We start from the raw sequence: 135,365 nt of genomic DNA on the forward strand, positions 1-135,365 counted from the left end.
TGAAATGAACTGTAATACTGTTGTTGTAATCATATTTTGTGTTTATTATTTCAATGTTTCTTGAATTATTCATGCAAAAACATTTTCTGCAGTCTTCTTCTTGACATATTTTGAATAATATAAGAATGTATAATTTAAACACGTTATAATAATTATTTAACCTAATCAGGCAACACTACATCAATGAAAACTTTAGAAAATGTACAAAAAATGCACTTTAAAGAGAAGGTTAACTTTATATTGGTAATAACTTGTTTATTCTGAGTAAATATATAAAAAAAAACGTGTAATTGAGTTTGTGTAGAATTAAAACAGTAATCACACTGGATCATATATAAAACATTCTATTAAAATAATAATCATATAATAATAATAATGATAATAATAACAACAATAATATATAAGACTTTTATTCTAGTAAATTAAAGCTGCTGTTTGTGTTGAAAGTAAACAGTGGGAGAACTCTATGGTCACCATGGCAGCGCTATTAAAGCAGCTGTGCTTCTGTATCTGATCAGACCAGTGCTTTACTGAACTGGAGAACCCACTGTGATTTACTGCTCTCTAAACCCAGCTCTTCAACTCACCTCTACACCTTCACCAGCGGCTCTACTGTGAGTCGCTGGTGATCCACACAACACCGTGAGTATTAATACACTATTTTATATCATTTATATTCATTTATTTATTAATAAGAGGAGCAAACCAAAATGTAAACAAACGTTAGCTAAAGGCTAATCCCAGGAAAACACTTGCTAACTACTCCAGGTATTAAAGTGGGCATCCCCACTAATAATAATAATAATAATAATAATAATAATAATTATTATTATTATTATTATTATTATTATTATTATTATTATTATTAATGGAGAACGATTACAATGATAAAACAAGAAAAATAGCCCAATTCAGTATAAAAGAGTAAGTTATCTCTGTTTAAATATAATTTGTGTAAACAGAAGTGAGATTATAGTGATGTTTTATTAGAATCTGGTGAAAATTCATAATGTATTAATTAGATTAGATTAGTAAATTAATCACGAGCTGCACCAAACCAAGAACCAAGAATTGCCACCATCTGAGGGACCTTATTCAACTTTAAATAAAGGGAAGCTTTTCTGTTAAAAGTTCCATATCCCTCATTTAGCTTATATTTATTTTCAAATGTTGTGTATGTTTGTTACAGTTTATTTTGCATAATATTTCAGCCTCTCTGTATTGCTTTAGATTAAACAACCAGTTATCTAAAGTTGCTTTGATATTGTTACTGTATATGTAAATGATCTCTGTTCTGATTGGCTTATCTGTATTGTGCTCATACTTTTATAACTGCATTACTATTGGGTGGGGCTAAATAGACAGACTGTGTGTAAACAGTGCCATGAAAAAACTAAACTTTTATCTTGATTTTATGCAGTCCACTTTTTTATATGATCTGAATCTGCCACTTGTCTTTATTATGTCAAAAATGTATAATAAATTAACCAGTTGAAATGCAACAAATTGGCTTGGAATACAATCTTGTTACACAGTCTTCCAGACCACACAGAACAATTTCTATCTCTTACTGCAAAGTTAAAATAAATAGCAATAGAATAAACATGTGGTCCAGAAGAACATTCAAATGTGTGTAAATACTGAATTACTAATCTGAAAGGAAAATCCTTTTTTCTTTACAGGTTCCATTTTAACTGACCTTCATCCAGATACAGTTCCATTTCATCCAGATCTACACCAACAGGTTTATCCACTTTCTACACCACACACTTTCTACACCACACACTTTCTACACCACACACTTTCTACACTACACACATTCTACACCACACACTTTCTACACCACACACTTTATACATCACACACTTTCTACACTACACACTTTCTACACCACACACTTTCTACACCACACACTTTCTACACCACACACTTTCTACACCACACACTCCATTCACATTCACTTTTACCACTTTCATCATCAACATGGCCAGCTCATCGGTTCAGCATCTCATCCATGGAGAAGAGGAGAAGAAGACCCAGGGAAGGAAGAGGCCCAGGTCTCAGCAGACACATGTTCCTGCATCTCCTGAAGAACCGGCAGCGAAGAGGAGGAAGATTTTCACTGTTGCTCTTACGCACAGGATGTCCATCAGGAATGTCTTTTGTCCCAGGCTGCTGTCTTTGGTGGGAGAGTTTTTGTGTCGCCGCTGTCGACTCATCAAGGGTCTTTCTCCAAATGTTCCACCGCTCTGGGTACACAAAGTGGACATGGCGCTGACCGTGGCCAGGGCTCAGCAGGAGTCCTTCATCTGCTCAGGCGCCGTGGTCTTTCTGTACATGTTGTGCCGCGACACTGTCTCAGCGGAGGTGGCCAGCGTTGAGGAACTGCGTGCGGTTTTGCTCACCTGCCTGTATGTATCATGTTCATACATTGGCCCTGAGGTAGGCTACCCAGCAAGGCATTTCATCAGGGAGGTCAACAGGCAGGCATTTTGGAAGCGCACCTTGAACATCACCACGCGCATGAGCCAGAAGATGCTGCAGATTAACATCTCGCCATCGGTCTTCACCCAGGTCATTTCTGACCTGAAGAACAGGACGGACCATTGAAGGATCGGACTAAAAAAAAAACTAATTCTAACTTTAATATTTATATTTTACTATCAAGTCGCTTATTAGAAAACACATTTTACTATTAAATAATTTCTGTTACTACTAGGAATAAAGGCAACAAGCGTAACATAGTATTAGGCAAGAAAACTAAACAAATAAAAACTAAAATAAGAGCAAAACGAGTAGGTTACACCATCAAATACAAACAAAATAGTGAGACCAACAAAAAATTATTATAAGTAGATCCAAAATAAAACACTTTTTCATGACGCTTGGACAGAACCGGACTAGACTTGGGAAACTACAAAGAAATGGACAAACTGGACAGATGGCAGGGCAGGAAACGTCCAAACACATTCAGCGGTCCAGTGAAGTGTCCTTATAGGGACAGTTCATAAAGCTGCAGTGTCTGGCTTCACGTGTTTTGGAGGCAGCACATGATAGCCTTCACTGCTCCAGCTTGGGGGCAGCGTATGTGGTGGAAGAGGAACTGCTGATGCAGGAAAGCGGGCTTATGGACTAGGAGGAAGACTGATTGACACAGGGAGGCTCCAAGATCAAAACAGGGACGGTAACATAGATAGAAACATGGACAGTGACGAGATAGACTGGATACTAGAAGTGGACGTCACCTGAGGACAAGACACACAGACAGGATAAACAATGGCTATATATATATATATATATATATATATATATATATATATATATATATATATTATTTTATTATATTTAGTTGTGCTATCCCGTGTCGACCAGAGGAGGACTGGTTCCCCTTTTGAGTCTTGGTTCCTCTCGAGGTTTCTTCCTCCTGATCTGAGGGAGTTTTCCTTGCTACTGTCGCCATTGGCTTGCTCAAAAGGGGCTTGGACACGGAATAAGCTATTTAGGTTTATTTAAATTAAAATTAATATTAGTCCTGATCAGTATGAAAATGTCAGGGACAATAAGAACTTTCAGTAATCAAAAACATTTGCTAGTATAATTTTATGATTTATGTTAAATTTTAATTTTATACTTCAATACTGAAGTGCAGAGCACCTTTATGACCAATATGGTTGCCAGTTTTAATTGTCACTTTAATGAACTCGAATAAATAATCCTAAATAATATTATTTAGTTTTATTTAGTTGAACAAATGTTCATGAATATTTATATACATTAATAATAATTGTTATATTAAAATAACATTTTCATTAAATACTCAATATTAAACAATATTACATTTTAAAAGGTCTAGGCAAAACAACTAAGCTTAAAAGTAACTTATTTTCTTATATCTAATAAAAAAGCACTATATATTTACTTAGTAGAAAATTAATGAACTGAAAGATTACTAAAAGCAAAGATTATCAAATAAAAACATCTGTAAAATAGATGTAGATATGTGCTTATTGTACAATACAGAACTAGTTCTGTATTGTACAATACAGTAAATACAATACAGTAAATACAAGTAAATTTATTAGGTTTATTAGAGCACAGGTTAAACACAGGTTAATGCAGAGAAAGGGGAGGAGCCTGAGCAGGTAAATCTCACCACCCTTCTTCTTCATGAGATACTGAGGGTCACAGCTGTCTTAGAGTTTGATCTATCATCATCAGATCCACAGTTCAGAAACAGCAATACTACAGTCACCCACACCCAGAAGAAGTGCAGCAGAGTTCTTCTCATGGCAGCTGAAGTGAAGAGCTGTATCTCCTAAACCTTCCTGTGTTATAGAGTAACATTTATCTATCAAATGTTTGACCTCTGTCAAAAAAACTTAATAAATTTTAACATCAGTTAAACCTAAAACTGCTTGTGTGGCCTCTGTTTATTTATTATATAACTACATTCACTAATGCTGTTAACGGTGGAATTGTCTGTAGTGATCAAATAGTTAACAATTTATATATGTTTATTACTGTATATTACTCTAATATGTTTTGATTTGGTCTGTAATTTGTAATGAAGTGTAACTGTTGTATTTCTAAAATTTAACTGGTGATCTGAAAATTTGATTTCCTATAAAGTAGATAACCAGTTTAATTTTAGACATTTAGACAGTTATTGTTAAAACATCATATCATATCATATTTTTTGAAGAGTATAATGGTATTAAATAACATTTAAATCTGCATTAATACAGCATTAATTAGTTTAGAATAATTTGTTAAACATACTAAAATGATCTCAAGAGGAATGTTAAAATATTAGAAGAATGTTTAAAAAAAAAAATTCAAAGAGTATATATATTTGGGCAGGGGGCACAGATCGGGTAGTAACATGCACTGCTAAACTTACCCATAAAATGCAGCATTGGTGTTGCTATGAGATGCTGGTGGTCTAGATTGACATCTAGTGGCGGAAAGAGCCTAGTGCCCAGTGTAATTAAACATCAAAAAACAACATTAAGGCAAAGATAACCATCTGACAATCAAGTACTGGCACCAAGCACAGATAAAACAAGAGAAGATAACTGAATAGAATTGAATAAAACAGGACTTACAGTGCTAACAATGTTACCATACACAAAAGAAAAGAAAATTTGAACTGTTGACTAAATGAAGGTGATCTTTATTGATGAACTAGCAGCCTAGTTGGGGCAGGTTAGCCACAATGCTAACGAGCAAGACAGGGTTGGGGTTGTCAATGCTAACAGAAAATGCTGCTAGGCTTGGCCGGTTTGGTATAAGGTTAGCCGAAATGCCTACAGGCAAGGCAGGTCTGGGGATAGGTCAGCCACAATGCTAACAGGCGAGGCAGGGATGGGATTAGGTTATCCGCGATGCTAAAATGAAAAACTTCTGAGGGTCTTGAGATAATTTTTTTCACCCATTTAAAATTCCATGCAATTTTTTCCCCTTCGTGTCCTTTCAGGGGCTTTGTATCCGACTTCATCTAAAATAATACAGAGCTCCTGAAGGGCCAAAAAAATTTAGAAGAAAAAAATTTAGAAAAGTAAATTGCGTTCCATTGCAAATGATTTCCATCTTCAAAAAAAAGATTATTATTAGGTTAAATTTTAGCCAGCATGCTAGATTAGCTAGCAAGTAACAATGAACATTTATGATATGAAATGAACTGTAATACTGTTGTTGTAATCATGTTTTGTGTTTATTATTTCAATGTTTCTTGAATTATTCATGCAAAAACATTTTCTGCAGTCGTCTTCTTCTTGACATATTTTGAATAATATAAGAATGTATAATTTAAACACGTTATAATAATTATTTAACCTAATCAGGCAACACTACATCAATGAAAACTTTAGAAAATGTACAAAAAATGCACTTTAAAGAGAAGGTTAACTTTATATTGGTAATAACTTGTTTATTCTGAGTAAATATATAAAAAAAAACGTGTAATTGAGTTTGTGTAGAATTAAAACAGTAATCACACTGGATCATATATAAAACATTCTATTAAAATAATAATCATATAATAATAATAATAATAACAACAATAATATATAAGACTTTTATTCTAGTAAATTAAAGCTGCTGTTTGTGTTGAAAGTAAACAGTGGGAGAACTCTATGGTCACCATGGCAGCGCTATTAAAGCAGCTGTGCTTCTGTATCTGATCAGACCAGTGCTTTACTGAACTGGAGAACCCACTGTGATTTACTGCTCTCTAAACCCAGCTCTTCAACTCACCTCTACACCTTCACCAGCGGCTCTACTGTGAGTCGCTGGTGATCCACACAACACCGTGAGTATTAATACACTATTTTATATCATTTATATTCATTTATTTATTAATAAGAGGAGCAAACCAAAATGTAAACAAACGTTAGCTAAAGGCTAATCCCAGGAAATCACTTGCTAACTACTCCAGGTATTAAAGTGGGCATCCCCACTAATAATAATAATAATAATAATAATAATAATAATAATAATAATAATAATAATAATAATAATTATTATTATTATTATTATTATTAATGGAGAACGATTACAATGATAAAACAAGAAAAATAGCCCAATTCAGTATAAAAGAGTAAGTTATCTCTGTTTAAATATAATTTGTGTAAACAGAAGTGAGATTATAGTGATGTTTTATTAGAATCTGGTGAAAATGCATCATGTATTAATTAGATTAGATTAGTAAATTAATCACGAGCTGCACCAAACCAAGAACCAAGAATTGCCACCATCTGAGGGACCTTATTCAACTTTAAATAAAGGGAAGCTTTTCTGTTAAAAGTTCCATATCCCTCATTTAGCTTATATTTATTTTCAAATGTTGTGTATGTTTGTTACAGTTTATTTTGCATAATATTTCAGCCTCTCTGTATTGCTTTAGATTAAACAACCAGTTATCTAAAGTTGCTTTGATATTGTTACTGTATATGTAAATGATCTTTGTTCTGATTGGCTTATCTGTATTGTGCTCATACTTTTATAACTGCATTACTATTGGGTGGGGCTAAATAGACAGACTGTGTGTAAACAGTGCCATGAAAAAACTAAACTTTTATCTTGATTTTATGCAGTCCACTTTTTTATATGATCTGAATCTGCCACTTGTCTTTATTATGTCAAAAATGTATAATAAATTAACCAGTTGAAATGCAACAAATTGGCTTGGAATACAATCTTGTTACACAGTCTTCCAGACCACACAGAACAATTTCTATCTCTTACTGCAAAGTTAAAATAAATAGCAATAGAATAAACATGTGGTCCAGAAGAACATTCAAATGTGTGTAAATACTGAATTACTAATCTGAAAGGAAAATCCTTTTTTCTTTACAGGTTCCATTTTAACTGACCTTCATCCAGATACAGTTCCATTTCATCCAGATCTACACCAACAGGTTTATCCACTTTCTACACCACACACTTTCTACACCACACACTTTCTACACCACACACTTTCTACACTACACACATTCTACACCACACACTTTCTACACCACACACTTTATACACCACACACTTTCTACACTACACACTTTCTACACTACACACTTTCTACACCACACACTTTCTACACCACACACTTTCTACACCACACACTTTCTACACCACACACTCCATTCACATTCACTTTTACCACTTTCATCATCAACATGGCCAGCTCATCGGTTCAGCATCTCATCCATGGAGAAGAGGAGAAGAAGACCCAGGGAAGGAAGAGGCCCAGGTCTCAGCAGACACATGTTCCTGCATCTCCTGAAGAACCGGCAGCGAAGAGGAGGAAGATTTTCACTGTTGCTCTTACGCACAGGATGTCCATCAGGAATGTCTTTTGTCCCAGGCTGCTGTGTTTGGTGGGAGAGTTTTTGTGTCGCCGCTGTCGACTCATCAAGGGTCTTTCTCCAAATGTTCCACCGCTCTGGGTACACAAAGTGGACATGGCGCTGACCGTGGCCAGGGCTCAGCAGGAGTCCTTCATCTGCTCAGGCGCCGTGGTCTTTCTGTACATGTTGTGCCGCGACACTGTCTCAGCGGAGGTGGCCAGCGTTGAGGAACTGCGTGCGGTTTTGCTCACCTGCCTGTATGTATCATGTTCATACATTGGCCCTGAGGTAGGCTACCCAGCAAGGCATTTCATCAGGGAGGTCAACAGGCAGGCATTTTGGAAGCGCACCTTGAACATCACCACGCGCATGAGCCAGAAGATGCTGCAGATTAACATCTCGCCATCGGTCTTCACCCAGGTCATTTCTGACCTGAAGAACAGGACGGACCATTGAAGGATCGGACTAAAAAAAAAACTAATTCTAACTTTAATATTTATATTTTACTATCAAGTCGCTTATTAGAAAACACATTTTACTATTAAATAATTTCTGTTACTACTAGGAATAAAGGCAACAAGCGTAACATAGTATTAGGCAAGAAAACTAAACAAATAAAAACTAAAATAAGAGCAAAACGAGTAGGTTACACCATCAAATACAAACAAAATAGTGAGACCAACAAAAAATTATTATAAGTAGATCCAAAATAAAACACTTTTGCATGACGCTTGGACAGAACCGGACTAGACTTGGGAAACTACAAAGAAATGGACAAACTGGACAGATGGCAGGGCAGGAAACGTCCAAACACATTCAGCGGTCCAGTGAAGTGTCCTTATAGGGACAGTTCATAAAGCTGCAGTGTCTGGCTTCACGTGTTTTGGAGGCAGCACATGATAGCCTTCACTGCTCCAGCTTGGGGGCAGCGTATGTGGTGGAAGAGGAACTGCTGATGCAGGAAAGCGGGCTTATGGACTAGGAGAAAGACTGATTGACACAGGGAGGCTCCAAGATCAAAACAGGGACGGTAACATAGATAGAAACATGGACAGTGACGAGATAGACTGGATACTAGAAGTGGACGTCACCTGAGGACAAGACACACAGACAGGATAAACAATGGCTATATATATATATATATATTATTTTATTATATATTTAGTTGTGCTATCCCGTGTCGACCAGAGGAGGACTGGTTCCCCTTTTGAGTCTTGGTTCCTCTCGAGGTTTCTTCCTCCTGATCTGAGGGAGTTTTCCTTGCTACTGTCGCCATTGGCTTGCTCAAAAGGGGCTTGGACACGGAATAAGCTATTTAGGTTTATTTAAATTAAAATGAATATTAGTCCTGATCAGTATGAAAATGTCAGGGGCAATAAAAACTTTCAGTAATCAAAAACATTTGCTATTATAATTTTATGATTTATGTTAAATTTTAATTTTATACTTCAATACTGAAGTGCAGAGCACCTTTATGACCAATATGGTTGCCAGTTTTAATTGTCACTTTAATGAACTCTAATAAATAATCCTAAATAATATTATTTAGTTTTATTTAGTTGAACAAATGTTTATGAATATTTATATAAATTAATAATAATTGTTATATTAAAATAACATTTTCATTAAATACTCAATATTAAACAATATTACATTTTAAAAAGTCTAGGCAAAAAAACTAAGCTTAAAAGTAACTTATTTTCTTATAACTAATTAAAAAGCACTATGTATTTACTTAGTATATAATTAATGAACTGAAAGATTGCTAAAAGCAAAGATTATCAAATAAAAACATCTGTAAAATAGATGTAGATATGTGCTTATTGTACAATACAGAACTAGTTCTGTATTGTACAATACAGTAAATACAATACAGTAAATACAAGTAAATTTATTAGGTTTATTAGAGCACAGGTTAAACACAGGTTAATGCAGAGAAAGGGGAGGAGCCTGAACAGGTAAATCTCACCACCCTTCTTCTTCATGAGATACTGAGGGTCACAGCTGTCTTAGAGTTTGATCTATCATCATCAGATCCACAGTTCAGAAACAGCAATACTACAGTCACCCACACCCAGAAGAAGTGCAGCAGAGTTCTTCTCATGGCAGCTGAAGTGAAGAGCTGTATCTCCTAAACCTTCCTGTGTTATAGCGTAATATTTATCTGTCAAATGCTTGACCTGTCTCAAAAAAATCTTAATAAATTTTAACATCAGTTAAACCTAAAACTGCTTTGTGTGGCCTCTGTTTATTTATTATATAACTACATTCACTAATGCTGTTAACAGTGGAATTGTCTGTAGTGATCAAATAGTTAACAATTTATATATGTTTATTACTGTATATTACTCTAATATGTTTTGATTTGGTCTGTAATTTGTAATGAAGTGTAACTGTGGTATTTCTAAAATTAAACTGGTGATCTGAAAATATGATTTCCTATAACGTAGATAACCAGTTTAATTTTAGACATTTAGACAGTTATTGTTAAAACATCATATCATATCATATTTTTTTGAAGAGTATAATGGTATTAAATAACATTTAAATCTGCATTAATACAGCATTAATTAGTTTAGAATAATTTGTTCAACATACTAAAATTATCTTAAGAGGAATGTTAAAATATTAGAAGAATGTTTAAAATATAAGAATCAAAGAGTGTATATATATATATATATATATATATATATATATATATATATATATATATATATATATATATTCAGGCAGGGGGCACAGATCGGGTAGTAACATGCACTGCTAAACTTACCCATAAAATGCAGCATTGGTTTACCCACATCTACCCACATCTAGTGCCCAGTGAAATTCAACATCAAAAAACAACATTAAGGCAAAGATACCCATCTGACAATAAAGTACTGGCACCAAGCACAGATAAAAGAGAAGATAACTGAATATAACAGGAATCCCAAAAAAACTAACAGTGCTAACAATGTTACCATACGCAAAAGAAAATGTGAACTGTTGACTAAATGAAGGTGATCTTTATTGATGAACTAGCAGCCTAGTTGGGGCAGGTTAGCCACAATGCTAACAAGCAAGACAGGGTTGGGGTGAGGCAATGCTAACAGACAATGCTGCTAGGCTTGGCCGGTCTGGGGTTAGGTTAGCCATGATGCTAACAGGCAAGGTAGGGTTGGGGATAGGTTAGCCATGATGCTAATAGACGAAGTAGGGTTGAGTTTCGGTTAGCATTGTTGTTAACATGCAAGGTAGGGTTGGGATTAGGTTAGTCACAATGCTAACAAGCAAGGCAGGGTTAGGAGTTAGGTTAGCCATGATGCTAATAGGCAAAGTAGGGTTGAGTTTCGGTTAGCATTGTTGTTAACATGCAAGGTAGGGTTGGGATTAGGTTAGTCACAATGCTAACAAGCAAGGCAGGGTTAGGAGTTAGGTTAGTCATGATGCTAATAGGCAAAGTAGGGTTGAGTTTCGGTTAGCCCTGTTGTTAACTGGTAAGGTAGGGTTGGGATTAGGTTAGTCACAATGCTAACAGGCAAGACAGGGTTAGGGGGTTAGGTTAGCCATGATGCTAATAGGCAAAGTAGGGTTGAGTTTTGGTTAGCCCTGTTGCTAACAGGCAAGGTAGGGTTTGGATTAGGTTAGTTACAGTGCTGCTAGGTTTGGCAGGGATGGGATTAGGTTATCCGCGATGCTAACAGGAAAAACTGCTGAGGGTCTTGAGATAATTTTACAATGGCATATTTTTTTCACCCATTTAAAATTCCATGCAATTTTTTTCCCCTTCATGTCCTTTCAGGGGCTTTGTATCCGACTTAATCTAAAATAATACAGAGCTCCTGAAGGGCCATGCGTTCCATTGCAAATGATTTCCATCTTCAAAAAAAAAAAAAAAAAAAAAAAAACCTGGAGTAACTTACTTTACTTAGGAGAAAGTATTACTCCAGCCTAGACAGTGTACCTGGCTTCAACTGGCTTCAGAGCTCCGGATAACTTCATGGATACAGATGGATGTATGCTTAATGCAGACTAAATGGATATCAAGTGAGAAAATAAGATGTCCGTTTGATTCCAAAATGATCCCAGATGAGTCAGAAAAGCAAACAATCGGCACAAACAGAATTATTTTTCCAAGGGACAAAACTGTATAATTAATGTATAATTAAGGAACTAACATGGAACCACTGCCTAAACTTGAATATACCATAACAATGCTCTATTTTCTCTAAAAGCACTAGAAAAGTGACAATGCGTGTCTTGATCATATTATATGTTATATAATATCTGAAATAAATGGCGTGTGTGTTTAATCTGCAGGTGTGCTTTTTCAGTATGAATTCATATATGGTGATTTTCAATCAAGTGCTAAATAAACTCCACATTGACAGGGAACAGCGTTTGTTAGCTACGCAAAAAAGTATAATTCTGATTAGTGCATATTCAAAAATAACATATCTCAACATTTACAAATAGAGTTAAAATTAGACATCCAAAGCAGCAGTACTTCCACAAGGCTAGCACCTCACAGGAGTCATCAGAAAGATCCATCCAGGAGAAAGTGTGTATTGTGGTTGAAATAATTGCAAATTATGGAGGGAGACAGACAGACAAATATCAAAATATCACGTTTTTTTAATGCAAATATTTATCTTTCTTGGTGCACGTTCAATGACGGTGTAAATACAAGTTTATAGTTAGTACTGCTTTTGCACCATAACCAAAGAAAATTTCATATAAGTGCTTATTGTCGGTGCAGCTTCAGACAGAAAGAAAAGATTAGAGCACATCTGGCACAGTTTAAAGCTCATTCAAATGTAACTGTGTGCACATATTGGTTATGAATGAATAAGCCTATTCTTTGGAGTCAGAAAGATAAGCATCTTTTTCTCAGAAATACTCACTGTCACAGAAAAGTCACAAGGAAGAAATTACACACAAGATATGCTATCACATATGTGTTCATACTAGAGCATGTGCAGTACGTGTTCACGCATCCATACCCACAAAGTATGCACAGGTTTCTTCTTATTGTTTAGACTTCTATTTACAGTTATCATCAAATAATAAAACACACATGGAGCATACAAGGAGCACCATGGCTAGGCCTGTTATTAATGACAATGTTATAATTTACAAGTAAATGTCAAATTAATGTATTAATTCATTATTGTCTTCAGAACAAATGTTCATTATTGAAGCATGAAGAATATGAACAGCAAGCGTTCAGGGAGCCTCATTCATCAAACTTTAGTTTAACCATGCGCAAACTGCAGGTAAATTACATGTAAAATGGACCAGTCAAGAACACTGTGTAAACACCAGATTCATTAGTAGAGTGTGTATATTAATAAATCCCAAATCTGACCAGTTTACAATTACTGTACAATTACCACTGAGAAATCACAGCAAAATCTTCACCATGTCTTAAAAAAATATTCAATGAAGTGCACATACTTTTATTCTTTTATGTTTATTCTAGGGATTGGTTCCTTACTGTAGGGGAATTTGATGAAGCAAGGCATTTAACAAAATATTAACACTTAAGGGCATGAGGATAAACACATACCTCCTCAGAGACATGTACCTTTGTAGACACTCTGGGTCGGATCCCCACCTTTCATACATCAGCTAACAGACGCCTGTGCTGGCCTGCATCACAAATGTATGGCTAACTGTGCTCTCTCAGGCTGTGATTGCTGATGGTGAGGTTTTATTACTATTTAATTCTTTAGATAATATGCAGTCATGTCAAATGGTGACAACTTGGTGCTTTTTAGACGTTTTCAGTCAGAAGCAGATTCTTGAATGCAGGCATTTCTGAAAACGTTCTGCTTGCAGTCTCAGCAAGCAGAACTGTACTGCACTGCACTGTAATTACACAGATTATTTATTTCACATCACTGCAAATTGGTGAATCATGAATGTGTAGTTTAGACAGTGTGGTTAATCATTATTTGCAGACCTGCTTTCTTAGAAGAGAAAGTGCAAAGGACTGCAGTGTGAAGGCCACAGTGCCAAGGTCTTTGTGAGATAAAAAGGTCATATCAGAGCTAAAGGCTGAGCTTAAGCAATGCTAAGCAGTGAGGTGCTTTTCATAATCTACTAATCTTTATTATCCAATTATCTACCAATAATTGTGTTATCTACTTATCGTTTAATATATAGATAAACCCTCAATAATGTCAACTGTCCTCAATATTGCCTAGTGTTTTTATTAGTATGCCATAGTATGTGTCACGCCTGGCCATGTTTCCTGTCTGTCCTCGTGCCTGTGTTGTCCCACGTTACCCGTGCCCCTGTGTTTTTCCACTCACCTGTGTCCATTTGTAGCTCCGCCCCTCATTAGTCAGTCCCCAGGTGTTACCTGTTCTCTTTCCCGCCTTGTGTGTGTATTTAAGCGTCTCTGTCATTAGTGTTTTGGTCGGTTCTTGTGCCTGTATACGTCTGTCACGGCTGTGTTAAATCCTGCCTGTTAGTCTCCTGTTTCTGAGTTTCTGTTTGATTTATGTTTTGTTTCCTGTTCTATAATAAATGATACTTGCATTAGCGTCCGCTCTCCTCGTCCCGTCCTTCACACAGCGTTACAGAAGAACCGACCTAAAACCATAGACGCTGCAAGTAATCCGTTTTATGGATCCAGGCTGGCTATCCGACCCACTCCCTTCTCTCGCGGCGTTCAGGAGGAGTATGCGGCTGAAAACTCCTCCACTTCCCGGCGCCGGAGGAGAAAAGGTGGGCGGCGGCGCTCTCAGCGCTCCCTCTCACCTGTGGAGGATTTTCGGAGCGGAGAAAATTTTGGGGGGGCAATACGGGTTGGTGCGGTTAGCCTCGGTTCTCTTTACAGAGGAGGCCGGGCTACCCGGGAGCCGTGGGACTTTCTTGGCTGTGCTCCCAGCAGCTCCGAGGACGAGGAGCCTTTCTCCGCACCAATCCGCCTTCCGCTGCCTGATCCCGCACCTGTTTGCTGGCCGCCTCTTGTTTCCACGCCAGCTCGCGTGAAGCCCGCGGCCGAGACGCCGCGCTCCGTGAGGCCCGTGGATGGGACGCCACACTCCGTGACTCCCGTGGCTCATCCGCGCTCCTCGACTCTCGCGGCTGAAACGGCGCACTCCGTGAAGCCCGCGAATGAGACGCCACGCTCTGGGACTGCTGCGGTGGACGAGCCGCTCTCCAGGAGTAATAATCCAGTCCGGGTTTTTGTTTCACCCGCGGCTCTAGGCCTCACAGCAGCAGCGCTGGATCTCCACACGCACAGCTCCGAAACTCACTCGGCGGACACGCCCACCTACGAGGCATCTTCGGCTGCTGAGCCACGCCCCCGAACTCCTGCCGCTCTAGACTCTGCATATGCTGCTGTGCGTGCTGCTCCAGCCTCCGTGTCTGCTGAAGCTGCTCAAGCCTCCGTGTCTGCTGAATGTACTCAAGTCTCAGTGTCTGCTCCAGCTGCCCAAGTCTCCGTACCGGTGCCAGCTGCCCAAGTCTCCGTACCGGTGCCAGCTGCCCAAGTCTCCGTACCGGTGCCAGCTGCCCAAGTCTCCGTACCGGTGCCAGCTGCCCAAGTCTCCGTACCGGTGCCAGCTGCCCAAGTCTCCGTACCGGTGCCAGCTGCCCAAGTCTCCGTACCGGTGCCAGCTGCCCAAGTCTCCGTACCGGTGCCAGCGCCAGCTCCCGCTGCCAGAGTCGCCGCGCCGCCAGCGCCAGCTCCCGCTGCCAGAGTCGCCGCGCCGCCAGCGCCAGCTCCCGCTGCCAGAGTCGCCGCGCCGCCAGCGCCAGCTCCCGCTGCCAGAGTCGCCGCGCCGCCAGCGCCAGCTCCCGCTGCCAGAGTCGCCGCGCCGCCAGCGCCAGCTCCCGCTGCCAGAGTCGCCGCGCCGCCAGCGCCAGCTCCCGCTGCCAGAGTCGCCGCGCCGCCAGCGCCAGCTCCCGCTGCCAGAGTCGCCGCGCCGCCAGCGCCAGCTCCCGCTGCCAGAGTCGCCGCGCCGCCAGCGCCAGCTCAAGCACCAGCAGTCCCAGCTGCTCCGGCTCCTGCCCAAGCACCTGCAGCTCCCAGAACTATGTTTGGGCCCAGGCCCCGTATTTCCAGGCCTGCTCCTAGGCCTCCTGACTTTGCCCCCAGTTATGTGCCCAGGCTATCCCCACAGACTTTTTCCAGTCCTGGGCACCCACCTATGTTTTTTGTTCCCTTGTCTCTCCCTGTCCTGGTCCCCATATCTGTGTTCGTTCCTGTTCCTGTCCCCTGTGGTTTAACTGTTCCTGTCCCAGTCACCGTGTTTGTGTCCGTCCCCGTCAATGTTCTCATCCCTGTTCCCATGTCCGGTCCCGTCCAGTCTCAGTCTCCTGTCCAGTTCCCCGTCCAGTCTCAGTCTCCTGTCCAGTTCCCCGTCCAGTCTCTGTCTCCTGTCCAGTTCCCCGTCCAGTCTCTGTCTCCTGTCCAGTTCCCCGTCCAGTCTCCGTCTCCTGTCCAGTTCCCCGTCCAGTCTCCGTCTCCTGTCCAGTTCCCCGTCCAGTCTCCGTCACCTGTCCAGTTCCCTGTCCAGTCTCCCGTTTGGTCTCCTGTTTTCCCCGGCCTCTCCCTGCCGCCAGCCCCCGGGGTTTGTTTTTACGCGCCTCGGGAGCTGCGCGTTTAGGGGGAGGTTTCTGTCACGCCTGGCCCTGTTTCCTGTCTGTCCTCGTGCCTGTGTTGTCCCACGTTACCCGTGCCCCTGTGTTTTTCCACTCACCTGTGTCCATTTGTAGCTCCGCCCCTCATTAGTCAGTCCCCAGGTGTTACCTGTTCTCTTTCCCGCCTTGTGTGTGTATTTAAGCGTCTCTGTCATTAGTGTTTTGGTCGGTTCTTGTGCGTGTATACGTCTGTCACGGCTGTGTTAAATCCTGCCTGTTAGTCTCCTGTTTCTGAGTTTCTGTTTGATTTATGTTTTGTTTCCTGTTCTATAATAAATGATACTTGCATTAGCGTCCGCTCTCCTCGTCCCGTCCTTCACACAGCGTTACAGTATGCCTATAAGGCTTTATTTATTAAGAATATTTAAACATTTTTATATTTTAATTCTGATGTCTAATTTACATTAATAATGCAAAAATATTTTTAGAATGATGTACATGCATTGTTATGTATACCATTACGCAAAAACTACTAGGATAATATAGCGTACAGACAGACCTTGTATTTTTGAGAGAAGTAAACAGGATTGCACAGTTAAAATGTTTTATACAAACAGTAATATCATAATCACACTGGGATCAGCAAAAAAAAAATTAAGATTAGGTTTAACTGATATTCAAATCGCTATTGGACGGTGTGTTTATCAAATTCAAGATGAGCAGAATGTATCGGGTTTGCTGTGCATAAAATATTTGCTTTTTATTTCCTTTACCACATTTATAATTACGGTCAGAGTTGGATGCAGGATAATAAATAATGTTTCGAGAATCTCTACTAGTCTCTACTACACTAGTGGTGGTAGTAAATTACCCAGCTCTAGGTTAGCAACCTTACTGAAACTCAATGATTACTTGTTTAGCAGAAAAATAGCCAACTGATTTCAGTCACTTACCACAGTTCAAATAAAAGAAACTACTGTCCACTGACACCAGCTGCTTTGCGTTTCCTTAACATCCAGATCATGTTATCAGTTACTACAGAAAATAAAGTGGCTAATTTAAATAGTGGCTAAGTTGAGGTGGAATTGAGAAAAAAAAAAAGAGTGCTCAAAGTTAAGACATAATTTGTCAACATTTGAGCAGTAGCTTATATTAAGTTGAAGTTGCTTAAATAGTTTACAGCAGGGGTGTCCAAACTACGGCCTGCGGGCCATTTGCGGCCCATTTCCTTTTTTGGAATGACCCGAGACAATTTTTAAAATAAAATGAAAGTTGGCTATTAAGCAGGTTTTCAGTGTGAGATTCAAAGTTTGAACGCTAGGTGTCGCTATGACATAAACCCAATCTAAAATGTTCCTCATCTCCTTTCCTTCCAGCGACAGAAAAATTTTAGGCATGTTGGGAAAATGAGTGTTTTTTAAACGAGTTCAGAAGTAAGTGCGTCGCTCCTCCCGAAAACATAGTTCTGCTTACGCCCCTTTTTAATGTACAGGTATTTAGCCTGACCTGCTGATTGCAATTCACTTGTGGCTGTTTTTTTTTTTATCACATTGTATGTTCTGAACCTGTCCATGTGAAATGGTATTTTCTATCAGAAAGTGCAGCGTTAAATTCCTTGGCACAGATATCCCTGGTACCAATTTAAAAGCCTATTAGATTTTAATGTGGATGGATTTTCTAGACCTGGATGTTCTCTATCTGGCTCCCCCTCAGGCCCTGGGAATGAAGCGCAGGTTGATGGGTTTTGAGGGAATGAGAAGGGTTCTGGTTTTGGGCTGTACAGCGGGGGATCCATCCACAGGATGAACTTCATAATGCTGCATCAGCTGGAGGAGGAACAGAAAAGGGAACAATAGTGTGATTAACAATAGTATTGTTACATTTAGTACATTTTATATAATTCATTTATTTTATTTAATAAACTGTGGCAGTTTTTGCCACTGATATAATAATATACTAGCATTATAATGCAATTTCACCATTTTAAAGAGCAAGGAACTTTAAATTATTAAGAATATTGGGCAGTGGGAATAGAATAATGAATGTTTAGTAATAATAAAAATGTTCCTAAAAAAAAAGGCCCGTTTGCCGACTTTGCATTATGCAAATACATGAAAACTAGTTTCCAACATGCTATGACATCTACAGCAATACTCTCCAGAGTATAAAAAAAAAACAGCAGCAGGCACCACTCTAAATTTCAGCTGTAACAACAGAGTCAGAAAAGAGTGGAAAACAGCATTTGGGTCTAAATGTTTAAAGCATTTTGCTTGTTGTAACTCCTCCAAATTAAACTCATTTTTGAATATTTTTTCAACTTTGAATCTAATAACACATGTATTTAACTATTCAAAACATGTACTTGTCAAACTCAGGCAGCTTTACGTCATTTTTTTTTCAAGGTTTCTAAGCCAAAGATGGTTACAAGACTTGTGACATTTTAAAAGCATGTTTAAAAGCAAATCCACTGATTCCTTAAAGCTACTTTAAGAAAGTCTTTATGTTATAGAAATGATTGACTGCATGTTTAAATAATTGATACTTATGAGAAATAAAAGTCACTCCTGTTACTGGCACTCATTCCTGTTACTGGAACTCACTCCTGTTACTTTTTATGTTTTGAGTAACGAGAATGAGTTTTTATCATAGAATTAGCAAAAACATGAAAAATAGCTAAATGGTGGCTATGCTAATAGCATGAGGACACAGAGCACATTCTAGTATTTTTCTCAAAATATGTATTTTAAAAAATAATAAGATCTAAGAATTAATTTAGGTAACAGGAATGTGTGTTAAAATTGATCTCATCAGTTAATAATAATTACAATAAGATCTCCCCATGATCTTCAGAAGAACCAGCTGATGTCACTTCCTGTTGTAGATGTGACTTGTAGAATGTTCCAGATGTTTCAGAAGGGGTAATTTGTTACAGTAACAGGAATGAGTGAAACCCAGGGACACAACTAAAATGTGTATTTTAACTTAAATATTATGGGTTTATTATGAAAAATATTAACAAATGATATTTTTTAGTGTTCTAATAATATTATTATTATAATTTTTTTTTTTTACATATTTTACTTTTGCAATTAGGTCAAGTTACAAGACACTATGCTGTATAATAAAATGTATTTTAAAGTTTTTTTACATGCATATTTAAACATGTTATTTCCTGGGGACAGAAATGCACCCATTCGATGAAATGACCCTTAAATTTTAAATGTTTAAAAAAAAAATCCCCAACATGGGGCTAGCAGAGACTATACACGTCCATATACAGGACAGTAACGCATGAATGAAACTAGGCAGCGGTAACTCACCCTGGACAGAGCGAAGTACATCTCCAGTTCAGCTACCCTCTTACCCACACAGGCCCTCACGCCCACCCCGAACGGAATGGAGCTGTAAGGGTGGTGCTGAGAGTGTGAAGGCTCCCCTCTCAGCCAGCGGTCCGGGACAAAGTGCTCAGGGTCTGGGAACTCGTTTTCATCGTGACTCGTTGCGTAGTGGCACAGGTGGAACTGTGTCTGAAAAGAAGAGGAGCAATATGTTACCAGTGTTAGCATTTATGAACACATTCAAGGGGAGGTTGCCTACACTACCCAAGAATGGATAATCCCCTACTTAATTGATGGCAATGGCACCAAGTTTCACAGTCAGTTTCAGAACAGACAAAACACTAATAGGGACTAATCACAGTCTAATTCGGATCAATAACTGTCAAATGGGAGGTAAAAATGAATAATGCCATAGTTATGAATTCTGTTTAGATGTTGGTGCACACTAAACTCAAAACCACTGCATCCTTTTGGCTTGAAACTAGGGTTGGGTTATATTGTAGTAAAAAAAAAAAAGAAAAAAAAAAGAAGAAAATAATAATAATAATAAATAAATACAACTACTACTACTATTACTAGTAGTAATAATAATAATAATAATAATAATAATAATAAAATAATTATATTTTTCAAATATAACTGATTCTCGATTACGATTTAGAAAGTGATATGCGAGCTATTGATTTCTTTACATTTCTTTTTATCTTTTTTTATAAATAGTAAGCAGCCCCCTTTAACTTTCATACTAAACACGGTGCAAAAATAAACTTTGTTATTTTTTTTAGTAAACTTGTTTTTTTAAGTGTAAAATATGTAAATCACTGCCACATAAGATTTCTTTACAGATTTACAAATGTCTATCTACTGATATTCCCTCTGACAGCTTCTGTATGAAAGATCTTAATTACCCCATTTTGAAAATCCCAATAAACCAATAATTCAATTAAACAAATGAATTCTATTATCTTGAAGTTGAAACCTGTATAAAAAGATTTTGAATAAGTAGCTGAAGTAACTGTTTTAACAAAAGGTTCAATAAGTGAGTTATGGGCTAAATGCTAGACCTGTCACATTTTTTATTTTATTATATATATATATATATATATATATATATTTTTTCAATATATTGACCCAAAATTAATAAAGAGTAAATAATATTTTTTGCAACTAAATTACTTTATTAAGCAAAAACATTAATTTATTATTATTAGTTTGTGAGATTTTTACAGTACATTTTTTAAATACTATTTTTTTTTTTTGGAAACACCTATTAGCTTGGAATAACACTTACTTACTTGCACAGTCCACTGTATGTATTAAATAACTATAGCACTTATCAATGCACACATTTCCAAACAAAAAACATAACTGACAATATCAATGTCAGCAAAACTTGTTAGGACATATCCATGTATTGTATGATACATTAATTACATACCTATTGTGACAGGTGCTGTAGTGAGTGAGAAGTTATTAAAAGTGTGTGTGTGTTACCTCTTTAGGAAACCAGTAATTATCCACAATCACTTCATTCTCAGAGGTGAGCCGGCCATTACCAGGAACCACTGGGTATATCCTACAACACACAATGTCCTGAGACTGTTAGACTGTAAAAAATGCAAAGGTTATATTATTCACTAACACCATTTAGATTTTTGCAAGGAGGAAACAAAGCTTTAATTTCATCATCAAAACACTGAGCGATAAAACAATAAGCTTAACATTTCAAACAATAAACAATGAAACAAGGAAAAAGTCAAATGAAAAAGAATGAATGTAAGAATGAAAGAATGTACTGTTAGACTTCCCAGCACAAACTGACCACAGTATCTCTATTGTATTGGCTCTCTTGTGGAAGTTGCCATGTTTCGCAACTTCAGGGAAAAACATGTCATCCTCTTTAACTATTGATTTCTTCTATTATAGCTATTAATCCTAATGTGTTTGTATTAAGTGTTTGGTAATGTTAATAATTTGGGGTATCTGCAGGTTTGGGAAAATTAAATAAGTTATTTATTTATTTCTCTATTAACTCTCTCTCGGTGCTCAGCTAAATGTAAAATTGTGGGTGGCCCGTAATATAGAGTACCAGTCAAAAGTTTTGACACTTTCCCATTCAATGTTTTTATTTTTTCCTACATTGTTAATTAATACTGAAGTCATGCAGACTGTGAATAAACACATATATAACCCTGTAGTAAAAGTGTTAAACCAAAATTCTCTGTAAAACATTTAAGTGAACCTTATCTGGAGGGCTGGTAACACTGATGAACTTATCCTGTGCAACAAAGGAAACTCGTCCTCTTTGTTTCCTGAGGCATTCCTGATGAGGGCCAGTTTTATAATTTGCGACTGCATTTGAGAATACTTTCAAAATTCTTGAATTTTTTTGAGTAGATCTTGCCATAATATGGATTAGAACATTACTCAAACAGAGCTGTTCACTGTATATTACATTAAGAGGCAAGAAATTCAAGTAATTCTTAACTCTTAACAAATTCAGCACAGCTGTTAAACTGAAAGCCATTCCAGGTGACTCGACCTCATAAAGCTGACTGAGAAAATCCTGCCAAGATAGTCAAAGTTGTCTTACAAGCAAGAGGTGCTACTTTGAAAAATCTAAAATATATAAAACATATTCTGGTTCCTTTTTCGATTTCTAAATAATTCCATGTGTTTTTTTCACGGTTTAGTATTAATCTACAATGCAGACCATTTTTAAATAATGAAAAACTCTGAATTCAGGCTGTGTCCAAACATTTGACTTGTACTGATCCCAAAAAAATACAGTTTTTCATTCTCAGGCTCCTTTTCAATTCTCAGGCCCCAACATTTCAATTAACATTTTTTATGTTTGATACACATATCTTCATGTAATATTGATAATCATGATAACTGTAATAACAGTCCATAATGACCAGCCCTTCAGGAAGGCAGAAGCAAATCAACATTCTGAACTTTTAACTGTATTTTCTTTGGAGAGCAGTTCAAAGCCCTCACAGCAGTTCCTGTCTAAACACAACATTTGGAGTAGAAGACAAAGTCCCTTTTTGTGATCTTAATATTTCCTTACATAATGACCCATGACACAATAACTTTACAGTATAGCGCCAATTAGAGATAGATTAGATTGTAAACAGCAGCAGCGGACATGCATGCATTTACTGCTTAAAGAACTGTGATAAAGTATTATTTACTGCCTTCTAATTTCCTTTTTTTCATTTTTAAATAAAGTTGCTACAAAGAATTTTTGAGTGATGCCCAAAAACAGTGGTCTCAAACTCATTTTATCTGGGGGCCACAGGAGTTAGAGTCTGGGTGAGGCTGGGCTGCATCAGGAAAAGGACTCACTGAATGTATTTTCTTCAAAACATTCTGCCATGCCAGTGTTCTGTCGAGTTATGCTACCCATCGATACGTGCTTCTTAAAGGCACTGCGCATGCACTAACCTACATATATTTTTTTATTAGTTCTCATGTGTTTTTTTTAATAATTCAGTTTTTCTAGTACTTTTTGTGCATTTAACCACCTGGACTCACTAGAATTACACTGTCAAAGTGTAATAGTAATTAATAATAATTTAAAAAAATAAATACAAAAACAGATTATAATGAACATAACATAACTTTACCCTGATACAGTGATTTAGGCTTTCCAAAAACAGTACATGAACTTCTGCTGGAAACATGCTCTAATATTGTTCTTCTTTTGTATTTTTACCTTTAAATATACACAAAAGTGAACACGTTTTGACAGGGTAGCACAATTCGACAGAACACCGGATCTCGCGTCTCGCTGTTTGGGAGTATTCATGACGTTTTTCAATTCAAATGAAGTCTAAGTTTTAATTTTTAATTTTCAGCTTCTCCTCCGTGCATGGAAGACGCCAGTTGTGTGTGTGTGTGTGTGTGTGTGTGTGTGTGGCTGTGCTCAACGCAACGCAACGCAACCCAGCTGGCATGCAGCGTCTCTCTCCACTGAAATGAATAGGATGCATTGTGCTGGTGGACGGGGAGAGGGTGTGTCTTTCTTGCGGGCTGCACTAAAATTTGATTTCAAGTCTCAGGCCACATAATATCGTTCTGTGGGCCGCAAATGGCCAGCGGGCAGCGAGTTTGAGACCCTGCCCTAGAAGAACCTTGTAGTCTATTAACGCCATAATTATTTTCACAATTTCCACAATGAGTATATTTAGAATACACAAAGTCAGACTCAAGGGTTGTGCTCCTACCCAACAGGTGCTACATACATTAACAGCTTGTAAACAGCTTGCAAACCATTTAAACACTTCAAACAAATGACTGGAAAAGTAGAGAGGTACAGTTTACAGCATACAGAATAACAACACATGACCAATAAAAGCTCTCTGCATTGTGTAGCCAACATTAAAGCTCAGTTTATTAATGTAAATTGTCAACAAAATCTAAATCATTCTATGTCAAGGACACTCCTGATGATAAGCAGCTATAAACTTTACCTCTAATGCAGTTATCATCTGGAAGAGACACCAAAGGCAGCTACATGGAGCTATTGAAGGGATATTAGGGGCACAGAATGCCTATCTGCCCAGCCTATACGTTTTGGGAGATCCAAGCCATTTGATTTCTTTGACCGACCATGACTCTGATTGGATCTACACAGGAAGACAGGATGCTACTATTAAGACACTGGAAGTCGTCTCAGACTCCCACTTTAAGTGAATGTTATGAGTTATCAAATAGAGTGGCCTCCTATAAAAGAGTCTCTTTCAGGCTGATTGGGACACCGAACAGTTTTTTAGGAACTGGAAGAAATTCCTGGATCATATTGGTAATCAGTAAACCCTGCTCTGTAGCGTACACCTGCGTACATCTTTTTAAAACTAATTTATTGTTCTTTTATCTTTCTTTTTCTTTTTTGTAATGTCTTTAATATAATTATTGTACTGTTGTTATAATTACTTGTTGGAATTGTTATAACTATATCTAATATAATTATATTTCCCTGTTCTGTACTCTGTATTTTGAGCAGGCTTTGTAACTTATACTAATTATAAAATGTTAAATAAAATGCTGATAATAAAAAATGATTAAAAGGGCTGGGATTAAGATTAATACTGAGATCATTGCTTTCAATTAGAAAAAAACATTTCTATCTTCCAACTTTTCTACATATAATTGTATATATCTAAATATGAAGGATCGGGAAGCTATATAGTTATATTGAATTATAACTGATTACCTCAAATTACCTGACTTTTCTTTTAGTGCAACCTTCCTCTCAGTCTGTTGCAGTGAACCCTGCCTATGGGGTAAATTGTACCATTTTAGCTAGATCCATTGAATTCTTCAATTCTTTTCAGCAGACTTATTTCAGTACTTCTGCAGAAAAGCTGCAGATCATTTCACTCCTCTAAACTTCAGTCTAAAAGTTCAGAAGCATTTTCTGCTTATCATCTCTAATGATGATAAGGTCTGGGTTCTGAGAACAGCAGCAGCTTTGGCTTCTTAATTCTCTTTTTCTACCCTGCATTCACACTGCAAGCAATAAAACTGCTCACTGTCACCTGTGCAGCAGGTGATGAGTCACTGGCAGGCGTGTCATCAAAACAAACCAGTATTATTATTATTATTATTATTATTATTATTATTATTATTATAAACAAACAGCGGATATAGGCTTCACTGATTTACTAAAGGTTCACAACCAGGATATAACTTTACTATACTATACTATAACTTTACATTATTTGAAGAAAAAAAAATCAACCCGTGAACTGATACATGTTAATTTACTCAGAATCTAAGTGTTTTTTTTTTGGACAAAACAAAGCATTCCCTATATTTTTATAATATAATCCCATGTTTGGTTATTAAATGCTGGTAAGATTGAGTGAAAATCCCTGTATATATTGCAAAAACAGTTGCCATGTACAGCTCTGGGGAACAAAATAAGAGAAAACTTAAAAATTGTGAGTTTCTTTGATTTTACCAAATTGAAAACCTCTGGAATATAATCAAGTGGAAGATAGATGATCACAAACCATCAAACTGCTAAATTTTTTACAACAGGAGTGGCATGAAGTTATCCAAAAGCAGTTATCCAAAAACACACCAAGGTGTGTGAAAACTGTGATTAAAAACTAGGGCTGAACGATTTTGGAAAATAATCTAATTGCATTTTTTTATCTATAAATTGCGATTGCGATTTAAAATGCGATTTTTTTTGTCTTCATAAGTATTTTTCAACAACAGAAGCAATAAATCAATCTGTTTAATAATAAACAATGTCAGATTTATTTAAAGCACAGATAACAATAAAGCAAAATATCTATGCTTTTCCTTTTCACCATTTGTTTTTTTTTTTATAGAAAAATAAATACATAAATAGCTTTTCCTTTTCACCATTTTTTTTTATTAGGAAAAACAATAGATTGTTAACTTACTTTAACTTACTGCTCTCCAGCTAGTAACATCATGAAAAATTAAAGTGCAAAAAACATAAAGAGAATCTGCTTTAACCAACTCGTTATTTTCTGTATTTGAAGATGCAGCACTGGTCGTTGGCATTTTAGCCTTGCAAATACCACACAAGGCTTTGTGGTGTTTTTTTAAATGCTGAAAAAGGTTTGTAGTGTTACCTCGCGTCGTAGCAACAGTAGCAAGGCACGTTTAGCACAGTACCTGACGTTGAGCAGCATCTTCTTTTTTAAAGCCAAAGTAATTCTACACAACTGATGTGTTAAGCCATTGTGCAACAAGGGCGTTTTCACACCTGTAGTTCGTTTCTAATGAGTTTGTTTACTTGGAGCGTTTTCTCGCTCTGTTCGGTCTGGTTTCCCATAGGCATAAATTTAAACGCACCAAAATGCGCATCAATAAACCACGCGAGCAGCTTGTGTCCTCTGATTGGTCAGAGCTGTCTGACACGGGAGTACATTAAATATAAATATACGAAAAAAGTAAATACAGCGAGAAGATTTTGTGTTCCAGCGCAAATATCTGTGCTTTAACACTGAACGCTGAAACGCTGCACTTTCAAACACAGTGTTTCTGCGTGCAGCGCAGATTTATACATAATAAACAGAGCAGTGAATGCAGTGCGTGCCTGGACACAGTGTTTGTTCACAGCTGTGATAATTAGCGTTATCTGGCTAATATATTAGTTTAAACTATGCTTGCTTTATCAGCAGTTTAGCTCAAATAAATGGCTTATATTTAATAGGTGGACCCGATCGAGACCGGATCACGTTCTCACCACAAGCGAACCGCTCCAGAGTTCGTTTGGTACCTGGAGGAGGTGGTCTCGGTCCGGTTCTTTTGATCCGCACCCGAGTGCGATTACTGTTTTTACACCTGCTCAATCGAACCGCACTAAAGTTACAAACGGACCAGAGTTCGTTTTAACCGGACCAAATAGTGCTGGTGTGAAAACGCCCTAAAATGCGCTGTGTTGACTTCACTTCTCCACCTCCCTGCCTTCTGCTCTGGTATGCTCCGCTCGTCCTCGGCTTGGCTCGCTCCCAAGTCACGTGACCAGTCAAATCGCAGCCAAGTGCGGTTAGAGAATCGCGTTTTAAAATATCGCGAGATTATCGCAAATGCAATTAATCGTTCAGCCCTATTAAAAACCAGGGTTATTCCACCAAAACCGTATGAATATGATCTTGTTTTCTTTGCATTATTTGAGGTCTGAAAGTTCTGCATCTTTTTTTATTATTTCTCACTTTCTGCATATAAATGCTGAAATATTTGGATTGGGGAGAAATGTTGTCCATAGTTTATAGAATAAAACACTGATTCAGAAACTGAAGTGGTCTCTTAATTTTTTCCAGAGCTGTATATATGATACTATAGCATTTATAATATACACTAAAACAAAGCAAGCTGAATATTTAAATATAACATATCAGTTCTTTTTCTCTCTGTTGTGTTTCTTTCCTCGCAAAAAAAACATAAAGAAATGCCATTCAGATGGTTACTTGATTATTTTGTTCTATCATGTATAAGACAGTTTCAAAAACAGAAAAACCTACCTAAGTGTCTCCTTGATGGTAGCTTTGAGGAAGGGCATTCTGCTCAGGTGCTCTGTGGTGGGCAGCTGCTTGTCTGGACACACGGACACCACCTCCTGGTAGAGACGATTCTGTATTTCTGGGTTTCGAGCAAGGTGATACAACGTCCAGGACATGGTGTTAGATGTCTGAGAAAGAGAGGAAGATAGAGAGATTATGCTTATGATTTATGAATATGCTTTTCAGAGAATATCATGGTTATTTAACACTGACAACCCGATTGAGAGCACAATTAATTCAAAAGTCTTGGGACAGGAACTAGCATCATGTCTCATGACTTTTGCTAAGTCCTACGGAGGATCTGCAGGATGTGTGTGTGTGGTCTCATGCATTGAATGTGGTTGTGATTACTGCTAGAGATGCTTATTTATTCACAGAGACAGTTTTAGCCAGATGCTGCTAGTTGCTTACATTATCAGCCACTGCACTGTCCACCGTGGGTGATAATGCCTCCTGTGATATATTCCCAGTACACGCGTTACACTGGGGTTCGAGGAATGTTAAATGGCCTTTACAACTCCTACCGATATGGTGCCTCACTCTAGCTTCATAACCATGCCAAGAGCACGCCAGACAGTAATCAACCTCATTCACAAGATAAAATCTCACAACTTACACAGGTATGGGCGCCAAGGATGGCTGTGGCATCACTGATATGGAACCTTTGACATCCTGATGACAGGGAAAAGATAATAGGGCTGCACTGCACGTCAGCACCGAAACAGTCTGTTTCAGGTATACAGTGCAGTGTTAATTTCATTATCGCAAAATATGACGAAAAATGCAACCATGAATAATAAAACTCAGCGGGGAAAATAGCAAACCTTATGAGGCTAATGTTAATGTTACGTTTAGACTTTTAGAAGCAGGCTATGCACGTAATCTAGTTCTGTTAGCTAAATTGATATGCCTCTAGTAATTTTTTGCGTTGTTTTATGTCTAAAAGGGATCTGTGTAGTCCATGATCATGATGTTTAGTTTTATTGGCCACAAATGCCTCACAAACTTAGACTGTAAGATCCATTTGAACTTTAACAAATCAATAAGATTAACATTAATGTACCTTAATAACATAATGACAGAGCTGTGGAGTGCTGATTATGCTGTGGAGTGCACACATGTTGAAGTTAGGCTGAGCTAAAGTTACTTTGGCCGGAATTCGGTCATGAAATTAGTGTATTGTCATTTAGTCTTAGAGATGTCAATTAATTAGATCTGATTAGTGTAAAACATAAATAAACAAAACAAACAAAAACATAATTTTTACTACTTCTGCTTTCACAATTATTCCACAGGTCTTGATGTATTTCCAAAAACATACCCTGTCCAAGAAGGAGAATCCACTGACATGGTGGGAAAAGAATGCAGTGCGTTTATCCAACACTGACAGAACTGGCAACGTCTCTGCTGTTCAGAAGCTAAGACGCACAACACAAAGCAAATGTTTATTATTATGGCCTTTGTTACTGATTAATGCCCTATATTTTTGATACAAGAAATCCTAAGTTGAAATAATTTAACTTAATTTATTAATTATATATTTTAATTATAAATATTTTGTGTTTTCTTTATTCCCATATGTGTTTGCAATGTGGAAATGTACGTTGTAAATTTAAAAATTAAACCAACTGGTCATTCATTATTAAGCACAATTTCTTGTTTCCCTTGTGTATTTTTAATTGCTTTTTAGGCAAGCAAATATGTTTTATCTGATTACTGGAATTGATTTTTTAGTACAGTACTCGATTACTAAAATAATCAATAGCTGCAGCCCTGATTATTAATGTCTCGTTTTAAATGTCAGGGCACTTCAGATTCTACCAATGAGGTGTGGAGCTACTTTAAATCTGGATAACGGTGTAAAGAGCGATTTACCTGCAAGGGCAAGTGGATGCCCCGAAGCAGCCATTGTAAAGATTTTTTGCTGGGCAAAAAGCACAACATGATTGGATTTTGGAAAGCTGCGGGAAAGCAGAGGTGTGCTATTCAACAATGGTTAATACTCTTTATCATGTATGACTACACCAAAAGTCAATTTCTCACCTGAGTTCTCCTTTAAACCACTTTACATGTAAGTTAACGTTAACTCTAGAACAAACGAGTAATGGATTATTAAACAAACAGGAGAACCAGTACATTCCGTCTTTTTATTAACACTCACTGTTTCCCTCAGAAATCCCAAAAGGCAAACTTCTTCCCCTGTCCCCTGTTTATTCAGCAATTGCTTGAGTTATTTATTTATTTATTTTTAATCATTTTATTTCAAATTTTTACACGGCCAATTACCCAACCCACTCATTAGGACTCCCCCTATCACTAGTAATGACCCAACACACCAGGAGGGTGAAGACTAACACATGCTTCCTCTGATACATGTAAAGTCAGCCACCGCTTTTTTTCGAGCTGCTGCTGATGCAGCATTGCCGAGCAGCCAACGCGCAGCGGCTCGGTTCCGGTACATCAGCTCACAGACGCCCTGTGCTGCAGACATCACCCTTTAGTGATGTGGGGAGAGAGCGCCATCTACCCACCCAGAGGGAGCAGGGCCAATTTAGCTCCCTCTGAGCACCGGCAGCTTGATGGCAAAGCTGCATGAGTGGAGGTTCGAACATGCAACCTCCCGCGCTGAGTTTAAACTTTTTAATAGCTAGAGGTTTTGTTGTGCTGGATACAAAACACTGTGTAGTTGCATATGAACAGGGATTTCTTTTATCTTTGTAAACTGCATTACAGCTAACCAGTGACTTTGCACGGCAGCTAAACACTGCTGTTACTGGACTGGGTGTGTTTCAAAAATATGGCTGTTATGTAATGAAAGGCTAGGCTACTTAAAGCAAGTAATGTTAGTATAAATCTGTACTCTTGGTTAGTTGCTTTAAAACATTTTAATGTTAGCCAAATTTAAATGTAACAAAACAGAAATGCTATTCTAATAAACATTAAAAATAAATAACTTTTAAATTGACTAAAACTGATTCGACTACTGTTTTTAGTTTTCAGTCACTTAAACGTGACTAAAACTATTGTACATTTTGGCCAAAAGACTAAAACTGAATCAAAAATCACCTATTAAAACGAACACTAATTCTGTGTGTTTCTTTTTGTGCTCTCAGGGACTCCCAGCAAAGGATGGCCGTAGCATCACTGGGAATTGAACCTATAACCTGCTGATGATAGAGAAATTACTAAGATGGCTGTATCACACGCAAGTCCTTAAAACAGTCTGTTTCAGGTAAACAGTGTGTTCCTTTTTTCGTGCTCTCTGGGACTCCCAGCCCTGGATGACTGTATCATAAACCTACAACTGAAATCAAACCTACGACCTCCTGACAGAAGGGACAATGCTTAGATGGATGCACCAATTAGGAGTATCTTTGCTTCAGACAGTAAACCTTTGTACAACTGGAAAGTATCAAATGCAGACAGCAGGTTCAGACAAATAAGAAGAATGTAGTCGAGCTAGATCCAGGCCCCAATCGGTCTTGACGTGGATGCTAAACATGCACTCATTTGTTTTTCCTCCACCACTCATAAATCACACAGTGTGGAAGAGCAATGTTAGACATGTTGGCAGAAGCCCACAGGGCTGTGCAATCACACAATGACTATACAATAATAGGTCCTGAGGGTTCGCTACTGGTGTTAATATCAAAAATGTGTTCATGGAATTTAGCAACTGTGGCGTGTTAGTGTGTGTTGTGCTGGTAGAAGTGGATTAGATGGTAGGGCTGCACGATTTGGGCAAAATATCTAATTGCGATTTTTCCACAAAAGTTTGAGATTGCAATTTAAATTGTTTATTTTTAAATCCATATAAATGTATACAGCTCTGGAAAATATTAAGAGACCACTTCATTCTCTGAATCAGTTTTTCTGATTTTGCGATTTATAGTTACATGTTTGAGTAAAATGAACATTATTGTTTTATTCTAAAAACTACGGACAACATTTCAACCAAATTCCAAATAGAAATGTTGTCATTTAGAGCATATATTTGCAGAAAATGAGAAATGGCTGAAATAACAAAAAAGATGCAGAGCTTTCAGACCTCAAATAATGTTAAAGAAAACATGTTCATATTCATAAAGTTTTAATAGTTCAGAAATCAATATTTGGTGGAATAACCCTGTTTTTTAAATCACGGTTTTCAAGCATCTTGGCATGTTCTCCTCCACCAGTCTTACACACTGCTTTTGGATAACTTTTTGCCACTCCTGGTGCAAAAAATCAAGCAGTTCAGCTACATCTGATGGCTTGTGATCACCCATCTTCCTCTTGATTATATTCCAGAGGTTTTCATTTTGGTAAAATTTTGAAGTGGTCTTATTTTTTTCCAGAGCTGTACATGTATTTATTATTGGACAGAACTAAATGATAAGACATAAATATTTAGACATTGACATGCCGGCCACGGCTCATTCTGCACCTCCCATCATTCCCGACGAGCATGGCAGTGACTATGAGCTCAAAGACTACAATCCCCAGCACTCTACGGACTACAAACGCGGTGACGTCACGCCACATGTGCCGCAACGTTGTGACGTGTCTCAGAAAGAGCAGGCTGCGTCTTTACACACACACACTTGCAAGCTATTGGCTAATTCAAATCACAGCTGCTGCGATTGAAAAATCGCATCCATTCAAATTGCGATTTTAGTTAAAAAACGATTAATCGTTCAGCCCTACACAGCCCTCACTCACTGTCCACTCTATTAGATACTCCCATAGTGCACTGCCCACAGAATGCTGCCCACTTTTTACATTTGACTGTATATTTCCTGTTGGTGGACTATGCTTTCAAGTGTTTAATAACTTCCGCAGCACTTCCGAATCTAATCCACTCGCACCACCACAGCACACACACACACTAACATACCACCACCATGCCAGTGTCACTGCAGTACTGAGAATGACCCACCACCCAAATAACAGCTGCTCTCTGGTGGTCTCTCTTATGGGCTTCTGACCATTGAAGAGTGAGGGGTAAAAAGAGAATAATATAGTATGCAGAAAAACAGAAGGACTACATTCTGTAATTATAGAACTACAACATCCACTATGATCAGTGGAGCTGAACAGTGAGTGTATAAACAAGGAGGTGGTCAAAATATTCTGACTGGGCTTTGTATATTCAGTCTATCAATCAGTCCAAAAATGTCTCTCACTCTCCCTCTCTTACCGTGTCGACTCCTCCCAGCAGCAGCTCAGTGATGGTGATGTACACCTCTGCCAGTGAGAGCTTGTTGCTGGTCAGCAGGTAGGTGAGGTACATGCCCATCACCTCCTCGCCCCTCTGCACCTGCTCCTCCATCTGCTTCACCTTCTGGTCAATCAAACGCTTGGCTGCACACCAGCACAGGAATAGACATTAAACCCTTAAAAATGATCATTAAAGTCTGTCTATGTATCTATCTGTCTGTCTATGATGATCGATAATATAATTTATTCATTTATTTTAATCTCTACTAAACAAAAATTGTACATTTGTACACAAACAAGTGACACAGTGCATACCAACACTGATGAGGTCATCCCAGGCCTGGACGAACTGCGTCCAGAAAGGAAAGATGTTGCGAGTCCAGCGAGGGAAGAAGAGCACACTCTCTGAGAGGGTCAGCATGCTGTTCACTGCATTAATGAAGCGTAGAGTATCTGTAGGGATTTCCTCCTTCAGGCAGCCCAGACGAGCCTCAAACAGGATGGAGGAAATTCCTGAGCAGGGAGAGGACCGGACGTGTGATTTACAGTGGAACGGTGAGGCCGGCTAAAGGCTTTACTTCAGCTTTTCTATAATAATATCAAATGAAACAATAAACAAAAGCTGAATAGAAGAATGCAATAACCCCCTTCATTTAAATAGACCCTGTCTGACAACATGAAGTAGGGTAAGAGATCTCAAAAAGCAATACATTATGCCCCAATCTAAAGGAATTCAAGAACAGATCAGAAAACTAAGTCACTGACATCTATCATATGGAAAAGGTTACAAAGTAATTTAACATTGAAATAAGCAGGCATTTTAAAAGATAACAGCATATTAGTGAGGTGGTCATAATGTTCTCGATCAACAGTGTATGTAAGTCTATACTGTTCTACCAGCATAGCAGCATGAACTCAGCATGAACTCTAAAGAAACCTGAAAATCACTCCCAGGAGCAATGTTCTAAAATAAGAAACCCTGGCAGACCCAAGGGACAAACATTCTCTACCGGATAAATCAGATATGTTATCTAAAATCAAGACATATTCCAGGTGTTCTAAGCTGAATTCTTTTTCCTCATAAACAACCAAAATGCAAAAGCTACCCAAATCATATTTAAATCTTTACTGAGCATAATTTGTCTATTGAAATAAACACATGAACAATATAAAGCCAGATGAAGTTCTCAAGCAATGCCAACAATAATACTGAATATAATAAATACCAGACTGTACAACATTTGATTCAAGTATTTTAAAGACTGTGGGATGAAATAAGAAAAAAAAATAGAATATTTGGCAACCAACATTATTCAGCTTAAAATGGTAAAAATTGAAAAAAAAAAAAGCAGACCAAATAATTTATAATAAACAATAACTTATTAAAAAATTATTTAGACTTTGGTATTTAGACTTCGGTCAAATATTTACTATTCCTGATTGGTCAGTCGTAAAGAAAAAATAATGTAATTACTAATTTGTAATAAGCAAAGTACCCCATCAATTAATACTGAGCAATTAGGCCTGTAACGATAAGTGGTTTTGTTTGGACTATATATCCAGAAACAATTGCGATAAACTATCATTTTAACACATTTTATGCCACTGATATAATGAAATATATAATAGTATATTATAGCATTTTAATAAACACTTTAAAGAGCAATGGGTTTTGATTATTTAACATATTTAGAATTAATTTAGAATATAAAAAAACAAATCCTAAATAAACAAAACATCTGAAAAAAAAATGAAAAAAAAAACTGCTGTGTTTAAGTCATTCGACATACAACCTCATTTCGTTAATAGACTTAAAAGACTAAATAGAAAAAAGGGCAATACTGAGACCACCCAAAAAGATTGAGGTTATGTCCATATATTGTAAAATAAATCGATAATGTAAATATCTGACAGGCCAATGAGCAAACCAAAGTTTTTAAGTAATCCCAAACTGATTACTTCTGACACTGCTGTTATTATCTTTAAGACAGTGCAGTCAAAACTCAAGTCTTCAAGGTGTCAAACTTTCTGTTTTTAGATTTACACATTCCAAGCTTTTTCTTTTAATTGCTATATATTATCTTATCCTTCCCTTCTACCCCTCTGACCTTCAAAGCCAAACTTGTAGAGCTCAGGGGCCAGATCATTCACCGTGTTCCTGTCCGGGCTGCGCAGGCGCAGTAGCTCCAGTCGCTGCAGCAGGTCAGTTACCACTTCGTGAATGATCGGCGCATAAGCAGCTGCTTCCTGCAGCTTCAGCATCTTCGGGTTCAGAGCACTTCGCATACGGTACCACTCAGGACCAGTACTGCAACACACAGAACTCATCGCTTAGACACTCAAACACACCACCACTCATATTCAAAATCCTATTTTACTTACAGACCTTCTCAATATGGGGAGCTTATACATGAATGGTCACGTTTTTTAATTACTTAGTTTTAGAGTGTGTTTAATATCCTTCGTTAGAGTGTGTTTAAGATCCTTCGATCTCTGCACAGATATCACAGTGTCTCTCAGACATATCCGCATGGATGAAGGATAATCACATCCAGCTAAACCTTTCCCAGACTGAACTTCTGGTTCTACCAACAAAACCATCTATCCACAACATTACTTTACAATAACCATCGACTCTCTCTCTCTCTCTCTCCCTGACAAAGGTTGTTAGGAACCTGGGTGTTATGGTTGATGACCAGCTCTCCTTCACGCACCATGTGGCCTCAGTTGCTCGATGCTCCACTGCTCATTGAGCTCCAGTGCCTACCAGTTGCTGCTTGTATCACATTTAAAGCTCTTAAAATCTTCTACAAGGTGATGACAGAACAGCTCCTTCCTACCTGCACTCACTCCTGAAGGCTTACGCTACCTCCCGGCCGCTGCGCTCCTCCAATGAACGTCACCTCGCTTTGCCAAACAAACATTCACACAAAGCAATCCAGACTGTTCTCTTACAGAGTTCCCCAATGGTGGAACAAACTACCTTCCACTACCAGATCAGGATCTTTAAGAAACTCCTGAAGACAGAGCTCTTCAAAGAGCAATTACTCTCCTAACACCTCTAACAAACTACCTACCACTACCAGAGCAGGAGCATCCCTCACTATCTTTAACAAACTCCTGAAGACAGAGCTCTTCAAAGAGCACTTACTCCTCTAACACCTCTAACACACTACTTCTAAGCTCATTTCCTTCACTCCTCTATCGCACTATTTCCCTTTGACCTCTTTTAGGCACCGTCTAAAAATGTTTTTTTTTTTACTAAATGTACATCATTATTGTAAGTCGCTTTGGACAAAAGCGTCTGCCAAGTGTAATGGAATGGAATGTAATCCATTAGTGTTAGCCTCCATTCAACTGCTGATTTAAAATAAGGTGTGCAATTCTCCCACCAGTAAAACGTTAGGCTCATAGTTTATATAAACCCTATATAAACTATGAGCTGATGAGATAAACCCTTTATCCCTGTGGATTCTCCGCAGAGCTGATGGCAGGACAGTAATGTCCAATAATGGTGCCTCAAGAAGACCAAATGCTGCTCTGAACACCGTGCTTAAAGAAAATCTAACACCCAATCCATTAAAATATGTCAGGACCAGCTCTAATCCTGAGTCGCTGGATTGGTTTGGGACGACCCTATCATTAAGTTCAAGACCAATGTTGATGTAATTATATCATAACATATCGGATATCGGACAAAAAAGGCCGATCCGTTTACCAATCCAGATTCCAGTCCGCAGCTTGCGCTGGACCATAATGTTAACATGAGACAAGTTACGAAACAGGATTCCAGTTGCACAGTTTTACATGAACCCACAGCAGCTCCAGCCTCAAGAAGCAAACTGCTGGCTGTTGCTTTGACTAAAAACTAGTTTGATGAGATATTTTAATGTAGAAATGCCGGAAAGCAACAAAAGTTCTGTGTAACATAATGAGAGTAAAGCAAACATGCTAAGAGCTGGTGGGAAGGTTACATAGTACTATTTATCCAGTTTGATCAGTTTAATGAAGCAAATGCATATGTTTTCTGTGAGAGAGTAGCAGCAGTTAGCCGGCATTAGCTAACTAACTAACTAATGCAGTACATGCACTAATGCAGCTCAAGTCTGTAACTAGTGAAACTAGTTTCACTAGCAAACTAGTGAAATTAGTGGTTGGTTTTAGTGAAATGTTGTTTGTTTGGGGATATTTTAATCTGGAAACACAGAAAAGCCCCAAAGTGTAGAGTGAGTGAAGTCAGTGAGGTGAGAAGTGGAGATACAGCTGACCTGTAATTAACCTGTTCAATCAGAACCTGCAGAGAGTGTAGCACTCATTCATGCTCATCAAACCCTAAAGTTCAGAATAACCAGAAACCCACAGAATAAAGGAAATTGAGAGATTTAGCTCACTTTATATTATACTCAATGATCAATGGCTGTTGTAGTGAAGATGTTTTATTATTGTCACAACAATGACAACAATAGTGCCAATCGGGAGTTTGGAGGAATTGGATCGGCTCATCACTAGATTCAGTTAATCTTATTTGAATTACAGACATTTAAAATTTCAGTGTCACATTCTTCACATTCTGCTGCAGGAAAAACAGAACTGTTTTTTTTACATGTTCACTTGAGGTTAGACCTCAGGCTCCTTCGTGCAACACTTTAACCAACAGAAATGGGAAGTAAGAGAGGAGAGACTTACTCGACGTGGAGCCCGTAAGCATGACCCCTCATGTCTCTGTACTCCTTCCAGTGGGGCAGAGCAGTGCGCACTGGGTAACGGCCCTCCTGACGGATCACCTGCGAGATAAGCTCTGGTGTCGCCACATTGACAACGTCGAAAGGGCCAAAACGCGAACGCCAGATCGGCCCATACAGCCGCTTATGCTCCACCTGCAGCCCAGGAGTATAATTATTAACAATTCATTAGTATTCTTTAGAAAACAGGATGAAAAACTATTGTATAGTGTTTTACAGGCCTATGTACAATACTATCCATACACAATATATGCCTATATATGTAGTAAAATACTTTACAAGGGTGTAACGGTGCGAGTATTCTTTACAAAGCGTCACGGTATGAGGGTCATTGGTTGGTTCGTGTACACACACAGAGAATACATATTACAGGCTTGGCCTCTTTCTCTGTCACGTTTTTTTTTTTCTCTTTCTCTCTTGTAATATTCTTAGGATAAATTATATGTAGTTTAAGCAGTTAAAGTAATGCTGTTGTGTTTGAACTACAATCATGCTCATTGTTTGATGAAGTCTCTCATGATGACAGTATTTAATTAAAGCATTTAATAAAAGAGCTCGAGCCCCATTATTACATTCCGTCCCAAACAACAAAACATGATTATATTGAAGATTCATTGTTATTATGAAGTTAATAAAGGTGAGGCTATACAAAATGTCCAGCCTCTGTATTTTTTCCACCAACCGTACCGAAAACGTTCCAAAAAAGCTCAGAAAATGTACCAAACCATGGTGTTTCTACCAAGGTGAGAACCGAACCGTGAATTTTCTATACAGTTACACCCATATACATTAATATACAGTAATATACAGTATATACAATTAGCATAAGTTGCAATTGTCATATTGCAAATTAGTCTGTAATGTCTGCATGTCTAATACAAAATGCCACAAGCTCAGTTTCTGCCCCTGGTTTCAGTCCTACAGTATCTTTTTTTTATTTAATGATTGACTAGTGAACCAGGACATCCATTACTCGCCACAGTAGGAAGCTGTCGACTAGTCAGAAGGAGATAAAAGACCAGTTATTTAATTTTTGAGCTTGCTCTATATGCAAGCATTTGCACAGAGATAAATGCTCATATTGTCACTCGCTACCAATCTATGAACATGGAGCTGTGAGGATGCTAAATGTGAGAATCATATTTGTTAACTGCACAAGGAAGATAATTTAACAAAATACGATACCTTACAATCACTCTTATTGCAAGCTTTTTTCTTGTTTTCCTCTTTTTTTATCCCATTTTTCTCCCCAATTTAAAAGGCCAATTACCCAAGCCACTCAGCTGCCCTCCACTTATCACGATTATTGCCCCCAACAAGAGGAGGGTGAAGACTAGCACATGCTTCCTACAATACATGTGAAGTCAGCCATCTTCGATACATCTGCTAACAGACCTCATCTCTGTGCTGGGAGGGATGAAGGGAGAGAGTGCCATCTACCCGCCCAAACCACCCAGAGAGCGCATGACCTATTGTGCTCTCTCAGACTCTGGCTGCTGATGACGGGTGACATGACACAGGATTTGAACTGGCGATCCTGGACCACTTAGAGTCTTATTTCATGTTTAAATATCTCTACAAAAAAAATCTGAAACTTAATAAAATAGCTAATAAAATAATTTTGTCTAATAAAAATGTTTATTATGTAACAGATACTCTCCAACTTCTCTTTGTAACTGTCTCAGATCTTACAATAATTTGAATATATACAAGACAACAGTAGAACTTGGACAATATACACTGCCTGGCCAAAAAAAAAAGTCACCACCAAAAAAAAGGTCACACACTCTAATATTTTGTTGGACCGCCTGTAGCTTTAATTGCATCACGCTTTCTCTGTGGCATTTTTTCAATAAGCTTCTGCAATGTCACAAGATTTATTTCAATCTAGTGTTGCATTAATTTTTCACCAAGATCTTGCAGCAGTATTGATGATGGTAGAGTCTGACCACTGCTCAAAGTCTTCTCCAGCACATCCCAAAGACTCTCAAATGTTAAGTTCTGGACTCTGTGGTGAACAACCCATGTGTGAAAATGATGATCTCATGCTCCCTAAACACTGTACTCTTTCACAATTCCAGCTCAATGAATCCTGGCATTTTCATTTTGGAATATGCCTGTGTCATCAGGTAAGAAAAAATCCATTGATGGAATAACCTGGTCTATATTCAGTATATTCAGGTAGTCAGCTGACCTCATTCTTTCAGCACATACTGTTGCTGAACCCAGACCTGACCAACTGCAGCATCAACCCTACATCATTTACTTAGTTAAACCCAGGTCGAGACTAGGGGTGTGCCATATTGTATCGTACACGATAATATCGTCAACATTTTTTTCCATTGTGAACGATATTGTTCCCTAAAATATTGTGCAATATCACCCATCCTATTTGCCATTATATGTCTGCTAGAGACAGATTATATCTGTCCAGTATCATTTTTTTTTACTTTAATTCTGGATATATGAAGATATTTGTAGTGCATTATTATTATTATTATCATGACATTCTGGATCATTGACTTCTGTTACAAATCTGATAAAATTCTTGTATTTTTTAATATCTCAAATATATATTTTTTATTTTCTTGCAGTGTATAGTGTATTTTTAAAATATTTTTTTAAAGTGTTTTGTCATATCGCCAAGAGTATCGTTATTGCGAAAATACCATGAAATCTCGTGATATTATTTTAGAACCATATTGCCCACCCCTAGAGACATTTTTTTGACCAGGCAGTGTAATATAAAGACATTTTTATGTGTAAAAAATAAGTGTATTCTTACCTGTTCTTTCTTTACATTATAAGTAAAAGCAACTTTACAGAAGTGGTAAGCAAGACATGTGAATGCATTAACATGCAGCAGTAAGGTTTTGTATGTAATGTGTTTTTCTTCAGCTGTCTTTCTCACTTCCTGATACTATCACGCTTGGCAAGCTGCATATTTACAAAGATCATATCAGACTGCAGGCAGTTCAACTATGAAAATATGGAACTATAACTGATCATACATTCCTTAGATTATACATTCCATGCTATATGGTCCATTGTCCTTGTTAACACTTAAGATCCCGTATTTTTCCTTTGTGGTTTCAATAGTATAGTTTACCAGAAAATACAAAAACAAAGACTAATCAACCATACTCTTGTGATGTTTTTCTTGCACTGCTGATTCCTGTATCTGCTGTAACTGTAGTTTCACAAACAGAAATTCTGGTTCAGACTTTAGGTGTGAAAACTAACACCTTAAATGTTTGAGGCTTAAATAAGATCTCTCACATCCTCTCTGTCTAATCTTATTCTAATAATCTGCACCTCACTCAAATTCTACACTTTATGTAGTAATAAACATGAGGTTTCCTAACTTTTTCTTCAGAAGGAATTTCTTTTATTACATAAAATATTTATGATATTTGCTCTCCATATAGTTCAAATAAAGATCAAATGTCCACATTTGAGGCTGTTAAACTATGAAAATACAGAACTGTGACTGATCATACACTCCTTAGACATTCCTTAGATAGACCATGCTATGATCCATTGTCCTTATTAATACTTCTAATGTAATCTTGATTACAAATAAAGATCCAGTATTTTTCCTTTGTTGCTTCAAAAGTATAGTGTACCAGACAATACCAAAACAAAGACTATTCAACCATACTCTTGTGATGTTTTTCTTGTACTGCTGTTTCCTGTATCTGCTGTAACTGTAGATATCACAAACAGAAATTCTGGTTCACACTTTAGGTGTGAAAACTAACACCTTAAATGTTTGAGGCTTAAATAAGACCTCTTACATCCTGTCTGTCTAATCTTATTCTAATAATCTGCACCTCACCCCAGTTCTACACATTTTAAGTAGTAATAAACATGAGGTGTCCTAACTTTTTCCTCACAAGAAATAAAAAATATTGTATACATATTCAAACATCTAAAATAAACAAAATAAAGAACAATCATGTTTAATAATGGTGTTTATTACATTTAAAATGCATTACTATTATTATACTATCATTATGTCAGTGGTAAATAGTGACAATGACAATAATATTGTTTTTAGTGCAATTATTTCTGTTGCAGTAAATCATCCAGAAAGACTGAAAATGTAACAGGTCTATTTTATCCATTTTTTACCTGTGAATCTGAATAAACAGGCTACAACCTATTTACTACCCACAGCTGGACTATGTCCAGACAGCACAGTCCAGCAGCCCCCATCATCTCTAGGTAATTGTTCAAGGTAAATGCAACAGGGTTTGAGATAAGTAATCACAGCTTCTGATCTGAGCCCTCAGGAGCTTCGCAGGAATGTTCCTTTATTTCCATTTTGGCATTTTTAAGAATTAAATGATTTTTTAAAGATTTTGTAAGAATCTGCAGATACCATGAATATACAGCTCTGGAAAAAGGACCATTTAAAAAATAAGAGTTTCTTTGATTTTACCAAATTGAAAACCTCTGGAATATAATCAAGAAGATGGATGATCACAAGCCATCAAACCAATCTGAACTGTTTGAATTTTTGCACCAGGAGTAAAGGCATAAAGTTATCCAAAAGCAGTGCATAAGACTGGTGGAGGAGAACATGCCAAGATGCATGAAAACTTCTAGTTTCATAGTTCAGCCATTTCCCATTTTCTGCAAATAAATGCTTTAAATGAGAATATTTTTATTTGGAATTTGGGAGAAATGTTAATAGAATAAAACAACAATGTTATTTTTACTCAAACATATACCTATAAGCAGCAAAACTGATTCAGAACTGAAGTGGTCTCTTCATTTTTTTTCCAGAGCTGTTAATATATTGCATGAGTCATATAGCCAATTGCACAGTTATAAAGCGATGCCAAAAAATACAATTGCCAAAGGGCTGCTGCTGTTTTGTTTTTTTCCCAAGCCTGTAGAACTAGACTCATATAGTTCAGCTTGACTCCACGTTTAGAGCTTGTTTTAATTCCTTGTTCTGACAGTTAATAATGATAAACTACTCTAGCTCGGGAGCGCAAAGCTAAGACAATGTAAACAGAACTGAGAGCAATCTATGACAAGACTAAATAACTTTTATCAGTAATCAGTAAATACATAAACATGACCTCATAATTTTTTGCTGACCTCAGTGTTTCCCATTATGTTGGACAAAAAATATTATATAACGAAAAGGGGAAAATAAATAAATAATGTAACAAAGATATTAATTAATAATAAACTGAAGACTCGCTTTTGCTTTTAGAGCTTTGTTTTTTTTCCAGTGAAGAAAGAAAAACTGCAGTTTCTGACCTGCATAGCGTGGCTCTTATCCGCGTAGCCCTTCACGAACAGCCAGTAGACCGTGGTGGCGAGGCTGGGCCCGGGCAGGTCATCGATGGTCTTCAGCTTGCCCGGTTCAGCGGTGACGGACTGCAGGTTCAGGTCGCTGGTTTGGGCCCTGAGGCTCCGGACTCCGCCGGGCTGGAGCGGAGCTGCTCGCCGCCAGAGTGGCGCTGTGAGGCGGCCCGGGATGAAGCCCCTGCTCGCGGTCATGATGTTCATTAGACAGCCGCACCGCGGTGGAGCTGAACGGCTCGAGCCCCAGAGTCTCCAACACCAACCCCAACCCCGCCCCCTGTCCCCGATCTAACTTAAGCCCCGCCCCTGCGCGCGGATTGGACAGAAGCCCAGACTTGAACGCGAGGATTGGCTCGTATTCCAGGCCCGCCAATCAGAAGGCTCTTCTGTTTTTCTCCAAAATAACATGTTAACAAAAATATGACCCACCAGAATGTTAAACTTCCTGTTATGTTACGGGTCAAACTGAGTTTGAAGTTTGAAGATCTAGGAAAAACAGTCAAAAAGTATTTTTTCAGTATAAAACTTCTTATGCTTGCCTTAATTAGTGTAATTAACATATAACCCCCTGCAATGAACAAAAAAACTAAAACAAAATTCAATGTTATGTTTTAATGTTATGTAAAGCTATTATGTCTAATATGTTGGTCTTTCAAAAGTAATAAAGTAGTGAAATATTTAAAAAAGTTTGAACATATATTTTTTTGGGACCATTACCTGTTAGAGAAAAGGAACACCGTTGCACTCAATATTGACAGAATAATTAGCAAGGCTTGTTGTGATTTTTTTGAATAATTATTATTTTGGAAAATTAAACGGATAAAATTGACCCGGGAACTCCATTGCTGTTCCTGACAAATGAACCTAACAGGAGGGTTAAGGCAGTAGCTTTCCATTGACCATGATTTAGGGTGAATTAAGTGTCAAATTTCATAGTTTAACTATGCATGGCTTATTTTCTTGTATGGAGGAAAAAAAAATATTTACTATTACAGACATGGACAGATTGTTTGGCTATTTTGTCCCCCATGAAAAAAGCTTTAAAAAAAAAAAGTCCCAGTCACCTTTAATTCTTTCTACATACAGTCATGGCCAAAATGTTGACACCACCAAAATATTTCCAGAAATTTCTCCCAAAAAATTATTGCAGTTACATGTTTTGTTACACATGTTTCTTTCCTGTGTGTGTATGGGGGGGGGGGGGGGACAGGGAAAAAAACAACTGATATAATTTAACACAAAACTCAAAAAATAGGCAGAACAAACTTATTGCCATCCTCAACCTTCGGTCACACACACTAAATAACTGAAATCAATCCCTTCCTATAACCATCAACAAGCTTCTTACACCTCTCAACTGGATTCTGAATCCCTCTACTTTTACAAACTGCTCCAGGTCTCTTGATATTTGAAGGGTGCCTTCAACCAACAGCTATTTTAGGATCTTAAAGGATCTTTCATGATTTAGATCTGGACTCATTGCTGGACACATCAGAACTCTCCAGTTCTTTGTTTCCATCTATTTCAGGGAGCTGTTTGAATTATGTTTTGGGGTCACTGTCCTTTGGTAATTTTCAGATTTCATGATGCCTTGCACACAGTCTATGCACCCAGTGCCAGAGGCAGCAAAACAACCCCAAAACATCTTTGAATCTCCATCACATTAGACTGTAGGTACTGTGTTCTTTCCTTTCAAGACCGTGTTCGAGAAAATGTAGAATGATGCGCTTTACAAAAAAGTTCCGTCTTGGTCTCCTCTGTGCACAAACACATTTTCCCAGAAGGATTTTGTCTTACTGATGTACGTTCTGCAGTTGAGATTTTTATGTATCTGTGTCAGCAGTGGGACACTCCTTTAAATCATTTAAATATTGACAGACTGACAGTTTATGTTGACATTGATGCACCCTGAGCATGCAGGACAGCTTGAATTTCTTTGGAATTTGATTGGGGCTGCTTATCCACCATCTGGACTACCCTGAATTGCAGCGTTAAATTGATTTTTTCTTCCTTCCAGGGATTTTAGCCACTGTGCCATAAGTTGTAGAACTTAATAAGGTTGCACACCGAAACATAGCATGATTGTGTTGTGAACCATGAACAAAGCAGCATCAAGATCGCTGGAGATGGACCTTGAGATTGTTAATATTCTTCCACAACTGTGTGGGTGTATGTGTGTGTGTGTGTGTGTGTGTGTGTGTGAGTTCACTTCATGGATGGATGGGTTAAAGGCAGAAGTCAAATTCCACCCGTGATTCCAGCATAAGCATGGTCACAATGCTTGTCTTGTCTCCTTTTTCTCTCAAAACAACCTCAGTTGCTTGTGACTGAATGGATGAAGGGCTGGACAATATGGACAAAACATATAAATATAAAGTATTCCTTACTTTTCAACACATTATAATTCCAATATAAAAAGACAACAAACTCCCATTACCAAAAAATGGAAGCATATGATATTTTGCACTTTCCGCTGGGCTTAAATTCAGTGAACTGACAGCAACACTCTGTAATGAACGTCAGTCAGTCAGTGACAGATGCTGCAAATAATGAATTAAACAATTTTCCTTTAAACCCTGAAATCAAACATTTCAAATCACTTTAATTCATATTAAAATCACACAACTCACATTTTATAACAGCTGTTAATAATGCTCACATTAAAGTAAAACAAGGAGGCCATGAACTGTGAAATAAATATCTATTTATTATTCTCATTATCATAATTATTAGCAACACTATACAAAGTGCCAGCCATCAACAGGCAAATTTCATGATGTCGTCCAGCAAACCCTCCAATCAGCTGTGCTCTCATAGCAGGGCACATAACCTCACTGGGCCATTCAAACGCCAATCATGCATAAAATCTTGAGTTAAAAAAGGAGGAAAAAAAATAAAAAATATATTTATAAAAAAAATATGCGTAGCACTGATATACAGATTTGATATAAACAGGCTTATTGGTCACAAACCAAATTGAATTATAAACATGGCTTTCTCGTACCATAGACAAAGCAGACAAACAAGAAATAATTCTGTACCAGATAAGTGTACTCTGTCCAAAAGTTCTTTTTTTTGTTTTGTTTTTTTTGTGTATTTTGTGTCTTTTTTTTTCCATTTATATATTTTTATTTTTCAATAGTACAGTCCTAAAGCACAAAGGCCCTGGGTGCAGTTACCTTTCCGCAGGCAGCACTCATTCAACACTCATTCAGAAAAAGGCCTTACACTCATACACTCCCATTCCCCCCCCAACACATACATACACACACACACACACACACACACTCACACAAAGTGCATTCAGGAGTGGCAGCAGTGGCACAATACACCTCATTGGAAAGCCCAGCCTGTTAGTAGAACTGTTGCGGAGCTTTAACAGCATTTGAAGACCAGATCCCTGCTTCAATACCATTCTTAACAAGCTCCCGCAAACTTAATATGTTACAGAAGTAGCCAATTGCAACAGAAGGGCAAGAGGGGACAGTTCAAGTTGAATGCACCTCTCTTTGGCTAGGGCCCAACCGTATTTCTTATTTGTACTCTTACTCCTTAGAACTGAGATAGAGAGTGAAGTGGATGAAATCCTCCCCCTTAAAAAAAAGAAACATAAAAAAAGAAGAAAACCCTTCAAAAACCTGACACGCTGCCAAAATAAATAAATAAAAAAAAGAATACTGCATTATCAGCAGCTATTAGCGGTGCTCTGTAAGCAACCAGTCTGTTGTAATGCAGAGGAGCAGTAAAGCTCAGCAACCTGCTGCTGGACTTCAGTTACATTTGGGGCATCACAAAGGGGGGTGAGATGCAACAATGTATTATTGTTTATTATCACCCACATCTAATTCTTTGGTGATACAGAGATAAAATTAGATATTTACTAGATTGTTGTTTTTTTGTTTCACTTTAACACTTCACCCTATCCCTCTGTTCCAACAAGAATCGGTATGAATCGGTAGGTATGAATACGAAAACAAAAAGGTAGGACTAAAATGGTAGGAACAAAGGGTGAAATAGGATTGGGCCATAGACATCCTTTGTTTTATTTTATTTATCTTTCATTTTAGCTATGCAGACAAGCACAAAACAAAAAATTAATGGCTTTGTCTGACCGTAGGCTTTTCTTTAGAACTGTGGTATTACAGCTTTATTCTTCTTGTTGAAGCTGTGTAGCTTTTAGCTTACTAACAACGAGATCAAGCGAGCAGAATACAGCACAGAAACAGTATGTACAATAAATAGAAGCAGCTGCAGTAAAAAATCGATCTTTTTAAAAAAAAAAAAAAAAAAAAAAAGTAAAAATTTGTTTACTGCTTTGGCTCATTCACAGTGTTGTCCAACACATTTTATGGCCAAAAGTTGAGTTTTGGGCAAGTCCTGCTGCTGAAGGTGGCACTTGTTTTGGACGAGGTCTTGTTAAAACTGGTATTGAAGCAGCCAGCGCTTGTTAGAAAGCCTTGAAGTTGGACTAATTCAGCCCTACAGGTTTCTAAACACCTCAACTAAATTTCAGCAGGAGACTCCAGACATGACAATGTAAGAATACAGGCAAAATGCACACATGGCGCCACCTAGTGGTGATGTTTAGGCATTACATTCCTCTGCAGGGCTTGGCAATTCCTACCACACCTGGTCGGAGGACAGCTTGTCATTTTTTTTGTTGTGTGAATACAGACAAATGCAAACATACACCCCACTCATACAAACACACAAACACGCACACACACACACACACACACACACACACACACATACATACATACACACACGCACACAACATTCATTGGCAAAGTATTAAAATCAGTGTACAAATTATGTTCTCAAAAATGTGCAAAAAGTTTAACATCGAAAGGACAGACAACTGTATGTACGTTATAAACGCCTATACTCGCTGTGGAGCAAGTCTGTACACCGAGTACACCAACACACCAAATAATGCTATTTATCTCTCCTTTCAGATCAAGCTCAAAGAAAACAGGAAAAAAGTGAAGTTCTGGCTTGAGAACTGGCACTTATACTGTTGCTAACAACGAGAGTATGTTCGAAATCGGTTCCGCTGGTCAACTTTCATCCATTTGAATAATAAAAAAAACAGTATCTGCGATATCTGATGAGACGGCAAGAAAAGTCAACTGCAAATATATAGAACTCAACCTGTTGTGCCAGCAGACTGAATGCAATGTAGCATAGCATATAATAGCGAAGGAAGTGGAAAGGTCCAAAAACAAAAGTGCTCTGGGTTGGCAAACAGTCTGCAGGAAAACTGTATTTCTTGAACCAGCTGCTTCTATTACTAGATCTCTGAAGTCATGCATCATTATTTAGTTACTGAAATGTCCATTTTTAGTAAGTATATGATTCAAATTGGCTTGTGGAGCAAGCAATAAAAAACAAAACTGTCTGCAGTAAAACATTTTATCAAAAGCAACGTTTAGGCAACGTTTCTGTAAGAATCCATCACTGTCCAAGTTAAATGGAAAAAGATTTAAAGACATTAAGAACATAAGATAACAATAATAGTAATAATAATACAAAATAATTACCATTTCCAAAGCCTCCATCATAACCAATTTTTGAAACATTAAAAGGCTGTATAAATAATATATGGAGACATGACAAAATATAGCGAATAAGATAAATAGACATTTCAAATCACCCTGTGGAAATCAAAAAGATTCCAGTAATACTTTTGCTAAATATATGCAACTCCAACCTCCCCCACTCTTATACTCTGAATTTTATGGTTAATAAAAAAGCCAAAATATAGGTGGTTGGCGCTTTTGGTATTTTGATTAGTCTCAGTGTTTTATTTAGGTGTTAGTTTTAATGCAGCAAATTTCTAATTTTGACTTGTAAACCACAGAAGAAAATCGTGTATGGAAAAAAGATACCAAGTTCACAGCATTGTTTTTTACCACAGTGTATATTAGTCATGAATTTTAAAAATGGAATTAAATTGAATAATTTACATTATTTTTAAATTTTATTTAATTATTTGATTGAATTATTTAATTTAATGGAATTTTTGTTACTTGTTATAATTTACTAAAATGAACAAAACAGACCACATAATGTCAGCATGATTTCAGAGATCCATTGTTGGCCTACTAAGAGCTTTAATGACAGATTCTGTCAGCAGGAGTAAACAGAACGGTTCCTCAGCACCTACAGTACAAAAGCTGTAAACATTTTTTGGAGTGTACCTTTTCAATGATCAGAGTGTGCAGGGAGCCGTTCTAGTGCCACATACACTCAGAAACCTGCAGCTGCAGTGCTAACTTCCTACAGCAGGGACATTTTCAATGTGTATTCCTTTTAAATGTCAATGTTTCTGTACCATGATGTGCAGTACCACCCTTAAATAATTAATTAGCAGAAAATATAACAGCCTTTTAGCATTTTCATACTAATTGCTTAAAAAAAAAAATTTTTTGTAGAGATTCTAGAGCTGGCATGAACAATTCAAATACTGGAGTATTTGCTCCTTACATTGGTGTTCATTTTCTCCATTTAGTATTTGTAACCTTTGCCTTTTAAGCCACAAAACATATATATGTAGGTGTAGTAAAACATGATAAAAAGTAATTTCCTTTGTTAAATAGCACACCTCCGCTTTCCTACAGATTTCTGAGATCCAGTAATTTTGTGCTTTTCGCCCAGCACTCTGTACAATGGCCGCCATTTATGTTATATTATGTTAAAGAACATCATGTAAAGTATTTCAACATGAAGGCACGTATTTGCAACATGCAACAGCCTCCTGAATCATTACTACATCTCTGCTGAGTTGTGATTATTATAGGTGTTTTAAAACACCTCCCTCAGTGTAAATAAATGCAGAGTCTATGTATATATGTCTATGTCATTATCAGTACAGTGATGGCGGCTCCCGGAGCAGAGGCCAGCATTATAGGAAGTAAACAGTGGTTTTTAACAAACTTCTTGTGCACTTTTAAAGTTATTAATGCCTCGTTTTAAATGTCAGGGCTCTCCGGATTCTACCAAGGAGGTGTGGGGCTACTTTGAGCCTGAATAACGGTGGAAAAAGCTATTTATCGGGAAAAAATATGCCAGAAGCGGCCGTTGTACAGAGTGCTGGGCAAAAAGCACAAAATTTCTGGATCTCAGAAAGCTGCGGGAGAGCGGAGGTGGGCTATTCAACAAAGTACTCTTTATCATGTTTTACTACATCAAAAGTCCATTTAATTGTATTTCTACATCAACTAGAAAGATTAATATGCTTAATATGATCACAGATGATTTCAGTTAATTTGCATAATCACTGTATGCATTATAAGTATGCCACTGCCACTATACTGGACTGTGATCAAAAGGGAAGGGAAAAACTATATTTAATGTGAAATTTCCAATTCAACAAATATCAAATCTTAAAAACGCCAGCTCTAGAAACTCTTACACAGTGCAAATGTTATAAATATGCACAACTGTTGCTCTGAAACCAAATTTACTAAATTTAATAAAACATTTAGAAAATTATCAGACTTTCTTTGCAAAAGTTTGCAGTCATTTCTGTTTAACCAGTTTAAATAAAATGAGTACACAAGAGTGATAGCAGACATTGGCGCCAAGTGCAGTCCCTCGTGCTACGTACCGTTTTTTACACAACCATTCAAATTCAGCACCACTCTGTCTCAAAGCAGGAGTGCGAACATAAACAGCTTTATCCTTTAAAATCATACTAACTGCACTTCGTACTGACAGTCCAGACCTGCAACCAGGCAAGCTACAGCATTTGAGCCTACAGTGCACAGTGTTCACCTCTTAATTAAAGGAATATTCCAGAGTTGTTAAGATAATCTGTATTAACCAGAGGAGTACGCAATATTGACAAAAACAATCTCAATCCTTGCTGTAAATAAATAATATTTTTTATTACTTAAAAATGCCTTGTAAAAGTCTTCTAGTCTGCACTTCTCCAAGGATAATCATTGCTTACTAAATATATTAATGGAAACAATATATTTAACCTTTATAAAACCAGATTTCTAAGCAAATACCTACAGAGACTCATGATTCTGTTATTATATTGATAATTACAGCATCACTTATAACTGCTCATAATTAGCTTGAAGAGAAACAGAAAAAACAGCTGGAATATTCCTTTAAAAAGATACACTATACACATTTAATTCCTGAAGAAACTACAGTTCTCAGCAATCAGAGAGAGAAGTACTCGGGTATTCAAAGTTGCCAATTAAAGATAAGGCTCTTACAGAAAAGTCTCTGACTTTGATTACAAAGTAGCAAGCAGAAAGAACGTTCTGAAGATGGGAAATCGTACCGTGAGGATAGAGTAGAGTGTAAAGCAGACTTTGCAGTTTTTTTTTCTGTCTCTGTACCATCACATTTTCAGTCTAGCAGAATAGGCCTGTCACAATAAATACACTATCAACTTGTATTTATGCATGTAGTCTTTGTTTAAATATAACTCTTCTAATATTTTATTTTTATTATTATTTTTATTTATTTTAGTGCAGTCAAATGAATAAGTTAATTTCGATTAATTAGAAAAATGTAGAGCCGATAAGGTTACCTTTAATTCAGCCGAGGTAGATCTCCCTTAATTACAGACAGGTGCTGCTCATGAGGGAAAAGTTACCAGCACTATTTGAGTACAGCTCTCGCCACGAAGAGAGAGACGGTGTCTGTAAGCTGTAAGAGTCAGCAAGAAAGACTTGTGAGTTGGAGCACGGGGGGTTAAAATCTGATGTGTTATGCATCCAAAATAAAAGGTGGTTGAATTATAAAACTATTTTAAAGTTATACATTTATTCATTGATTTATTGCTATTCTAAATTAATTTGAATTGCACAATTTAGAATCATAGCAAAAAGTGAAATGCCATACATTTAGATACATTTATTACGGAACATTTAATTAATTTGATTTTTTAAAAATAGCTTAACAGTACTATTTAATTTTTTTAGGACATCCAAGAAATCTATTCCAAATGTTCATTTGTTTGTCCAACAAAAGCCAGTATATTTTAAAAAATGTGAATTTGACAAATTTTGTTGATGGTCAATTATACATAGAATTAAAATGGTAAATTCAAAAAATTGCACAGTGTTATATACAATATTGTTATATATAATTGTGATCTCAACATGGTATGTATGTGTCTAAAATAATAGGATGTGTAATTATAAATCTATGACAGTTATTAATTTATTGATTCACTGCTATGCTATTTAAACTTACTTGAAATTTTCATAGCAAAAAAGTGATATGCAATTAATTTAGATTAACTAATCACAGAATATGTAATTAATTAAATTTGTTTAATAGATTAACAGCACTATTGCATTTATTTTATTATTCAATAAATACATTGCAAATGTTTAATTGAACAGTTTAAATATTCCTAATTATTAAAAGCTCATCGCTCTTTAAAAGTGTGCAACTGCGTTATTATAATAATACTAGGAATAGCCAATATAATTTACCATTTATATCAAATATACAATAGCATTTGTGACAGGCCTATTGCAAACTATTGCAGCTAAAAGCATACATCTTCGGTCTTCGTACATGTGTGTGTATGTGTCAGGTGACTTGGTCTGTGTGTGTGTGCGTGTGGATGTGTGTGTTGAACAGTGTTAAGAAGAGCACAAGGCGGTGAGGAAAAGAAGTACCTATCTGAAGGCATTGTGAGATACTGAGGTTTACTTTTAACCGTTACATACTGTCAAGTACTGTTGAGCATTAATGAACAACACTGTTCATTTTCAACACTGAAAACCATGGATTTCTTCTTCATATGTTACGGCACTGTCAAAAATAATAAGATAAAATAAAAACATAGTGCTAGAGAGTTTTGTTTTTGCTCCAAAACATGGCCCTTTGAAGTTTATACAGGTTGTAGTATACAGTTTTAGGTTCCTTGAGTTTTTTTTTTTTTTGTCACTTTAGAACTATAGAGGATTCCTTTAAAAGTGGTTTGAGTAATCTTTCATAAAAGGATCCTTGAAGCACTTTAAGCTTTCTTGAAGGTTTCTCAAAGCATCTTAAAGGGTTTCTCTTTAGTTTCAAACTAAAGAACCCCTAAAAGTTAATCAAAGAACATTCTTTCAACAGTGTAGGTGCGTTGGAACCTACATGGCCATTCGGTTACGCATTCAATCAATAATTCTATTTGCAGTTTAAAAGTGTAAAAATGAGACCCTTCTTTGAACTACTGTCTAGGCACCAACCCCAGTGTGTGTATCCTGGGCTTCAAGCTTTGGTGAACGTCTCGATATAGAACCTGTTTCGGAGTGGACCTCAGTTCAGATTGAAGACTACGGCACTGTTTCAAAGAAAGGCAAAGGAGCTGACCTGGGGTCAGCTTCATACTGAGGGAGGGGCACTGGGTAACGAGAGAAGGCAGAAGTTTGAGCATAGATGCTGTAGTTTTTTTTTTAACAAAACAAGCGCTTTAGCTGTGCTGTGGTGGCACAAACTGTTACAAAAAAAAAAAGAAAAAGAAGAAGAAGCAAAAAGAATGATGAAGCTTCTACTAGAATTCTTAGAATCTACTAATCTAAAAGGCACACCATTAAAAAAACGGATTGCGGACTGTTGGCAGAAAAAGAAAAGAAGCACAACCCTGCTAAAGGGTTCAACAGCACAACATGGTGGCACTCTCCGGTAGAGAAGGGTGGACAGAGAGATAAAGAGAGAGAGAGAGATAGATTGAGGAAAAAAAGGGAGGTACAGCAAACTAATGTTTGTACAGCATAGTGAGTGACATATTCTACAGTGTAGTCCTTCAGGAAAGTTTGTGTTTGTGTGTGTGTGTGTGTATGTTTTGTACACAAACTGTGCAAGAAAATGAGAACTTAGAAGAGTCAAGTGGGATGGGTTGGTCTGGTGTCATCATAATCATCATCATCATCATTATTATCTCCTTACTTTGTTTCCCTCTACTTTTTCCATTTTCCTCTTTAGCAGCTTGACGGCATACCGGACGTGTTCTGGGGATGCTGACGGTACATTCTGGGTCGAGTCTGGACCAGACAGCCTCTCGGATTCATCCAGCGAGTCGATAACTCCACTAGACTCCCCAGAGTGAAGGCTCCCACTCCACAATTGCAGATAACATTAAAAACTCAAGACGAACAACAAAACAAACAAACAAACAAATTGTTACCTACCGAGATAAAGTCTACAGGGGTACGTTACTTACCCCTGAGTGAAATTAAGGTGCAAACGTTTTCATAGGGATTCAAGCTGCTCCCCAACTGCAGTCCTCCACCAATAAGAGGAAAAAAAATGTAATCCCTCTTTCCTGCTAGGCCACGCCCACATCCTGTCTGGTCCAACGGGGCGTTCTCCACAGCAGGCTGGGGGGAGTCTACGAAAGGGCAGAGCCTACAGACAATTTCTGATCGGTCAGTGATTGAGGGGAGGGTGGGTTAGTGAACGAAAATGTGCCGTAATAATTCCTCAGCAGCGGGCCTCTGTTTTGTTTCCACAAAAATGCGTTTGAGGAAGTCGCGGCAGTGGTCAGATACGTGAGCCGGGAGAGCAGGGTTGGTGGGCTGTGTGGCGATTTTGAAGATGGCCGCCATGGCCTCGAATTCTGCCCAGGGAGGTCGCAGAGTTAGCATTTCTACCACGGTGCAGCCAACACTCCTGTAACCAAAAGAGCAGGATTAGCATTTACCAAACAAGAGGAATTCATATTACATGCATACAACATTGTTTCACAAAGCATTTCTGTCCTGTACACTTGCAGATTGTATCTTATCTCATGTATGTACTGCTATTCAAAAGTATGTAATAGCCTCACAATGCTGATGGCAAACCAGCAAACTGAGATTTAAACCAGTAATAATAAGATCATAATAGCAGCCCCTTAGTCCACCAGACAGTTTAAATGTCCGCTACCTACACTCCTTTTGGGCTCAATTACGAACCATCATGGTGCGGAGGTCATGGCTCGGTTCATGAAAGCACACACAGAATACATGGTACAGCCTATAGGAGAGTTGTGGAACCAATGAAAGAAACCCGGAAAGTGTTATTAACAACTCGCTACTGACTTAGCCTGCTCTGACTGGAAGCTGGAACACACAGGCAGAGAGCACACAGAAACGTAATGCTGTTCTTAATAAAGTCCACAATCAGGCTCATTGTTTGTTTGTTTTAATAGGATCCGAAAGATGGAGCCTCTCATGATGCAGTAGTAGAGAACCCTGGTTTTAGGCATTTTCCACCAACAGTACCGAACATATACCGAACCGTGGGGTTTACGTATACTGAGGTGTGAACCGATCCGTGAATTTTCTGTACTGGCAAACCATATTATTGTAAATACTAAGAACATGCTGAACTTTTTAGAAAGCTTTCTTAAATATAGCTTAGTTTTAAACTGGCACTGGCAAAATGCCCCTTTAAATGAACCAAAAATAAACACTTTTATATACAAGCTTGTTTTTTTGGCTTGTTTCTGGATGCACTTAAACCCCAAAAGAGGAATTTAAGTGAAATGAATATAAAGGTAAACAAAGTTTTGATCCATAATTTTTATTAGGGAAAATTAAAAATCGATTAAAATTGACGATCTAATTTTTTTGTGATTTTTTTTTTTTTTTTTTAGGCCATATCGCCCAGCTCTACAATGAACAAACCCTTTTCCTTTGCATTTGCCAATCTGTTGTGTTCAAAACAATCACGCATGGCTAGGGGGAGGAACCAGAGGAACAGCAGCACAACAGGGATCATTTACTCTTAGCCTGTAAAGGGAGCCTCGTAAGAAAACAAACCAAGGATTGCCTAACGTGCCTTTAAATAAAACAGTGTGGTGTTTAGTTTATAAGTCACAACTGTACAGGTAACATAACCTATATTTGAGTGTATAATGCAACAAAAGCACAGGTTTAGGGTTTTTACCAGATATCGGCCTTTCTTCCATAGCCTTCTCCACTGATCACCTCTGGGCTCATCCAGTATGGCGTTCCTGTCACTGACTTTATCCCCGTCCCCGACAGACAGATGGTTTGTAGCCGACGACTTGCCCCAAAATCGCCTAGCTTTACATTCCCAGCTGAGTCCCTCAGGATGTTAGCACCTTAAAAAAAAAATATGTCAAAAGTCCTATTGTACCCACACCTTGCCTCTGATAAAGGACAATGTAATTTGTATTGACTCACCTTTGATGTCTCTGTGTACAATCATGTTACTGTGGAGGTAACATACTCCTTCCAGGATCTGCCGAGTGTATTTGCGTGTAACGTTTTCTGTCAGCGCACCATATGATTTCAGCTGGTCTTTAATCGAGCCCTGAGGACACACGGACACACAGACAAATCTTATGAGTCTCCGATGCACATCCACGAGAAAAGAACAAAACATATCAAGCCCATTCACTAATATGCTCACACCCAGAGGCAATTTAGCATAGCCAATTTATGCAAACAATGGATCAAAAACACAGCCCCATGCCCTTGATGCCATGCAGCATGTCATACAGAGGACCAAAGATTATACTTTCTGTAACTCGTAACATGATCAGGATGTATAATCAGATATTAAGGAAACATGCTGACTTTAAGCTCTTGTCAGCAGAGCTTCAGTCAGTATTTTCTTATATGAACTGTGCAGCAGGTCACTGAAATCTGTGTGGGATGAAGTCTCTGAATCAGCCTACTTCCATTCCGCCAGCTGAACACAAACAGTACGCTGCAGCCATGGAAACAAAAGAACGTTTTTTTTTTTTTTCATGTAATCACTGAGCTTCAGTAAGGTTGCTAACCATGTCTAAGAGATTAAGCACCACTACTACCGTAGTACAGATTGGCATTTTGAGCGCGTATATATATACGAACGTCTACACATTCCTATATATTGTGTCAGTCTGGCAACCTGAGTGAGCTTGGCATCCGAGGAGGAGCAGGTGGGGAGATAACTTTCTACAGTGTTTGGAAATTGGACCCCTGTAGTCATTTCACATGCTCACTCTTTATTACTGATTGTTCCTTTAATGTTTTAAAATGTCATAACCATCAGTGTTGAGTATGTTAACTATCAATGATGGGTTAAATCGTTGGTTTAAAGGAGCACTATGGATTATATTTTCTGCAGTATCATCAGATATTAAGGAAACATGTTAAGTTTAAGCACTGGCAGCTCATGTCAGCAGAGCTTCAGCCAGCATGTTCTTATTTTAACTGTATGGCACGTCACAGTGATCTGTGACTGCCCACCGCAATTTCCCCAGTGCCATTTCCACAACCTGGCCTGGCAGTTATATAACACAACACGCAAGCAGTGTGCTGATGCCACGGAAACGGGTGAGCTGGCTTGTTTTCTCCAAAACACATAATCGCTGAGCTTTGCTAACCATAGCTTGTTTATTTAATGGATATATAGTTACGGACAGTTTAAAGTAATGTACACTCTAGATAGTATTTGAGATTCCAAAGGGTGTACTTTCAGAGCAGTGGCTTTTTTGGGATAATGGACTGGGGTGCATTAATCTAACGAAGTTATTTAAAATCCACAAGTTCCATTATAATGCAAACAATAACAGCATTGCAAATCTATTCGTTCAGGGATAACTAGTCACTGCGCGACATTGTGTGTCAATCTGGCAACCTGCATGAGCTTTGCGTCTGGGGGGAAGCAGATGGGGCAGTCAACTTTCTCCAGTGTTTGTGTAAACTGGCGACAGCAGTCCAATTTTCACTCATTGTAATTAGTACTGATTGTACCTTTAAATCTCTTGGAAAAACTGACATTGAGTAACTTTGTTGTATTGTGATGTATATTGTGATATTAAAACAAATATATTAACCAGATTTTACAAAACACCTATGATTGAACATATCTAGACAATAATAAGGTACTCTGTACTTCCAAAACTGGAATAAAATTAATTATGTTGGACAGATATTGCCTACATTTCCTTCGGGATAGATAAATAAAGTCTGTCTGTCTGTCTGTGACGTTTTTTGGGAAAGGCACACACTACAACGACAATGCTGAAAATTCTCAATGTAACATTTCAGGTAACATTTCACTAACAACAGATTTGTGGTCTAGGTACAATTACAGTACAGAAATTAGACTTTTGGTGGTTTTCAGAAGGTTTCCATCTAAAAGGAGTTTAATCATAAATATGTGTAATAACAGCATCATATTTGACTAAAAATTAATTCCACAAATGGAAATGAAATAGCACACATTACCCCAGGCATGTACTCCATGAAAATTGATAGAGTTCTTTCGTGTGTGTCGCGCAGGCAACCGTAGTACTGGACTATGCGCTCATGGAAAAGATTCTTCAGGAGCTGAATCTCACACTCTAATGCACTCACCTCCTAAAAACATAAACAAACACAAATATACAAATACAGACATACACAAAACAAACTAAATATACAAGAGACATTTTTCTAAATGAGAAGACTGAAATCTGAATAGGATGAAACAGCTTACAGTTTACACAGCGAGTGGAAAAGGGTTGAGTATATTCAATCAGTGACTGGTCTCTCTTTGCTTAGAGCATTTCTGGGATTTCATCAGTGATTTGAACAATACCTTTTAAATGGTAATTTGACTTCGTTTCTATGTTTAACAAATTCAGGGGTGGGCTTATAGGACTGAAAATAATTGCCCAGCGGCATTACAAAGATGGATGCCAATGGAACAGTCCTTCGAATAAGGGCTTTGACTATACACAGAATGCCGTAATGAACAACAAGAAACATACATGATGTACATACATTTAAATACACAGCTCTGGAAAAAATAAAAGACCACTTAAAAATGAGTTTCTTTGATCTTGCCAAATTGAAAACCTCTGGAATATAATCAAAAGGAAGATTAACGATCACAAGCCATCAAACCAAGCTGAACTGCTTGAATTTTTGTACCAGGAGTGGCATAAAGTTATCCAAAAGCAGAGAACATGCCAAAATGCATGAAAACAGGTTTTTCCACCAAATACTGATTTCTGAATATAATGTAAATATATTTTATTATTAGAGGTCTGAAATGTCCGTAGTTTATAGAATAAAACAACAATATTGATTTTGCTCAAACATCTTCCTATGAATAGCAAAATCAGAGAAACTGATTGAGAAACTGAAGTGGTCTCATTGTTTTCCAGAGCTATATGTGTGGAATACAAATACATACTTGGCCTCCTTCATATTATTATCCAAAAAATAAAGACCAGAGCGCATGCTTTTCTAAGTAGGACTCACCTTGCTAGTCTCTGGGCTGTCTGGATCGAACTGGACCTGTTTGACAGCAAGTTCTCGTCCAGTGTCGGCGTCATAACACAGGAAGACTCGGCCAAAGGCTCCCTGTCCCAACAGCTTCCCCAAACGCCAGTTAGTGGGCGCACGAGGTGCTACACATACAGAAACACACACAGAGGCAAACAGTTTTTTTTGTATATTAGTATAGTATATCACATTAGGTTTAGATACACCCTGGAGTGATAACTGTATTCACCTTGAGTAGATATGTAAAGAGCAATCTGCTAAATAAGAGTTACGGCTGATATTTCTCTAATTATTCTATCAGAGCATATTTGCGAGCTAAAGATTCTTGTTTAGTTCTTGTTTAACACCATAGTAAGGCAATAAAAAAAAAAACAGGTCAATAAAAGCAGAACCAATTTTTCATTCATTCATCATGCTACATTATGATGTTAAATAACAGGGTGGTAAACATGGTTGTAAAACTCCATCTGCATCACAAGCTTACTATTTATATATCAAATGAGAACCTAAAAATACTATAATAATTATTATTAGCTCCTGAGCTTACAGCGGCTGGGTGGGCTGATGTCCATGACTGAAAGGGTGGGATTAGTATTTGGATTTGGCTCAATGTCGCTGCCACGGCGTCGGCGGCCCGGCTCCTCCAGCTCAGGGGTGAAGATGCTGCTTCCACTGCTGGTGCTCAGGCTCTGGTCAGTTGGGCTGAAACTCACTGGGGAGCGGAAACCATGGCCCTGTGTCCGCCGCGCTCGTGGAAACGTCTTCCGCCCTGAAAGATTAAAACACAATCATAGAAACGGTTGGGTTCTTTACAGAACAGAGCATTACACTGATTAATCTGTCTGAAATACAATAGTGCAATATGATTCAAAGAACTGTACTTCATCCCCGCTAAGCAATTATGATTTACTGATTAAATGATGATGAAATTATTAATTGATTGGAAGATTATGAACAATACACTGATTGAGGATTAATTGAATAGGTGATGATTTACTGATTGATTATTAAAGGATGATTCATTAACTGAAAGGTCAAAAATGGATAATAGATAATTCATCGATAGATAGATAAATAAATTGACTGATGAATTCATAATCCACAGTTCACTAAAATATGTATGATTTAATTATTTATTGATTGATTTATTAATGAATCATTTTATTGACAGATAATGAAAAAACGATTAATGTATGAGTCCCTGATTAAAAGGTGGATAATTCTTTGAATGATTTAAGGAAAACTAATTTATTGATGATGATTCAATGACTAATAAAAATCACTGAAATATTTATGATTCACTGCTTAAAAGATGTTGAATGATTCAATGACTAATACACGAAAGATACAATAATCCATGCATTGTTGGGAGAATTAATTAACTGATGAATAATTCACTGATTGAACAATTTAGATGTTTTGTTGATAATTTACAGATAATTAATATACTGACTAACAGAAGGACAATTAACTGTCTTATTAAAAAAAAATCCATCACTGTATCTTTGTCCGCCTGGCCACCAGCAACATCTACTAGCCTGAATGCTTGACCAACTAAGCTAAAATAATTAAGGCAACAGCTCCTCACCATCGCTGTAGTCCTGCTGACAGAAGGAAATGTGGTATCTCCGGGGATATGTTCCACCTTTCCCTGACTTCTCAAACACTGGAATATCACACTCTGAAAAAGATAGAACGATTTTGAAAGTAATGTTCGAGAAGATATTCAATACAATATATAACTGTGTCATCAATGTACATCAAAAGTGCTGTAACACATCTTACCAGCGAACTCCTGATGATTGTCTGGGTAACTCTGAGCTCGGGGCATGCGGGATTTAGGATAGCTATCACTGTAAAAGAGGGGTTAAGAGAGGTCAAAGATCATTCATGAGCACTAAGGGTGGTCAATTTGAAGAAAAAAAATTATATAAAATAATATAATATTTAAAATATATACTTAACATATATTAGCTAATTTTGTTTATGGGCAATATACTGTTTCAAAAATATATAAACAATTAATTCAAAAATATATATACTGTAATTTTTATAAAAATGTATGCCAATGATAAAATAGCATATTACCATATTTTTCGCACTAAAAGGCGCACCGGATTATAAGACGCAATAACAAAACCTGCAAAGCTTAGCTAAGTAACAAAACTGTAATTCTATAGAAAAAAACACACATCTTAGACGAGATGACAAGTTTAATGAGCACTGGATGTTAACCTACAAAGACAAAACTGTTTACTTGTGTGAATAAAGCATAAGTCAATAAAGGCTTTACTGCTCCTTAATAATGAATGTAATGCGCACTGTAATGCGCACTGACGATTTTTGGGGAAATTTAAAGATTTTAAGTGCACCTCATAGTGTGAAAGATACGGTAATGTTTCCACGTATACTTTAAGATCGGTGAACTTTTAATTATGGGGAGGGAAAAAAAAGTTAACAAAATTGACATATCGGCTCTTTACAATAAATCGTTTTTCCCTTTAGATAAAACCACAGTGGGCAATATTACTGTCAGCAAAAAGTACTGCGGTAATGACCATTCAATATGCTGCACGAATAAAGTAATTACTGTAGTAGGTTTAGGCTACATTGCGCAGCAAAATTCCAATGACACTTTTGAAAAAAAATGTCCCACCTACAGATATAATAGAAAACTTTACAGAATGTCACATGAATGAACCAATACCAATGCTTTAAAATTACTTATATTCTCATGCTGCACACTACAGTTATGCACATGTACAACTGAAGACCTGTATGCGTGTGTTTGTGTGTGTGTAGTTCGAGATTACCTGTCTAGTGGACTATCCAGAGAAGGACAGCTGCCTGATGCTGAATTCTCAGGGCTGCTCATGGACAGGGGGTCCAGCATCTACATGAGAAAAACCATAACAGTATTATTAATCCAAAGCTAGGATCTTAAATCAAGGAACTTTTGGTTTTTGCAGGAGCTGTAGCTTTAGCGGAGCTTAGTTGTCACTAAACCGTTTTTAGAGATACATTAGAAATGCCTAAAATATGCTGCATAAGAGCCTCAAAAAATGAGACAAAATTAGTTTTTATCCCCATTTGTGACATTTATGATGCCATAAATTTCACAAATGGGGATAAAAACTCTGTTTTCATCACTTGACAAACATTATTTATAGTGGAGAAAACTAATCCTAACAAATGGATCAAGAAAATGAAATAGTTTTGATTTAAAAGGCAATATGTTTCATGTGGCTGTTGATTGAAAAGTTATGTTCAAGTACTTTTAGAACATTTAGGAGTTAAGATCATACCCAATAATAACACAAACATGCCTGACATGAAATAGTCTAAGAGAGACATGTTATAGTTTAAGAGAGTACGACCAGGGGGAAATGTACTATAATTTATCTCATCCAAAGAGAGCAGGAATTAAACTTGCAGGAATGTAGATCAGTGATCACCAAGAGAATTCAATCTTCCATAAAACACAAGGCATGTGTACCTGGTCCATGCTTTCTGGTATAAACTCTCCCTCGCTGTTGATGCTGGTGAAGGAACCGTTTCTGGCAACTTGCTGCAGGGCATCAGGGATGTAGCCTGGAGGAGGTGAACTGCGGTCGGTGGACTGAGAGCCTGCAGAGACACAGGGCAATCAGAGAGCAGCCTGTATGCAGTTTAACTCAATCTCACCTAATCAATCCAGCACATTAAAAAGAAACCCTACTCACACTGAAAAATGGGTTGTGTATGCCCACACATTTATCTTAATTTAATATTCTTTCATTCATTCATTCATCCATTCAAATTTAAAGCTGGCTTAGAGAAAACAACATTAGCAGTTTATATCAACTTTATACTGACTTTCTAAATCATGATAAATATATATATTATATATATATATATATATATATATATATATCTTACTCAAAGCTAAATATATAGCTTTATATAAGTCTAGTCCATCACAGGTTTATATAGGGTCACAGTGACTAGTATCCATTCAAGAGAAAGTAAAATAATCAAATCAAACTATTCAAGAACAAAAAAGGCTAAAAGGCTTTTGAGTAAAGATGTCTCAAATTATTTTTGCTCCAGAATCCGAGTCTGATTTGATTTTGAGTATCTGTCGATACAAAATACTGATCCGATACTTTGGCAATGGACAATGAAATAATAAGGAAGTCATGCTAGTTGTAACTTAAAGATTTTTTTTTAATATATATATATTTTTAGTTATTATTGAAATAACTTAAAAGCACATGCGACCATGAACACACTCACCACAGATGAATTTAAGTGAAACGAGGGACTGGGTTTCAGTGCTGGTGTGAGCGCATTATGGTCATTCTCAATGTACACATACAGCAGTCTAAAGTGAACTCGTGGAGTAACAACATAACTTGTCCCCCAATTCCATTTCTTTGAAAATTACGTGATTGGCACAGATTTCCAATCATGCGATCGGATCGGGGACATCCCTACTTTTGAGATAATAAATTTAGTTTAGTTTCACATTATGTTTAAGTCACGTCTTATTCTTCAAACCTACTGGTTGGTTGCAAAACAAAAAGCAATTTATTGCCTGTTGTCTGATTAGTTCATGTAAACATTTTGATCTTATTACAAACTGACATTCTGCTGTAATTCAACTGTGAAGTTAAGAGCATTTAGACCCGCTCAACTTCTCCACTAAACTGAGATCTTCAGACACTTTACTACTAAAGTTACCCTTCCCAGGTACTGACCTATAATGGCTAACATGTTGTTACTGTCTGTGTTGTCCAGATTGTCACGAGTAGGCAGAAGATCCATGCTGGAGACTGAGTTCTGACAGAAAAAAAGAAGCAGATGTGAGTTCAACATAGAGATCATACTGTGATGAATTTTCTTATTGTACCTACAATACACTTTTTTAAAGCAGACCAAGGACACCATTATAACACTGACCCAACTGTATTTTTTTTTTAAAGAGTGTAACTGGTCCATTTTAACTAGATGAAGAACAGGACAATCTAAATAAAAATGTATTTTAGTACCAAAAAAAAAAAAAAAACACACACTGACTACTTAATTGTGTTCTCCAGTGAGCACACGTGCAGTGCATCATAATGAGTAAACATCTAAAGCTCAGTATTCTGAAGTAGATTGAGAATCCTCAAATTGTACTTTTCGTCTCTTTTAAATGGAAAGGTATGGAAGGTCAGTAGGTCAGTGGTTGGAATCTCTTCCTGAGTCTATGGCCATGGAAAAATTAACATATGTGTGAATTAGATACGTGTTGTAACTTTGCATTACGTTATGTGTTTGAATGATATGTTTGGTTAAAAATGCATCAATAAAAAAAAATATTCAAAAAAAGAAAAAAATGAACTTTTCGACAGGTTAGATGATTTTACAAGCATTCAAAAACAAGCTTTAGCCCACAGTTCAGACTGACCTGGGAAGAAGCTGGCAACACCAGCAGAATTTTCAGACTCTTCATGTGGACAGAACGATCCAGCAGCTCCACGGCTTTATCCAGATCATCCTGAGTGCTCAGAGGAATCACCAGCTACAGAGACAAAAGCGAAAATAAAAATGGTCTGTGATTTAAATGTGCTTACATCTTACAATAAACTTCTGATTAAATTAAAATATGTTATTCAGCATTTTTTGTAGTGAACTGATTATAAACGCTGTTTTAAATGTGTTTATTCTTTGTTTTTGTTTTTTACTGTTTAGAAGAGAAGTGGACAGGTTGGTTGGTTTTTGGGGTCTTATTGCCACTTCAGCATAAAATATATTTTACATCAAATATAAATATATTTGGCTACATATTTATTAAATTAGGTGTTTGAGGTTAAGATGCGATACGAACTTTAAGATCTTTCCGGGTGGGTTTTTTTTTCCCAAAGAGGTCTTTTATGTTCTTTTCTTGGTAGTAAGATTGTCTCATAAGGTTATAGTCAGGACAGTCGATGCGGATGTGTTTCATCGTTAGCGGGATGTTGCACGGTTGACAAGATGGTATTTCATCATTCGTTATTAAGTGTCTATGTGTTAGATTTAGTGACCTATGCGGCACCTTGCGTAGCTCGTCTAATTTGATCTTGAGTTGTGCTTGTAGATTGTCCGTTTTAACAATGGCTGAGAACTGGACAAACGTTCTAATTTCGGTACCTCATTATTGGTGTAGTGCAGGTCCATGGCCTGCCCAAACGCCACTTTAGCTTTGGTGCTGAGATCATCTAGCCTGAGGGGCCGAGGAAACTGCAGAATCCTAAAGAAGCAAAATGACATTGAATTAGAAAATATATACAAAACACATATATTGAATAACACCTAATTCATTTACACAACATACACATTTGTTAAAAAGGAAAAGAAAATTAATTAAAATAAAATAATAAATAAATTAGGGATGAACTGAATAAATAGGAACCAAAATGTTTAGCCAGATCAGCAAAAAAAAAAAAAAAAAAGCATATACAATTGCAGTGTTTAGTCTAATGTTAGGCTTTCTTGCAGTAGCAGCAGCACTTTACTGTTTCAAAGACAAAAGACAACAGGGCCATCTGGAGGCTAAAGGTTAAAAGACCATTAGATTATATTTTCTTTAGTAAATCATAACATTATCAGGATGTTTCAGCAGATTTTAAGAAAAAATGTTGAATTTAAGCACTAGCAGCTCTCGACAGCGGAGCTTCATATGTGATAGCTTCATACGGTTCATATGTGAACTGTGTGGTACATCACAGTAATCTGTGTGGATTTTAGCCTCCGCCCCCCACACTTCCCACTAGGGGTATACCATATCATATCATACGCAATAATATCGCCAACAATTTTGAATATTGTGAACAGTATTATACCCTGAAATATTGTACCATATCATCGACCCCTAATTATCACATTAAGAGTACTACTTTTTGCTGTTTTTAGCAAAATAACACTGTAAGAACACTGTTCTCATTTCCCATTATATATCTACTAGAGACAGATTATATCTGTCCAGTATAATTTATTTTACTTTAATCCTGGATATATGGAGATATATGGAGTGCATTATTAGTATCATGACATTCTAGACCATTGACTTTTGTCAAAAATCTGATAAAATTCTTCTTCCAATATCTCAATTAGGGGTGTGCAGTATGTATGCAATAACAATATATATATTTTTATTTAGTTGCAGTAATGTATTCTTGAAATCAGTTCAGTGTTTTTTTATATTGCCAAGAGTATCGTTTTCGCCAAAATACCATGAAATATCGTGATCGTATCCCACCCCTACTTCCCACAGTCCCATTTCCACACCTTAAGCTGCCTGGTATAGAACAACAGCATGCAAACAATGTGCTGCAGTCATGGAAATAGGGGAATTGTCTATTTTTCTCCTAAACAGCTAATCACCGAGCTTCAGTAAGGTTTGCCAACCAAGCTAACAGAGTCATATAAAATCAGTTAGTTCATAATGTGCAATCAATAAAAACATTGAAGTGTAATATATATATATATATATATATATATATTCACGAAGAGGTAGAACACGTCATCGCTTGCCAGTGTGTGTCAATCTGGGAAACACCATAAGCTTCGTGTCTGGTGAGGGCTGGGTGCGCAAAAAGCTCTCTCCAGTGTTTTGAAATTGGACTGCTGTAGCCATTTCACAAGCTTGTTCTCATTTAATACATTAGTAGACTGTTCCTTTAAACAAAGGAAATTCAGTCTGTCATGAACTTAGATGCTGCTGTGTCTGCATCCATTGTTTTATATTAAAAGTCCTCTGCAGGGGTTTGTGATTGCATGGGCCACCACTAAAGAATACGTTCTAAATGTTTCATTTTGTACAGTTAGAGGCGAAAACAATCATATCAGTGCATTACAGGAAATAATAATTTTCCAGCATTTCAGGAATGTCTCTCCAGGCTTCAAAAACTTTATGAATTCATTGCATGTCCCGCAGTCAGATTCCTTTCTATTACAAATTAATCTAAGTAACAGTCATGCTTTTAAAAGTTGAAACCATTACCTCTTCTCTCCCCTGTACTCGAACTTTACTCGAACATCGTTCTGCAAGAAAGAAAGTGAGATTAACACGGTCCAAAACTTAGCATTACATCAACTGATGATTGTCACTGTGGACCCTAAATGACAATATTGTTTAAAGGCATGGAAACAAAAGCTTTATTCTGATACTTCTATACCTGTCTTTAATCATTTTTCCTAAACTAAATAGGAAACACATTCAATCATATGAAAAGCTGAAAGATTTCAAAGAAAAACTCAAAATGACCTGACCTGCATGTTTCATTGTTGCACAGTTACAGTTCATTTTTCATAATTAAAGAATAAAATTAACCAAAAAAAATTAAATAATTAAAATTAACCAAAAAAAGCACATACTATACAGCACATACAAGTTTTGCAGTGCCTTGCCGTAAAATTAACTAGATCTCTTATTTCTTTGATATTCCTTTAATAAAATCCATATTTTCTGTGTTTCAGCCCATTTGTGAAGCATAATTATATGAATGAATCTGAAACTTTTCTCCAGAAGTATGTTAGTGGCTCTCCAATGATGGCAATTATGTTTGGAAAATGACAACCATACAGAAAGAGCCAATAGTTTTTTTGAATGTCAGATAATGAACAGAAATGGTGTACGTAAAATGCACAGAAAAAAAATCTGTATTTGGCTGTATATATAAACACACATTTCCTGCCTGTATCTGAACAACCACAACAGTTGGGAAATCATTTGAGGCCAGGTTCCTAAAAACAACATACATCCTCCTATTATACATTAATCCTCGGATAACTGCAAAAAAAGTTTTAGGAGGTCATCGTGAAGCTTATTATTATACCTTTCAGAAGCAGAGATTAAATAAACAAATAACTAAACTTATAAGTTTTCTAACACTTCAGCGCACTGCATCAGCACTGTGTAAAATTGTTGCTTTTCGATACTGAATTTAATGGCTTTTAAATTTCCAAACAACCAATCTACAAGCAAAAGCCCTAGTTAAAGCTGGCAAAATTGTAAAATGTAACTTGACTTTTCACCACAACTTTTCCTGTTCTAACATCTGCAAAAACTAACGTGACACAAAAAAAAGCAAACGATGATCCGCATTATGCTAAAAGCTAACACTAGCCAACGCAATAGCCTTTTACCATCTCTTCCAGTTACCTGTGTCCACTCGCTCATAAACAGACAAGATGTCCTCAGCTAAACCAAGTAAAGGTACATTTCAGCTTATTATTTACTGGTAAAAACAAAAAGCCAACAGCACCACTAGCCCGCAAAACAAAATAAATAATTACAGTGTTGTTGTTACTGTGTAAAAACTATGCTACACTACAGAAGATCTGTAAGCTTTCACAATGCCACAAACCAGTAGTAAAATCTGTGTTATTTTTGTTTTTAAAGCCACCTGTAACCATCAGCTTTTAATTCTGATGTTAAATACCAGGGTGGTAAATAAGCTGGTAAGACCAAATCTGAACATTATGCACCCCAATAAAGTCACATGATTACCATCTGTACATGAAAAAAAAATTAGCCTAGACATGTGTTTAGACATTCAGCATTTCTAATGTAGCAACATAATTGTAACATCTGTATTATGTCGATGTCCTGCAGTCTTATACCCAGAATCTATATAGAAGTACAATGTACAATAGGGCTGGGCAATATATTGTCAATATCAATACACTTAAAATAATTTCCCACAAGCAATTTATTTCCAATTAAAATCTTACATGGGTGGTGTCTGGTGAAATCGAATAGTTTCAGGAGAAATGACAGACAATGAGCGGACATCATTATCCCATAAAACTGAGTAACAACAGCATTGTCATTATTTCTGTGCTAAAAATATACTACACTACAGAAGATTTGTGGGCCATCACAATGCCATAAACCAGCCAATAAAAGCTTTTTTTGCAAATGGCTCTGTTATTATTGATAGTCTGATGTAAAATAATAGGGTGGAAAACAAGCTGGTAGGACCACATCTAAACATTATGCACCCAGCCAAAGCCGCAGGCTTACCATTTGTGCATAAAAAAAACCACCTACAAATACTCTATGTGCATTTTCCAGCATTTTTACTACCAATAAATGTTTGTCCAATCATCCAGTGCAGTCTTCTAAATAAGTGAAATACTGAGATAAATATTTAGATATTTACTATTTAAATACATCATACATTTTATTTATGGTGTTACAAATAAATGTGGATACTTTAACATTTCACTTTTAGATTTCATCATATCATATCTCGTCATTTCCCTGCAACATGTTGAGATAAGAGTTTTTTTAGTCATATCGCCCAACCCTTATTTACAAGTTTACATGAGTCAATGTTGGAGGATCAGACTAAGATATCAGACCTGGTTCTTGGGAGACGAAGCCTTGGGTTTGCCCAGGTCAGACAGAGACATGGCTGGCCGGCTAGAGCGATGCAGCTCAACCAAGTCCTGCATGATCGAGTTTAGAACCTCTTGCTCGTCTGTCAGGACATATGGGTTTAAAACAGGTTTAAAACATGGACCATGTATAAGAATTTATAAAACCTTTGTACATCTTTTATCAGGAGACATAGGTTACATACCCATGATAACTGCTCACAGTCGGCCCCAGGAGTTCAGGATAGAGGATATCTCCCATTAAATGGGTTCCTTTCTCCTGTACATAGATATCACAACTATTTTGAGTGGGTGTCATTCATGTAGGCATTTCCTTTACATACAAACAACAATTGACAAAATACCATCTAACATCATAATCGTAATAATAAAATAATACTGTTACACAAACTGCATTTAAAAGTACAATAGTAAAGTAAATCACACATCGATCTCAGATATCATCACATTGGGGGGAAACTGGTGCTACTGGCGGGTCTGTCAGCTGTCAAAATCTGCTCTACCAATGATAGCTGGCTAGCTAGCTAGCTAACCTAGCAAGCTTGTTAGCTAGCTATAGTTTACTGTTTCAACATACAACAAACACAGTGTGTGTAGGCAGTGTGTGCGCTCACATAGCTAACCACTTATCTTCATTAGATAACGAGGCCACAAGATTCCTGATAACAATGGAAATAGTGTTTTACAAGCGGTCAAAATGGGGCTTATCAAAAAACATCTTCAGCAGTTGGAGGATGATGATGAAGAGAGCTAGCTAGCACGTCCGCTTTGCTTATAAGCTAACTAGCTAAACATTACTGCGGGTGAAAAACCAGCTGTTTTGGATATTTGTCTTTAACATAATAAAGACTGAAGCATTTTACATAGTATTTAATGGGACATATGCACACGACAATACAGGGGCCAACATGACATTATCTCGTTATTAGATAGGTTAGCTAAGTTAGCTAGCTAACAACAAGATTAGCTCGCTACACTGAAGGCGCGCTAGCCATACTGTCTATCTAGCTAGCTAGCTAATTAGCTGTTAGTTAGCTTAGTTAGCTAGACAGTCTGCTAGGTACCTTCCAAACTATTTAATTAGATAATAGAGCTGGCTAACCTTGTACGTTATAGTTATATTAAGACCAAGGAGAGACAGCTAACTAACTATCCAATTTGTGCAAATATAGCTAGCTAGGTTAGCTAACTATCTCACATTTAGAGCTAGAATGCCAGCACACAAACCTTCGTTCACTTCGCTGCTATTTTATATATGCTAACTTTTAGCTACTTGGCTAGCTAGCTAACATAAGCAGTGTCTGACAGGAGAATTTATTGCTAATAGACATCGACTGACAGCTAAAAGCCTTCAGAATCTAATAACTAGGATAAATAATCAATAACAGCAGAAAATAAGAGCTATTTGTCCTATTTCTCACCTGGGTGGTTCGTGTATCTTCACTTCCTCATCCGAAGGCCTTGGGAAGTGGGGGCCCTGCCCGACTTTAAGAACCTCCAAACCCGGCTTAAGAAGTTGTAAAGTCCGCATACAACTGCAACTTCAGTCCGAGGCCCCAGAGCACTAGCTCAGCTCCGCTAACCGCCGCCACTGCCGCCGCTGTCGATGCGCTACAGGCCGAGCGATTAATCACCGAACTCGCTTCACATTCAGGCCAAAAGCGTCGTATCCGCGAGGCCGTGCCGCAAATACAGACACACAGATAACCGTTTAACGGCGTGGTTTTGTTCATATGTAGAAACCGCAGGTATCAAACACGGCTCGACTGAAGACTAATCCCGGAGCGCCGCTCTCTCCCCCCCGCGCCGAGCCGCCGATGGACCAGTCCGATCCGCTACACACGATCAGCCTGTCAGAGAGACCTGCACTCTGTCTACAGTACGGAGACCACAGCAGGACACGGGGCTCAGAGTATGTATTTATTTACTGGGTCTGGAAGGCTACTGTTTTAATGCGATTTAATATTTAAAAAATGGAATAATCGAGATTGTACATCTTGACTTAGAACCTACTAGAGGGAATCTCAGAATATAGACAAGTTCTTCTGTCAGAAACCTGTAAACACCTCTTTTAAGTGGCAGTGATTTTCATATTTTTCATATTTTTCCACAAAAAAAAAAAAAAAAAAAACTAAATTAAATGTAAAAGAAAACAATAGCTTTACTTTAAATTATGCTGTCTGTTTCCAAATAAAAAACTGAAGGTGACCACATGGTCGAATCCTGATTATGTAACTTGCCATCAGCTGCCAGAGCAGGGTAGATGGGTGATGTTGATCAGCACAAGGCATCTGTGAGCTGATGTATCAGAACCGTGTTGCTGCGCTTTCCTCCGAGAACGCTGACGACTCTGCTTTGCTACATCAGCAGCAGTATGAAAAGATGCAGTGATTAGCTTCACATGTATCGGAGGAGGCATGTGCTAGCCTTCACCCTCCTGGTGTTGTGGCATGACTGTGATTGGGGATATACAGCTGACTAGCAGCTGAATAGGGGAAATGACTGGCCTATCTAAAATTGGGAGAACAATGGGAGAAAAGACTCAGCTTTTCAAAATAGGTTTTAAATGTGAATAAAAGAATCAGTATTAGAAACACTTAGATTTTTAATATTGATGCCAGTCACTTAAAAATAATTGTATTATTCACAACAGTATTATCCATGATTAACAATGGCTGAATCATGGATAAAATCATGATTTAATTTTTTAAAATGCTGGTACTTAATTGTATTTTTTGGACAAAAATAACTGTGTAATGTGGTTTACACCTGATAGACTAGATTTATTTTACTGGATTATAATATCTCAGGGTAGTTGTGGTGCTTTTTAAACAAAATTAATGTATTGAGTTTAAATGAGCGTTTTTGTGGAGGAAATAAATGCTAGATTAGCTGCATATTCCACACTCACCAGCTTGAAAAGAGGAAACGTGCCATCAGCTGTGTGTGTGTGACCACAGTAGTGTGTGAGAAATAGAGAGAGAGATAGAGAGTATCAACATCAGCACAAATAAAAGGGTAATCTACCTTCTGAACTCAACAGAAAGCTTTGCTGTGTTATATCTCTAAATAAAACTGCTAGTGCGTCATCAGGCTCTATCACATTTTGTCACAAGATTAATTATATGCTTTAAAAAAAAGTACGCATTACAGTTTCCAGACTAACTGTGTTTTAAGTGTGTTAATGCCAGACATCCCAAGTTGCAAAAGTTGATTTCAGGGAGGTTACCCTACTACCTTCAAAAAAAAACTTCACTTTTATATTAATTAATTTTTTTTATTTTATTTTATTAAATTTAGAGTATTCAGAGGTGAAATTAGTTTTATCTTTTTTTCTTTTTGGAAGGCCCTGCCTCTACTTTCCTTTTTTTTTTTTTTTTTTTGAAAAAAGGCCTTTATTTGACAAAAATGTACAGTTACAATATCACAAAAAATTGCACAACATCAAAAACATTTCATATCATATTACAACAATTATTAATATTGCCTCTGCCATGATCTGCTTTCTCTCACTCTCTGAACAAATCCCGTCCGGGAGGGGGGAAAAACACTGCCCGCCCACACTCAAACCTGATTGGCTGTCTCACAGACTCTTTGCAGAGAACAGGCCAATCAGAATCCTCTCTGTCTTCTTTCTGTCCTTCCCACACGCGATTAGAGAAAAAAAGTCTGTCGCCTGTGTGCGCGTTTGCGTGCAGTGCGCGTTTGGGGCACTCGTTCTGAATTGCGGGAGATTATATGTGACTCGCGGGCATCAGGGAGCCACTACCGAAATGCGGGAGACTCCCGCAGCTTTAGGGAGACTTGGTTTGTCTGTAATGCTGACAGCCCTAATTTATAAACATATTTTTTAATGTAAATAAATGGGTGGATGACTAGTAAAAATTCAAAATTCAAGCAAATAATCAAACTTAATAAATAATAAAATAAATAATCTAAATAAATAAATAAATAGATTAGAAAATAAGGTAGAATGCATTAACCCTGTAAAAAGTGCTTAACTCCAGTATACAGTCAAGGGTGTCTTGCTTGGTCAAAATGTACAGTATTAAAATAAATATGGCTGAATCTAAATGATTATTTGTATTAAATTCAAATTTAAAGTACATTTTCAATGTTTAGATGGGAAGAGAGGGTCATTGTGGGTTTCGTTGAAATTGGTGACTAGTGAACCTAAATAAATACAAAATAAATGCATAAAAATGCTATATATAAGAATGTTGTCCTTTTTGGACAAGCATGCTTGTTAGCCTGATCATTTTCATGATTTCCCTTTAATCATTAGTTGTTTAGATCAGCGATTTTTGTTAAATATATTAAATATCATAGCAGACGAACACAGTGATATTTCAAAAGTGAAATGAATTTTATAGGATTTAGAATAAGTGTGCAATAATTCTTTTTGCAAAATTAGGCAGGTGCATAAATTTGGGCACCCTTGTTGTTTTATTGATTTGAATACCTTTAACACTAATTATTGGAACACAAAAATTGTTTGGTAAGCTCATTGACTCTTGACCTAAATACACAAGTGAATCCAATTATAAGAAAGGTTTAAGGGGCTAATTGCAAGCTTTTCTCCTCTTTGCATCTTCTCTGAAGTGCGGCAATATGGGAGCCTCAAAACAAAACTCTCAAATGACCTGAAAACAAAGATGGTTCAACATCAGGGTTTAGGGGAAAGATTTTAGGTGTCAGTTCTAGTTATGAATCGAAGTGACAGACCAAGAAAATTCTGAGATGAGCAGAGGCGAAGGATGGTGAGAACAGTCAGTCAACCCACAGACATCCAGAGCTCCAAAAACCTACTTCATCATCTTTCTGCAGATGCTGTCACTGTGCATTGTTCAACTATTCAGTGCACTTTGCAGAAGGAGAGGTTGTATGGGAGAGAAATGCAGAAGAAGCTTTTCCTGAGCATGCACCACAAAGTTGGAGTTATTTGGCTGTGTAGTCAGTGCAGGTACTGTGAATCTTGTTAAAGTTGAGGGTCGCATTGATTCCAGTCAATATTAGCAGATTCTTGAAAACAATGTTCAAGAATCAATGACGAAGTTGAAGCTCAAAATCTACTAAAGCATTCACTTTCTCTATTTGCAAACCGTCTGTCTTACCATGGACACATGAACATCAAGGCTTTTAGAGATACTTCTGTAACCCTTTCCAGCTTCATACAAGTCAATAATTATACAACGTAGGTCTTCTGAGAGCTCTTTTGTGCTGAGAGGCATGATTCAAATCAAGCAATGCTTCTTAAGAACAGTAAACTCAAAACTGGTGTGTGCGTTTTTATTGGGCAGGGCAGCTTTAACCAACACATCCAATCTCATCACATTCACATCTGGCTCCAATTAGCTCTTAGAAAAGTCATTAGCCTAGGGGTTCACATACTTTTCCCCATCACTGTAAATGTTAACATGTTGTGTTCAGTAAAAATATGCAAACTTACATTTTTTGTGTGCTATTAGTTTAAGCAGACTGTGTTTGTCTGTTGTTGTAACTTAGATGAAGATCAGAACCCCTTTAATGACCAATTTATGCAGAAATCAAAGTAATTCCAAAGAGTTTACATGTTTTACTTGCAACTGTATAAGAGTGTTTAGTGTTTGAGATATGAGTGTATGACATTTTATTTAAACACAATGAAATAAAGAAATAAAAAGGCTGTAGAACTTGAAGCCATGTTAGAAACAGTCACCTTTATTATATTTTGTTTGTATAACAAAACTAAACTGTACTGCATGAATGAATAAAGAACAATGTAACACTATTAGCATGGATTTGTGTCACTTCAGTCAATGAATTTGATATAAAAACACTTTGAACATGATCAAATCAAAGCAATCCAGACTGTTCTCATACAGAGTTCCCCAATGGTGGAACAAACTACCTTCCACTACCAGATCAGGAGAATCTCTCACTATCTTTAAGAGACTCCTGAAGACAGAGCTCTTCAAATAGCACTTACTCTCTTAACACCTCTAACACACTAACTACTTCTAACCTCATTTCCTTCTTCCCCTCCTTCACTCCTCTATCCTATTATTCCCCTTTGACCTCCTTTTATCCCTATCCAAAGATGTTTTACCTTTAAACTCTTTTTACATTGTACTTGACTATTGTAAGTCGCTTTGGACAAAAGCGTCTGCCAAATGTAATGTAATGTAATGTAATGTAATGTAAAAATATATTTCAACAATACAATTAGGCACTAATTACACATTCAGTACTTCATGAGAAGTAAAAAACAATTAGTAAAGTTCAGTTAATCTGCAGACTTTTCTAAAGTAAAAAAGCAATATATCTTAGTATGTAATACAGACTTATTTATTTATAAAAGTGGTAGTGTTACATCACAACTATGCACAGTAGTACAAAACATCTTTTAAATCACATGAAAATGATAAATGAAAAAGTTGAAAATCACATTAGATATTTTAGATTCTCAAGAGCATTTTTTTTCAATATTGGTCCCTTGTAGACCCCACTCCAAACCCCTCTTTCCAATGCTTTACTAACACTGCTTGTAAAATCAAAAGGACAGTATATGCCATTTTTACATATATAGGTGAATTTGCATTAGTCATCAAAAATAGTATTTTCTTGAAATATTACGCTTGGGGAAAAACAATATAAAATGTAACATTTTAAACATAATTAATTCAACAATTGTAAGTATCATAAGGCTTTGTCCATCAGGCAGATTTAAGCCATTTAACTCACCACTCAGACTCAAAAGTGAGCCCCCCAAAAAAAGGCAACAAGAAAAAGGCACAGAGGCACAGTCCAAACTAGATCATACCCACATTAGTGGCTTGATCAGCGATAAGAAAATTGGTTTGGGAAGATTATTTTTAACTGGACATGAAAAGTGCAATCTAACATTCTCAATGCTTTAATACAAACACTACATTAAAATACATATGTACACATTCAAGGCAGGGGTCTACACACGGTCAACAAACTTGAGGTTGATTGATGATCCAGGACACAGCAGGCCATGGGTTTTGGCTCGGACATCACCGGTGAGTGGAGACACCTCGATGCGAAACTTCTGAAGGAGCTGCAAATAACAAAGGGGAGGAGTTAGTGACCACAAATACCTTAAACACATTTTATAGGTGTATGGAAAAGTGCAGTCTGCTTTACTAAGCTGTAAAATCAGACAGAGGCTGCTCTATAAAGCTTTAAAAGGGGCTGTTTTTAAATACATTTCATCCTGCAGCGGTGAGATTGTGCTGATTCAGGCTAGGTTTGTATGATTTTTTTGTTGTTGTAATTGAAAGCATCACAGGAAAGGGTTTGAATGTATGATTATGTGATTATGTGCTCTGAGTTATAAAACTAGCTCCTGTGTGTTTTTTCTTCTACAGGATCCAACCAATTTAACAACACATATGCTGGGATTAAAATGTTTTACATTCCATATAACTAGTTCTGAAACAATTTATATGCAATTTGTGTTACATCATAATTTTAACCTTAAAATATTTAGTCATGTGCTCAATCATGTTGGTTTTAATTAATCTTAGTGAGATAATTTAAATTCATTTGTAACTTTTTCAGCCAAAATTTTTTTAACTGTAGTCTGTTGCATAGTTGATTTAATCTCTGCTATGGTATAAAAGTCACAGTATTGGATTACCAAACAAAAAAAAAAAAACAAGCAGGTTCTGTCTCTGTGTTCAAACACACTCACACACACACACACTCACCTGGGTAAGACTCAAGTGCATCTCAAGTTCTGCTATTCTTCTGCCAACGCAGCTCCGGATGCCGTAGCCGAACGGGATGGAGCCGAAGTTGTCCACCCGATCCAAAGCGTCTTTCCGGAGCCAGCGGTCTGGACGGAATTCTTCTGCACTGGGGAAGTTTTCCTCATCCATAGAGGTGGAGTAATGACAAAGAGCCAATTGTGTCTGAGAGAGTAACAAAGAACAGAGCAGTGTTACAGTAGATCTTCACTCTGCAGCTAAAATCAATCAGCATTCGCCTTTTACTCCAGACTCCTGATCTGGCACATCAAAGCATTCTGAGACAAACTTATAGAAAAAAGACACACAGTGTCTAATCTTACCCCTTTAGGGATAAAGTAACCACCCACGATGAGGTCATCCTGTGTGACACGGCCATTGCCAGGAAGAACAGGGAAAAGCCTGCAGGTAAAGACAGAGAGTTATTTTATTAAAATGTTAAAATATAGAGAGCAATTACATCCAACAAACCCAGCCCACTATACATTAAATACACATTAATATACTATACATTGCAGGGAAGGGTTTTTTTGTGGACTCATAACCTAGGAGGCTTTAAAAAAAAGAAAATAAAGAAAAAAAAAAGGAAGGAAGCTAAATGCCATGTATTATTTATCTACAGCAACAAATTACTACTGTGTTTACACCGCTGCTGTAAATACAAAATCATGTTATGAGCACCCCCTCATGGACAGCTGAACACATGCATACCTAAGGGTTTCTTTGACCAGTCCTCTTATGAGTGGCAGCTGAGAAATATCATCAGCATGTGGGACCCGCCCACCCAGCACCTGGGTGATTTCCTCATAGATCTCCTGTTGCACTGTGGGATGTTTGGCCAGCAGGTATGTTGCCCATGATAACGTGAAGGAGGTCTGAAAAAAGGAGTAAACAAAAGATGGTTAATCTAAAAATGCTTTGATATACATATTAACTTAATCAAAATTAGTCAAAATCAAAATCAGTATACAGCTCTGTAAAAAAAAAAAAAAAAAAAAAAAAAAAAAAAGAGACCACTTGAAAATAAAAAATGATGAGTTTCATCAAACCAAGCTGAACTGCTTGAATTTGTGCCCCAGGAGTGGCATAAAGTTATTCAAAAACAGTGTGGACTGTTGGAGGAGCACATGCCAAGATGCATGAAAACTGTGATTAAAAAAACAAAAAAACGATTTCTCAACTTTTCTTTGCATTATTTGAGGTCCTAAAGCTCTGCACCTTTTTTTATTTCAGCCATTTCTCATTTTCTGTAAATAAATGCTCTAAATTACTATATTTTTATTTGGAATTTGGGAGAAATGTTGTTCGTAGTTTATAGAATAAAACAACAATGTTCATTTTACTTAAACATATACCTATAAACAGCTAAACCTTCAGAAGCTGAAGAGGTCTCTTAATTTTAACCAGAGCTGTACAAAACTAACTACATCAGGTGTGCAAACAGCCCAACAATTCAATTTAGCTTTATACCTTAAAACAAAAGTTGTGCCCTGACTAATAATATTATTAATGTTTTGGACTCAATCTTTATGAGGTAGTCCGAATTAAATCTCCTAATTTTTCTTAAGAGATACAATAGGGTAAAAAAAAAAAAGGACAGAAAGCTCTCCGTGGGGAGTTGAATGTTTCGGCCCCTTGCTGTGATTTGACCACTTGGGAAGAGTTCACAAGAAGTTCAAATAAGAAGGCTCTCCCCTTCTAACAAAGTCTCATTCACCCTCCTTCACTGCTGGAGAGCAAGAAGGTTTTGCACAAGCCTAAGAAGCCTGTAGCTGTTCAGTCTGTAGAAAAAGTGCTAGTTCGGAGTGTACAACTTCTTCAAACATTCTTACAAATTTTATTTTGTTGTTTTGTAGGATTTAATAACATCCTTACCGTGTCCACACCAGCCAGCAGCATTTCAGTCATGTTGGCATAGATCTCTTCCAAGTTCATCTCTTTGGTAACCAACAAGTGTGTGAGCAGCCCACCTTTCACCTCCTCACCCTGCTCAACCTTCTTTTTGATATCGGACAACCTTTTGTCCACATGGATCTGGCCTAAGAAAGAAAACAAATATATTGACTATTCAGTTGGCAAGATGAAATTCTCAGATGCACTCTTATGTAACTAATAGTAAGTTTAATGGAAAACAAATAACAATAGCCAAAAATATTGGACAACTATAATTATATATAGTTTAAAAAAAACAAAAACGAAATCTGACTAACAAGCAGTGAAAAAAAAAAAAAACTCTTTAGCCCTTGCAAACTTTCTGAAAACTAATGTTTGATTCCGTGGTCAGACAAGCCCACTGCCCTACACAAATATATGTCCTTGGGCAAGTCTCCAAATGGGCAAGTATCCAAATGCTACACAGAACTGGATCAGGATTTCAGCCAAATGCTATAATTTTTATGTAAATACTGTGATACAGTATGTTTTAAAATTGGCCAATCAGATATGTAGATATTATTAATTGTATCTATTTAAAAACAGTAATGGAATCCTTCCACCTAGTTGTAGGACCAGATATGTGGACCAAGCATGGAATAAAAAAAGTGCTGTGAAGTGTGTCATTTTCCATTCTGATGCTATAAGAGCAATCTCAAAAAAAGTGTTTAAGAGCAATCTATGCACTTTTACTGTGGCATTGAACAAGGATTGTGTTCAATCATACTAACATACTATTAGAAACTCCATTTGGGTGCTAGAAAACAAATGCTGTAGAATTTTGTACTTATTTTAAAGTTTTTAAACTGATACCAAGGTTTTTAATTAATAATACTCACAGTCAATATTACTCAGTTGTCAACAACTAACTTCTCTCACCAGATAAGTGTGTGACAAGCCACTTAAAACAGTAGATATACCTTAATACATCAGTCAGGCCTAGTGCACAAACCATCCTTCCCAAAATCCACCTGCTTTTAATGCTTACTGAATCTGAAGAGACCGTCCCAGGAGCTGCAGAACTCTTCCCAGGGTTTGGGCAGAACAGGGCGCATCCACTTGGGGATGGCACCAGCGTACATGGTGGTCTTGAAGGAGCTGAACATGAGATGAAGTGCTCCGATGTATTCCTGACTCATCTTGGGAATCTCGTCTTCCAAGCAGCCCAGACGGGTCTCATACAAGATGGATGCGACACCTGAGATCAAAACAGTGAGTTAATGAAAACATTTTACTGTATAGATTTGGAAAACACAACCTTTGCTAAAGTAAAACTACACAAATCGTATCAAAACCTCTCAGGCAATACGGAAGTGAAATAGGAGTGCACAATTTATTGCATTATTAAAAAAAAAAACTGGAATTATCCAGCATTTGATAATTCAAATGATAATAATAATAATAAAAAATATCTACTTTAACACATTCAAGTATAACACAAATGAGTAAAGTTTTTAATAAGAGTTTTAATCTTATATTTAGTGTAATTTCTAATTGAACACGTCAAAAATATAAAAAAATAGATACTTTAAGTGTATAAAAAAATCATATAATATAAAATCTTCTAATTTTAAATTGTTATATAGTTTATTTTTAATAATATGCATCTACTTTAAACATACATATTTAAGTATATACAATAAATACAAATAAATGTGTCTTTTTCCTTGCTAAATAGTAAACTAAGCTAAATTAAAAAATAAAGTAAATCTGGTTATCCATGAACCATAGCAAAGAGATTACGGTAAAACACTATACATATTAAGGCACTAGTGTGTTTTTCAAAAAATCTCTGGGCTATCATATCAAACAAATTAAAACACTATAATTTACTTGTTACTATAGAACAGTAGGACAAGACCTCAAACACATTTTAATGTTCTGATATTGAGAATTTAATATAGCAGCTATGTAAATTCCTTCAGGGGTTCTTTAATGTCTGAAGTATAAACAGAGTGGGCTTTATGTGAACATGCAAAGCAACAGCATGAGAGGATCTTCTGCTTAACGTTGGATACAGTGACCCCTCTATCCCACAGTAATTTAGTGCTTGTTAAGTCCCTATAGCCCGTAAACAAAACAAGAGCCAAAAAACATCAAAAGCAGCTGGATAAATGGATTAGCAGGTTTTGAGAAACCCTTTATTCCCTACAGGATGCAGCGCCCTCCTGCTGACAAGGCTCAAAGTCAGATTAAGAAATGCGATATAACACAGGAACCCACCATTTTTTGGTAATACAAGCTAAACTTGGGTTTGTTTGTGTGCTTATTCCCAATTCCCAATCAGATCGGATTAATGTGCTCAGGGAAAAATTGCCAACTCTCATGCATTTTTCCTAAAACTCTCGCAGTCTTTCATTTCACATGCTCTCGTCAATTTATCCATTTTTCACGTGTTTGTTAATGACCCCTGATTCCCCTATAAAGTAAGCTCTGGATGAATCGGAATAACTTTACTAACTAAAAAGTTAGTTAAAAAATATAATAGATTTTACCTACAATTAACAAAAGTACAGTACATTGACATGATTTATAAAGTGTTTAAGCACTACCATACAGGGACTAATGCTAATTCAGCTTTTACTAGGCTTTTATATATTTGAGATTAAATTTCAAGCACACCACTCACCTTCCATGGCATATTTGAAGAACAGGTCATTAATGTTGAAAACAGTGAGCCCATCTGGCTGCTGGCAGCGCAGTCTACGCACTTTGTCCACAAGGTCGAAAACAACTCCATTAACATCATCAGAGAAAGCGGCAACGTCGCGTGGACGCATGATCAGCTGACGCAGCACACTGCGCATATCCAGCCACTCATCAGACTCACTGGAAAAAGAAAAAAAATAGTTAAAGTTAAAAAAATATTTTTTAGAAAACACATATAATACCACATAATAAACCAACCTTTTTTATTATGTATATTTTTACTGTGATAAAATTACATCACAATGTATTACGACCAATGCTAACTTGCACCAGACATTTTTGAGTGTTCCACTGGACCAGTGGTCTAAGGGGTATGGTGTGACTGAGCACACACTGGTGCAAAATATGCAAAAGCTACAAAACCAGGCCTTACGCTGAGATGAGGCCAGTGGAGCGTCCCCTCAGATCTCTGTACTCCTTCCAGGACTCCATGTTTCCTCTCTGAGGTGTTGGGCCCTCAGCCCTCAGCACCTGCGCCACCAGGTCCCGATCTGCAATAGACACGACCAGCTGCGGCCCAAAGCGCGACTTAAAGATCTTCCCATACTTCTGACTGTGCTCCAGCTGAGTGAAAGAGAGAAAGAAAGAAAAAGAAAGTACGTTAAAAATCCCCGAAACTTTCACAACTGCATTACTTTTGCAATACATTGTGATTTATGGTGCTTTCAAGTCAGAAATATTGTGTTTATGAAATGAAAATCACATGGACACCACTACAAACTTGAATTTACCAGTGGGAAAACTGATTTAGGCAACTTTAGTTTTTTTTAATGGTTTACTCTCAACCATAACATTTTTTGGCTTAAAATTACAATTCTTAGAACAATAACAAAAACACATGGTTCAAGAAAAGGTCTAAAAAAGCAATTTGATTTTATTTAAGTAAAAAAAGAAAGAACAACTAATTTCTACAAAAAAGAGAAATAAATTGTCGATACATGATAGTTCACTGGAAGGGTTCCATCAGTCCATGTTTTTATAAGCCTTCTGTGAGAAGGCCTTTATAGTAAACAGCTATGCTTAAATCTAAGTCACTAAGCTGAAAATACAACATGCTACATATTTGTATACTTATCTATGTTTGAATCACATTCTGTGGCTTTTTGAAACCCACTACCAGACAGGATATATATGCACAAAGAAAAACTGGCTGTTAGTGGCTAAATTAGTTAATACCCTCACATTCAAAAACCCCCTTCTTTTGAATGTGAGAGGAAAAAAAGGTTTTCTTTTGGATTAACGAAAGGGTTATGGGAAAGCTGCCTATGGCTAAAGATGGAAAAGGAAAAAAACTGATGAAGCTGTTAAAATACAGTGTAATAAGCAAGATTAGGAATGGCTTAGCCAAAGTTCTCTATAGAAAACCAAACACGGAACTTTCTGGTTTCCATGAGAAATCCAAGGTGGTCAACATATAATGCTATTGAACTCAAAAGCTCAAAAACCTGCTCAAGCCAGCAGACAGACTTGTGAAGAAGAATAAACTGTTATGTTGCAGTAATTTTCATATTTTGCACTTTTTTTCTTGACTGAGATATAAAGAGGTTATGTCTGTAACTTGTTGTAAAAGTTGTAAATGTAAAAGTACACATTTGTATCCCTTTAACATAAATAGTTTGCTTGGAGATGTGCTTGTATCAAACGTAATGTAGTAGTGCTCTACAATATTGTAATAAAAAGAGTGATCCTAGATTCTAATTTTAAAAATGTAACAAGTGAAATAGATTTATTTGTAGTTTTGCTGAAAAGGTAATTGTAGCCTAAATAGATGCAAACAGCATCATGTGAAGCTTTCAAATATGCAAAATGCTATTGTTTTTTTAAAACTAATTATTTTGAAGGCACTTTTATATTTACAACTTTTACATCAATTTACAGACATAACCTCCTTATATTCAGTCAAGAAAATGACTGCCATATGAGAGTGTCTTTTTTACAACTCTGTCTGCTGGCTTGAGCAGGTTCTATAAAGATGCACAATTTCGGTTATAAACATGTAAAAATGTATAAATAGTATGCACTTGACTTTGGACTAACCTTTCATTTTAACGTATTGCAAACTACAGATAACGATAAAAAGTATGTCTCTTAAGGGTTTAGTAAAGACTGTTTCTAGATAGCCCAGGCAAATCTTTGAATGTTTGAATGGAAAAGGTTCTCTAGATCTCTAGAAGTTATGGTTTATGAGTATTTTGAAGTGCTGTTAATGGGATTAGTCTGAACTTGTTCTGCTGTATATAACTGTTTGTACGGAGCCTGGTGATGTGTTTGAGTTTAGACGTTTTAGCTGTATTTAGTGATGTGAACTGTCAGAAGTTCAGAAGGTAGATTACTTTTATTCATAATAAAATAAGGCTTTCCTCCCTCTGCTTGTTTAATGCACTCATTTAACTCCTTAAGGAGGATCTTTGCTCGTGACTTTTTTGAAATTCAGCCAGTAGTTGAACATAGTCCACAAAGGACAGTCTGTGTTCAAAGTTTAAAGAAAGGGTAGAGTTTAAAGTTTAAGAAAACGCACCTGGATCTCGTGGATGCGGCTGAACCCGTCTCTGTAGAAGAACTCGATGAGGTTGCTGATGGCCCCGGGTCCGGGCATCTCCCGCAGGCTCTTGACCTGACGCCCCTCGGCCACCTCGCCGGAGAGCCCGGGGTGCTCAGAGGCGGAGGCGGGGGCCGCGGCGGCGGAGTCCAGAGAGCGGCTGGTGGAGGAACCGTGCAGCGCAGAGACCGGCAGCAGCAGCCGAGAGGAGCTTCCAGCGCGGAGCAGCGGAGCCGCGTTCAGAACCGAGCCGAGCAGAGCCATGCTGGACCTCACACACTCACAGAGAGACAGAGAGAGAGAACTGAGAACAGAGAGGAGGAGGAGCTCTGGAGACCGAGCTGAGCTCTACAGGCTGGTAGGAGAAGCTGAGTTGGTGTTTGGACTGAGCGGAGCAGCGTCTTTTAAAGACCTTTGGAAGTGATGGGGTGAAGGGGGAGGAGTCTCGGGGCACGTGGGTTCAGCACGAGTGGGCGGAGGGAGGCGTCTGGGTTCGGGGATTGGGGTGGGAGTCGGACTGAATGTACTGCAGGACAAAATCAACCAGATAAGATAATCCTTTATTAGTCTCACAGCGAGTACATTTATAAGCGCCCTAGATTTGACCCAGGTTGTTATACCTTTTATGATATGATATGGTATGCTTCTTATAATCCCCAACAAACTAAGAGAAACTCACTGTTATCCAGACACACGACTCTGAAAAGACTCTGAAAAGACTTTTAACAGACTAAAGTCTGACACTCTGTCACATCTAAAGACAATCACAGTCTCCTTCCGCTAAAATCCACTTTTTCTTGTTCTTTGTATATGCATGCTGCACATGAAACTGTTCTTCAGCTTCCATTGTCTGCAGTAGCTAAGAAAAGAAAAGCTTCAGAAAAAGGAGTCAATCAGGAAAAGCACCTTGTCTACCTCAACCAGTGAGTTCATGGCCTCCTCCACCTGAGTTTGGGACCGCCCACAGACAGAGCTGAAGCTGGTCTGCAGCAGATGCGACACTGTCAGCTGTTTACAGCAGCTAGTTAGCGTTAGCTATCTTGTGTAAGTAACTATAGGTTTAAATCGTATTTCTGGTTGATTCTGCATTTTACCGAGACCTTTGAGGGTTTGACAAGATAGCACAACTCGACAGAACCCCGGTCAAAGTGGATGCCGTTTGGGTCAGATTTTATGATATAGAGCAGACTCTGGGGCTTCGACTTGGTGAAACTGTCCAAGCACCGAATAACCAAATCTGAGGTAAAAGTTTAGTACCGTTAGTTTAGCTAAAAGTTTAGCAGTGTCTGCTCGCACCGCAGCATTGATGCCATTTCTGAAAACATGTTGTCCTTTGTGTTTTAGAGCTGTAAAATTAACTGTGGGGGGGAGTCAGGTAGGTGCTCTCTGCTGCACTGCTGTTAGCCAATCAGAGGCGATATGTTTGCATGTATGAATATTCATGAGCAAAAGCAGAAATCCTGTCTTTCATCAGAGACCACTAAGTCAGTGAACTAAAGCAGGGCTAACTAGAAACAGTGGAGCACTTTTTTTCTCACAAAAACGGCTCACATTGCACTCATTCATAATAGAAACCACAAATAAACATTTCTAAATGAATGAAACAACTATGGAATGATACCTTTAATATATTCTATGCTATTATTTCAATGTTCAATAAGTGAGTCAACATTTCTGATGCCATGTTTTTAGTTTTACATTAAATTCAGCTCTAAAATTCGCTTAGATCGTACAAACTGTATCTATAGATAATATTTGAACAGTAAAATTGTTAGAAATATATATAATATATTGAATATTATTGTTGATTTTTTATTGATATGATTGTTTTTTTGTTAACAGGATTTTTTTTTTAAGTTTTAGCCATGCAGGCTTAAGAACTTCTATTGGAAATGTTAAACAATAACAAAAGGTCTTAAAAATGCCACAAATGCAAGATAGTATACTGATTTAATGACAGACTAAGCTAAGCAGAACCAAAAGTAATATTATATGTGGATTCTTTAATCATTGGTTTGTGATTGTTAATCACAGAAATACTGCAAAGTCTGTAAATTAAATACAGGTGTTGTGTTAAAACTAAATATTTCTAAAGATACATTTCCTCTTTTTCCTTCTAGTGTGAACTCTTAATATCTCTCCTCAAATAATGCTGACATTGTTAAAAGTTTGTTTTAATGTGTTTATAAAAGTGAATTTAGGGATGTTTTTAGGTCAATAATATCATTTTGTATTCATAAATGTAGAATATTTAAAAATTCTTCATTATTGAAAAAAGATTTTTGAGCTTTTTGGACATTCTTTAACGTTTGAAAAAAAATTAAAAAAAAATAAAAAAGGGCCTGTAATTCTTTTAATTGATCAAAAAATATGATTTAATTTGATCTAATTTAATTCATATATGTCAAATAAATATGCTCTTATATTATTTTAAACAAAGAATGATTATGATGTTACAAAAGACTAACCTAGTTTGACCAACACAATTTATGTACAGTGTTAGATATAGATTTAGTTTTTTGCATTCTACATTTTTGTCCCTAATATTTATTTGTTTCTGTTTTTTATTGTATAGTTTTTTAGCAATAATTAAAAAAGGATCTGTGTGTAAAAGACACACTGATGCTGTGTATGTGGTCAAAGTGGGCTACATAGCAGTGATCTTTTCCAGAAACAGGGAATGAGCACGAGACTGCACGTTAACAATGCTGGAAAAAAGGTTGAGTCAACATTCTGCACTCCCAAAAAAAAAACAAAGAGATGGAGACCAGAGGAGAAAAGCTGCAGTAAATCCTGATCAGAATTAGAGAATTAAAGTATTATTTAATTGGGTGAACTACTGAAACTATAGTCACATTCAGGGGTCCAGATGACTGTGTGACGTTTGTACGTGTCATACGAGGGATGGCAGTAACGTCTCACATGCGCAGGAAAGTTATTCCACTATTGCTGATGGAAAATAAATGTAAACATGCTATACAGATTTACAATGTGCACAATTTTCTACATATTACTGCCTTTTAATCACTTCTACCATAAACCAAAATCTTTCTACTTCTTTCTACTGGCATCCCTCGATAGTCAGAAAAGGGAATTTATGTGTTGAGTTACTCCTCAAGGGCATGCTTGACACATGCATTTCTGGACAAGCTGTGAGATACAAAAGCAGTATCTGAAGTGTTGTCTGGCCCACGTTACCAAAGTTACATTATAAAGTATAAATTAGACTTGGAATAACAATGGCCTGGTTTTCATTTATACATTTTGCAAATGTTAAGCACAATTTCAAAATGTTGGAAGAATAAAGATGAAAAAAGCCGTTTCCATACAATAAAAAAAGAACGTCGGTGTGTTTATAATCAGATGAGCCTTATGTATGGATTTGACCAGACAGTGCTAGCTCTTTCCCCATTCAGAGGTGAGTATATCAGACTGTAATCTGCGTGTTTACCATGTTAAAACAATCTATGTGGTCTGAACCGCTAGCTAATATCTTTTTGGCTTACGGGAACACTCAGGGCTTCTCAGTGTAGTGCTGTTGGGCAGCTAGCATTAGCGCTTAGCTGCTAATGCAAATGCTCCAGCTTTACCTCTCAAATAAACAGTTTTCAGGAGAGAAATCTGTGTAGATTAACATCCAGCACTCATTTGACTTCTAAAGAATATTTTTACTTTTACTTAGCCTAGCTTTACTTAATTAGCCTTTATTGCCAGCGGTTTGGATATTAATACCTGTGTGTTGAGTTTTTTTTGAGGGCACATGAAATGTACACTGTTATACAAGCTGTACACAGACTATTTTTTCATATTCAATATTTTTCATTGTGTCATATCTTCAGTGTTGTCCGATGAAAAGTTATAATAAAATATTTACAAAAATGTGAGGGGTGTACTCACTTTTGTGAGATACTGTACATATAACACGAATGAACAAGAATTAGAGTGTTAGCAGATCAGTTTTTCACTGTGAGTTCTCAGTTAGATCCTTGGATTGGATGCTAAACTTTTTTATTGGGTTCTGTTCCAATCTAAAGTCCAGATTTTGATTAGTTCATTTCTGCCCCTCTGTTTGTTTTGGGGGTTTATGTTGGTTCTATGTGGATTTTTTCAGTTAATACGTTTTATCCAGTGAGTGTCAACTGGGACCACGTTCTCCTTAACAGCCACGTTTAAGCAGTTTCCAAGAAAATTGACAGTGGTGGGGATTTAGCCAATTTGGCAACTGTAAAACTACGTGGTGTAAAAGAGTGCACGTAAGGTAAGGATTTGGGAATTAGCCCTCGGCTTTCATTAAATCAATCCAAAGCTGAGGAGAGAAAAAGTCTCTGCCTTTCTCTCCAGCTGGCTTGAACAATAGAGCAATAGAAAAAAAAACACATGGCAATTCTCAGAAGCATAACAACAACATTTTATTTAATGATCCCATGACATGAGAGATATTAAATTCAACAGAGAAAAAGTTCAAACATTTACATCAACAAAAATATACAAGGTCTGCATATGAAACTTCCATTCTGACTTAAATTCAATCATTCCTTGCCACAGTGTTCTTTTACACAGTTTAGCACATCCAACTTTTTCGATTCAGATTCAAACTGCAAAGAACTCAAGAAAGAAGCCTGAGGTTTGAATCAGGTGACTCAAACAGTGAGCAGACTACACTTTTCCCAGGACTATATGTCATGCTGCATTTCATTTACAGGTGAGCTAATATTGTTAACACTGTTAGCAATGCCAGATAATAACACATTATACAGTGTTTTGCACATGTATGGCATACTAACACCTGAAAGTCTGGACCAGAAGCCACATCAAGGTTTATGTATTTGTTACACTGTATATATTTGGTTTGTTTAGCTAAGTGAGTGGACTAAAGAACTTAACTTAATCTGTCGTCATCAGCTATGTGAGCGGAGTCTCTCCATACCCCATATTAACTGGTTTGTAGAAAATTAGTAGGTTAATTAGAATTAGTTAATTAGAGTTCAGCAAGTTGCTTTGAAAGGTGTTGTGACAATTTCCAGCTCTTTGTCAGAATCAGCAGAATCAGACTCCCCTTCCATGGCATACACGTCCCATACCATAAAAAGTGTAAAAGATAATAATTAATATGCAGTTATAGTAAATAAATGAATTCCCAGTGTAAGCATGTGTCAATACTACTGCGTGATTTCAGCACACAATCAGTGAGCAACCTGGACAGAGACCACCTCTTTTAGTTGGAAGAAAGTCGAGTCCTTTGGGCTGGACTGTGGTTAGAGGAACCTTTCTAATGTGCTTTACTCCTGCTTTTAGTTCAGACCAAACAAAGTAGTGTGGAAACAATGTAAAATAAAAGTTAAATATGTTCACAGGTAGAATCAGACAATACTGTGTGTGTCTGCCTTTGCTACTGTTAATAAGCGAGGCAGCCATCTTGAATTCTGAATTCAGGGTTGCGAGACTCTTGACTTTCAAAGTAAGAAAGGAGACCAGTTGGAGCATCTAGTTTAAATTTTCTATCCGGAATTCCAGCAACAGAGTTTAAATAAAACGCAGCACTACTCCAGGTTGTAGTCTTTTCTTTACAACTGTAGTTTTTTTTTCTTCAACCCATAAATATTCCACCCCTTTCTTCACACTCCCGTTTGGAAAAGTCTCACTCCCAGTGTTCTTCAGTGAGAGTCCATGATTTGGGCTTGGCTTCTGAAGAATCCCGGCTGGCATTAGTAGAACCGTTCTCACACAGTGAAGCAGTGAAGAAATCACTTGCGGAAGCGCTTGAACAGAGGGTGGACGCTCTTGTTGGCTGCTCCTTTGTTGCCACGAGTATGGTACTCCATATAGACGGTGTCATCAGCGCCTGACATGGAGCTCATGGTACCGGGCCGGCGAGAAAACTGGACATGGAATAAAGGAAAAAAAATCTTTATTGAAAACCGTAAAAAAACAAAAATTATGACAAATAATGAAAGGCTACGCTTATTGGAAGATAACTTACTACCCACTAGGGATGTGCCATATCGTATTGTAATGTATGCAAAAATATCGCCAACAATATCGTGAACGAAATAATACACTAAAATATCGTGCCATATTACCCACCCCCAATTATCTCAGTAAGGGGTGTGCCATATCATATTTTATGCAATAATAACATTTAATTTTTCATTTTGTTGCAGTAGTGCATTCTTGAAATATTATTTTAGTTGTGTTTTGTCATATTGCCAATAGCATCGGTATCGTGAAAATACCACCCCTACTTCCTACCTTATTTTCATTCATAATTACATGACAAAGCCATTCCAATCTCAGCACAATTCCTGTTCGGCTATGATCTACATTATGCTAAATTGTGGTATTCCTGGGATTTATTCTCCTGGAAACAGATTTACAACCACACCTGATAGGTTATATTATTATTATTAACTATTAACCTAATTATCATTAATTATAACAAAGTTTTATTTCTATTTTAAGTGTTTAAAACAGAATTAGTTTGAAACTGGTGCATCAATTAAAGTAAATGTTTTATATATTTAATATTATATTCCTAATTCAGTTTAAACAGCTACTGTATGCTTATAAAACGTGCAAAGAGGGTTCACTTCTTTTAAAGCTTTAAACGATTAAAAAGACTTGAAACGTGGCTCCTTTAAACCATTTCTAAGCACCAGCGTAAGATTTTGTTGGGTTATTTGCTTCGTTAAGATTTGTGGTAAGATTTGTCCAAATATTGCAGAACTTAAATTTCGAAACGGCAAAATTCAATCGCTTTAAGCACCTTAAGGTCCTAATCTGGACCGGGTACAAATCGCTGTCTAGTTTTTAATCGTTAAGCAACAATTACAGCGATAAGCCACTGCCTGCGTTGTAAGGCCTGTTATATCAACCCTGTATGTAAACCCTGTTTACACCCTTCTAGGAATTGTTTGGTTCTTAAAAAAAAGATTTTTCAGGAATCTGTTAACAATTTATTCAGTTAGAATTTTGCAATCAATACCCAATAACCAATTTCTGATTTCAGGGACAAAGAAGGCCCAAAAACAAGAAACATTCAGAAGAACCAAAAGAAAACACAAAAGCGTACCTGAGGTTTTCCTCCCATCTCTCCCATCACTACCTCTTCCTCTGCATCCAGATCAGATGCTGCCAGAACCTTCTGCAGGAGCTGCTGCTGCTCCTCACGTGTGTTAAACATCAGATCCTCCTCTTCCATTCCTGCCATCTTAGTGATCACCTATAGATGAAGTAAGGTGGGACGAATGAATGGGATGGGGTGTGGTAAGGTGCGGTAGGGCGGGTGGTGTTGGATTGGGTAGGGTCAGGCAAGCGGTGTGGGATGGCGTAAGGTGATAGGGCATAAGGTAGGGTAAGGAGTAGGGTAGAGGGTAGGGTTATGTAGGGCGAGGTGGGGTGGTGCGGGTTTGATGTTGTTGGGTGGGGGAAGGGTGGGGTGATTGGGTGGAACACAGTGGAATGGGGTGGGAAAGGGTGGAACAAGGTAAGAAAGGATGGGATGAACCAGGGTGGGATAGGGTACGTTAGGGTGGGATGGGAAGATAAGAAAAGAGTGAAAACATTTTCAAAGCACAGTTCAACTGCTCTACTGCTCAAATTGATCAAATAAAAGCATAGTAGCTAGTACGTCTGCCTCTCCGCACTGGGGGTTTGGGTTCAAGTCCCTATCTAGGTGGAGTTTCTATGTTCACCCTGGGTCAGTAAGGGTTTCCTCCAGAGACTCTGGTTTCCACCCACAGTTCAAAAACTTGGAGATTAGATGATCTGGGTACTTTAAATTACCATGGAATTAATTACACTAATTTGCCTTGTTGTGTGCATATATATGTGCGTGTGTGCATGTGTGTGCGTTATATATGTGTGATATGTTTTGCTTCTCCTTCCTCGGTCAGTGTGGTTGTTAAGAGTACGCTGTGCACAATTAGCTGCTACTTCTCATTACTGTGTGTGTGTGTGGGTTGAGTGTAAAGGATTGAGTGTTGATTTTAAGCATCTACAGGTTCTAGAAGCACTATATAAGTATAATGAAGTTGTATGAAAAAGTTTGGGCACCCCTGATAATTTTCATGATTTTCCCTTATAGATAATTGCTTGTTTGGATCAGCAATTTCAGTTAAATATATCATATAGCGGACAAACACAGTGATATTTGGGAAGTGAAGTTTTTAGGATTTACAGAAAGTGGGCACTCTTGTCGTTTTATTGATTTGAATACCTTTAGTACTAATTACTGAAACACAAAATTTGTTTGGGAAGCTCATTGACCCTTGACTTACATACACAGGTGAATTCAATTATGAGAAATGGTTAAGGTGCCTTTTCTGCACACATGCCACAAAAAGAGTCGCTTGAGGTATGCTAAAGCACAAATGAACAAGCCAGCTTAATTTTGAAGTAAGGTGCTGTGGACTTACTAAACTAAAATTGATTTATCTGGAGGGCATGGCATGAAAAAATGGAATGATCATCTCAGTCCCCAGATCTGAATATTATTGATAATCTGTGGTGTGATTTAAAGCCGGCTGTTCATAATCAGAAACCATCAAACCTGACTGAACTGAAAATGTTTTGTAAAGAAGAATGGTCCAAAATACCACCAAACAGAAGCCAGACTCTCATTGGAAGCTATAGGAAGCGTTTAGAGGCTGAAAAAGGAAGAACTACTCTTCTGCAAAAGGAGGATCTACTAAATATTGATGTAATTTTTCTGTTGAGGTGCCCAAATGAATGCACCTGTCTAATTTTGTTTAAAGAATTATTGCACACTTTCTGTAAATCCTATAAACTGTATTTTACTTCTCAAATATCACTGTGTTCATCTGCTATATAATATATTTAACTGAATTTGCACTACCAATAATTTATAAAGGAAATTCATGAAAATTATTAGGGGTGCCTGAACTTTTTCATACCACTGTATATAGACAAACCTTGAAACTGTATCCCTGGTCAACCAGGAAACGCTGTCTCTTGGTAGAATAGGCCATCTCCTGTGTGTCCTGAGATACTAGCGAATAGAAGTAGGCATTGTACTCTTCAGCAACCATTCCTGCAGTAAAGCAAACACACGTTCAGTTATCCTCAGAGCAGCAGAACACTGTGCATCAGACTGTTCTCCAGACTCCAGACTGGGAATAAGATGTTATATGATAATTCTAATAATGCATTACCTTTCTTGGCACGTAACACTCTGCCCAACCTCTGGGCCTCCTGACGGCGAGATCCTCCATGAGACGAGATCTGAATTAAAACGTTCGCCTCAGGCAAGTCGAATGACGTGTCTCCCACCTAAAAGACAAAGAGAGAAAGGCAATTAACCACTCGCTGTGAGGCGTACTTTCATTTGACTAAGATGACCTATGGAAGCAATTGTATCAGCACTAGCAGATCAGTTTTCCCACATCAACCCTATCCTCTGATTTACATAGATAGAGTGTTTAGTAACCACCAGTAAAGGGCTCTAATATCCACAGATCAGCCACAACATTAAAACCATTTACAAGTTAAAGGAGAACTCCGGCGTAAAATTGACTTTTGCTGTAGTAAAACATGATAAAGAGTACTAACCTTTGTTAAATAGCCCACCTAGGCTCTCTAGCAGCTTTCCAAGATCCAGTAATTTTGTGCTTTTTGCCCAGCACTTTTTACAACAGGCGCTTTGGGGCATCCACTTGCCCCTGCAGATAAATAGCTTTTTACACCATTATCCAGGTTAAAAGCAGCTCCACACCACCTTGGTAGAATCCAGAGAGCTTAATCTCTGGGTGCTGCCATCTTAAAGTCAAGTCATGATCAGTACAGTGATAGTGGCACCTGGAGGTTAGGTTACGTTATGGGTTGTAAACATGGTTTTTAATAAGCTTCTTGTGCACTTTTAAAAGTTCTTAATGCCTTGTTTTAAGTTTCAGGGCTCTCCAGATTCTACCAATGAGGTGTGGAGTTTTTTTGTGCCTGGATAAGTGCTCGGTGAAAAGGACAAAATTACTAGATTTTAGAAAGCTGTGGGAGAGCAGAGGTGCCGTTTTAACAAAGGTGTGTACTCTATCATATTTGACTACACCAAAAACTGGCCAAACATAAATATCTGAGCCTAATTGTAACCAGACTGGATCAAAAACAACAGGCAGGTCTTGCAATGCAATGCTTCCAGTATACAGCGGTCAGTATTTACTTAAAGTGGTTGTCCATTTAGAGGTGGTGTGCAGTGAGGCCCTTCTAACCCTTCAGAGAACGGGTGACGATAAATGCATGTAAATAATTACTTATTTTTTAATCTGGAAATATACATCATAGCTATTGTAAGTGTAAGAATTTATTTTATAAATAAAACAGCAACTAATTCAAAGCATTAGTCTGTGTTTTTTTTAGTTGCTACAGGACTCTTATCTGACTGACAGCGGTTTTAACCAATCAAAGCTTTTTAAAATGGCTTCTGCCCCCGCGTGACTGTGTGACCCTTCTCCTGATTTTGAGAAGGGTGTAGTAATGAGTCTATTAGCAAAGTCAAAGCAGGTCTAACCAATCAGATTCATGATTTTCACTCCGGGGGCGGGGCCATGGCTGTGTAACCCCTTCTCAGCGCTGTGGTGAAGGTGTTACGCGTCGCTTAGTCATAAACGGAGCTCATGCTGGATTAATTCAATGTGTAGCTAACTATCATGGAATTGCGGCTGCAAATGAGACAGATATTGTCTGATATCATTTTAAAAAGCTTTTTTAAAGGATGTCCTTCAATGTGAAACTAATTCACAATAATAGGCCGCCTGACTGGTGAGTTTTTGTGTGTACTTAATGTTTTGGCTGCCCTGGCGCACTGTAGACATACAAATGAGTGATGTTTGTTGAACGGTTGTACTTGAAGGCAAATTAAGCATTTATTGTTGGGTCTATTGTACACTTTTGTAGTTTCTAGTTGTATGTGTGGGCTATTGATGTGTTTTAAGTTAATATAACTAAGTCAAGAGAGAGAATATGTAGTTATTGTAATATTTATCTATGTGTCCGTCGGCGGGGTGGGGGGGTATGGGGGGTGGTTGCAGAAGGGGTACCCACTATATTCACTGCACGCCACTGCCATTTAGCATGCATGCCCAAGGCTTATTAATGTGATTCATGAATGCCCCACCTCCCCACTCTTGATAAAGTGTCAGAAAGCACAGGCCACCTTAAGAGGTCTTGTGGAGTCCATGCCTCAAAGTGTCTGATTTGTTTTGTAGCAGAAATGGGATCAACATAACATTAAGCAGGTGGCTTTAATATTATGGTCAGTGGATCACTGGTTTAAATCCCAGATCAGTTCCGTCAGCAGCCGGAGTACAAGCATTGCTCTCTCTGTAGATAGCACCCTCTCCCCTCATCACTCGTAATATGATGTTGCCAGCACAAGCATCTGTTGGCTGTAGTAACCCAGCCCTGATATTTAAATGTAGGATAGGGAAACAGATTGCAAAATGAATTCTGTGGAAAAGCATGAATTCCAGCTGTTCACGCATGTAATATTCATGCATTTCCACTGAATTAATTTTGCAATCTGTTCCCACATTCTACCTATTCTACCTGTACATGCTCATCACTTGATGTATCAAAGAACTACCTAAAGGTAATGTGTGTATAAACAGTGTTTTTAATAAATTACCTGTGCAATTTCAATGCTCTCAGTGCCTCATTTTAAATGTCAGGGGGAATGCTATGCCCCTATTGCTAGCATTGTAAGCTTGTTGAGAGCATTGGCTCAATATGCTGTATTTCAGAATGCTGGGGGTGAGTTGAGGTTGGCTATTCGACAAAAGCTCGTAATCATTATCCTGATTCACTAGACCCCACGTACATTTCACTTTAACACAGTTCTCCTTTAACACCAATGCACAAACACTAATCTACTGTAAAGATGTGAGGTATGACCCGATATATGACTACAAAATCCGCTAAGCAACTAGTGATTGACAAACATGTGTACTGTGGGGAATTTTGGATTTCCATCAGTTTCAGGGGAATTATTGCAGTGGATTATTATTATGAGTGGATTTTCAGTAGTCCTCCTCTGAACTTCAGGGGCGATGTGAGGTAGATGTGGGGTTTGGGGTTTACCTTGTTTTGCTAACAATGCTTTACCTCACCTACCCTATAAAGCCACGTACTAGAAGATCTTGGTTCCAAATAAGGTACTGTGGCATGTGTAATTCTAGGAATCCTTGGTCTAATGTTCTGGTTCATTGAATGGGATTTTAGAGTACAAATAAAAGGAACACCATGCATAAATTTGGGTGCCACAGGAGATTTAATCTCTTAGAGGACTTTTACTATGGCTTGCTAGGGTTATGCCTTGTTCAGTCATCATTAGGAAAGAGCTGATGATAAATAAGATCATTTAAAAACAGCACAATTTGAACATTTTAAAAACATAAAAAATAACATATTAAAACAAAAGATGAACATTACCCAGTACTTCAAATATTGAAGAAAGTTTTTTTTTGCCTTCATTTCATTAGGAAATTATATTGTCAGCTTCCACCTTTAAGCCATCGTTACTGAGTGCCTTGGTTGAACAAAAGGTCTATAAAGGAGCGTTTGTTCCCAATGCCAATCAATAAATACATTGCACTAAGTTGTATCTAGTCAATGTATGTTTATTATTTATTTTATTGCTATTAATTGATCAGTTGTCTGTGTTGTGCCGTACTGCAGATGTGTTTGTTATTTAATTGTTCATTTTATGGTAAAGCAAAGAAAGATTTCCTGTAGCATGAAAAACCCTATTCCATTCCAATCTTCTTTTGTGCCCAAACATTTGCATGCCAATTGAGTGGTCCTAGTCTTGCTAGCCATGATCTGAGGATTCACTGAAATTAGTCTGGACTGTTCCAGACACGCAAAGCTACAGAACTATAGTAGGAGATATGCCAATATTCAGCAAGTCTTCAATAAAGTATACAGACGAGCTGCAGTTTCACTAGAGACACACAACCTGCTTATTTAAATGTATAATACTGTGAGGACACTGTAAACTGTGATAAACATTTAGGTATGATTTCATGTACTACTAATTTAAAAGACCAATTAAAAGAGAACCCTGTGGAGGGAACTGTGAAGCAGTGGTTTGGTCACATGAAGCTTGCAGGATTTAGGTGGTAAAAGGGATGCTGGTCACATGCAGCTCAGAGATTAGAAACCACAGGTGCTCAACACAGCCCAGACTAAAGCCTGAAATATTTCCCATCAGGTTCAGTTGGGTTCCAGTGCAGTTCATAAAACGTGACGTCTATCCTGCAAGATACACGTAGACATAAAATATCTTGAATGTAACGTAAGATTAGACAGTAATAGATTGTTGTATACATTTGTTACATATAGAAATGACAGGTGAATGGTTTAAATGAATATCGAAATTGAATATTAAAAGAGAAAAAGGAGGAGAAATATCCAATCCTGATTTCATACACATTTTTGTTCTTGCACGGCTTTGGTGCTGTTTGTTACCATTTTGTCTACTATGTGGAGATTGAAGTGTCTTCAGCTGTCTAGTGGAAGGAATGTGGTTGTCTAGCTTCATGTGACATTACTCTTCTTCACTTTGTGACAGTTTTTGGATTTCTGTACAGTGTAACATGAAGCAATGGCAAATATGTTATAAGTTTGTAGCTGTAGTAATGATCTGGTCCAAATAAAGGTCACATGTATATTTGTTTAAATAGGTTACAACCCCAAATCAGAAAAAATAGGAACAGTAAAAAAAAAAAAAAGAAAAAAAAAAAAAAAAAGAACAGAAAATAATAAAACAATTTACATAACATTTTAAGTCCCTGTGCAAAACAGAAGCATTGCTGCTTTTGTTTAACATTGCACCATTACTTATTTTATTATTTACATTTTACCTCATTGCTAGCCCTAAACTGACCCTGTCACAACTTTGTTTGGAATGTGTTGCAGGTCTAAAACACAGGAAAAATAAAAAATAAAGCTAATCAGACAAAGTATAAAATATATTCAAAAGTAGCTGTAAGAAACGCTAGTCCCAGCTTTTTCTGAAAATGTGATTTTTCTGTTAAGAGATGATCTAAGAACAGTGGTTAAAGCACTCAACATCAGTTAGTGGAGTTTTATTCAGACTCTGTTTGCTGCTGCTGGTGGAGGCCAGACCTGGATTGGATCATCTCAGACTGTACTTAGGCTTTGTAAAAATCCACAGAAATATGTGGAGAACAGAGAGACAAGCGTGTGTGTGTGTGTGAGTGTGTGTGCATTTACCTTGGAGATAAAGATGGTGTTGATCTTGGGGTTGTGCTTGAAATTCTGGAGGATCTGCATCCTCTCCCCTTGAGATGTGGGGCCATAGATGTATGGTCTGGGTCAAACACAGAAAGATCAGGGTTGGGTGATGTGGTCTTAAAATATTACCAAGAAATTTCAGAATATTTTTTGCGATACAATATACTTATTTGATATGAAAGCACTAAACACTAAAATATTTTATTAATTTCAAAAATGTACTACTGCAAGAAAATAAATGTCATTATTGTATGCCACATTCAGGAGAAAAGAAAATGTCTATTTTGAAGACAAAAGGTACTTACTAATAGTATAATAATAGTACTTATAATAATTAATAATAACAAAATTAATTATATATTTTTTTAAAAACTATGTAATGTAACAAAAACTAGTTGTCAATTTAATTTAAAAATGTATTGGATTAATTAAAATTATTCTGTGCCTAATCCTCTTCTTAAGACCTAAACATTTAAAGTTGGATATTTAAATGTAGATCAAAGAACCAATAAAGAATCAATGTTAGATTAAAAAAAAATAATAAAACTAGTCTGATGAAGATTTACTGGTTTTAGTGTCCTTAGTCATTTCCTGAGTGTCCACTGTCTAATAAAAAGCAACATGTTATAGATTCCAGATTAAAGCGTCAAGGCTTTTACATTGACAACAAGTTTCTACAATGTGGATTTATATAAGAAACATGAAAACTGTTTTTTATTTCAGATTTAGTTGTGTTGATGCACTAAGGTATAATAATAACCCTGTCTGCATCCACACTGCAGCCACACAGTTCGTCTCATTTATTCATACATAGAAAATCCTCTCAGTGAGGTGAATTTAGGCCCTGTGCAGCAGCAGTTCGGACTGAAATGACCTCTTACTGCTGTTCTAAAGTGGCTTTTTGCGAGAGGTTACACAATCCTCTGACCTAAACCGAACTGATGTTGGATGTGCTGGAGTTTCACAGCGTGAAGAAAAGCAGCAAACCTCCAGAAGCTCCTTCAGGATGCTGAGAAAACAATTCCAGGTGACTTTACTTCATAGAGACACTGATATTAAAATACCAAGAGTGTGCAGATCTGTCCTCAAAGCTAAATGTGGCTACTTAGAAAAATCTTGTGAAATAATCCTGCACGTGTTCCTGTATAGCTTTAATGTCTTCAATATTTTGTCTTCGATTGTATATAGTTATTTTTTTAATTATGATGATATCAGTGTGTTTGATATGATATGGCACACCCCTAGTACGCATCTTTCACGTTACTGAACAGGCAGGTCACATGCCAAACCATTAGCTGACGCCTTTCAGTTTTGTACCAGGCTTATTCCTACAATAATACCAATAAACTGCCTGAAAACAACAGACACAGGTGAGACTGTGCAGGCACGCAACCCTGGCCGGTGAAATGCGCTCATGAGAAAAGCAGATAATAGAAGGATAAACTGAAATTTCCTAAATTTCTCCGAAAAGCCTTCCTGAGCAATACAGCCACTGTAACCGCTCGCAAAAAGCCACTATAGGACGGCAGTAAGAGCTCATTCAAGTCCATACTGCTGCTGTACAGGGCTCAAACCAACCTGACTGAGAAGATTTTCTACGTATGAAACAATGAGACCAACAAAGAGGCTGCAATGAGGATGCAGATACAGAGTATTGTTACCTCTGTCCATCAACAAACACTAAAAACTGAATCTGAAATAATAAAAAAAAATAAAATCATAGTGTGCTTGATGGGTAGAAAGATGAATTCAGTGGCACTATCAGAAATATTGCTGCAATATAACTGCAATCAAACCATTTCAACCCAGTTTAAAAGGTTTAAATATACTAAAAAATAAAACAAAATCTAAAAACTAACTAAAACTAACTAAAAACAATAAATCAAAGGAATATTTGAATACTTGGATTTAGAGCTGCACTGCATATAGTCTCTGTATTGATATTGCTATGTGAGCATGTGCAATAGTCAGTAGAGGTCACGCAATGTCAGGTAAATTCATATAAATGTTAAAAACTTTTACCTTTTTGCTGTGTAATACAAAAGGAAAATACATATTCTCATTTTGACATGTATCATTCTTTGACGTCAAGTAAAAAAAATACTGTAGTTTTTAATATCACAATATACAGTGGCTTGCAAAAGTATTCATGCCCCTTAACATTTTTCACCTTACAAGCACAAACACAAACGTGCAAACAACTGCCTTCAGAAGTCACTTAATTAGTTAATAAAGTACAGCAGTGTGTAATTTCTAGAATTTCCCCTCGGGGATCAATGAAGTATCTGTCTGTCTGTCTGTCTGTCTGTCTATCTAATTTAGTCTCAGTATAAATACACCTGTTCTGTAAAAGCCTCAGTGGTTTGTTAGAGAACCGTAGTGAACAAACAGCATCATGAAGACCAAAGAACTCACCAGACAGGTCAAAGATAAAGTTGTAGTGAACAGGATTAGATTATAAAAACATATCACAAGCTTTAGGAAAAAAACAAAATTCAAAACAATGCCCCATTGGCACAATTATGTGCAACATTGTGTTGGTCTTAAAATCCCAACAAAAAACAATTAAGAGAGCACTTAAAATTTTTCTTTAATTTTACCAAATTGAAAACCTCTGGAATACAATCAAGAGGAAGATGGATGATCACAAACCACCAAACCAAACTGAACTGCTTGAATTTTTGCACCAGGAGTAGCATAAAGTTAGCCAAGACTGGTATGTAAGACTAGTGGAGGAGAACAGGCCAAGATACATGAAAACTGTGATAAAAAAAACAGGATTATTCCACCAAATATTGATTTCTGAACTCTTAAAACTGTATGAATTGAGTTGCATTATTTGAGGTCTGGAAGCTCTGCATTTTCTTTGTTATTTCAGCCATTTCTCATTTTCTGCAAATAAATACTCTAAATGACTATATTTTTATTTGGAATTTGGAAGAAATGTGATCCGTAGTTTATAGAATAAAACAACAATGTTAATTTTGCTCAAACATATACCAATAAATAGCAAAATCACAAAACTGATTTAGAAACTGGTCTCTTAATTTTTTCCAGAGCTGTATATATATATATATATAAAACACAATGGCAGTTTTTCCAGTATTGTACAGCCCTACTTGGATTCAAGTAATTTGAAGTCAATAACTACCTAATTCTACCTTAAGATAAATATAACCAAATGCATATTTTCTCCAGTGTTGCCTTCAGTAGCTGCTTGTGTAGGAGTGTTTGTGCTTTCACTATAGGCTGCAGCAGTGATAAGGAATGGAAGGATAAACTGAAATTTCCTAAATTTCTTAGAAAACATATACATGCTTGCAGTTTCATTTAAAATATATGAAAGCTGAAAATCAGTTCTGGAACATAAAACTGCACAAATGTTGTGAGGGGTTCTCAAGGAAACATCAAAAATAGCAGTACACAAGAAAGATCCTTAGACCTTCTCAATTTTTACACTAACAACCTGGTTTGTCCTTTTCCATTCCCTAAATATTCTAGTTTAAAAAAGCTAATTTAGTACTTTCTAGATAGCTGGCGTTATTGTTTCAGGTTCTGTTGAGAGACCACACATCTTATTTTCTCAATAACAAGCAGGATTTAACAGAAAAGCTAAATATCGGATTATTAAACCAAACATCCAAAACATTCATTAGTGGATCACTGCTAACGTGCCGCCAAGCTTTTGGAGCATACAAAAGGCTTTCCAAAAGTCAAAGCCAACGTGAGTTTTACAACCTGTGCTGTTGGCCACCAGAATGATTTTTAGCTTTATTTGCACACAATAATAATAATAATAATAATAATAATAATAATAATAATAATAATAATAATAATAATAATAATGAAAATAAAAGTTCAGAGAAGTAATTTATGAGATGTAACTTAAACCTTTACTTTCTATTTCATTCTGCTTTTCCCTCAAAACTTTAAGCTCATTTACAAGATGTAATATAAAAACAAAATTACACTTTTGCGTGAACAATTTAGGACACTCTATGAAAACTTCTGCCTCAAATATTTGTCTAAAAAATGTTTGTGTTAGCAGCACACTCAGTAACAGATACTGTAATAAGTGATGATGATTACCTAAACTACCCTTTCACAAACTGCCTTTTTTCCTGCAGAAAGATAGAAGTTGTAAAGGGCAAGGTTAGTAATATTAGCTGAGGTAATTTAGCTTTAGCTAGCATATGTTTGTTCACAAAGAGATTGGCTGCCTTCCTCTGTGTAAATTTCAGTCTGCACTACTGAACTAAATTTATGCTTAGAACAGCACTGCTGAATAAAATCATGTTTATAATAGCACTGCAGAAGTAAATTAATGATTAGAATAACACTGCTGAAGTAAAACCATGATTAGAAAAGCACTGCAGAAGTAAATGTATTATGCTTTGTTGGTTTGTCTGCTGAGATATTTAAAAAAAAGAAAATGTTCAATAAATAATTTAAAATTGGAGTTTTTTAATTGACCTTTGTATGAAAAGCAAAACAAAATACTTTTAGGCTCTTTTATTTATGCAATGTTGAAAAGAAAAAAAATGAAAACCTTAAAAGGTGTATTTAGTATTTGGTATTCAGTCAAATGTTTAAGTTTGTTCGGTTTTAGCCAAAAATGTTAATTTCTGCACATCTCTAGTAATTGTGGTATGTGGTGGTTAAACTAGTGTAAATGTGTAATAATGGGATTTACTTGTTGAGACGGATGGCGTATTCTTTGAGTGCGAAGACGTTGTCGGCGAAGACGATGATCTTGTCGTTGCGTCTCTCGTGATAGCGGATGAGGAACTGGCAGGCTCGGAACTTGTTGGGGTTCATGGTGTACAGCAGGATCCGCTTCTTAGTTTTTATAGCCACGTACTCACGATAAAACTCAGGCGACATCGGACACCACACCTGAGTGTCACATACACAAATGTTATTCATTTTAAATTAATTCATGTTATTAAAAACATATAAAACACATATACAGGACTTATATATGATGGAAACTGACAGCTGAAATCTCTGAGATAGCTTTTCGTATTCTTCACCTAAACCATAATGTTGAATAATCTGTGTTTTCTGGTCATTTGAAACTTGCTGTTTTGAGGTCAAAGAGGACAAAAACTTGCAATTGGGGGCACCGAGTGGTCCAGCGGTCTAAAGCGCTGCCACTATGAGTGGGAGGTCGCCAGTCCTCAGAGGGAGCAAAATTGGCCCTGCCCCCTCCGGGTGGGTAGATGGCGCTCTCTCCCCACATCACTCCTAGGGTGATGTCTGCAGCACAGGGAGTCTGTGACCTGATGCATCAGAAGCATCTCAAAAAGAAGCGGTGGCTGACTTCACATGTATCAGAGGAAGCATGGGTTAGTCTTCACCCTCCTGGTGTGTTGGGGCATTACTAGTGATAGGGGGAGTCCTAATGAATGGGTCGGGTAATTGGCCGTGTAAATTGGGGAGAAAATGGGAAAAATGAGAAATTAAAAAACAAAAACAAAACAAAAAAAAAACTTGCAATTGGCACCTTAACCCTCTCATAGTTGGATTCACCTATGTACATAGGTCAAGGGTCAATGAGCTTACCAAACTAATTTTGTGTTCCAATAATGAGCGCTAAATGTATATTTAAATTAATAAAACGACAAGGGTGCCCAAATGTATGCACCTGCCTAATTTAGTTTAAAGACCTATTGCACATTTTCTCCAAATCCTATAAACTTCATTTCACTTCTCAAATATCACTGTGTTTGTCTGTTATATGATCTATTTACCTGAAATTGCTGATCCAAACATCCAGTGATTTATAAAGGAAAATCATGAAAAACATCAGGGGTGTCCAAACTTTTTCATACCATACTGTAGCAGTAACAAAAACAGCCTGATTAAAACTAAACTATAAAAAAGATGTTGTAAAATTAGGTTGTAAAATTGAATTGAACTTACAAAGAGAAAAACATAGGGCATCTAAATACAATTATGTATTTACGTATAATGATATCATATGTAACTGTATAGATGTAATCAAAATCTATTTGTACGTATTATGTTACATAGTCAGTCACATGAAATGTGCTGTGCTAATGTAACAGTAGCAGCAGTACAGAACATTATGTAAATGTTAAACCCACCTTATGCGGTAAATATACATGCTTAATATAGAGAATCTGTAAATCTGCTTTACTGTGTAAACAATGTATAATCTGATAAGCAGGAACATTTAAAGCCTGAGTACTATTTTTGTCATACTGTATTGCGTCATTCCTTTCCTGAAACATATTAAGATTTCAGTTATATTTGTCCAGCCCTATAGATTTTTTTTTTTAAATAATAATTTTATTAAAGACCATTATATGTACTATATCTTGTGCATTTTTTGTGTTAGTGTGAGCGAGTCACCTCAGCGCACTGCACTTTTGCGATGTAGCCGTTGTTTTGAAGCTCCATCCAGTTGGCTTCGTACAGTTTGGGACCAATCAGGAAGTTGAGATCTACAATCTTGTCGTCCTCTCGCACCAGTGTAGCGGTCAGACCCAGCTTACAGTGGGCCTGGACTATGGTCAGAACACGCCGGAACATCTTTGCTGCATGTGTGTACGAGTTGGAGAAAAACAAGACTGATTACCATTTCATTATGACCATAAGATTCATTCCCCTACGTCACCATGGTCTACCAAAACGAGGCTGTGGGGAACAGAATTAGCGTTGGACTGCTGGGTTCTAGCAATGCCGCCTCACTGCTGTGTTCCTAAATGCACTTCTTTAAAAAGACAGAAATCTTATAGAGGTCAAACCTTCCATAGTTTCCCCAAATTTCCTGTACCTTACTGTGAATGGATTCACAAAATCAGTCAAGATCGTCATTTCAATTTAAGATGTACGTTACTGTGCTAGCTAGCTAGCTAAGGCTAGCCATATTAATATTACCCAGCCAGCCAATCCAGCAGAGAAACTACAAGCTAGCTCAACTCAGTTCTCCAGCTATGACTTAATTAACTCTGAACTGGCTATTTTCTTGGTTTAACGTCAAAACAAGTAGGGTATAACGTTAGTCAAGCCATAGCTCTTTAAATTAGCCTGCTTTGCTAGCTATCCTAGTTAATATCGTGCTGTGGGGAGCCTGGTCTTACAAGAGCACTTGCATGCTTAGCTGGAGTCTATTTGACATTTAAAGGTCGTGTTAACATTCATTTTATGTCTGATTTGATATTACAGATTAAGTAGTTTAGAACACTTTGCAAAAGAGTATTTCTTTAAAACACTGGTTGGAATGTGAAAGTTATTACTATTTGCCTGGGCAGATAGTTCAGTGAAGCCTGTAAGGAGGACTGTAGTTAGACGAACTACAGGCTTTTTTCTACAGTCACTAAGTCAGTTAGTAAACAGCTAGCTAGTAGTGTTTTAGTCATCACTGCTAGAGCCGAGTCCGAGTCAAGACCAAGACCGGGAAAAACAGAGACCAGATTAAGATTTAAAAATAAAAATCCAAATTCCATTCATTTTTTTTCTAAAATATAAAAAAAACAATCACAATTTGCCATCAAACAGCTCATTACTAAGGTTAGCTAGCTCATCGCTAAGGTTAGTTAGCTCATCAACAATGGTAGTTCTCTCCCACGCAGCATTAGTATTTTAGCTAGCTCATCGCTATGGTTAGCTAGCTTGTTACTTAGGTTAGCTACTTCATCGCTAAGGTTAGCTAGCTCTTCACTAGCTTCAGTACTATGCCAGGTAACATAAGTGTTTTAGCTAGCTCATCACTAGCTCATTAGCTTGCTTGTTGCTAGCTTTAGTTCTCTCTCCGGTAACATTAGAATTTTAGTTAGCTCGTTGGTACAGTTAGCTAGCTCATTGCTAAGCTAAGCTAGCTCGTTGGTATCTTTAGTTCTCTCTCTAATAACATTAGTATTTTAGCTAGCTTATTGCTAAGGTTAACTAGCTCGTCACTAAGCATAGCCAGCTCTTCGCTAGCTTTAGTTCACTTCCCGGTAACATTAGTGTGTAATTAAGCTTGTTGCTGAGGTTAGCTAGCTCTTCTCTAGCTTTAGTTCACTTCCTGGTAAAATTAGTGTATAACTTAGCTTGTTGCTAAGGTTAGCTAGCTCTTCGCTAGCTTTAGTTCACTTCCCGGTAACATTAGTGTGTAATTAAGCTCGTTGCTGAGGTTAGCTAGCTCTTCGCTAGCTTTAGTTCACTTTCCGGTAACATTAGTGTATAACTTAGCTTGTTGCTAAGGTTAGCTAGCTCTTCTCAAGCTTTAGTTCACTTCCCGGTAACATTAGTGTATAATTTAGCTCGTTGCTAAGGTTAGCTATCTCTTCGCTAGCTTTAGTTCACTTCCCGGTAACATTAGTGTGTAATTAAGCTTGTTGCTGAGGTTAGCTAGCTCTTCTCTAGCTTTAGTTCACTTCCTGGTAAAATTAGTGTATAACTTAGCTTGTTGCTAAGGTTAGCTAGCTCTTCGCTAGCTTTAGTTCACTTCCCGGTAACATTAGTGTGTAATTAAGCTCGTTGCTGAGGTTAGCTAGCTCTTCGCTAGCTTTAGTTCACTTTCCGGTAACATTAGTGTATAACTTAGCTTGTTGCTAAGGTTAGCTAGCTCTTCTCAAGCTTTAGTTCACTTCCCGGTAACATTAGTGTGTAATTTAGCGTCCCCCCCCAGCCTAGCTTTCATTTCAACATTTAAACATTTGTATTACTGCTAGCTTTGCATGGAGGATGCAGCAGGTATGACCAGGTATTACACACACAAGCGGACACACGCAGACACACGTGGACACACATGGACACACGTGGACACACGTGGACACACACACCTGGAATAGTGTGGACCTCATCGAGGATGATAAGCCCCCATTCCTGGCTGCGCATCCACTCCATGACTCTCTCAGCCTCCCAGGAGCGCTTGGTGGTGTGACCCAGCATAGAGTAGGTGCTGATGGCCACAGAGCAGCCAATGGGCTTGTCTTTAGCATCTGACGTAAAGCGGCAGATCTGAGAGTCATCAATGGTGGACCACATCTTAAACTGGGCTTTCCACTGCTCCACCGACACAGATGAGTTTCCCAGTACCAGGCAGCGCTTCCGCACCGTGCAGGCTGCAGTCACTCCCACTAAAGACTTCCCAGCACCTGAGGACACCAGAAAGAAGGCAATAGAATGTTTATTAAAAAACACTAATCACTTATAATAATGATGTCGTATTGGCGATATGATGTGCCCCCTCTCCCATTTTCTCCCCAATCTACTCATTAGGCCTCCCCACTAGTGATGCCCCAACATCAGGCAGGTGAAGACTAGCACATGCCTTCTCCGAAACGTGTAAAATCAGAGGAAAGCGCAGAAACTCTGTTCCAATACATCAGCTCACAGATGCCTTGTGCTGAGCAACATCACCTATTGGAGTGACCTGGGGAGAGAGCGCCATCTGCCCACCCAGAGAGAGCAAGGCCAATTGGCCTTGAGATTCGCTGCGCTTTCCTTTGAAGACTTGAGAACATAACATACCAGTACTTCGATATTTTAATATTTTCTTACACCTCTACTAATCATTTAGGTGATGCTTCATATGGAAGTGAAGTTTTAGTCTAGCTGTTGTGTGAGGTTACCGCAGGGCAGAACGATGACTCCAGAGCGAGCTCGACCATTGCCGAACATCTTGCGGAGGCTCTTCTCCTGATAAGGTCTGAGAACGGCTGTGGGCTTCAGGTCCATGTTAATATCAGGGTTGACTGTGTCATTGCGGAAATCATATTCCGCCAACAGAGGATATTCAAGCTGGATACAGCGCTTTTGTAGTTCTTCAATCATCTCCTGAGATGGAAAACATAAAGGAAAAAATGTCAGTTGAATCAGACAACACTATGGTCTAAAAGAGAGGGGTTCTCACAATAAGCCTGAGTCCAAGGCTACTGTATTTCTTACTATTTTTATTATTTAAATGGCTTGATGCAATGATGTGGAGAAGTTAATTTCAAGTGACATAACTGCGGTATACACAAAGAATATGTAAAGCCTGTCGTAAGACACATACAGGGTTCATACACTTTCTAAACAATAAATTTCCATGATATTTTCATGACTTTTCCATGCCTTCAAGGCACTTTTATGACCATACGATTTTTAAAACAGTGTAGACATGGACAATAAAAACAAAAATAAACTAAAATTATAATCAAAACTGATTCTAGTAAGCCCAAAAAGAATCTGGCACACAATCTTTTATAATAATGTGTGTGTGTCAGATCCTGTGTAGGGCTAAATTACTGAATTAACTCTGAGCTGACGTGGTTTGTTAGCTTAATTTTCATGACTTTTCCAAAACTGTTTTTTTTTTCTTCTCCAAAACTTATCCAGGCCTGGAAATTGCTATTTCAAATTAAAATTTTCAATTTTCATGACTTTTCCAGGTTTTTCATGACCGTATGAAACCTGCATTTACCAGTTTATGCAGATTACTGCAGCTGAATTGGTTCAGACCTGCGAGCAAAGCCACATCATTATAATTAACAGCTTTTTTTAAAGGTCTCATTCTGCTATAATCTCCTTTTTCCTTAATATTTGTGAAATAAAATAGGTCTATAAAGGTATATACAAGCTGCACACAAAACTGTTCTTTAACCCATATTGTTTGCAGTAGCTAAAAAAAGAAAATGCTCAGAAAAACGAGTCGATCAGGAAAAGCACCTTGTCTACGTCAACTTGTGAGTTCATGGCCTCGCTCACCTCGGCTCGGAACCCGCCCACAGACAGAGCTGAACCCAGGCTGCTGTAGAGCTGATACAGTCTTGTTAGCTAAAGAGATTGACATCAGCAATTTAACTTTAGCTAGCTTGTGTAAAAAACTATAGGTTTAAATCGGATCTCCGGTTGATTCTGCGTTTTACAGAGACCTTAAATATACAGTATGGGTGCATCGGTTTGACAAGGCAGCCCAACTCAACCAAACTCAAACCAGTCAAAGCGGACGATGTTTGTGTCGGATTTTATAATATAGAGCAGACTCTGGGGGCTTCGACATGGTGAAACTGCCCAAGCACCGAATCACCAAGTCTGAGGTAAGAGTTTAGTAGCGTTTGTCTGACGCTAGATGAAGTTTAAGGGTTAACTTTAGCTAGCACTCAGTGCTATATCTTTATAACTAAGGCTGTATCTCTAAAAACATTTTGTCCTTTGAGTTTTTAGAGCTGTATTCGACTCTAGGGGAAGGCAGCTAGGCATTCTCTGCTGCAGTGCTGTTAGCCAATCAGAGACGATATGTTTGCATGTATAAATGTTCATGATCAAGACCCGAAATTTAAAGAGCTAATTAGAAAAACCTGAGCACATTTTTTTTCATTAAAAAAAACGTCTCAAATGGCATTCATTCATACTAGAGACCACAACTAGACGTTTTGATGAAATGAGACATCTAAACTAATCACAATCACAGCATACAGCACCTGCAATCCACTTCTGCAGTTCACTGTATCTCTGTAATCAGCAGGAGTTTAAACATTTACAAAGAATGGTCAACAGCAGTATATATGCTGGATCAGCAGTATTAGGGACGAGCTCAAAGCGAGCACTGGCTCAGTTCATCAGTAACCCAGCAAAACAGTGATGCTGCGTCAGCAGCAGTTGGAAAAGAGGCATATATATTATCCATATATACATACAAATATTTAACACCATGTATAAGTCATGTTTTTCCAGAGACTGTAAAAAAGATGGACGCTGTGTCGCCATTCCCATTTACTCAATGAGAATGAAGCCAAAATCTTCCGCCATGTTGGCGATCCTGATACCCGAGTCTGCGCAGTAGAGACCAGAGGAGGGAGAAAGACTGTGGAGAGACCGCCTACTCATTTAAATAACCCCGCCCTTGAGGGCTGCTTCCACAGAGCTCACACAGTCTATGGTCCTACCCATACAGTCATTGGTCCCACCCCGGCTAGGTGTAGCCCAGCCCTTTTACAATAACCACACCTTTTTGAATAGAGCTGAAGAACGTTTTAAAAAACAAATTCAGTGGGGATATAAAAAATTGACAATATAAGCAGAGGTTACACTTGCTGTTGCATTTAAATAAAGGAGGTAAAATTACAGTATATTGGGGGAAAAAAACGTGATTGAAAGTCGTCTAATTTGCTATTGAAACCTATGGGGATGGGTGGGGTTACACAGCTTTCTGCAACCGAACAGCAAGTGGGCGCCCGACCCACTTTTGAGAAACAAAGCTCTGTTCAGCTATACACAGTCTATGTGTATTTCAAACAAAAACTATATGAAATATTACAATACCAATATTTTGTCTCACCCCTATTGAAAAAAACCTAAAAGAAAAGTTACAAAAAAATAAAAAAAAAATAGTCGTATGTCGTATGGGAAAGTACAAGAATTTACAGAAACTTTTAAAGTAAAATAGGTTCTTAGGTTTGCGTGGATGCTATAAATATCTATACTCTAGGAGTAACAGAATAAAAGAGTCTTCAAATAACGTATGTAGATGTATATTGATGTACATCAAAAAAATTATGTAAATACAAGTTGATGCTCATATCAATTCCAAAGCTCTTACAATCGCCTACAAGGTAATGACAGAACAGGCTCCTTCCTACCTGCACTCGCTCCTGAAGGCTTACTCTACCTCCCGGCCTCTGCGCTCCTCCAATGAACGTCGCCTCGCTTTGTCAAACACTCACACAAAGCAATCCAGACTGTTCTCATACAGAGTTCCCCAATGGTGGAACAAACTACCTTCCACTACCAGATCAGGAGAATCTCTCGCTATCTTTAAGAAACTCCTGGAGACAGAGCTCTTCAAAGAGCACTTACTCTCCTAAAACCTCTAACTAACTACCTTCTACTACCAGATCAGGAGAATCTCTCACTATCTTTAATAAACTCCTGAAGACAGAGCTCTTCAAAGAGCACTTACTCTCCTAACACCTCTAACTAACTTACTACTTCTAACCTCATTTTCTTCCTCCCCTCCTTCACTCCTCTATCCTATTATTTCCCTTTGACCTCTTTTAGGCCCTATCTAAAATGTTTTTACCTTTAACTTCTATTACTTTTGTACTTCATTATTGTAAGTCGCTTCGGACAAAAGCATCTGCCAAATGTAATGTAATGTAATGTTATGTAATGTATTGTAAATTATGTATGTAGATATGGGAACAGTTAATTATGAATAAATTATAGCTGCCCTTAATGAATAACAGAATTGAACTGCTTCTGCATTATGGACCTCTCACCAGTTAAGTTACGATGCCTAACCCAGGTCATATTTGTGTAAATTTCTTTAATATTACTTTACCACCTCACATAAAAAGTCATACCTGTCGAATCTCAAAAGATACAGTCTGGGTCTCCTCTTCTTCCTCCTCTTCCTTGTCCATCTGTTCGTAGTAGCTGAAGATGTCCTCAGGGACCTGTGCACCAGTGCGCTGACCCTCTGCCGGCTGGGACGTGGACGCTCCGCTGCCATCCTGCAGAGATTTCGAAATCTGGACAGCAGGAGAACAATAATCAGATATACTAAACTTCCATAAAATTAGCAATTATATTACGAATAATTGACATTAATCTTTAGAAGTAAACTCTTAATTAAAAATCAATCAATACTGTGTTTTAAAAATGGATAAAGTATTGCTAAACAAAATACTGCAATACTTTAATATACAGCTCTGGAACAAAAATAAGAGATCACTCGATTCGTTTCTTTGATTTTACCAAATGAAAATCCTCTGGAATATAATCAAGAGGAACATGAGTGATCACAAGCCATCAAACCAAGCTGAACTGCTTGATTATTTGCACCAGGAGTGGCATAAATCATATCAAAAAGCAGTGTGTAAGACTGGTGGAGGAGAACATGCCAAGATGCATGAAAACCATGATTAAAAAACAGGGTTATTCCACCAAATATTGATTTATGAACTCTTAAAACTTTACAAATATGAACTTGTTTGCTGCTCTTTGCATTATTTGAGGTCTGAAAGCTCTGCATCTTTTTTGTTATTTCAGACATTTCACATTTTCGGCAAATAAATGCTCTAAATGACAACATTTTTATTTGGAATTTGGGAGGATTGTGTCCGTAGTTTATAGATTAAAACTCAAACAGTGTGAAACTAATTCATAAACTGAAGTGGTCTCTTCATTTTTTCCAGAGCTGTATATTGATATTTTTTTAGAGCCCTTCTTACAGGTGCCAGAGCAACAAGTGCCCTAAGTTGACATTCTCTCAACCTTATGCAGTGGTCAAAGATACTCAGGTTGTGCTCTCTGAACTGTTGGTTTGTACCAGCATCTTAATCCTGTTCTCAGCAGTGTAGATAAGAACATAACATAAGCTCATAACTACCGTCATTTCCGGGTTATAAGCTGCTACACTTTTTTTTTTTTTTTTTAACGCTTTGAACACTGCAGCTTATATAATGGTGCAGATAATGTATGTTTTCTTTGTTTACAGGCTAATGAGCTTTAAAAGTGCTTTACTCACTAAAACAAACTGTTTTCAGAAGAGATAAGTGTGTAGATTAATCCAGGGCTCCTCAGGACAACAAAATATTTGCAGCTAGTGGACAGCAGCGTGAATCATGCATTTAAAGTTGCACTCTGAACTGAGCGGGAGGATTGGATGAAAAGTGCAAGAAATAATTTACCAAAACCAGCCGCATGTGAAGAGCAAATGACCTATTATTTGGGCTGCCAGTTTAAGAAGTTTGGAGGCAAAGGAGCATTTTCCACTCATGATTTGTTGCAGGGCTGCTGTGATTACCATCAGTTATTTACATTAATAACCTGCTGTTAATTAAAGCTCTAGAGTTACAGTTAGATAATACAATGTGCAGATTTTGGTATTTCGCCGTTATCTGTTGAGCTTTTATTTTTTTTGTAACAGGTTTTACAGAAATTACTCTCCCTTAAATTTATAATAGGCTTACAAATTAATTGTATGAAACGGATAATTGTTTTAGTGTAATCATCTAAACACAGTGTAACATCTAAAACATATTTTTTTAAAATATTAAAATAAAAATATCAAAATTATAATATTAACTGCACACTCAAATAAATATCTTTTTTTTTATTATTTTAGATCAGCTTTTTGAATTTTATATAGTTACAGATTTAAAGCAGGTCTCATATGAGCCACTCATAGAACTGTCCCAAATTCCATTATATACATTTTCAAATTATTTTTTTTCCCTCTTTTTTACAGTTTACAGTTGAAACTAAGCCAATAAACACAACTCCACATTGTATCATAATTCCAGATTGAGACATATTATGCTTTACAGTATATTTGTGAATATACATATATCTTGATATGGTTTATATAATACACAGACAGTCATCCTGCATCAGTAAAATGTTTATTTCCAACGCATGCTCTCCCGCCGAGAGATGCCGAAGCTGGAGTGCAATATAGGCTAGGCTACCGGTCGCGGCACTTCCACAGGAAAATCTGAACACTGTATTATCTAACTGTAACACTAGAGCATCAATAAGCAGCAGGCTAAAAATGTAGATAACTGATGGTAATCACAGCAGCCCTGTAACAGATCATGAGAGGAAAATGATCCTTTGCCTACAAGCTTTATAAACTGGCAGCCCAAGTAATTAATATATTGTTCCCTTTTAATATTACAACTTTACTCTTTTGACTTTTCCTGTTTTATCGCTTTTTAGGAACTCTGGCTCGGTGATATATAAACTGTGTTTGTGCACTCACTGCAGGCTTGCTGGAGATAACCTCAGTGATGAGCTCAGTCTCCTCCCCCTCAGCAGTGCGCAGACGGCAGTCTCGAATCACAACATCCTGCAGCAGCCTCTGGATCACATCTGGAAAAGCACTCTCCACAAAATACCTGCCCAAACACACACACATTTTCCAATCAATACATGTTCAACTTCATTTTACTCATAGTCTATGTGTTTGTTACATTGTATACATTTGGTCTGATTAGTTTTAATTTCACACCACAGTTTAGTGAGCAAACAAAAGAACTACCTATCCTGTCCTCATAAACTATGTGGGCGGAGTCTTCCTTTACTATACACTAATTGGTTTGTAGAGGGTGTTTACGATATAGAGAATCCAGGTTCAGACTGTCTTCAAATGTTTGTGCTTCACTGAATGAAGAGAACAGATTTACATCAGATTCCTTTTATTTGTGTTTATAAATAAGGACGAATCTACAGTTACAGTAGATACAGTAGACACCAGCGTAATCTGATGCTCACTGTTTTTGGCACAATACAATTTCCTTCATTGTTCCGACAACAGCCTGCCTCAACTTCTGAACCATCTAAAAAACTGTTTTCACACTGCAAACATACTGAAACATGGTTTAGTTGAACCAAACCAAGACCAGCTCTAAGTCAGACCAAATGCTTTAATATAAAACATCAACACCAGCCTGCCCTTATACACAAACATCTGAAGAAAAAGAAAGTAAAACTAGATACAGCTCTGGAAAAAAATAAGAGACCACTTAAAAATGATGAATTTCTTTGATTTTACCAAATTGAAAACCTCTGGAATATAATCAAAAGAAGGAGGGATGATTACAAGCCATCAAACCAAACTGAGCTGCTTGAATTTTTGTACCAGGAGTGGAATAAAGTTATCCAAAAGACATTTCTCATTTTCTGTAAATAAATGCTCTAAATGACAATATTTTTATTTGGAATTTGGCAAAAATGTTGTCTGTAGTTTATAGAATAAAACAACAATGTTCATTTTACTCAAACATAAACCTATAAATAGCAAAATCAGAGAAACTGATTCAGAAATTGGGAGCGAACAGCTGGTTAACAATGATTTTTTTTTATGGGAAGTGCTCAATTTCTTTACTGAACATAACTACCTCACACACCATCTGCATTCACCTCATATAATGCCCATATGTATTATTTATAGTTTACCTTATAATACCGGTACATTTAAAACGTGCAGTAATGTATGTACAGTGAGTTAAATTTCAATAATTTTTATTCTTTAATTTGGTTTATTCTTTTTTTTTTTTTTTTTTTTTTTTTTACTAACCTGTAAGTGTGTGATTTGCATCTTTTTAACTCTTATATATTATGCATTAATATTTATAATTATAATTTACAATTATATACACCTTTCTTTAAAATATACAAATAACTGTTTTTGCTCGTAAATACAGCGGGTAAACAATTGGCAAGCATTGATTAACCAATCAATACACATCCATAAATAAGTGCATTACATTAACTAGTATTAAATCTTTCTCTATGTACTGAGGTCCCACTGGCATGTTTTATATGTAAAGAACCTAATTAGTTCCTATTAACTGAGCAGTTTTATTCAGGACCAAAAGGAAAAGTCAAAAAGTCCAGATCAAACAATGTATCGGTAGGCGTGAAAGCACCCTAAATCTCAGGCTGCAATCCAGCTTAGTAAACACAGTCACGCTAACCTTCTGTAAACAGCAGTGGTCCCAAACGGGCAAACCAATAAGCCTCCAGCAGGGCTTCAAGCATGTCTGGCAGCGTGCTGGGTGAGGAAGAGTGCAGCACAGACTGTTCTATTGTAAGTTTTATAAGCAGGCCCGACAGGTTTAGCAAACAAGCGTAGATCAGTCTCAGACTACAGGGGTCACTACGAGTTTGGCTTGGGGATTAATTATTTTTGCAATGTTTTTCGCAGCAAAACAACCTGCAAGGATTTACACTCAAACTGCTGTGAGAGCCTTCAGTACAGGCAAGTCTGTAGCTGAGGACAATACAAACGTACACACGTACCTGTTGTGCTTCAGTACCAGCTTGACTTTCCCATAGCTCACAGTACACAACTGAAAGGGGAAAAAATAAAAATAAAAGGTAAGGTTTAATATACAGCGTAGTATGATACACTGAAGCAAGTACACTGGATGCTGGAGCATATAAACAACAATAACAATGTGTTTTACCGGAGCAATCACAACCAATCACAGTATCAGTAGAGTGTTCTGCTAAATTAAGATGGCCCCACAATGTAACAAGAATAATGGGGGTCAATACTTATATACAGTACAAGTCAAAAGTTTGGACACCCCTTCTCACTCATTTTTTTTACATTGTAGATTAATATTAAAACAATTATTCCAAAACAATTAAAAATGTATTAAACAAAAACTTTTTTTTCCTCCACAATAACCTGACCTAAACCCAATTAAGATGGACCACAGCCTAAAGAAAAAGCAGCAAATCTTTTTTTTAACACCTTTAACATGTGTTAATAAAAAATTCAGCAGCACAGCATTGCAAAATCTTTAACAATTCATTTTGTTTCCCTAATTTTTATATTACTGAGCATTATATGCTTTTTTTGTTCTTTTTGTACTGTAAACTACAGTGTAAGTATTCTACTGGAAATAAGATCTTTGTTATTATACACAAGTTTCCCATAACTTTGTCCTGGCAGAGAGCCACAATGAGCTCTTTAACCCTGACAATATGGTAAAAATTTATATTACAATATATATATATATATATATTTTTTTTGCACATTATCCAATTAAATAAGATTTTTTTTCTTTTAGATCTGATGATATCCTCTATATGCTTGCTGTTAAAACAATAAGGACAATAATCACAATAGTGTTTGGTCTATTAAGCATATACCCAGATATCAAACTGTATTATTATTACCCAGCCCTAATCACAATGTAACAATTCTACACATTGTGCAACCCTACACTAATGAATCCTGTAGGTCACATGCTCACCTTTATAAACTGAATGATGCCATCTGGCACTGAGGTTTTACTGAGCTTCTGGAGATACTCCACGATGTCTGATGTCTGCAGGCCAACACTTACAGCAGCGTAGAGTGAATAGGCGGTCAGTTTGTATTCATGCACATGGTTGGGTCTGCACACTGGCTCGGCTATGGCCACCAGAAAGTCCTGAGCGTACTTATAGACTGGTGAGAAAGCCTCCAGGAAGATATGACCATCAGGAGCCTGAAAGAAAAACACAAACAAAGATTTACAATAGCTCATTTCATTTAATCAATAATCAATACAGTCAATATTACATGTTTAAGCACAAATCTCAAGTATATTATTGCAATTATACCACAGTATTAAAGAGGGGGAGAAAATATGATCTGTTTGGTTATAAAAACCCGCGAGTTAAAATAGTTCAATTGCTGCTCTGTTTGTAGCTGCTCTGTTTGGCTGGTAAGCGATGCATCGTTGCTTGGTTACCTGCATGTGGCGGAGTAATATATGGAGAGCTTCAGTTACAGTGCATTACTGGCTGATAATGGCACTCAAAGAACGCCTTTTAGCCAATCACATTGCAGGGTCAGAACTAACTGTGGCATAATAAGCATTGTAGATGGGCAAATTATATTGTGATCCAAGAAGAATTATTGCTCTCTAAAATAGATTTCCTGTAGAGGGCTTCACTTATTTTCACTCATTTGCATGATACTGTATAGCAACAGTTCTGCAACACAGTTATTTGTCCGGAAACATCAACCCCAAACTTACCACCCACAGAGGTCGAGAACCATGGTCATTCTTCAATAACATCTGTGAGCGGTAGTCCTTAGCCCCATATTCATCCAGTTTAGTGCTGGATTCATCCACTTGCTTGCCGGCTGCTGCAGGAATGGCCTCCTGTGACTCGCTCCCCATGGCTTCTTCCTCATCCTCATCCTCCTCATGATACCGTTTCTTAGACTTCCTCTCTGACAAGTAGACAAATTCACATTAGACAAGATCAGACACTATAACTTATCTAAAGATTCCACATAGAACATTAGATAACAAATTAAACTACAAATCCCACAGAAAACTACATATCCCACATTGAAATATAGATTAGGCACAGAACTGGAGATCTCAGTAATTTTCAATACATAGAAGGTCTCATTCATAACTATAGACTATACACATAACTACATATTCCATTAAAAAAATACAAATTTGCTATATTCCATGCAGACCTACTGATAATGTAAAGAACTAACTACAAAAACTATAAAACCTGTGTAAATCTATAGATCCACAGACTCCACACAGCACTACAAATCCTCTACAAAACTACAGATCCCACACACAACTATATATTCTATATACATCTACAGATCCCCTATAGAACTACAAACCCCATTCAATATTTCAGATCTCATACAGAACAATATACTTCACATTAAACTACAGATCACCTATGGAACTATAGATCCCATTAAAAACAACAGATCCCACACAGAACTAGATATCCCACATAGAACTGCAGGTCACCTATAGAACTACAGACCCAATTCAATATTACAGATCTCATACAGAACTATATACTTCACATTGAACTACAGATTATCTATGGAACTATAGATCCCATTAAAAACGAAAGATTCCACACAGAACTAGATAATCCACATATAACTATGGATTTCATTCAAATATACAGACCTTATACAGTTCTATATACTCCACATAGAACTACAGATCACATTTAAAACTACAGATGTATATACTCCATACAGAACTACAGATCACCTATAGAACTACAGATCCAATTTAAAACTGCAGATCCCACACAGAACTAGATACCCCACATAGAACTGCAGATCACCTATAGAATTACAAATTCCATTCAAATCTACACATCTCATACAGATCTATATACTCCACACAGAACTACAGATCACCTATAGAACTACAGATCTCTATACTTCACATAGAACTATAGATCCCATACAGAACTACATACTATACATATAACTCAATAGTATATACTATAAAAACTACAGATCTGCAGGTCTTAAACATAACTGTATATAACTGATCCTAAACCAAACTACTGATTTCATACTGAACTACAGATACCTGAACTATATTTCATAATGAACTACAAATCCCACACAAATACCAAACAGAACTAAAGGTACATATTAAATACAGATTCCACAGATCGATACTATAGAGGCCCATTCTCTCCCTGGATAATAAAAATAACAGTTTTAAACAGTTATGAGCTGTTATTTAGCTGCTAGTCGCTAGTTTACTCCTCCATTCCCTCCTCAAAGCGGATTCAGCAGTGTAATTACCCCGATCTCCCCTCTCCTTTTTCCCCATGCTGATGGAGTTAGGGGGAGGGAGGCGTTAAGGCGAGTAAACGACTGATTTTACTGATTTTACAGAGATAAACACAGACAGACTCGATAGCTGCGTCACCAGCACAGCGGAACCATGCTCATCTTCTTCAGCAGACTGAGAGAACAGCGCACTGAAAGCCACAGAGCAGCACAGCGCCCCCTGCTGCTTCTCACTGTATAACACACAGAACTCCAGCACACAGATAGCCGGTTTATGGAGAGCCTAGATTACTCACTTCACACCCCTTCCGTTACATCAGAGAACAACCGCACACCGCTAGAGGGAGCCCGCGAGTGAGTCCAAAATGAACAGGGGTGAATGGAGCTAAACATAATAACTCATCACTCGGCCAATATATATCTTACATTTATATTTTATATTTCTACACACCTAAGGCAGGGGTGTCCAATCTACGGCCCGTTTCCTTTTTTGGAGCGGCCCGCGAGGTATTTTAGAAATAGAATGAAAGTTGGCCCGCTGTTAAGCAGGTTTTTATTAAGAAACGGGCCAAAGAGTGTAAAAGCGGAGAGGGTGCGCATTTCTAGCGCAGAAAAACGGGCCAAAGAATCTAAAAGTTGCCGTAATTAAGGAGTTTAATATTAAGAGACATCATGAAATTAAACATTAATTTTAAAAAGCTTAGTTTACACAACACTGTCAAAGATAAAGATAGTAAGTCAAGTAAAATGGTGTGTAAATGAAATGAAAAATTTATTATGTAAAGTGGTATATTTCATTATTTGTTTTATTATAGAGTCTGTGGCCCGTGACTTTAAATATATTTCTCCTTCTGGCCCCCAACAAAAAAAGTTTGGACACCCCTGCCCTAAGGTGACATCATGTTAAAAAATGACTTATTAAGGCGTGGGAATGAGATCCTAATGCATAGCCACGACTTCATGAAATCATGTTAAAAAAAAAATGCGTGGCCACTACTTATTAAGGTGTGGGACTGACATCCTAATGCGTGGCCATGACTTATGAAGCCATTAAAATGAGATCCTAAGGGGGATTGTGGGATTGTGATCCTAAGGCATGGCCATGATTTATTAAGGTGTGGGAATGAGATCCTAATGCATGACCATAACTTATTAAGGCATGGGAAAGAGATCCTAATGCATGGCCTTGGCTTATTAAGGTGTGGGAATGAGATCCAAATACATGGCCACGACTTATTAAGGCATGGGAAAGAGATCCTAATGCATGGCCTTGGCTTATTAAGGCGTGGGAAAGAGATCCTAATGCATGGCCACAACTTATTAAGGCATGGGAAAGAGATCCTAATGCATGGCCACAAATTACTAAGGCATGGGGAAGAGATTCGAATGCGTGGCCACGACTTATTGAGGCATGGGAAAGAGATCCTAACGCATGGCCACGACTAACTAAGGTGTGGAAATGAGACCCTAATACTTGGCCACAACTTATGAAGTTGCGTAAGAAGGAGATCCGAATGCGAGGGAATGAGATAATTAAGACGTGTGAATGAGATAATTAAGTCATGGCTACGACTTATTAAGGTGTGGAAATTAGATAATTACGCCGTAGCTAGAAAATAATAAAGCTTGTTTTTCTGTAAATTTATGCCCATGAAGAAACTGAATATTACATCAAAGCTCATTTAATCCAGGAATAATCTTTTGTAAGGAAATGGAGAGTGAATTGGTTTCTTTTGATTTTCATCTTGAAATAAATTATGGTGATATTTTTTCTTGCAGTGAGACATGGTAGAATTCTAAGTAAAAGGCACTTAATTTTCATACTAAAAGTCTTGTTTTCACGCATTAGTTCCATGAACCAATTAGTGATGCTAAATATCACTGAGAAACGAATTGCTGCTACTTATAGATTCTCATAGTCTTTGTGGTATTAGCTTTATAGTTTATTTAAATGTATGAATTATACACTCAAAAAGGATGTACAGATAATTATCACAATCTTTAGTGAACAACAAAGACAACCTTTTGAGGCAATATAACTGTAATAATCTGCTGATCTTTTCCATATATTTTTTCTGATTACACAGCCAGTACAAAGAGGTATGCTGAGGGACAAAAAAAATCAGACACGCGAATATCAAAAATATAAAATAATAAAACATGGTTTTAATCCACTACAGAGTGATTCTCTTTATTCAGTCCTGCTCTGAAGATGCAAGATCTTGTTAGCCATGGTGTGTGCACTGGAACGGTGAGTCAAGATGTAGTATCTGCTTTTCCATGATGCAAATGCACTGTGGGTTGATGTGTCCAGGTGTATGCTGGGTAATGCAGGCAGGGGATCACGCCCCAGCATCAGAGACACATGTCCCATACTTGTATGTGTACAGCTTGTTGTCCGCCCCTCCACTTAGGATTAACTAGAGTGAGGACAAGAGAGAGAAAAATCCACTTTAAACAACAGAAAAATTCACAACAGACGATAAGAGAGCCAATTATATTTTAATAGTCAATGTTTAGGTTAAAATTTGTATATCTAGATTTTATTTCAATATATTTATCAACCTCCAATTTCCACCCTTACAATATAACAAAAGATTTGATCGGCAGTTTTTCACCTTTTCAACTTGTTTTTCAAACTTCCAGTTTAAGTCAAAAATACATTTATTTTGGTGCAATTCTATCAGTCTATTATCATAATTTTAATGGGTATTAAGACAAACTGTCCGATTTAAAATAGATCATAATTTTTAGTTAGTATGTTTTGCCTTTTTACTGGATAGCACTGTGCTGAAGGATGGGTGGAAGAGAGACAGCCACCCCAGCTATACATAAATGCATCACCACCAAGACTATGACAGGTATCAATCCCACGTATCGGTACATTAATAACCCAGTGCTCTAACCACTACCCTAAAATATGGACTATATGAAATGTAAGTGAACCACTTAAATTATTTTTACATTTTTTTATTTATTTATATTTTTGTATATTCCAAGTTATTCATTAAAGTGATAATCAAGTCTACATTACATATACAGCTCTGGAAAAAATAAAGAGACCACTTTAGTTTCTCTAATTTTGCTGGTTATACGTATATGTTTGAGTAAAATGAACATTGTTGTTTTATTCTTTAAACTACGGACAACAATTCTCCCAAATTCCAAATATGAATACTGTCATTTAGAGCATTTATTTGCAGAAAATGAGAAATGGGTGAAATAACAAAAAAGATGCAGAGCTTTAAAACCCTAAAATAATGCAAAGAAAACAAGTTCATATTCATACAATTTTAAGAGTTCAGAAATCAATATTTGGTGGAATAACCCTGGTTTTTAATCACAGTTTTCATGCATCTTGGCATCGTGTTATCCTTCACCAGTCTTACACATTGCTTTTGGGTAACTTTATGCCACTCCTGTTGCAAAAATTCAAGCAGTTCAGCTTGGTTTGATGGCTTGTGATCATCCATCTTACTCTTGATTATATTCCACAGGTTTTCAATTTGGTAAAATCAAAGAAACTCATAATTTTTTGAAGTTGTCTCTTATTTTTTCCAGAGCTGTATTGAAGCCTCTGTTCAGTCAATCCAAGTCATCAGTATTTGTATCAAACTATTGCTAAGTATAAAACCTACATGTTCCTACAAGCAACACTATGCAATTCTCACACACAACACACAACTCACAACATACACACAACCTCCATCTGTTTCTTACCCCACTTTCTGTCCAATCAGCACACATCACTCTGTCCTCGTGAGCTGCCAGATCATAGAGAGGAGCCTTACAGCTGCAGGATAGAATAAGGAAAACACTTAATCACAATAAAAGATCAATTCTGCAACCACTATCTGGTTATCTTAAGGTTCCCAGAAACTTAACACAGAATAAACAACACACACAAACACACCTCCTGACGTCCCACAGTTTCACCATGTTGTCAAAAGAGCCGGAGACCAGCTGATGGTTGTTGGAGAGAGACCATCTGACCGCCGTTACCCAGCCAGTGTGAGACGTCAGAGATAACAGAACCAGAGATCCATCTGAAAAAGAAAGAGGGGGAGAAATTATTTAGCACAAAGAAAAAAAACACGAGTGCAGCAGTGTGTCTGTGTGTTTCTGCACCTTTAGAGCGAGGATCCCAAAGGCGCACGTGTCTGTCTGTGCTTCCTGAGGCCAGACGGCGGCACAGCGGTGAGTACGAGATGCAGTTAAACACCTTACTGCCCGTCTGCAATCAAAACATTAAACACAATCAGCTGGGGTCTAACTAACCCAGTTCCTAACCACAAAACATTTTTTTATATAATCATTTTATTTCTATCCATTTTCTCCCCAATTTACACGGCCAATTAACCAACCGACTCATTAGGACTCCCCCTATCACTAGTGATGCCCCAACACACCAGGAGGGTGAAGACTAGCACATGCCTCCTCTGATACATGTGAAGTCAGCCACCACCTCTTTTCCAACTGCTGCTAATTCAGCATTGCTGAGTAGCATCTCAGTGCGCTCGGAGGAATGTGCAGTGACTTGGTTCTGATACATCAGCTTACAGATGCCTTGTGCTGATCAACATCACCCTTTAAAGTGATGTGGGGCGAGAATGGCATCTACCAACCTAGAGAGAGCAAAGCCAATTGTGCTCTCTCAGGGATCTGGTAGCCCTGACCACATAACTTTAAGCAAAATATTTTTTTGTTATAGATATATATTATACAAGAACATACTCGTAATATTAAACATGTATTCACAGATTAACTCCGTCTGAGGTGATTGAACAATCAAATTCATTAGATTGTTTTTGTCAAACTATTCCAATAAGACACATCTGGTGTCTGAATATTGTTTCCTTAGCTTTTGTTTCATAGGGGAATTTAATGGACTGAAATAGATTGCACAGATTTGGCTGCGAGTCTTACCAGCATGCTCTTCTGCCCACCCGTCTCAGCATCCCACAGCCGAATGGTGTGGTCCCATGAGGCACTGCACAGCTCCTCAGCATCCGTCCAGAGAACAGAGGAGACAGCTTCACCGTGGCCTGATAGAGTCATTAAAGGAGTCTGCAGAGAGGAAAATGAGTTTTTATCACTGTCAGGTCTTTTTATTTTATTTATCACCTGAGATTCTAATCAGAAAAAGCTGATTTTTCCAGAAACACTGGAAACACAGTGAGGCCCTACTGACTCTTAGAGTAGAAGACCTGACTCGTGAGAGAGTTCCAGTGTAAGTCTCCTACTTGAAACTTGGAAATGTCAACATTTGAGTTCAAATAAAGCACAGTATAAGCATCATCTGTGATGCTGTGTGTGTGTGTGTGTATGTGTTACTGACCCGCGTCAGTCCCATCTGTTCAGTCTTCTGTTTTTTCCGAGGCCTGTTGGGCTCCTCCACTTCATCTTCTTCTTCTGTGGGAACTGAAAGATAAAAGACCACTTAAAACAATGCAGCACAGCAATACAGTATACAGTAAACTTAAAAAAAAAATAATAATTGAGATAGTATTTTATTCTGCCACATTTATTATGAGATTAAAATTTTCACTAAACGTGACCAATTATGGGTATAATTATGGGCAGATACAGATCTGATTCTAGAAGATACTGTATGTCCTAAAAATGAGAACACATGGAATTTTCTTTTAATATCAAGCAGCTAAACAGCTGAAAAATGTAATTAAACAAGTGGAGGAGCTGGCATGTGCGCACTGCATGATCAAAGTGTGATTTGTAACCTGTTATATTGTGATTATCATGCCATAATTTTATATAAAAGATAAAATAGCATTAAAAAAGTAGGCCTGTCACGGACCGTTTTCTTAAACCTGAAAGTGGGCTTGGGCTCAAGCAGAGAATTTAAACTCCAGAGCGCGCGCGCACACACACACACACACACACACACACACACACACACACACACACACACACACACACACACTTTTATTTTATTTATATTGGTCCATTAATCAAGACATTTTGGCACAGTGTGAGGGACAGTTTGTCGGTTCAAATTATGTAGTAAACTACAAATTGACAAAAATGAAGATACTTGTTTTTCATTGGACAGCTACGATATACATTTTCTGTAACAAACTGAAAGAAACAGTTAACTCAGTTAAATAAATCACAGCATCATCAGAGTCTTACCTGCTGACCAGATCTTTAACATTTTGTCCCAAGAGCCACTGCAAAACTGAGGAAAGGAAAAAAACATATACATCTTAAATGTACTGCATGTACAAAAATAAATAAATAAATTAATTAAATAATAAGTTTTGAAAATGTTAAGGTCTAGTTGAAAAGGAAAAAAATACATTTTTTTTAGAATCAGCCAATCACAACAAAACACAAATTAACTAAAAAACACAGTATCAGAAACAGTTTGTTTAAGTTGTTCAAAGGTGTCACAGCAACCAGAAAACAGGTTTTCATATTCTGTCAAAAGGTTCTTAGTTAAGTACCAACACAGTAAATGACAGACATGAACTGATGACACATGTGACATGATGCTGCAGTTCATCTAACGAAGTTTGGTCTCTCTTTCATATACATACCTTTGTCCGGGTGGGGTCCACAGCGATGGTGTCCACGCTCCCCGCGTGTCCCCGGCAACAGTGTCGGGCCTTCACTTTGTTCCGTTCTGAGTTCCACTCCCACAGCAGCACAGTCTGGTCCAGTGAAGCGGTCAGCAGCAGTGAGCTCAGCCCATCTGACCAAAGAACAAAAAACAAAATCAGAAATGATGGTAGGGGTGGGTCTTAATTTCTATAGCCTTAAATGGCAGACAAATACATATACAGTTGTGGTCAAAAGTTTACATACACTTGTAAAAAAACATAATGTTATGGCTGTCTTGAGTTTTCAATAAGTTCTACAACTGATCGGAACACATACATGTTTGTCACAAAAAACAGTCATAAAATTTGGTTCTTTCATAAATTTATTATGGGTCTGCTGAAAATGTCACCAAATCTGCTGGGTCAAAAATATACATACAGCAACATTAGTATTTGGTTACATGTCCCTTGGCCATTTTCACGGCAACTTGGCGCTTTTGGTAGCCATCCACAAGCTCCTGGCAAGCTTCAGGTCGAATGTTTGACCACTCTTCTTGACAGAATTGGTGCAGTTCAGCTAAATGTGATGGTTTTCTTGCATGAACCCGTTTCTTTAGCACTGTCCACATGTTCTCAATGGGGTTTAAGTCAGGACTTTGGGAAGGCCATTCTAAAACCTTAATTCTAGCCTGGTTTAGCCATTCCTTTACCACTTTTGATGTGTGTTTTGGGTCATTGTCTTGTTGGAACACCCAACTGCGCCCAAGACCCAACCTTCGGGCTGATGGTTTTAAGTTTTCCTGCAGAATTTGGAGGTAATCCTCCTTCTTCATTATCCCATTTACTTTCTGCAAAGAACCAGTTCCACTGGCAGCAAAACATCCCCAGAGCATAATACTACCACCACCATGCTTGACAGTAGGCATGGTGTTCCTGGGATTAAAGGCCTCACCTTTTCTCCTCCAAACATATTGCTGGGTGTTGTGGCCAAACAGCTCAATTTTTGTTTCGTCTGACCAGAGAACTTTCCTCCAGAAGGTTTTATCTTTGTCCATGTGATCAGCAGCAAACTTCAGCCGAGTCTTAAGGTGCCTTTTCTGGAGCAAGGGCTTCTTTCTTGCACGGCAGCCTCTCAGTCCATGGCGATGTAAAACACGCTTGACTGTGGAGACTGACACCTGTGTTCCATCAGCTTCCAAATCCTTGCAGACCTGCTTCTTGGTGATTCTTGGTTGACTCTTGACCATCCTGACCAATCTCCTCTCGGCAGCATGTGATAGCTTGCGTTTTCTTCCTGATCGTGGCAGTGACACAACTCTTCCATGCACTTTATACTTGCGTATAATTGTCTGCACAGTTGCTCTTGGGACCTGTAGCTGCTTTGAAATGGCTCCAAGTGACTTCCCTGACTTGTTCAAGTCAATAATTCGCTTTTTCAGATCCACACTGAGTTCCTTTGACTTTCCCATTGTAGCTTTTGTAGCTGAGTCTAATCACTGGGTCAAATGAGCCCTATTTAAATGGGCTCATGAGAAGTCAACAGCTGTAGTCAATCAGAATCACTTACAAGAAGTGAAGAGGCCATGACATGAAGCTAATTTGATTGACACAACTCGCTACATCACCAAAATTGACAAATTTTGTTGCTGTATGTATATTTTTGACCCAGCAGATTTGGTGACATTTTCAGCAGACCCATAATAAATTTATGAAAGAACCAAATTTTATGACTGTTTTTTGTGACAAACATGTATGTGTTCCGATTACTCTATCACAGAAAAATAAGAGTTGTAGAACTTATTGAAAACTCAAGACAGCCATAACATTATGTTTTTTTACAAGTGTATGTAAACTTTTGACCACAACTGTATATACACTTTATAGTTTTGTAGTTTGCAGAGTAATAATTTGTAAGGTACAGATTTTCATTCCATTACACATTTGGTATTCAGCAGCTTGTTATCTTAAAGGCCTATTCCAACGGGATTAGATGGGAGTAGCTAATCGATTTATGCATTGTTGTCACCTCCAAACCAATGCTGAAGTTTTTGTTAAAAAAAAAAAAAAGCAGCTACATTTTCATAAACATGTATGTAGACTATGGGCTATGCTACACAATCACTTTCCCAAAAACTGCGATAAGATACATGTCTCTGAGGAGTCATTTAGTGTATATTCTGGATTTGAGCAAAGCAGAGGTTCCATGTAGGACAAAACTTTTGTGCCTCCAAACTGCACAAAAAAAACTTTTACACAATATTTGACATTATTTTTACCGATATTTAAATTTTCACAGCATTTATAAAACCGAGTATTATTTTAAGGCTTGTTTTAATGAAGATTAAAAAGCTCCGGAATCTTTACTGACATGGGAGTGCACAGTCCGGTAAAAATGACTGATATGACACATTCAGACGGGACTAAAATCACTGGATGTCCAGTAATAAATATTTTTAGAACACAATGCTATGTAACCTGGGTCATATTAGTTTAAAATCCTGTAATATTAGTCTTCTACCTCAGTCCACATACTTCTCTCAGTTCAGATACTAATTCGTTATCACTCAGCTTGTAAACAAATGCACGTGTACAGCTGTTCATGAATGGGTGCCCAAAACTGTAGAGCCCCCTGGATGAACTTCAATCTCACCTCTTTTCACCCAGGCTACATCCTTCACAACGTCTGTGTGTCCAGCCACAGTCATCACCGCCTTCCCTTCCAGAGACCAGATCCGTGCCGTCTTATCATATGAACCTGTAAGGATCCTGACACACACAACCAATAACTCAAAACAAGTTTTCCCTTACAATTTATTCAACTATTTGGCTTAAATAGAAGTTGTCAGTTCTCTTCCATCCAAGAAAAGAAAAAAAAGGTCATCCATCATTTCTCTCTTTTAAAAGCAATCCATTACCTTACTATTACAAATTACTTAATTTGAAAGACTTTTATCATCCAGGAAGTGTTTATTTTTTTATAATTTTATATAATTTGTATCAATTTTATAATTCTCACCACTCTGAGTCTGCTTCCACTGAGCTGATCCAGTCATCATGCATTATACACTCCTCTGGCTGTGGAGCTGTGAACTTCTGCACATACTCGATCTCCACAACTTCTTCCTGTACCAAACACATATATTCTATACATACTGCTTTATAGAACAGCTACATATTTATCTTTAATGAATAATAAGACACAGTAAATAGATCAGGTCAGGTAAGTGAGTTTCATACCGTGGAGATGTTCTCTGTCTCCATGTGATTGGCCAAAGAGGTACGGAGGAACTGCCCCCGCACCAGAAAGTCAAACTCCACATGTTTGTGATCCGCTGTGGAAAGAGACATCAACATTTCAGCTTTCCATACAGTTTAAACTTTAGTGTTAAAGGGTTAAAGTACCGTAAAACAAAGTAAAAAAAAAAATAATTACAAGCTTCAGCTTAGTATATACTGAAAAAATCAAAGTGTATTGCAAACAGTTCATAGCAGATACGGAATATTCCACAATGGACAATAATTAATTCATAGTAGATTCAGTGCAATTCACAGTTGACACTAAATGGTGCATAGTGCAAAAATTCAGAGTGGACACTGAATAAGTCACAGTGGACCATGTGCATATAGCAGTGGAGACTGAATAAGTCATAGCAGTTATTGAGTTATACATAGTGGATACCTGATCATTCCCAGTGGACACTGAATAAGGTAAAAGTTGCTGTGTAATTAATGGTAGACACTGAATAATTCATAGTGGATTCTGAATAACATAGTCAGTAACTGAGTAACAGTGCATATTTCATAGTGGACATTAAGCTGAGTAATTCATAGCGGACGGGAATAATTTGCAGTGAACACTGAATAATTCACAGTGGATTCTGAATAATTTACAGTGCACAGAATAAGTGATAGCAGTTACTGAGTAAATCACAGTGGACACTAAATAATTCACAGTGGACAATAAATCATTCACAGTGGACACTGTATAAGTCATAGTGAATTCTGAATAATTGACAGTGCACAGAATAAGTCTTAGCAGTTTCTGAGTAATTTACAGTGGACAATAAAAAATTCACAGTGAACACAGAATAAGGCAGAATTAAGTTACTGAGTAATTGTTAGTGGGCAGTAGGGGTGTGCCATATCGTTTTGTACACGATAATATCGACAAAAAATTTGAAAATTGTGAACGATATTATACCCTGAAATATCGTGACATATCACCCACCACTAATTATCACATTAGGGTGCCAATTTTTGTGCTGTTTTTAGCAAAGGAAAAATTCACACTGATCTCATTTCCTATTATATATCTACTGGAGACTATTAGATTATATCTGTCCAGTATCATTTATTTTACTTTATTACTGAATATATGGAGATATTTGGAGTGAATTATTATTAGTATCATGACAATCTGGATTATTGACTTGTTACAAATCTGATAAAATAATTATTTTTTTTAATATCTCAGTTAGCCATATCATGTTGCATGCAAAAAAAAATTCTAAATATTTTTTTTTCTAATTCAGTGTTTTGTCATATCGCCAAAAGTAAAAGTATCGTTATCTGAAAATACCATGAAATATCGTGATATTATTTTAGAGCCATATCGCCCACCCCTAGTGGGCAGTGCATATTTCATAGTGGAGATTGAACTATGTAATTCATAGTGGACGCAGAATAACTCACAGTGGATACTGAATAATGTATATATTTATAATGTATAGTGTATTACAACATTTCTTAAAGCTGAAAGCCTGTGGTTAAAGTAGTTAAAGACTGAAAGACTGTTTAGGTAACGTTAATGTAGGTGGAAGCAACTCACCGATCTTGAATTCCAGCAGCTTGTTGATAACATTGCTGAGATCTGTCACTTCAGAAGCAGCAGGGATGGAGAAAGGAACATCATCTATAGCGAATCTAACATGAAAGAGAGAAAGAGAACTGCTGAACATCTAAGCAAACGTCTGATGTACACAAGCTAGCTGGGCTAATGTTTACTGAACGTTTCAATACGGAGAGCAGAGTTTACTCGCTGTTTAGTCCGCTGGTGAAGACACAGCTACGTAAAACAGCTATGTAAACAGAACAAAACCAGCCAAATAACAAAGAAACATGTTTATTTATACAGAGACACACAGAAATCACCATTACTGGCTGGGTGGGTAAAACTTTGCTAACCTGCTATCTCTGTGTTAGCTAACCAGCATGTTCTAGAGCCAAAACAGCAACTTAACAAACATATCAATCCTTACTTTTTATATTCGGTGAAGAATCTCGCCTGGAGCTGCGACATGTTCCTGTATATAATATAAATCCTGTATCATTAAGTGCTGAACCTCCACATGTGATCAGCGGCGCTCCGGATCTACACCGAGCACTGCTCTAACACCATGTGCTCTAATGTGCAGACAGCAGCAATCGATCACAGAACACACACCGCTATTGCACAGGATTACTGACTGCTAGTAATGCCTGATTATGCTCCACCACGTTTCCAACCATATAAAATATATTTAAAAAAGGCAAAAGAAAACAAAATAAAATAAATAGTGGTATTTTAAACTATCAATGCATTTATGACATTTCTTAGGATTTATTTCTTAAAAATGTACCAAGGTGTGTTTATTATCATATAAGTCTGAATAAACAAATGTTTGGAATGAGGGTAATTTTCTAAAGCAAATTATTTTTTTTAATAATATTTACCTAAAATTTGTAATTAAATTTATTATAAATGTCTCTTTGTGGTCAAAAAAATGTTGTATTAATTTTGTCAGTGACTAGAGGGCGCTTCCGAGTGACTCCAAAATAAATGGGCTCATATGGAGAAACTAAGCAAAATCAGAGTTAATGAATGTTTTGATAGGGTTTATCCAAAAAAAAGTAGAGACCAGAGGAGGGAGAAAGACTGTGGAGAGACAGCCAACTCATTTAAATAACCCCGCCCCTGAGGGCTGCCTCCACAGAGCTCACACAGTCTATGGTCCCACCCATACAGTCATTGGTCCCACCCCGGCTAGGTGTAGCCCAGCCCTTTTACAATAACCATACCTTTTTGAATAGAGCTGAATAACGTTTTAAAAAACGAATTCTGTGGGGATATAAAAATTGACAATATAAGCAGAGGTTACACTAGCTGTTACATTTAAATAATGGAGGTAGAATTACAGTATGTTAGAAAAAAGGGGCGCCCGACCTGTGGTGACTTCACATTTAGGAGATGATGCTCTGTCCAGCTATATACAGTCTATGGTTCATATGGAGAAACTGAGCAAAATCAGAGTCCATGAATGTTTTGATAGGTTTTCAGACATCCCAAGTTGCAAAAGTTGATTTCAGGGAGGCCCCCCCCTCCCCCAACTCCCAACCCCCAACCCCAAATTCAACCAACTCACCAAATGATAACGAAAATTGAATTTTATATTAATTAATTTTACCTTTTTTTATTATTATTTTTTTTTTATTTAGAGTATTCAGAGTTGAAATAAAATGAGTTTTATCTTTTTTTCTTTTTGGAAGGCCCTGCCTCTGCTTTCCTGCCTATGCTTTTTTTTATTTGACAAAAATTGACTGTAACAATATCACAAGAAATTGCACAAAATCAAAAACATTTCATATCATATTACAATAATTATTAATATTGCCTCTGCCATGATCTGCTTTCTCTCACTCTCTGAACAAATTCCGTCCGGGAGGGGGGAAAAACACTGCCCGCCTATGGAGTGAATTTTGTGCCAAAAGTTTTACACAAAAAAAATAAATCCGCAATCAAAATGTTAGGAATCAAAAGCAAAAATTGTATGTTACAAATTCAAAAGAGAAAAAATATATATAGCAAATATATATTTTTAAATATACTTTGTTATTTTATTATCCTTTGCAGTTATTTGAAAATTATTTCAGTTTGGTCTTTGCTTTTATTTTTGTGTTTTTGTGAATTTTCTGTGGATTTTTTTGGATTTTTCTGTTAAAGACTTTTGCTTCTGGAATCCCTCTTTTGCTTCTGCTTCAGTTTTTTGCTTCTGAGTTTTGGCACAGTTTTCACGGGTGGGCGGGGCTTAGAAGAAGGGGTTCCCCTTGAATCTCCATTGGTCAGCTGGTTCTGGACTGGCGGGTTCCCTGAACCCTCGTCTGAGACTGACCACGCCCCCAAACACCCCGCCAGCTTCAAGCGTCCTTCCAAACACGGAGTGAACAGCCGCTTCCAGCAAACAGCAACAGCAGCAGATACTTTTACAATTAAATATTATACAAACGTTATGTTCACAAGTCACATTAGCGAGAGAGCTAAATATTCATGCTGAAAGTAGGTAACTACCTAACTCACTAGCTCACTGAGTAGGTAACTCACTAGTTCACTGACTAGGTAACTCACTAGCTCACTGAGTAGGTAACTCACTAGTTCACTGAATAGCTAACCCACTAGTTCACTGACTAGCTAACTCACTAGTTCTCTGACTATGTAACTCACTAGTTCACTGACTAGGTAGCATTCTAATTCATTAGCTCATTGAGTAGGTAAGTAGCTAACTCAGTAGCACACTTACTATGTAACTCACTGGTTCACTGACTAGGTAAGTGAAGTTTATTGTTAACACATAGGATTTTCTCATTTTAGTGAGCTATGGTTTATTAAAGGTTAAACATATGACGGTGAAACTTTTCAAAATCAACAGTTGATTCAACCATAACATCAACATTGATCAACGTTGATTCAACGTTTATTCTACGTTTATTCAATGTTGAAATACCAGCTGGGTAATATTTAAAACTAAATAAATTCACCATGAACTATTTAACATGTTTGCTACTCTAGGTCAACCACACTTTCATCAAATACCAATTTTACATAAAGATTATCCATCCTGCCTGCTAAAAAATTCAGCTCTTTTTGAAATTTTGCAGCTTGCCATGATAGGAATTTGTTTACAGTCACAAAATATCATTTACATGCTTAAGGTCACAATATATTGTAATATGTTAAATCATAACTGTGTTTTTATATGTATTGTATCGCCAACTTCTTACCAATCCACAGCTTTATAATTATTGGTCATTGTCCAGCAGTGATTAATCCTATTCGTAGACTACATATTTTTTTTCACTGCATCTCCATTTAAAATGCTGTGTAGTCCAACACTAGGCTCAATCACTCTCTGGGAAACTGCTCTAATCGTTGGGCCAGTTTCAGCATCTGTCGAGCACTATTTGGAATGGAGATTTTTGCCGGACCTGGCAACTCATTCTTCATATCTGTTTCTGTTGAGCAAGAATAAAAGAACTTTGTTCCATTTTCCTGCTTTATTTTAAACTCTCTAACAGGATCCATTAACTAAACTTTTGCAAGTGTTTTTGCACCCAAACAAGATCAGTGTCTTTCAGCTGGTCACGTACTACAGATACTGCCAAAGTGAATCTTCCTTCTCACATGTAGATGACCACAGTAATTCATTACGGCTGACCACCAGTTTCTTATCTTGTCTGTGTAACTTTTTCATACCTGCAAAAAATGACAGTGTGATACGAGCCAATATATTATTATTATTAATAATAATCTTTATTCATGTAGCACTTTTAATACAAAAATGCAGCTTAAAGTGCTTCACAGAGTGATTTTAAAAAGGAGTAAAGGAGCAACAAATGCATTTTAAAAAGTGCCAATATTAACACACTGTAAGGAAATATAAAATGAGGCACAATTGAAAGTACAATAAAATTATTAAAAGAAAATTAAATAAAGAGAAAGCAAATATAGAACTGTAGTTTACAACTGTAAAGGAGTCAAATAAAATAAACAAGATTAAAATAAAAATAGCATAAATAAATTTAATTAATAATA

The 135,365-nt window shown here is 37.3% G+C and overlaps 6 protein-coding genes across 8 annotated transcripts; 1 reads left to right on the forward strand and 5 right to left on the reverse strand.

Moving 5' to 3' along the window:
- Positions 1-341: 341 nt before the first annotated feature.
- LOC111193679 (cyclin-dependent kinase 5 activator 1-like) lies at positions 342-9,164 on the forward strand. 3 transcript variants are annotated; one of them, XM_049479785.1, is made up of 2 exons: positions 342-642; positions 1,683-4,453. In XM_049479785.1, the coding sequence occupies exon 2, from the start codon at positions 1,984-1,986 to the stop codon at positions 2,608-2,610; it is 627 nt and encodes a 208-aa protein (XP_049335742.1). In that variant the 5' UTR covers positions 342-642; positions 1,683-1,983; the 3' UTR covers positions 2,611-4,453. The 3 variants fall into 3 exon arrangements, with proteins under 3 accessions (XP_049335742.1, XP_049335744.1, XP_049335743.1); XM_049479787.1 differs by lacking the exon at positions 1,683-4,453 and adding an exon at positions 7,357-9,164 and having other exon boundaries at positions 350-642; XM_049479786.1 differs by lacking the exons at positions 342-642; positions 1,683-4,453 and adding exons at positions 6,076-6,310; positions 7,357-9,164.
- Positions 9,165-16,975: 7,811 nt separating this feature from the next.
- Positions 16,976-43,338, reverse strand: si:ch211-113j14.1 (sterol 26-hydroxylase, mitochondrial). The gene is made up of 9 exons (XM_007248883.4): positions 43,038-43,338; positions 37,705-37,895; positions 35,127-35,326; positions 33,334-33,531; positions 32,999-33,162; positions 27,781-27,947; positions 21,260-21,341; positions 19,748-19,954; positions 16,976-18,253 (listed from the first exon to the last, which is right to left on the reverse strand). The coding sequence occupies exons 1-9, from the start codon at positions 43,287-43,289 to the stop codon at positions 18,137-18,139; spliced, it is 1,578 nt and encodes a 525-aa protein (XP_007248945.3). The 5' UTR covers positions 43,290-43,338; the 3' UTR covers positions 16,976-18,136.
- A 2,431-nt stretch (positions 43,339-45,769) lies between these two features.
- Positions 45,770-71,585, reverse strand: map3k2 (mitogen-activated protein kinase kinase kinase 2). Its single transcript, XM_007248882.4, has 17 exons — positions 71,152-71,585; positions 69,916-69,989; positions 69,695-69,813; positions 67,329-67,369; positions 65,477-65,576; positions 64,755-64,868; positions 64,063-64,144; positions 62,820-62,950; positions 62,137-62,216; positions 61,109-61,176; positions 60,912-61,004; positions 59,871-60,092; positions 59,300-59,448; positions 58,280-58,411; positions 56,243-56,372; positions 55,983-56,160; positions 45,770-54,722 (listed from the first exon to the last, which is right to left on the reverse strand). Exons 2-17 carry the CDS (start codon positions 69,917-69,919, stop codon positions 54,503-54,505), a joined length of 1,863 nt encoding a protein of 620 aa, XP_007248944.2. The 5' UTR covers positions 69,920-69,989; positions 71,152-71,585; the 3' UTR covers positions 45,770-54,502.
- A 3,824-nt stretch (positions 71,586-75,409) lies between these two features.
- LOC103026207 (cytochrome P450 27C1) lies at positions 75,410-85,061 on the reverse strand. Its single transcript, XM_007248881.4, has 9 exons — positions 84,644-85,061; positions 82,499-82,689; positions 82,046-82,245; positions 80,405-80,614; positions 79,360-79,523; positions 78,196-78,359; positions 77,808-77,886; positions 77,446-77,649; positions 75,410-76,793 (listed from the first exon to the last, which is right to left on the reverse strand). Exons 1-9 carry the CDS (start codon positions 84,926-84,928, stop codon positions 76,677-76,679), a joined length of 1,614 nt encoding a protein of 537 aa, XP_007248943.2. The 5' UTR covers positions 84,929-85,061; the 3' UTR covers positions 75,410-76,676.
- A 3,993-nt stretch (positions 85,062-89,054) lies between these two features.
- On the reverse strand, positions 89,055-120,146 carry ercc3 (excision repair cross-complementation group 3). The gene is made up of 15 exons (XM_022673457.2): positions 119,973-120,146; positions 118,411-118,610; positions 117,640-117,876; positions 116,675-116,724; positions 114,633-114,768; positions 112,231-112,398; positions 108,517-108,721; positions 107,725-108,039; positions 105,308-105,492; positions 103,623-103,825; positions 98,909-99,005; positions 93,835-93,952; positions 93,595-93,713; positions 91,734-91,883; positions 89,055-90,543 (listed from the first exon to the last, which is right to left on the reverse strand). The coding sequence occupies exons 1-15, from the start codon at positions 119,998-120,000 to the stop codon at positions 90,409-90,411; spliced, it is 2,346 nt and encodes a 781-aa protein (XP_022529178.1). The 5' UTR covers positions 120,001-120,146; the 3' UTR covers positions 89,055-90,408.
- A 1,958-nt stretch (positions 120,147-122,104) lies between these two features.
- wdr12 (WD repeat domain 12) lies at positions 122,105-131,930 on the reverse strand. Its single transcript, XM_007248879.4, has 13 exons — positions 131,779-131,930; positions 131,349-131,443; positions 129,758-129,852; positions 129,537-129,643; positions 129,171-129,286; positions 126,518-126,672; positions 126,111-126,156; positions 125,299-125,381; positions 124,887-125,027; positions 124,089-124,194; positions 123,874-124,006; positions 123,681-123,753; positions 122,105-122,380 (listed from the first exon to the last, which is right to left on the reverse strand). The coding sequence occupies exons 1-13, from the start codon at positions 131,817-131,819 to the stop codon at positions 122,303-122,305; spliced, it is 1,269 nt and encodes a 422-aa protein (XP_007248941.3). The 5' UTR covers positions 131,820-131,930; the 3' UTR covers positions 122,105-122,302.
- Positions 131,931-135,365: the final 3,435 nt, after the last annotated feature.

Source organism: Astyanax mexicanus, chromosome 5 (assembly GCF_023375975.1).
Source record: "Astyanax mexicanus isolate ESR-SI-001 chromosome 5, AstMex3_surface, whole genome shotgun sequence".
In the NCBI taxonomy this organism is placed as follows: domain Eukaryota; kingdom Metazoa; phylum Chordata; class Actinopteri; order Characiformes; family Acestrorhamphidae; genus Astyanax; species Astyanax mexicanus.

Excerpts from the sequence above, each read along its gene's own strand:
- ercc3 (XM_022673457.2), bottom strand. The coding sequence starts at position 120,000 with ATGGGGAAAAAGGAGAGGGGAGATCGGG. Across the intron at positions 108,040-108,516 it reads AGTCATCGTTCTGCCCTGCG|GTGCTGGGAAGTCTTTAGTG; the intron begins GTAACCTCACAC and ends TGGTGTCCTCAG. Across the intron at positions 99,006-103,622 it reads TACGCCATCCGTCTCAACAA|ACCATACATCTATGGCCCCA; the intron begins GTAAATCCCATT and ends TGTTTGACCCAG.
- wdr12 (XM_007248879.4), bottom strand. The coding sequence starts at position 131,819 with ATGTCGCAGCTCCAGGCGAGATTCTTCACCGAATATAAAAA. Across the intron at positions 129,853-131,348 it reads GCTGCTGGAATTCAAGATCG|CGGATCACAAACATGTGGAG; the intron begins GTGAGTTGCTTC and ends CTCTTTCCACAG. Across the intron at positions 129,644-129,757 it reads AGACAGAGAACATCTCCACG|GAAGAAGTTGTGGAGATCGA; the intron begins GTATGAAACTCA and ends TGTTTGGTACAG.
- LOC111193679 (XM_049479785.1), top strand. The coding sequence starts at position 1,984 with ATGGCCAGCTCATCGGTTCAGCATCTCATCCATGGAGAAGAGGAGAAG.
- map3k2 (XM_007248882.4), bottom strand. Across the intron at positions 61,005-61,108 it reads CAATCATCAGGAGTTCGCTG|AGTGTGATATTCCAGTGTTT; the intron begins GTAAGATGTGTT and ends TATCTTTTTCAG. Across the intron at positions 58,412-59,299 it reads ACAGCCCAGAGACTAGCAAG|GAGGTGAGTGCATTAGAGTG; the intron begins GTGAGTCCTACT and ends TTATGTTTTTAG.
- si:ch211-113j14.1 (XM_007248883.4), bottom strand. The coding sequence starts at position 43,289 with ATGAACATCATGACCGCGAGCAGGGGCTTCATCCCGGGCCGCCTCACA. Across the intron at positions 37,896-43,037 it reads ATAAGAGCCACGCTATGCAG|GTGGAGCATAAGCGGCTGTA; the intron begins GTCAGAAACTGC and ends CCTGGGCTGCAG. Across the intron at positions 35,327-37,704 it reads GCTTACGGGCTCCACGTCGA|TACTGGTCCTGAGTGGTACC; the intron begins GTAAGTCTCTCC and ends TGTGTGTTGCAG.
- LOC103026207 (XM_007248881.4), bottom strand. The coding sequence starts at position 84,928 with ATGGCTCTGCTCGGCTCGGTTCTGAACGCGGCTCCGCTGCTCCGCGCT. Across the intron at positions 80,615-82,045 it reads CTTCAAATATGCCATGGAAG|GTGTCGCATCCATCTTGTAT; the intron begins GTGAGTGGTGTG and ends TTTTGATCTCAG. Across the intron at positions 77,650-77,807 it reads GTTACTTTATCCCTAAAGGG|ACACAATTGGCTCTTTGTCA; the intron begins GTAAGATTAGAC and ends TTACTCTCTCAG.